This window comes from Brugia malayi (assembly GCF_000002995.4).
Source record: "Brugia malayi strain FR3 genome assembly, contig: Bm_v4_Chr1_scaffold_001, whole genome shotgun sequence".
NCBI lineage: Eukaryota > Metazoa > Nematoda > Chromadorea > Rhabditida > Onchocercidae > Brugia > Brugia malayi.
In genome coordinates this window covers 7,030,023-7,144,064 of record NW_025062475.1, presented here as the reverse complement: position 1 = coordinate 7,144,064, position 114,042 = coordinate 7,030,023, and the positions used below count along the sequence as shown (strand labels likewise).

Genomic DNA, 114,042 nt, shown 5'->3' with positions numbered 1-114,042 from the left:
TAAAGAAATAAAACTATCGGTTTATTATGTAATGCATTCCTTTTCCATATTTTAAATTCGTTGATAATTTAAACTGTAAATTGTTATGCCTATGTCATCCAAAAATTTAATTAGGAATTAAAATTAAGAATTGGGATGAGCGAGTCATATCGTTGCTGCGTTATTTCTTTGTGATGCAGCGAGGTGATTTGTTTGTTTAACGTCATTTGTTGAGTTTTGTTCAGATGGTCTGGGCGGGTGAGTTCTTGCAGGCAGTTGTGTGAGCGCTGGAGAATTAGATCGGTTCGAGTTAATTAAATGTGATCGGAGTGTTCATACTCCTCTTACGGATGGCAGTGGCATGTTTCGTTGGTCATTCCATGATATATCCAGATTTCTAGAACTGCAACTTATTTTCAGGGGAGAAGTGTGATAGTATAGGAGAAAAGAAATCATTTCAATGAGTGCGGCTTCTGGTCCGCGAGATTATGATCATCTCTTCAAATTGCTTATCATTGGTGACAGCGGTTAGTTTTTAACATTTCTGCATTAAAAGAACCCGTTAGCACCTTCCCATTTCCCATATATGAAATTTTTAACTGTAATAGACCCATTAAGGTCGTAATAGATTAACACACTAACTGATATAAAACTCATATTACAGGAGTTGGGAAAAGTAGCTTATTGCTTCGATTTGCAGATAATACATTCTCCCGTAAGTTTTAATAAAGTAATTGGAAAAGACTCTCTGCATGTTAAAGAAGTATAAAGATATGGTATTCTTTGCCTCTGAAGGAAACGAAAGAAATCTTAGATTTCAATCAATTTCTTTTTGCTTATGCTTATTATTGCTTTTCGACCAATCAGTTATTTAATCTTTGGATTGATATCGAGCATTTGAATCCTAAGTCATTGTTGCAACTTTAACAGTCAGAAAACTAATTGCATTTTGTCAAGTTTCAACTTTTTTATAGCGAATTATATCACGACTATCGGTGTTGATTTTAAAATTCGAACAGTTACAATCAATGGACAGCGAGTGAAATTACAGATTTGGGATACAGCTGGCCAGGAGAGATTTCGCACCATCACTTCTACGTATGTTTCTTTTATTTCAAAGATTTTCACATTTGAAATAAGTTCTTAACGACCATGCTTTCTTTTCTCTGAATTCTAAATGTTGAGTAATACTTTGCATAGTTGGTGATGGTTTAGTCGGAGCCATTCTAAATTGTACTCAGCACGTTTTTTTATCATATTAGTATTTTCAAAAGACCCTATCGATGAAAAAATAGGAAGCTAAATCAGCATTTGCAGTTACTATCGTGGGACACACGGTGTGATTGTTGTTTATGAAGTGACAAGTGGTGATTCATTCAGTAACGTAAAAAGATGGCTGCACGAAATCGACACAAATTGTGAAAATGTTCAAAAAGTTCTGGGTAAAGCAAAAATTCTTATTTTTGAAATGAAGTTAGGAGATTTTAAGAATTTGAACCTGAACTTAGAAAATTTTGCAAATTTTCAGTCAGGATTTGTGATCTTTATTCTATTTTCTTACATACTTACAGTTGGTAACAAAGCTGATGATCCAGAACGGCGAGTAGTATTAGAAGTAGATGCTCGTCGTTTCGCAGAAACAATGAAAATCCCGTTTTTTGAAACCTCCGCAAAAGAAAATATCAATGTTGAAGAGGTGATATTTGCCTGATTTTCTGAGGTTAATCTCCATTAGAAATATCAGTGTAAGTTAAGTTACCCATAGAAGGCTTAAGCCAATTTGATCAGTCATTAAAATATTCAGATTAGTTCATAAAATAGAACACTGAGAGCATTGCTCAACTAGGAAGCTAAGACCTAATTGGAGCGGCCATCCGGTAAGGTTATTTTCAGTTTGTCTTTTTCCTAACAATGGTGATTTAATTTCCTTATTGATTATATTACTTCAGTTCTTATGAAAAAAGTAGAGATCAAGATTTTGCATTAGTTTGATGTAATCTTACAGATGTTCAACTGCATAACACGTTTAGTACTAGAAGCAAAGCTTCGAGCTCCTCAAACAAACATTGCTGATAGTGGAAGTGGTGTACGATTGGGTGGCTCTATTCTGAGACGACATGAAAAGAGGAAATGTTGTAGCTGAATGGAAAACAATTATTGTGAACAGTACATTTCCTTTTCTTTTCCAAAATTTCTTCAAATCTAAAAGATGTGGTTCTTGCTTTGCGTCTCTATTGCTATTATTTACTGGTTAACATTTTTCTCAAATTTTCATTTTCTCTTATGAGATTGGAAATTTTTCTAATCAGTTTAAACCTGGTCTTTGGACTTTTTTTTTCAAAATTTATATTTAATATTGTGAGAACCTAAATTGTGTTTTTTGCTGAGGCAAGTTATTTTAAGTTAATTAACTCCGTTTTTCTTAATTGTTGGCCGAAAAAAAATTCTCAAATTTTGGTTATTTTGTCCAGGTCTCACGGTTTTTTTTGAATGTGGAGTAACATTGGAAAATAATTCATAGACTGGATTTTTATTCCTACATGTCGTTACTTCTTAATCATTAGCTTATTAGGGCTAGTGAGTCACTGAACTTGGTTTTCCCCGTGTCATGCGTTTTCCCGTTCGATCTACCACACATTCTGAAAAAACATAATGCCAATCTGTTTACTTAATGATTGAAATTAGTAAACTATGTATGTGAATGACAAACAGCAAGCATGATAATAAGAGAATAATTTTTTTTGTACAACTTTTTTCGGCTTTCTATGAGTTTAAATTATTATGCTTTATTCAATATAAAGCGTGTAAATGTAAGCTTTCGCGAGTTCATTACTCCTGACTTTTCATTCCTTAGTTTCACAATTATCCATTGGATTATAAAAACTGGTCTCCCTCCTAATATTGGATTTCATTACTTCTTGGCTGTAGCTAGTTCCCATTTATTGTTAATAAGAATTCGGGAGGTGTGAGCGCAGGATTAAACTCTCAATGGGTTTTAAAGATCTCGACGCGTGGAAAAAACAGGAATCAAAAATGTGGCTTTTACAGAGGCTTTGATATGTTGGGAACTTAACAGTGGATATTCTGATTTATGATTTTTTTAAAGGAAACCTGTGGATCGAGCTTACCGTTAAAGAAGGTAAGTATGTAGTAGCCATTTATATCCCAAATTACTCAAAAATTTTAACAAATACGTGCAGAGGTCATTACTATTTGAATAATATACTTTACTGGAATTCTTTGGTTGACTTTTTATTCTGCAAATTCTCGCTTTTATGTAACATGTTATATATAGTGCTTTCAAATGCTCGCTTATCTCGTTGTGGTACAATGTCTGTTGCAAGCGGAATTTATGTTATGTGCATATTCTACGCACCTGCATAATTTAAAGCCTTAAAGACATAAATTGTGCAAAAAAAAAATCCATTATTTGTACAATAGGTATTGGTTTTTGTTGGCAGTGCTTTATTATTTGGAAATTTTCGGATCATTAGGAAAATTTCACTTCCTTTGTTGAATGCTGTTTTATTGAAACGTTGTGACATCATCACAGTTCACATGGAATTTTATAAATTTCAGGTTTTTCTATTTATTCATGTATAATTGCTTTGTGTAATTGCATACTGTCTATCTGCAATTGTACATGCTTCCTTTGTTTCTGACATATTTTTGTAATCTTTTTCAAATTAAATTTTGTGCCATCTATTCGGCGATGCTATGCAATGTATTTCTCTACTTATTTTTACTTTAGCGTTATTCTTAGGATATTTCCAAATTTTCATAGCTATATGCATGTAAAATAACTTTCTTTCTTGTTTGAAAGTCTGATTACAGGTGTGAGAAGTGGGATCAGAAAAAAATTTTGGATTATGTGAAAATTGACATGATATACAATATCACAACATGAGTTATCATTTATATTCCGGACATGAAACATAAAATAAAATAAAGTGTGAGTCGGAGATGTCTTGATGTGACCATCTCTGTTTTTTAAAACTAAAAATATACAGCAGGTTTTTATGTTCCTTATGGGAAGAGAAGACATACAATAGCTCATACGTATTACTGAAATGAACATTCCGGTAGACATCGAGTAGAAATTTATCTTTTCCAAGTTGCAGCGTCAAAAGGGAGAATAAGGATAGTTTGAATTTCCAAGACTAAAAGTTTTAGAAAATTTTTGGTTTATTAAGTCTCTGGAGGTTGAAGTTCTTGACATTCTTTTCATTCGTTCGTGTTTTCTGCTGACTTGTATCTTAGTGATTATATCTATTGTTACAAGTTTTTGAATCCCGGTAAAATGAATCTAAATTCTCAAACGTTCTTTTTAATTTACTATCACATTTTCCCCTATTTCTGATAGTTTGTCAAAAATACTTTATTATACATAATTTGTGGTAACCTTTCCTGATTTGGATTGTTTTATTTCTTGCACCATTTTTCTTTCAAATTTGGGTCACTCATTACCTCTAAGTCGCGGACATTTATAACCTGAAATTTCAGTTATGTTCAAATGTGTTAGTACCTAAATATTTTTCAGAAATTTTAAAATTTGGTTTTGTGTTTGAGAATTAGGCAAAAGGATCTGTAAAATTCCTATAAAGAAGTATGAGACCGACCTGTGATTCAACTATTGTTGCATCAGATCGAATCATCTTTTGTATCCTTTGTTCGAGTTGTACGACTGTTTCCTCCACAAATTCTTCCACCGACTCCTGAATTTTTTACAACGATTTAAACGAAATATAAAGCCAAACTTCTTGGTAGAGCATGCTGTAGTAAGTTGTGCTTTTTTTAACACAGTAAATTAAAGCATCGAAAATTATGTAAGCCAAGGGAAAGTAGTAGGAAAAGCTGGACATCTAGATTTCAGAAAATGGAAAGAAAGAATCTCCAACTCAATGCGTACCCTATTGGTCGTCTGTTTTTCAATTTCCTGAGATGGATCGTTCATGATAGTGTTTTTTTTTCTGATTTCTAGCGCTGGTAATTCGGTGTCTTCTGTTCTAAATATATTGTAACTTGGTTGGTGTTGTTGCGATGTTTGTTTTACGCCTTTAATAACATGATTGAATTTAATTGCAGATGTAGTGGTTTTATCTAGTACAACCAAAGATGTGATTGTTACTGGTGTTTTCGGGACCTTTTTCGTTAATGCTTTCATCTTTTCTTGTCTTTCTTTCAGTTCCTGAAATTTGCCATATGATTCTGTCTTCCACTGCAACTACCACATGAATTATTTCTCACTGCTCAATTTAACTAATAATTCCATTCCATAAGACAACGAAAGGAAACCAATGTTTCTTTTTGTGTATCTATTTGTGCTACAGATTATTCGAATCTCTCCTGTTTCCGCTTGATCTCCAACCATGTTCAAGACTTTTCAAAATATATTTGAGAGCTAATATATCCGCTACTGGTAACGTCTCAATTGAAATTATCTAGCTGACCTGACCTTTTAGGCAGTTAGTGTGAAACTGTATGATTTTTGCTAAATATAGAAGTTTAAAATGTTTAATAAAGTTACTTTTTGGTATTTCTGTTTCAAATGATCATCGCTTACAATTGTTACATTTTGTGTATTAATTTTCACATCCATACCACCAGCTGGAAAGTCGACAATATGTGGATAACCGTTCCGAGGCTGGCTAAAATTTATGGAAAAAATTCGGTTGCCCTACTTGTAAATTTCATCAATATATACATCTATACCTGATTTATTTATAATTCATGATTCATGGTTATTAATTTTTTACGTACAAATCACGTAAGCAATATAAAACGTTGGATCTAGCTGATCACGCTGGACACCGCAAGTCCGGATGCTATGCTTTAGTAATGAAAAAAAATTTTTAATAGAAGTAAAAACCAACTTATTAGTTCGTGGTGATGAAACAGCAAATGGTGTTTCTTCAGCACTGATCAGTTTCCCGAGAGGATAAGAAGCAGTGTTGCCAAAGCCAGGTACTAATAAAAGCGGTAATGACCTGACTGAATGACTTCCTGATGCAGTCACACGTTCCACGATAGTCAAACGTCGACGTGATGGCATTACTAAATGCTTGAAATTTTGTTCATCTGAGAAATTTGAAAGACAGATTAAATATGGTGTAGATCAAAAATGTGTAAATACTTCCAAATTGCAAAATTCAATTTTATTTTTTTAAAAGCAAAATTTTCAATATCAAACGCAAACATTTCTCTTGCTGTGATGGATGAAAAGTTAGTAATGGTGCTGCTGTTAAGATAGTCGTTGTTGTTGTCGCTGTCGTTGTTGCTATCGTAAAGGTCATCGCTTCTACAATTTCTTCGTATTCATCATCGCTATCAATGGAGCCTGTGAAATCCCAAGATCGGTTCATTTCCTGAATTAGAACAAATAAAAAACAAAATTTATGATATTTGAGTTTTTAGAAATATACAAATGCACAAGAGAGATTAAAAGTTTGAAACATATGTTTTATAGAAATCGGTCAAAAAGAACAAACTCGATCAAAAATATTTCAAATTTCGCATATCTTACCTTCAAAGGTACGTTTATAGGTCTGATATTTTCATTACTTCTTTTTGCTGCTCGACGAGTTCTGCGACACCGAGGAGGCTAGAAATTTCATTTGTCAACTTTTAATCTCTACGAAGTTTTTTGGTGAAAACATTTTTTTTTTACTGGTAATGCACTGATTGTAATTTGAACCGAAGTAAAAATTCTGCAATTATGAGGAAACAAAATAAAGCGAGGACAGCTCAAATTTCATCAGCCTTTCCCTTTTCAACGGTAAAAAAAAAGTTATTCAGCAAGCATCGTGAAGCATTGTGGAGAAAAATTTTGCATGAAACATAGATACCAGAATGGTGTCACATTCACTCAGTAACCGATCACAAAATCGTAGATGACACTGCATTTTGATCATTGAACCGTCCGGAAACTTGACCGCTTTACCGGCAGCAAATGCTGACAACGGTTCCACATATTCCGGTGAATCCATAACCGAACTATCAAGTGCACATCTGAGCAATTTAAAGAGACTATATTGCTATCTCTGAATTGTATAAAATGAGATGGAATTTCTGATGAATTAAATTTACCCGAACGAATCAATAACAGTTCTATTAACTCCACTATTCAAGTCGATGATAACACAAGTGTGAACAAGCATCGACTGATATGTATCGAAAGAATCTGCAAGGTGACAAATCGAGAAGAGTACTGGTAGTTGGATTGATGATTAGCATGAGGAATTATTTGGAACGTCTTGAGGTGTCTTCCATTCCAACTTATACAAATTTTTTATCTGTAGAATGGTCTTATACTAGATCAAACTGAATGGCTGCCGAGTCTGATTAAATTAGAAACCTAGTTTAACTAGTTATAATTCTCATAGAATGATGGGAACTGATTTTTGGAATTGAAGAACAAATTCAATTCCTTTCACAGTGCTTTTGAGTTTTTTTATTTTTAACACTTTTATGGAAAGTGTTTGATTCCGATTTTCAGTCTAACCTGTTCTCTGGACTCTCATTAGACAATCGTAGTTTCATAGATTGTAGTGAATGTTCATATAATGTATTGCAAAGTGGCTTTGGTAATTATTTTGCGTATTGCTACTTTTTAGAACTCTAATTTGTACCTGAAAATATCATCATATCACTTATACCTTTATCGCACTCCCATGAATGAATAATCTGATCACCGACACGGACATCTTCTAATATACATTTATCATTTGGTTTCGTATTTGATACCATCTTGTAAGAACAGGGCATTTTCAATTCATTCCTATAAATCTTTTTTAAATACAAAAAGAAAAAAAAGGATAAACGTAAGAAATATAAGAAAATACCAGAAGAGACAAAAAGTGCCTTAAAAAATCTTTGAATGATCAGCATTCTTATAAAAAAGAAAGGACATTTACTTATTACTAGTAGCCACTGGATTGTCCATATATTTTCTCGGCAATTTTGGTACTTTTTCAGGATAAAAACATTGCACCTTGAAAACCTTATCCGCTTTTGTATTGTATGATGGATGAAATTTCAGCAAAACATTTGTTTCGAATAGTGTACCCATAAGATTTTGCTGAAATATCCATACTGAGAATCATTTTATAGTAAGAATCAAGTAGGAATAATAACATAGTAAGACTCATTGCATCCTCACGCCAATCAGTGAAGACTGTATTCTCTCATATACGTTATAATACAAAACTTAACAGCAATTTGAAAAAAAAGAGAGACAAGGTGTACCTAAACGGTTAAAAAGTAAAGCGATGAAAAAATCAAATACAAATCACTTACTTTTATCTGCTTTTGGATGTTACAAGAAGTAAGATCTATTGAAAAGCGAATCTCCCTGGAAGATGAGTTCTGTGCAGTTGCAGCGCACTCTGGAACGTGAAAGTAACCAGGTACGTAGAGATGTCCGTAGAATGGATTAACTGTCGAAACAATGATTTCGACAGAATCACTGTGACAATTTATTTCAGCTCCAAAAAGACCTAAAATATGTCTTTTTTACTTGACTATATTTGTCATCAATATCATCACCCTTTTCATCTCATTTTTAATGGTGCAACATGAAGTTTTCAGAATTTTTTGGTATTCTAAAACTAAAAAATGAATGTTCTAAAACTGAAACTAAATCAGGAGGCTGAGTTAACTAGTTATTCTTGAAAAAAAAATGTGAATTTTTTTAAAGCTTCATTAATTTTTAATCAATTCTATTTAATAACTTTTTCTAATAAAGCATGAAATTTGTTACTAACCTCTCGAAAAGTCACAGTGCTCGCCAACAGCAATTTTCTTAAACTGATGCACGAACTGATCCAGTGAAGCCTGAGAAGTTAGATTCTGAAAGGCAAGATTCTGGTCACCCGTAATTTCCACCAGTTCACCCATATTAATGTGCGCACCAATACCAAGAGTAAGTATTTCAACACCTATATAAAAATTACACAATAAATTAAATTTAAGATTTAAATTTAAAAGTTTAAACTTGCCATGAAAAACACAAATTTTACTAAAAGTCTAAACTTTTTTTGAAAAGAAAAATGTGTTAAATATTGAATTTTTGGATAAGCTACTGTTATTTACCAGCTTGACGAAGTCGCATTGCAGCTGGTATTGGATCATCATGTGAATGGCCATCGGTGACAACGACAGCTACCTGATAATAGTAATTTCAGGAAATCATTCATTTCATCACGAAATATTAAAGAGAAATTTGTAAAGAACAAAACTCAATAGATCACTGCAATTACACTTTTTTAATGTAGTAATTGAAAACTTTTTTAATGAAATATCCGTTCAACAGTTCATTAAAAATGTATGAGGAATGTTTCATCCCTTGCATATGAACTAAAAAAAGAAAAGATGAAGTTGAGTGATTTTGAAAACCTGTGCCACATCATCCTGATTCAATCGTGTTCCAAAGTTGGAATCATGACAGAAAACATGAAGGGCTTTGTCCAATGCTTTGCCAGTTTTCGTTGTTCCCGAAATGTGTCGAATTTTTTGAAGTGAAGCACGAAGTGATTCCTTGTTCTGAAAAATTCATGTTTTTCAAGTAAATGTTAAAAATTTTTAATAATTTTTTTAGGAATTCAAATTTCTTCCTGCAGTAATTTTAAGTTCAGTATGAGTTCAAATATTAAGTGGAGATCTAAATGTCGTTTTTGATGATCTCAACATCATCTTCCAGTAAAAATTATTGGTTATATATTACAATTATTGCTAAAAATTTTCAAAAATCTTTTGTCACTACACTAATAGTTCTTTATAGAAAAATATTTAGACAAGAAGTCAAGAACGCATCCAAAATGTCAAAGGATACGTATGGTTTTGACGGAAGAGACGAGAGATAGGGACGGAAAGGAGAGATGAAGGTAAAAGAGGACATGAGTGATTGGATGGAGACATAATCATAATGTCGGGACAAAAAAGTATTGGGGTTAAGTATGAAATGTATCGGATTGGAAGGTCGTAGCAAAAGAAAAGAATTATAAAGGAAGAAAAGAAAGAGAAAATCTAAGGTAAAAACCATGGCTAGCCAAGTATTTTCATCTGGAGTGAACTTTATCGAAAAAATGTGATTTCTACGATTTTTCAAAAAAGTGTTGAAGATTCTAAATATTCAGGTTTGAATGCCACAATTTCTTTTTTCAGTGTAGCCCCACTTAGTTAAATAGAACATTACTGGCACGAGAAAAGGTTGCGTTACTTGTAGAACAAAAATAATCGATAAAAGAAAGAGTAGTTGATCACATAAAAATTAGCTAAAGAGGTTAATTCGATGAGGTGCTTCTATACCTGTTAGTAGGCAGTGGACAGTGAATTGTTAGCAATGATTGCTTTGAAAATGAATAACTTCCACTTTTCATCTTCTGAATCATTTTTTTGTTTCTCCCAAAAAATTCTATTTTTTGGCATTACAATAACTTTTTACAATGTCCTGACAAATGTCGCTTTCAAATAATTCATACATTTGTCAATGAAAATTTTCAGAAGGAAATATTTCAGCAGATACTATCCGATTCATTCCGTAGATCTCATTTGACATGCATAATATGTATCTATGCAAAGCAAAATAATTTATCTAATTTAAATACGAGAAAATTTTTGCCTGATTTCACTTAATTTTAATCATGATAGCCCGGATAATTTTAATTTAAAGGGTCATTTGCTTTGGCTACTAAATTTTTTTACTGTGAATAGCTTGAGAAAATCTCGGGGGATAACAGATTTTGAGAACCCTGATTTGATTTGCTTCATTTCGGTGCTTCGGAATTTCCTAAAACCCACTGCACTTTATATTTTGGACTGACATCGAAGTTTTTGAAACTTTGAAACAGCAACCAACTGGATTGGCACTAAAATTAAATTCCACTCGTGTGTATGATGAATATTGCATTACAGCAATTTGCGTATTTTTCGGACCAATTTCGATCAAATCGACTATCCTGAAATGTGTTTTCTTTAAGAGGAAAATTGAAATTGTATTGAGATTGCTAGCTATCTCAGTATATAAGTTTAAGCCCAGTAATAAAAAATTAATAGTGAAATACATTTCACTCTTTTTAAAATACCATACGGTTCATAACAAACTTATTCAACATAGCCATTTGTGTTGCGAAAGTGCTTCCACTAACACTACCGGAACCATCCAGAATGAACAACAAGTCCAGTTGACGGTCCAAAGGTCGACATACTGAAATGTCTCTTAAGTAAACGTAACGATTGCATCCCAGTTGATCTAATTATTAGATATTTTTTTCAAAAAACAGATGACATTATTAAATCAGTGACAGGTGTGCAGTACAGGTGATATTAATGACTAATTTATGCGGTAATGAGCAATGCAACACTATTTTATCATATTACTATTGCTGTAGGCATAGTAATAGGCACTATTATAGGCTCTTCACTATGCTCATAGACCTTATACTTGACAATATCGCAAAAGATTATGCATTAGATATTTTTGAAATTGCTATTCAGAAGACTGATTACCTTTAGCCAGATCGTTGTCCTCGTAATCGATTGCTGTGATCAATGTCGGAGCGATTAATACTAGTGTTATTACCGTACCATAAATTAGAGGTAACATCTTTTTTCTGAAACTTTCTTTGAAAATGATGTTCGAAAAAGATTCCAAGTTAATATATGCGAAATGAAAAATGATAACTTATAAAGTGATCATTTAAGGTAAAAATGGACAGAATAAAGACAGGAAGAAGTGCGTAATGGTCAGTGGAAGTTTAATTATAATATTACTACAATGACAGAAATACTCAATGTAAATGATGGAAATGGAAGTAGAATTAGCAGTTTTAGACAACATTTATGAGAGTTATTATAGCAATAATTTCAGTAATAGTTATAATAAAACAAGGAAATTCCTCAAATGATAAGCTCTTTTCGTTCTTCAAGCTCTTTTTTCTTTTTGAAGCAGATAATAAAAATGAAATAAATTATTAGTCATTCCAGTATCGTTAAAACACAACAATTAAATAAGAAGTGAGTGGAAAATGTGGAAGGATCAGAGGGAATTATCGAGGGTATAAAGGAAAATATATCGGAGGAGAAAAGTGGGAATGGATAATCAAGTGGGAGCTTCAGTGCCTAATTTTTTCTGGCAGTAGAAGTCAGCTCCTGATAATAAGTTCCGAAAATTAATTCAAGGACTGTTTACGATGCATCACACATCTCAGATTTCATATTTGAAGGAAATATATAAAAGATGCAGGGTTACTTATCGTGATATTGGATGAAATTCGAAGTGAAAAGATCAGAATGGCTTATTATTACTCAAAAACTGCTGCTTGGGTGGAATTCCATTTCATTTCTTTAACTTTTTTGTCCATAAAAATCATTATTTCTAGAAGGAATTCTAATGACTTTTTTAATGCTTGCGAATTTTATATAGCCAATAGAAATGAAATTGAAAGTTTCAAATAGAAGATTTAGGCTACTGAAATTGAAATTCAATGGTAATAATAATGTGGTTAGTGTAATTCGGTCACGATATCATTTTTTCAAGCAGCTTATTCCGCTGGCATTAAAAATATTGAAGAAATATTTAAAGTATTTAGAAAATGTTTTTCCTTATTTACGAGATCAGTAACTACTACTAGAATTATGATAGCATAATAATTTAGTGAGGAATAGCATTCGAAATTTCAAGAAGTAGCTGGGAAACATTGAAAAACAGTTTTAAAACCATTTTGTTTTTAAACTATTTTCCATCATTTGGAGGTGAAACAAATTCGTTTCTGTGCGTTCTGGACATTAAGTTGAGAAGTTTCGGTGTGATGTGTCTTTGATATTTGCGCATATTAGTGAAGTAACTTCTGCCGAAAATTGCTATTTCACAGAAATTCAGTTGTAGGGTTAAACAACAATGTGTATAGAAAAATGGGCCGAAGACACGCACCTAGAGATAAGAAATGTTCCTGATGAGATCAGCGGATACATTATCAAACAGACAGTAAAAAGACCACCTGGTAGGATTGAGAATAAAAAAAGAAGAAAAGGGACCGTGCAGTAGTGTAAATGGATGGAAATTATTTCGTGAGCGACCCATTTATCTGTTTCATTCTTATAGAATATACGCTGAGAAAAATGATCGTTCCTGGATAACACTCCGACACTTCGGAATATCCAGCAAAGGTTTGCTTTGTCTGTTTGGAGCATCTATAGACAAGTAATTATAACATTTCGAATGATGGCAAAAATGGTGGCGCTCGCGGTAATGTTGTAGTAATGGTGTTATGAAAGATCGCTGTAACTGTAATTATCGGACTGATTGGATTCTATAAATTTGTTTTTGAACCCAACTTCTCTTATGAGTCTCGTAATTTCATCTTTGATTTCAAAAATTCATTCAAATGCTTTTATTTTTTCTCCTTTCAGAAAGACGAAATCTTGATATAATAATGAGAATTCTTACTTCTGTTGAAGTTAAAGAAATGTTTCTACTCCAAAAAGAAAAAACAGAATTCGTTAGACTTACTGACTAAGGCCGGAGTAAGATAATCTATTGACCTTTCGATTCTCTTTGATCACTCAAACTCTTATGAATCCTTCAGAACTTTCTAAAAAGCTTCTAAAAGCTTTTCTCATTACCTATCTTCATTTATTCCACCTGGTGAAGGGACTTGAAACTACAATTTTAAACAATCCATGACTGTTTGAGCAGCGGTTGAGCAAAAAACGTCCTTTTCGGTCAAAAGAGAACAAATGATTTCTTCATTTAAAATAATACTTGACCAGAAATTGATCAAATAAAAAAAAAGAAATAGTTTATTAGTAGAAACTGATTTTTCTCTCTCCTTTCTTTCCTTTTACATCACTCTTCTCATTCAGGAAAGTGTTCTCCAAATATCAGTAAAAGCATGGGAAGATGTGAAATAACTGATATGATTATTGAAGAACAGAAACTTCCAACTACGTGAGTTGTCATCTATGAAAATTAAATATTACAGTGGTAATGAATTATTTCGTCCAGTTGTAATTGCTCCATGATAACTGATTGTGTTTTATTTGTTTGTTTCACAAAAATATGGACAATTCAGGTATCACATAATATACAACTTGAGAGCATTTCTGCACTGTCAATTAATGAAATCAATTACTTGTCATTTCATAATTTGAAAAGTTGGACACTTTTTGCACTTGTTGCTTATACAAACATTGGGAAAGTTCAAATGAGGCAAAATGAGGAGAAAAATCAATGTAAATAAAGGCCATGATATCCTCTGGACTGTATAACTACCGTTGCGTAGAGCCAGATCTGGAAATAATATTGTGAAAATATTGTATTTCAGCAATGAAAATAAAATTTTAACACCAAAGGTTGTATTATGCGATAAATATGAGTTTTTCTATTCATGAGTTTTCTATTCGATTTTTTATAGTATAAAAAAACTAATCTTTAGAACAGAACTGAATTATAAAATACGATTTGCTACTCTTATTTTTCATATTTCTCAAAAGATAAGTTATTGCTTGAGATAATCTTCACGAGTATATGACAAAATCTGCTTAAGAATTTAGGCTAACTATAAATTGATTGCAATGCAATTTAATTTGTTTCAGAACGGCTGAAGAATGGAAAATCGTTATCTCAAAAATAGAAATTGATGAAGCAACGAGTGGGAGAATAATTTTAATGATATGAAATAAAATAAATAGATTGTATTTGGATAAAAGAAACTGATGTAGATAATAAGAAAATTCTAGTTCTTAGCCCATCATATTCGGAATGGAATAGTCCGAAAGATATGATAGCATCTTAATCGTAACCGAGAAATAAATAAAATAAGATGAACAGGTTCGAAACTTCACGCAGAAGTTACTTGTGTTGACGTGTAGCATATGAGTTGATTCTGGTGCATCCACCGTTTTGCATGAATAACTTCCATCATCTTCACTTGAGGCGCTAAGAATTCGTAACGTATAAACGATCGTTTTACTGTCTCGTTTCACTTTTGATATGTATTCTGAAAAATGTTCATTTCGATTCGGTATTTTTTTTTTTTTTTTCTATTTTAAAATGATCTTATCCAAAGTACCGAATAGATAAACGATTCTTCTTTGGAGTGACATAGATGGCTTGGTTCACGTAAAGATCGGTAAGTGTCAGGACAACACATAATGAAACTTTAGTAGTCTGGTTTCATTAAACTTCTATCAAATCCAAATTGTTAATGCTAACTTTTACTATTTTTAAAATCAATTGGTTGTCCATCTCTCCACCATTCCACTTCACCACTTACACTATTTGCTTCACTACCGATCGTTACTGTGCAATTCAGGAGCACTTCACTCCCAATCATATTGGCCATCAAATTTGTTGTGCGTTCTAAAAATTGGAAATGAAAATTTGAAAGAGAAAAACAATTTAAGCACTTAATTAAAAATAAGCAAATTTCTGATAAATTGAATATTTTTTTTAGGTTTTAAAATGTATTATCCAATCCTCAAAAATTTAATATACTTTAATAACGTTCTGTTCAAAATCAAAATTTCATTAATTTTGAATAAGCATCAAGTTTTCATTTTTCATCTTTTTTATATTTACAGCGAGAAGTACTAGCCATCAAATTAAAATTTTTGTTTTTAAATAACACAACTGTTAGTATAATAATACAATTATTGATATATTAACACTACTGCTAGTTCAATAAAATTATTGACAGCATTAAAATATTTAGAATCTTAAACGCATAATATCTTTGCATGACTACAAAATGTGAAATTTACGAGAAGGAATTTTGTTACGGGTATTTTTTCTTTATATTGTTGAAATGAAACGCTTTATATTTTCATATGCAATTGCACGTGCATGCAAAAGCAACAATTATGATTCTCGAGGAGCGGAAATTATTTAAGGACATGCGTTAGTTGAACCTCAGGAAAGAATAAAAAGTTTTTCTTAAATGTAATAAGATTAAATGACATAACCTTGTTTAATTAATTCTGTAAATAAGAAAAGATGAAGTCAAAAAATATATCGAAATTAATTACTTGCTGCTGAAGATGGTACTTTGAGATTGCGTGTTTCTGAAAAACACAAAAACAAATGCAGCAAATGTCGGAAGATTCAAAAAATAAAATTTAGACTTGAAGGCTTCACTGATTCTAGGAATGAAAAACTAAGAATATCATTTTAAAACATAACTATCATTGTTAGGAAGAGCCAGAAAAGCTATGAGATATTTCTTTAAATTCATATTGCATAGATAATACGATTATTTATACCCCTCATACTTTTAATATCAGTCATTAAAAATATTTCAAATTGGCTACTGCTTTCTTACTTCCAGATACAGGATCACTTTTTTTTTAATTTGTAAGACTTACCGATAACATTTAAATATACGGCATAAACAGTACTTCGTGGTTCGGTATTCACTTCACATAAATAACAACCGGAATCTGACCTTTCTGCTCGTCTGAAAATATCAAGTTGGCGAATACGGAAATGAAAGTAAGCAATTTTTCATTGGAAAACAATACTGGATGGATATATATATATATATATATATATATATATTCACACTATAACGTTTTTAAATAAGCTTATAAAAAATCTTGAGAAAAAAAAAAAAAAAAACAAGAAGGGATCTTAAGTGATTTGTTATAAAATCGGTGTAATTTACTACAAGTATGCTGTTATACTCAGATTTAATTGTCATATTATTATTAAGCTTTAGTGGATGAACTTCCTGATTAAGTTAAGAATTCAGAAATTCATTTAATGAATATACGCCTGAAGGACATAACAAATGACGTAATTGCTTTTAAATTGGCAGATTGCATTTAAATGTATAGCATGATCAAATTTACCTAATAATTAATACCCAGTCAACTTTGGATGGTTCCAGCAATATTTGAAATCTAGAATCACTAGTAAATGATTGCTCGCCAGCAGTCAACAAAGCTTCGTCACGTAAACGTGTCCAGGCTACCTGAAATGATTAATAAAAGAAAGCGATTTGAATTAAAAAAAAAGATGCTATAAGTTTCCTTAATCGATACATTCAAGCCAGGTAATCATTCTAAATTAATGAAAAACTTATAATGGAGATAGGTAGGTAGGTAGGTAGGTAGATAGATAGATAGATAGATTAGATAGATAGATTAGATAGATAGATTAGATAGATAGATTAGATAGATAGATTAGATAGATAGATTAGATAGATAGATTAGATAGATAGATTAGATAGATAGATTAGATAGATAGATTAGATAGATAGATTAGATAGATAGATTAGATAGATAGATTAGATAGATAGATTAGATAGATAGATTAGATAGATAGATTAGATAGATAGATTAGATAGATAGATTAGATAGATAGATTAGATAGATAGATTAGATAGATAGATTAGATAGATAGATTAGATAGATAGATTAGATAGATAGATTAGATAGATAGATTAGATAGATAGATTAGATAGATAGATTAGATAGATAGATTAGATAGATAGATTAGATAGATAGATTAGATAGATAGATTAGATAGATAGATTAGATAGATAGATTAGATAGATAGATTAGATAGATAGATTAGATAGATAGATTAGATAGATAGATTAGATAGATAGATTAGATAGATAGATTAGATAGATAGATTAGATAGATAGATTAGATAGATAGATTAGATAGATAGATTAGATAGATAGATTAGATAGATAGATTAGATAGATTAGATAGATAGATTAGATAGATAGATTAGATAGATAGATTAGATAGATAGATTAGATAGATAGATTAGATAGATAGATTAGATAGATAGATTAGATAGATAGATTAGATAGATAGATTAGATAGATAGATTAGATAGATAGATTAGATAGATAGATTAGATAGATTAGATAGATAGATTAGATAGATAGATTAGATAGATAGATTAGATAGATAGATTAGATAGATAGATTAGATAGATAGATTAGATAGATAGATTAGATAGATAGATTAGATAGATAGATTAGATAGATAGATTAGATAGATAGATTAGATAGATAGATTAGATAGATAGATTAGATAGATAGATTAGATAGATAGATTAGATAGATAGATTAGATAGATAGATTAGATAGATAGATTAGATAGATAGATTAGATAGATAGATTAGATAGATAGATTAGATAGATAGATAGATAGATAGATAGATAGATAGATAGATAGATAGATAGATAGATAGATAGATAGATAGATAGATAGATAGATAGATAGATAGATAGATAGATAGATAGATAGATAGATAGATAGATAGATAGATAGATAGATAGATAGATAGATAGATAGATAACTTTTTTACTGACAATATTTTGCTTAAGATGTGGTATTGTGCAGTGAAGGTAAGCGGGTTCATGCAGCGATACTTGAACAATCTTTTGCTGTTTGCTGGTAGATCCTTGCACATTTTCGTTGGATCGCTCCATCAGTGAGCATTCCCGGTATTTCTTCTCTTGTGTTGTTAGAGACTGAATGTCTAAAAAAAAATATTCATTCATAGTTTAAGTTTATCCATTATTCATGAAATACTTCAATATACTACAAATTGAAGTTCATTTATTTTTCTGGTTAGGAAAAACTGTTCATATCTAGAAATGATTTATCATCATCACAAGAAAGATGCATAGGCATCCAGAAAATGTCCGGAATGTTCCTTTGACTAATTTTTATTGCATGCCAACTGAGTTCCAGTCGACTGAAAATAAAAAATAACAGCGGGAGAAAAAGTCTTCAAAGTTTTCTTTTCGAATTTTAAAATTACTCCAAGGGAAATATTTATCATTTATATAGATTTTGAATGAAAAACATTGCAAAAAGTTTTGGTACAAATTCCAAATTTGTTTTAAGATAAAAATTTGTATAATCAAATATTCTTTAGGAAAAGCTTTTTTCAGTTTTTCATTTATTTTTCTTCATGCATGTATTGAATTCATTTCATTTCTAAGCTTTTTTTTTTCTATCTTTCCGTTCTCTCCTTTTCCACTTTTCGTTTTCCTCCTCTCGTAATTTCCGGCTCAAAAAAAGCAGTTAAGAATTTTTTTTATCTATAAAGTATTGAAGGTTACTGTTTATATCGATTTGTCAATTTCTCCACTTCTTATTTTCAAAACTTCTTTCTTTGTAGAAAAGAGGAGGCGCTTTTGCGCTGAGTATTCAGGAATGCTCAGTCCGTATTTCCTGCTATTGCTAAGTATTCAGGAAGATCGGATGCTCAGTCCGTATTTCCAACGATAAATCAATAATGTGAAGACTTTTATTTTGTCATCGAAATGGTTTTTTTTAAACAGTAGTGAGGTAATCCGTTTAGTTTTACTGAAGCAGTCCATTTCCTTGCGTGATTTCATTACACATTTCATACCATCATTTAATTCTGGTAAGAATTAAGATACGTCTATATGCTAAGCGAATGTTTTTAATGAGATTTAACAATATCCTTTCCCCTCTTTCCAGTCTAATAAATTATATATTTTCAAAGAACTGGGCCACAAAAAAGAGAGAAGGGAGTCGATTATGAGAGGGAGTGGTTTGTTATTGCTAAGGCTGTTTTGGCTAAGAGATTTATTTTGTCAAATCAGACACTGTCATTTTGACTGCATGAGCTGAAATGCAGAAGAGTAATCATCAGGCCACTTAAAAGGAAATCAAATCAATCATCAGAGAAAGATGATCGAATAAAGAATTTATTCCCGACCAAACATAAAAGCCTAAAAACGATCCTCTGATTCAATAAATAATATTTTTAATTATCACAGATCGCTTCGAAACAAAAAAATGAGTTTTGTATGAACTAGTATCTCTGATATTTTACACTAGGATGAGGGTCAATAGTCATTCATGCAATGCTAGCCATCGCTTTTTTGGATGTTAAGACAGACCAATGCAAAGCAAATTGTTCTGAAAGTAAGCTATCTGGATGGTTCAAATAATTAAATTTATATTTCTTAGACCAATTCAAATGTGATATTGTTACACATGCTGGATTATGATACATTTTAAGACTTTAAACCATTCTGAAATTGAATTTGAATTTAATCTGAATAGAATTTGAAAACATGAAAGGCTAAATATGATAACTTGCTATAAATAATAAAATATTAGAATTCTCTTAAAAGTTTTATTTTTAATTTCTCAAACGTTAATTATAAATAGAGGAGATATTAAAATGAAACGATTCAAAATCGTTCTCTGATTCTGATTACATGGATATTAATTGCACCAAATCATCCATCCCTTTTCTGTACGGAGTATAGATGAATAGACGAATAAGTGTCAACAGCTAATCTTTAACTGATCTTAATTAATTGACATTGGTGGTGTGAGTCCGCAATAATACAGCCAGGTGGTTAGCAAAAAGGACGTAAAATATATTGCTTTCTGAAACATTCATTAAAACTAAGTTTTGTGGATATCATTCAATCCATGTGAAATTGCATAAATGTTGAAATATGACGCTGACTTCGAAATGCAATAACTAATACTTCAATTATCACAGATTTCTAGCAGTCAAACTTGATATATACAATAGTATTAGTAACGTTAAATCACCATTTAACGTATTAGAGCACAGTATTGATCTTCCCGATTAACACTTCTGGATGAGCATTACTATCAGTAGTGTATTGATGAAGACAGATGGCTTTGGTAAACATCCTAATACACTTCGTTTCATAAAATTCCGCCAACAAATATAGCAAGGAAACTGGATTCTCAAACTTTCAATAACGCATAATCATTTTACCATTTCTCATCACTCTTTCATAATCTGAAAATTTTGGAAAGTTTTAGCAGGAGAAGCTTTGTCGCCTTTTCCAAACAAATTATCAATTGACTATACTAAAAGTGAAGTGAATTTGTGTGAAATAATTTGGCATCTCTTATCAATCGATAGTTTCTGTCCTCGATTAGAAAAAAAAGCGGTTTTTTCAAGATAGCACCAATATAATTTGACTGGTTATCACAAATGGTACGAATTCATTGCTTAGCCTTATAAGCTATATTAGAAATAGCCAATTACTCACTCAAATTTCAAATTACTTTTACTTCCATAACCAATACTATATTATCACAAAGTTCTTTAGTTCTATAACTACACTAAATAGCCATCAATGATAACATCTGATATCTAATGGCCAACACATAATGGAAGAAAAATAAGCAAACCACTGAAATTCACGGTACCCATCGATAAAATAGATAACAAATTAAACAAGTACTCTGTTCTCCTTTTTTGTTTGTTTGTCTGCTTGTTTAAAAAAAGATTAGTACGAGAGAAATCTATCTCAATTATTCTGATTTTGAATTTAATCATGATTAAATTTATGAATTGAGAACATACATATATGTTCACAAATAGCTATTTATAATAATCTCAATTATCAGTTAATTATAATGCTAATTTACTTTCCTTTGAAACAAATTCTTGAAAGAAGTTTAAACAAGCGAATTTAATTTTTTCTTATGTAAATTTCTCTCTCTCGTTATCTTGAAATTAATGGTACAAACGACTTTCTTTAGTTCTGTTTTTGTACATGAAAAGAAAATTAAGTTATGTCTACTTGCAATTAATTTTTCCTATTGTTCGTCTGGCCAATTTCCTAATTTAATACATGATATTTTGATTCCCAAAAACAGATGGAAAACGTCAACTTTACATCTAGTGATTTTACATCTGATGATATTTTGTTATTCGAGGAGATGACCTAAACTTTGGTATAAAAAATAAGTACTTTAGAGAAGTGATATGAAGGATATTGAATAAGCAATATGCCCGAAAAGAGCTTAACACCTTCTTCAAAAACATATGTCAAAAATTGAAAAGCCGCTATTTTGGGGCGAAAAAAAAGATTTATTGACATTCTTTCTTTGACATCAAATCTTTAATAGATTCTTCTCCATTGTATTAATTTGTTATACTTAATGAATAATCATGAATTATTGCGCTACTGATCCAGACCGAACCTATTCCTAAATAAGTTCTTAACTTAAAACTTCCTTCTTCGAACGAAAATGCTTTTTTTATTGCATTTGTTCGAACTACTTTTTAATTATTGTATTATTATGACAGAACTAATTATATAAATTTATAGGAATGATATATGTGTGATTTTTTTAACCAAATTATATCTGTAGTACTTTGTAAAGATCAATATTCAATATTACTACACATTACTATACTTATTTACATAGCTGATGTCTTATTTTGTGGGATATTTTCCCAAACAGAAAAAAAAAGATAAGCGAAATGGCAAAAATTAATACCTTGTAAACAGAAGAATATAGCAAGAAATGTAGTAACTAAAATCATAATGGGAATAGAAACATTTGAAGTACAGTAAACAGTGGTGAGCGAATAGGAAAAATAATGTATGAAGTTGGAATGCCAATTGACGATGAGTACAGAAAAAGCTCTGCGACGACAAAAGCTAATGTCCTTCACTTCTGGCCTTTTGGATGGTAGTAATAGGAATTATGTTTGTTCACTTCCGATAACAGCTCTGATGAATCTTGCCATTAAAGATGAAATTTTGGAAAATCTCTAGAATTTTGGTACAATTTGATAAAACGCAAAAAACTCGAAGAGTAGCATATATTCAAATATTTTAGAGATTTAAATTTCTTTCGGAAAGCTGGAAAACAAAAATTGACCCAAAACTGAAAGTGAAAGGACGAAGTGTATCGATTATTCTTCAAGCAATATCACAAAATCAACAATTTACCTACATGTGTGCTCTCGCACATGTGAAGAGACATGGGAAATTAGCTTCCTCCATTTGGGAACTCATTCATCAAGTCTAGAAGAGGTCAACCATAGCATATTCATTGGGCTAATTGCTATTCAACCTATTACATTTCGTATCAATAATGATATGTTTACATAGTGAAAATATCCCAAAAAATGATAATTCACGTAAAATCAGTGATAAATTCACCTAAACAGTTGCGGTATTGGTAATACATTTCATGTTGCATTGACATATGTGCTAAGTCAAAAAAAGTTAATACTGATAAAGTTATTAAGATATTAGATCAATTATATAACAAACAAAATCCAATCAAAAAACGGAATGGACAAGACAGAATGATACAAGGATTTCTAGACCTTCATTTTATTCCAAATGTTTCTTTTTCTTAATGATTTTGAAATTTATTATAAATATAAAGTAATTTCCTTTTTTATTTCTAAGAAAATAAGCTCTCAATCCAAAATGAACGAAATAGGTTCGATTCTGAGTCCTAGCAAAAATCATAACGAAGCAATCACTCGAACAGCAGTGGTACGATGAGGACAGCAATGCATAACTGTCATCATCGCTGCGTTTGGTGGCACATCTAGTGATGATAACGCCCCTTATGACCAAATAAATTTTGTGTACAGAGTTTTCACAAAACTAATTCATTTCTGTATATCCCAAATTTATCTAATAGTAGCTTAACTATTGGAGTAATCTCCTAGCACAGTCACCACATACGTTTCACATTAAAAAATACGTAAATTAAATGCTCGACATCTTCGCATCAATCCGTCTTTCTCCGTCTTTCTATATTCTATTCGTCGATCAAATTAGTCAGCAAAAAAAAATTCGCGTCATCTACTACTGCTATCTCAAATCATTTTCATAACTTTGTTATGGAAACTAAAAACAATTCGAATCATTCGATTGAATCATTCAAGAAAAAGAAGAAAGTGGAAGGTCAAAGATCATTTAAAATCCCTGTATTATAAGTTATAAGTATGCAAGAGAGGAAGCAGAAATAAAAAAGTAAGGTTAATCATAATTAATTGCGCTACGCAATAATTTCGTTTCGTTATCAGGAAGAAGAGGACAAGTTCCTTCAATTTGTGCAGTAATTGGATTTAAATATAATTAGCTGCGCATCTGCAGTATGCTACCATCTGCGCAGTTGTAAAAAAACTTTGCAAATAATGCAGATGTCAATTTAAATCCTTTAAGTACTTCAGTTAGTTATATATATATACATCTTATTTAAAAATGAACACTCATGTGATCATTAAAATGCAATAACCGATTACTGGCGTTAGTTGAAGGATTTCTAATAAAATTGACTTTACATTTGACTCGAAACACCTACTTTCTGATGAAGTAGTCTTCACTGACCATTAGTCATTCGAACTCAGTAAACAGACAAGGTATAAATTACGAAAGATTTCAGTTTTGTTAAACAATAATCATTGAAGGTTTACAGCGGAAAATACCCTCATTCGCAACTTGTGATAGTGTAATTTAGCCCACAAAAGTAGTGATGATCATAGGTAATCATAAATTGTGACATGAAGGGAAATGATATTCTTATGCTTTATAACTTATGTCAAGCTTTATATAAGTTAATACTTGACCTATCAGCTTCTTAAAAAATAATTCTCTCAGATGAAGATAACGATATCGAAATTAGAAAAAGATAATGCGGTTGGTGGAATATATTTGATGACTCAGTAATATAGAAATACAGCAGTAACTGTTCGTTCACTTCATGCTGTATTCTGCTTAGAAAATTTCTCGAAATATTGTTTCAGAAATACATTATCTTTATAAAAACTTAATCCCTGAATAAGCACAGACGATAATTCATCTTCTCGGACATCTACAGGTATTTCGGATTTAAAGTCATTTGGTTTTTTTTTTTTTATTTTGAAACTCGAATTAAGAATATATGGATGTAAAAATTTCCGCATGATTTCCTAATATAAACCTTTCTGTATGATAAAGTATAAATTCGTAAAGAATTTGAGGAACTGATTTGGATAAGGACTGAACTGACTTTATCCATAAAAATCAAAATGTTCCCAAGTTTATTTTTCCATCTTTTCAGTGCATGAGTTACAACAAACTAATGTACTACATTTAATTTTGTTTTATAATTACGAATAAGACATCAAAAAGGTGTCTAAGTTGAGATAGTTAAGTTAGAGCACTTCATCTTCGATGATGAGAATGCTTTAAATTTATGTAGTAAAACGATAAGAGGAGATAAAAAGTAGAATCTTCGAAGTCTGAAAATCTTATGGACATATTGCATGTTTTAGAACCAATATTTTTCGCTGCCATTAGAAATAGTAAATATTATATGGTAAAGAATCGATAAAAATATTTGGCTATGCAATTTAATCCTAAAAGTTGTAAAAAAACCCAATGACAAGTTGTACTGTCCACAAGTATTTGAACAATTTCTGAGGCTCTTTTTACATCTCAAGGATTGTTATTTTGAACTTCTTTTGTTTCCCCAGGCGATTTAAATTTCTGGTATTTATTGCGCTATATGACGATAATAGCGATAAACAATTAGCATTGTGGATATGCAAATGATTATGCTAACAATAAAGATAACTGTTGTAGTAGCAATACTCATTGCATCACCTAAAAAAAGTATAATTTTTCTTGAAATATATAAGTATTTAAGGACAAGAACTTCCTTCTCTTCATTTCATTTATCCAATTTTAAATAAAGATCATACGGACTGATGAATCTGGCATTAGCAGATAGTCATTTAGTGCAGTCATTGATTACCGAATAGTCACGGTGAACCCTTTTGTTTGTTTTATCAGTTTTATTCATTCAAGAATTCCCTTGATTTAAGAGATCATCTTGTTTGATTCACAACTGCATATCATCGATATGCTTACCTTTACATTCCGATTGGGACATGCAATTTATATAGAAGAGTACGTTGGATGCAATAATTAGTGGTAGTAAAATTGTCTGAAAGTTGTGAGTATTCTTAAGAAGACTAAATTATAGGAAATGAAGTATTCATAAGATTATATCATAGAATTAGACTCCATGCCATCACGCATTACCATCACTCATCCTCGACTCTTCGGAACAAGATCTCTAGTACGATAGAGATATATTTGGCGTTGATGATTTAATACAAAATTGTCCAAGTCAAGTTTATGTAAATTGAACTCTAAGTTCTCCCTCTGAATTAAGAAAAGTTTGGAGATTAAGATGGGACTATTAGAGGTTATTCAGTACGATCATAAAAATAAGAAAGAACTAACAAAAATGGTTAGAAGTGGACAGAGAAGACATATGTTATCCAAACATGTGGCAATAAAGCCCAGAATAGCTGCATTAAGAAAGATTAATGGTATACCAATAAATAATATTTTGTTAATAATTTTATTAGTTTTGTTGTAGTTCCGCACAGTGTGATATACTTCCAGACTTCCAGCAAATACCGTAACAGAAACCACAATATACATCCATATCTTTGAGATAATCCAGTTTTAGTTACCTTTTCTCTTATGCCTTTTTTGTAGTACCATCACATCAATATAGAATATAGTCTGGGAAGCTTAAACATCTTAGATGATTAGATCAGATGATGGAGATTACTACAGAAACAGTTTTATAACCATACGCATTCTGAATAAAAATAGTTGGTTATGCTTGCAATAGTACTGCTGAGATACTTCTATATTTTTCTATATTTTAATCATGTATTCCAATGCATAAAACACTTATATCCAAATTTAGGCTATAAAGATTTCAATGTTGATATTGATCTGTTGCAGAATTCACATAAATATTACCTTAATATCACAGCCTAAGAATGTGTTCTCAGCCATTCCTGCAAGGATAAGTTTACTTAAAATAACTGAGATTTCAATGTAAAAGTATACTGAAAAAAAAATTGAAAGAGAGAGGAACAGACAGGCAGCGAAAGATAGGATAGCCACCTACAACTGCTTCTTATGAAATATACAATGAACGAATAATTTTATACTGTTCATAACATTTTTCTAAAACTTCTTGCATAATTTGCATAAAATTAATTTTGAATAGAATGCTCAATATGCATAATTCATTTGGGAACTCAACGTATGCACTTCACAGTTATGTAAAAAAAAGCAATGGCAATGCAGACATTATATATATTCGAGAATGCTTAGCACAATTTGAGTGGAATAATTTCTTGTGCTTCACTTAACATCGAGTAATCCGGTCCGAGATGTAAACGACCTGACTACAGAAAAAGATATAGAATGATCTGATAACTGGCAATGAAAGCTTGTGTTACAGATAGCTTAATTATGACATCACGTCTTGGCGATTAAAGTGATTTTAATTTTTCAGAATGAGTGAGCATGTGGTAAAGAGTTAGTTCCAATCAATAATATAAAGTTTTTTATTTCGAAGCAACAAAAGAAGGTACGAAACTTACGTGTAAAAGGTTTGAAAAAGTTTGCCATTGAAAACAAGTAATAAAATGGAAACTGATATAACACTAACAAAAAATTAACGAGTTTTGGATGAGTATCGGTCGGCGGCAACTTTTAACTTCATTCGTAGTTCACTAGTTTTCACCAAAGCTAAAGGTGTTTGCTTTTCCTAAAAAAAAAAAATAAAAGCCACTGAACCAACCAAAAATCAGTATGATCGAAGGAAATATCATTTTAATCAGCAAAACTATGTAAGTATGAATAACTCATCAAACTCCTAAAAAAACTAGAGTAAAACAATTTCGTCCAACATTGCCATCGAAAATGAAGATAATTCAGCCAATTCCAGAAGCGCTTAATTTGAAAACAACTGAAATATTTTCAAGTAAAGTATACCTTATTTTCGAAATATAAATCAGCACCGTGTTCCACTAACAATATAGCGATATCTTCTCGTTGTTCTTCCACTGCCAAATGCCTATAATTCGTTCCGATGCTTACAATATCCTCTCTACTTAGGCAGTAAATAAAAGCAATATCTGCATTAATAAAGTCGAAACAAACAAGAAAATACAACAGAATTTGGAAAAAATTGGAATCAGGAGAACATTTTTGGGCACTTAAACAATATGGAAAAGACATTTTCAATCATATAAAGTATTGAGCAATTATCGCAGAGGTACAAGTCACTTGATGCAGAAACGAAGATATAGAAAGAGTAACTGCATATATGAATAAGTAGAATTTATATAGATAAGACTTTCTTGGTCCAGTCAGTTAGAAAAAGAGTGAACTAACAAAGAAGTGTTGTCAGAATACAAAAAGAAAAAAAAAAAGACAACACACAAGCAGCTTAACTAAAATTAATCAGAGGAAAAATCTTCCAGTTCCTTAATGTATCTAACAAACTTACAGTGCTGTACAACCAGCAGAATCGGTGAGATTAATCCTTAAGCTTGGTTCGTTCAACAAAATAGGTACAATCTGAAGGCAACCATTTCATCAGGCTTTGTAATGAGAAAGAGAACTTCATGTTCACTTAAGTTTGGTCTATATGCTTACATTACTACGTCACTGACCTTTTCGTGACCTTGAGAAGCGGCTCGATGTAGTGGTGTTGCTTGATAATTGTCCTGTGCATTTACGTTTGCACCATTTTTCAATAAAATTGTCGTAATCTCAAATATTTACATTTGAAATATAAACATTGACCACAAATTCAAACCTATAACTTAAGTTGTGCAAAACATCCTTTTGAACGATTGAAATAATATATCGGCCGCATGTCAAATATTACCTGTGGTCTATTTTTACTTGCAGCATAATGTAAAGCAGTTTGTTTATTATTATTTGGAGTATTAACATCCACCAAGGGAAGAGTAACCAGATATCGAACCACTTCTAGTCGTCCAGCTGAACAGGCAATCATCAGTGGTGTCCAACCCATCTGTAGTTTTTAGTAAATTTAGGTCTCTCATTACGGCATGTGTGGAGCAAGTGAAACGCAAATAAAAATAAGTACGCAACGATCTTTTACACAGCTCTTTGTGAATGAAATTATTGTACACATTTCCAGAAGATCCAATTTCTTTATGTCTGTATAGATGCTTGTTTCATAACATAATGACATTCGACAAAAGGAACATTAACTTTAATGATTCAAGACTTACGTCATCCAACGCTATGGCGTCATCCTTTTGTTGTGATATACAGAACTGCACGATCTCTAAACAACCGCCACTCGCTGCCCAATGAACTGCTATTCGACCAGACTAGAAACAGATTTATTAAACACAACTTGTCAATAACATACAATTTAATGAATTAGTATTAACTTTATAATTTATATAATTTAATGATTTAATGAATTAGCACTAGGAAACGTGATTTTTTGAAATCCTGGTTTTAATTCACTTGTCGATCTGAGGTAACGGGCTTAAGCTAGATCACCTCCACAGAAAATTCCCACGGGTACATTAAATCATATCAGAGAAATTACATCATCCTTTCCAGATCTTAATGTGTCGTATTTTTGTAGCAACCGCTTCGCATCTTCTGCTTTATTCTTACGCAGCGATTCGACAAGCTCTGTTCGCGCCGCTTCCAATGTTTTTGTGTGTTTTTCATACATTACTTATCTAAAAAAGAATAATAACATAAGTCCCATGTCACTAATTCGTAAATCCTTCTGGTTTCTTTTTATTCCATCTTCAACACAACTGACTAAAGGACACAAAAGGCTTATTCCTCTTCAACATTTACCACCATAAGATATATATATATATATATATTAAAGTCAACAAAAATGCAGTGCATCAGCCATATGAAGGAAATAGTTCAGCATCAACTTCATTGGACACCAAAAGTATATTACAGTTATAGAAAATATTCCTATTCTGAGAACTTCAAAAAATAATCGAAAGTACTCGTTTTCTTAGTATATATATTATAACAACAACATATAAAAATAAGGCAAAAGTTATCAAAATTTTGTCTGTGCATTCTCGCCTGCCATACTTTGATATCAGCTTTCCACCACTCTGTAATTAAGAGCATCATCAAAATCCGGCAAGCCTTAATACATAAAAAAATACCTAGAAAAATCGAAGCTATCAGCTTCTCTTAATATTTCACGTTAGCAATTCACCATTAATTTAAAAGGCTGAAAGTGATCACTTGTATGTGAGCGCCTATCGATGAATATTCAGATTCTGTGTCTTTAAGAAGAAATGAGGAATGGATTAACGATGAGGTTGTGTCTTCGGATAGCTTCAACTGATCGCTCATTTTTGTCACCAGTGATGCAAGACTTTCTGTTGCCTCAAAATAAAACAGATTTCTAATTTAGAAGAGTATAAGCAAAAGTCTCATAAGTTTGCTATATTTTTTATGAGTCCGACTAAGGCTCTCGAACTTGAGCAATTCAACTGTACATATCTGGCTTGTTTTAGAAAGATTTAGGAATTAATTTCCTTACAATTTAATAAGCGAAACGACAAAAAAGTATTTGAAAAGTACTTTCAAAGTTTGTGTTTTCAAGTTTTCAGCACGCCTTCTACGGTTTCTGAATTCAATGTCCTGAGAATCATCACCACCTTGCAATAAATAAGTGCGCGACTGTTCTTCTATAACATGTCCTCACAGATACACTAATTTATAGAACGTGTAAAACTTTTTATGAGAATTCAAAGTCTTCTGGAAAGCTTACCCATGACTTTCAAAAATTCAAAAATTGCTTGACGAAGCATTTGGCGATTCTTTTCTAATTCATTCCGATGTTCTTTCACTTGAGTCAATAATTCGATACGATCATTTCGAAAACTTATCTAAATATGTATATAATTGGGTAACAATTCCAGAAAAATAATAAATGAATAAAAATGAATTTTATATAGCGAGGCAAAAGGTAGGTTACCTTGTTTGCGAATTTCTCTAAGGCATTAATTAAATGAGCAAGTTTGGCCATTTGTTCCTTAATGTCTCGAGTACATTGGGCTATTTCTTTCTCTGACATGAAGTTTTGCTGCCTTAACAAAAAGGGACACAGAAATATATTATATCGCACAAAATATGAATTGTATGGATCACATAGGAAGCATAACAGAATCTCTTTAGTCTCAACTTCTCAGCTTTATTTCGTCAACAAAAATATAAAACATTGCACGAGCTTACCTTAAAATATGAGGTTCATACTACACACTCAAACTTAACTAATCCAAGAACATACACTTCACTAGTACAGACTAACCTAATTCCTTCGATATGGTTTTTCACAGCAATATCGGCCTTAAGAATATCTTGTTGGTAAACTTGCAACTGCACAAGATTGAAATTTTGCATCCTCAAGTCCAAGAACAGAATATGGTCTATTTCTTCTTGCACAAAATTTGTACAAAACTACCGACGTAAATCGAACTGTAAGGAATTTGATTTATTTCTTCAACAGTTATATAATTGAAATTAAAGTTTAGTATCTTGTATTCTTTGCGACAAGGATTTTCGTAATTCTCTGCAAATTTTGAAAGAAAAAACTAGAGAGTTTAGATTTTACTTTCTGATAAACAAATTTCAAGAGACAAAGTGGAAAACCACATGAATGAATCAAATATATGCGAATACTATTTTACAATTTATGCATTTTCCATAATTTTTTTGGCCGGAATATTTATGATCAAATAAGAAATAAAGATTCTTAAACATAAGTTGACAATGACAACAACAAACTACACTTCATAACCATACTGTCTCATGCACTTCTTGTGAGCTTCTATCAATTCACCGCAATGTTCTTCACCGAACAAAATCATACATTCATCTCTAGCCTGAAAATTTAGAATTACCAAAATCACCGAACTAAAGAAGTACCATTAACAGACTTTACTATCTCAAGAGTCATTCAACATGATAAGTTGATTAATAACATCGTGATAGCATTAGATAGATTTCGTAAAGTACTCCATATTATTTCATATCATTTCATGATGCCATTCTTTGATTTCTGCATTCAATGCATTCAATAAATTCCTTTGTTTTACAGATTTTTATCAACCCCTACAAATTTTCATTCAGAATCCAATTTCTGCTGACTTTAAGTAAATTCCAAACTTTTTTACTTTGTTCTAACAATTAATTTACTCTGTTTACAATCAACTTGAAGGCTATATAAAAGCAAATATAGTGAAAAGTGTCTACTAGTCAAGTCAGTGCTAAATTAGTATAATGTCATTATCAGAAATTTAAAAACTGCTCATATTTCAGACACGTAAATTAACCTTTTTAGTTTCTGGACAAGCGCAGCACGGCTTGGGCTTTTTCAAGTCATTATCTTTCGACGATATCAAACAACCCTCACCGTCACTCATCTGTAAAACAGGATTTAGGTAAATGTTTACTGGGTTAGACCAATATTACATAAATTAATGTACATAAGCCTTTGCGAACTTCACCACTGACTCACATACCTGACGATATGTAAGTTACACCTATTCATTGTTTTGTAGATCATTATAACTGCACGGCTCGATGTATCAACTCACATACATTATAAGCCATAACACAACTAATCAGAACTAAGTACATCTCTAGCCAACATTTCACGCATATATATGAACTCAGTATGCTATACAGCATTTATGAGCTACGCAAGAACGCTCGTCAAATAAAAGTAACCCGCAAAGTAACGAATGAATCAACCACTCATAAATGATGCTAAAAAAATTTCAGATCAGCAATTCCACTTCTTTATTTGACAAACAACCATTTTAATTGTAAATAACTCCAGTTCGTGGAGCTACATTAAAGATGAACAGAAATCTTCCAAGGAAAAGTCACTTTACTGAAGTATTTATTATGCAGTTATGCAAAAACATATAGGCAATGAAAAGAAGCGAAAAAACATTTATATAAACCACTGCTGAAACATCTAAATCCTAACAATATGAAATTGAGGCTCACAAACATCAAATGCTAGATAATTATAAAATTAAACGAGGCAACCAAGTCGAGGGATTCTAGTGGCATTACGAAACAGAAAACTTGGGCTGAAACAAAAATATTAATCGAAAACAGTAGTAGCTAAAAATAACAAAAGTAGCCTGATCATTTTCCGAAAACAATACCAATACTAATGAGTTCTGACAATATTCAAATATAAAAATACAGACTTTTAATGTGCAAAAAAAGATACCTTCTTATAATGCCCCCCTTATTTCAATAACGAGATAAATAAAAACACTAGTAATTCGATTGATAATTAAAATTTCTTTAAAAAAAAAAGGTTCCTCTAAATGGAAATATCAGAACAATATTTGAAAGACTTCCATGCAAGATGATACTCACTTGAAAAAATACAATGCAGAAACTTTTGGAATGGACAGCAATCAAATTACAGTTTTCATCGACATAGAGGAACATATTTACGGGGACAGAAGTGCGATAAAAATGTCAGTAGCGCATAGAATACTGAGATAGAAATCTGAGGTCCCGCATCGACATGAAAATTATCGTTAAGCTATTTAAGACTAAACGATAGCCTTAATATAAAGAAAAGTACAGAAGAGTGTTTATAAAGATTTCGATGAAGTATTAGTAAACAATATAAAGTTGTGAAACTGACAAAAAAACCAAAGTTACTTTTATCTTGTTTGCAAATCCAAACCAAGCAATTTTTCCCTGCCAAGAAGACAGTACCATCGATTTCGTTCCACCTAAAAATCAGCTCAACAAATTTGAATCCAAAACTTAGCCTCTAAATTCTAAGTCTAATTACTCCGTTCATTTCTTAATAGTTTATAAGAATCTATTAAAAGTTATACTTCATAGACACTCTGTAAATGAAACAAAAATAAGACCTAAATTTGAAGTTTAAAATCTGAATGAATACAATGCAAACGCCATGAAACTTTGTAATGTCCTAAAACGGAACTACCTTCGAAATCCGCGATTAAAGATCATGGTCAGACAAAAATATGATTGAAGATAGTCACTTTTGAGATGAAAGATGAAAATGACCTGCGTAACTGCACCATGTAATATACGATAAAAAACATAATTTTATCCAAAAACATAATCAGTGGCTCTCGACAAATCCCACCAGTTGCAGCTTAGTGCCGAGATAGCGTCCTCCTGCAAGACTTACAATCAGACAGAAAAATAAATCAAAGGTTGAAAATCTGAACTTCGCAGTTTTTTGTCCTGACTACTCCAACTTCTATGAATTTAACCTGCTTGACTCCCATATCTTTGAGTTTGTCGATTTTGTTCCAGAACTCGTCATCCCGCTTACCTTCGGCTTTGGCATAATGTTGCGCCCAAAATCGAGCCGTTCGCTAAAATTAACAATTTACAAACCCGAAAAAAGTCAAATCGATAAATTAATGATTATGTATTACAATTAATTATTAACCAACTTTGTAAAGTTGTGCATTGTCCATGTATTGCCTAGCAACAACAGCATCTTGAGGGTCATTTGGTTCCGGTAAAGTTAACAGTGCCTGAATACTCAGTAACACGGTACGCAAAGTTAGAGAAGCGGCCCTGAAAAAAGCTTGAGTTACCAGTTACTTGAAACAAAAAAAGTTTAGAATAGGGAAAATCTTCACTCAGTAGCATGCCGTTTACAAGACTATTCCTAATTCTAAAATTCGTTTACAAAACTACGTCCAATTATAAAGAATTTCGTTTATCGAATTTAACATAGGGGGAAAAATACAGAAAGGCTAAATTTTTTGGATAGCACCAACAACATACCATTGCTCTTTTAATATATCAAGGCAAATTGTCCCAGTCTGCGAGCTGATGTTAGGATGCCAAATTTTTGTAATAAACTTGCACTGCAAACAAATACCAGATATTCATTCAACAATTAAAGGATAAATAAAATGCGCACATCAAGTATTTTCGCATTCATAGCAAATTTTTGAAAGTAGCTACGATACGAAAACATTATTCATCGATGGGTGTAACGAGAAAAACCAGTCTTGTATTTAAATGGTTTATTAGGAAAGAGAAGATCGAAATAGGATGCAACACCTCCAACCATTTCTGTTGTCACTGACCGAACAATTATATTACTTTAAGAGAAAAACTGAGTTTGAATCATATAAACAGCTTTACATCTTACGAAATAAAACTCACTACAGGTGGCTGGAAAGGATATTCGTCTGGAATTGTGATATCCAAAGCATAAGTACCACCTTCGTATGGACTATCTGGTGGGCCTCGTATCTCTCCACGTATTTTTGTCAATGAGTCATTTCGAATTTCAATCATTACGCCTGTTTCAGCCAGCTAAAAGCTTAGTATAATGCGTTCGAACTTCAAAGTTTTCTGTGAAGCAAAAAATTCTCACTAGAATCTATCGGAAACAGCAAAAGAACTGCGATCATCCTTTTTGTTCTAAATACTGTCCCACTCAAAACATATGTCATTTTCTTCAGTTACTCCAACTACTGTGCCATATGTGGAAATAATACGGAAGGAGTTCTCAGGTTAAAAACATTGGCACATATATTTTGAATGAATGGAAACTTCTTTATTAGTGATGATTTCTTTGCACTCGCGTTGTACACGTGAAAAAGCGATATTCTGAGACATTGTGAAAATGGCCTGGTCTGGATCGATCGACTGAAAAGCAATTGGTTTTAATTTAAACGCTTAAAAAAGAGAGAACTTAATTTGGGACGTAAAATAATTTGGACAGACTTAAGAGTGATGAAGGAGATACTTGCAGAAACTTCTTACTATCCCAAGTTAAACACTCGTTTCTTCCGTTGTAGCAACCATGAATCCGAAGTCTGCCCGACAGCAGTCCATATCTATACCTATACAAGAGATACCCAACCAAGACTCAACAACGACACTATGTTCAACTACCCCTCGATTCACAATTTTCACGAAAATGTCGCTCTCTTCTCACAAGGCCGCGAGACAGTTGTGAAATGAAAATCTTAATTGCGTAGAACTAGTTGAATTGCAGAAGTCGTTGGTTTATTCTGGTTAAAGTTGTTTGTTGTTTGGATTGACTTCAAGTGATGCTTTTTTGACTCATCAACTGATTTCGGGTGACTTTGCACACTTGTTCAGTAATTTCAGTTAAAATGGGCAAGTCAGCGAAAAAGAGGGAAACGAGTTGCGTAAGCGAAGAACAAAGACGGAAGGCGCTCGAGAAATCGAATGCAAAAACGAAATGTTGGATATTTGGTGTTGCTCTTACGGGTTCGTGCTATTCTTGTTCCTTCCTCGATTTCTTAATGGTTAAATATGGTGCCAGTGATCTCTGACATTTCATAGTATACTAAATTGTTGATCGAAAAGGACTATATCTTGTGATCCACAATTACCTGCATAACTGTAACCTCCAAAAAAAAAAATCAACACGATACAATTATACATATGCATAATTAGAGAGTCTTGTATATACATAGAGAGAGAGAAAGAGTCATATATAAGAGCACTGTCGTTCGTCCTTTTTACATGATTTTTACGGACTGACATAAGCTTTATCAGCATTTGCTATAATTCATTTTCAAGTGTTATGTTGAAAGACATGTACTTATTTCTGCAGATTTTTTGTTGTGACTGGCAAAAAAAAATTTTTTTTTTGAGCATTTGACGAACAGTACAACATTTAACACCAGTGTTTTTGTCGCCAAAACCTAGTTTGAGAAAAAGTTTTAGCACTTTTTAGACTTTATTTTTTGTTGATTACTACAATTGGAATTTTTTTTCTCCTCCTTGATTAGATTTTATAATAGGCTGCAATCAAATAGACACTGATAACAGTTCTTTATGCAACCTTAATAATCACTATATATATGTTAACAAATGCAGAATATATTTTTGTACAGTCGTAAGTATTATTAACAGTCTGAATTTTAGCGTTATGTTTTCACCATTATATTTCTTATCTGAAAACCAGTTTTGAATCAGTTTTCTCTTAAAAAATTAGAAAGCTATTCTGAAAAAAAAAAAGTGAGTATTGATTAATGCTTTAAATACGTAGTGTTGCAGCAAAAAAAGATCTTAAAAAAACCGAAATGAGTAATTTTGCTCCCGAAAAACGTTCGGCACAACTAACATCTGGGAAGCCTCTTTTATGTTGTTGTTCTAAAGATTTTAAATGGGAATTCTGGGGTTTTAGAAAAAATACTTGCCTTTCCTTTGTTTTCTTGATATTTGGCTTATAGCATCCAGCAAAAGTCGTGTTCATTCGCCGGAAGAATAGTTCGATCTCCTGAAGTTTTATTCCTGTTTCTAACACACTCTGATTTTAACGAACTGGGCAAAGTAGTCAAAAAAATAGTGCGTTAACCTGCTGTTTTGGTAGACTTGTTTTTTCGATGTTTTCGCGATAGAAGTCCTTGATTTTATCAGTTAGCTCAAGTCTTCTTAACTTTTCCATTGCTCTGCAATCATTTGTATTTTTATAAGGATTATATTTATGCATAGACGGAAAATTATTCTTCCTATTATATAAATGGATTTGAAGTAAGTGCAGTGACTTACTGTAGTTATGATATGGTATTTAACTGATTTCCCCATAGTTTAAAATTGATTACGAAGTATTAACCTTCTTTGTGCTTGGCTCAAACTGTGGATTATTTCTTTGAGAGCTCCGGGCACATCATTTGCATTATTCCATTTGTCATATTCCACGAACATTTCTGAGTCGTCTAATTTTTTTTTGATAAAATCATTAATGAGCTTGGATTCATTATTATCTGTGGCCTGCTGCAGGTGTTCTAATTCCGTCTCACCGCAGCGGTCCAACACTGCTCGAACACATTTAGGTTCATTTGCATAGCATTCAAATTTGTCGTTTTCTCTACTGAATGAAGGATAAGTTTTTCTTCATGCGTGTTTTTTTTTTTTTTTTTACTTGATTACAAATAGTTTAACAATAGTTGGAAATGCATATTTCCGAAAGTTCCAAGCGAAAAATGGTTGGTGAAAGTCTAAGCTTCGTTCTCTATTTGATTGGAGGGATCAAGAGGGCTATTATTAGATGTGCAGCACTGCCAAAGTTTGCTGCAACATAGTTGAACTCGAACTATAGGTAAACAAATGGTTCGTTTGACATGTTATGACGATTTTAATATTTAATTTATTAAGATTTACTTTTCTACTATTGCATGGCACATTTTTTGTTAGGTGTAATGAATATGTGTGAAAACTTACTCAAATAGCTTCCTGATTATATTCCATAGCCAAATTAAGATATTTTCTTCTGCTTCTTTCTGCGCAAGTTTCTCGCTATAGTATTCTAGAATGGCGTATTGGTCGATTTGCGGCAATTCTTGTTCAACTTTCGTGTTCCACAGAGCACAAATAACGCTATATATAGTGGCATTCTGCAATTGAAATCATTAATTCAGTATGAACAATGTTGGGGTATTTAAGAGGAAAAATGAGAGATCAAAAGGTTTACCCGATATGCTTCAGCGTATTTAAATTGTTCTTGCGTGAGATTCAGTGATAGAGCTGCGGTCAATTCATTAATGTCGGCAGCAAAATTTCCCGGAGCTTTTTGTGCATTATCTACGACACTCTTCAGAGCTTTATCTTTTGTTTTAAACAACTGCAAATTCAAGTGTGAAACCAATTTTTGGTTCGAGTTAAAGGCTGACTTTATAAAGATTCTGGACTTTTATATTGCATTGTGTTAGAGCTAAAGAAGAAGCTTATAAAACAATGTAAATAGCTACGGGAGAGTTGGGACGTTCACATCAGCATAATACGGGGAAACTAATTGTTTTTAAAATCCCTTTGCAAGTCTGCATAGTGATGATATTGATGAGAGATTGTTAAAAATAATAAGATGAATATGCTTTTGTCGTGGCGTAAATTGAAACAAAATTCCGTTAAAGTATCTTCTTGAGTAAAGTGTTCTTGTAATCCAAAGAATAATTGTCTTGACTTCTTTATTATTAACTTACTTCAGCTCGTTTACGATCAATCATGACTTTGAGCGAGGCGTAATTTTTTTCGCATAGATACCTATCCAAAATTGCACTTTCTGCAGTGTTTAAGTTATTTAACAAATAGAGAATTAGATTTGACGAGCTGATAATTGTATCGTTCAACTGTCTCTCCTTTGAAGTTTCAACCGGTGAAGCTGTTGTCACTGTAATTAAATTGCGAAGGATTTATTCCATTCTAAAATCTGAATTGCTCCTTACCTTAATTTTTTTTTGCTTAAAGATTAGCTTTTATTTTTCAACTTTTATTTTATATTTGCTTTGCTCATTTTGATCTCTTAAGTCTTAAACTCCAATTATGTCGTGCTTTCTTCTTGATTTGTCTTTATCTGTTGAACAGAGCCTTATCTGTTTCTGTATTTGATGCTACAGTTTTTATCAAATCGATTTAAGAAAGTAATGCATATGTGAGGATCTCTTAAGAAACTAAGTTCATTTATTTGGAGAAGGATACGTCAATAAATGTTTACCCTCCATTGTACTTATTTTCATTTAAAATTACATTAAAATGAAATTATAGTCCTTTTTTCCTTATGGAAAGTATAGAGTTTCCTTTAATGTTAATTCTTTGAAAGAACAAAGCGGATGTGGTTGATGTGATGTGGAAATTGATGTGAAAAAAATGGATCTTCTGGAGCTTTTACTAACTTCTCAAATTATGTATTTCTCCATCCCGATAACCCATTATTCACTGTACTTCATTGGGACCTTACACATCTGATCTTCCAGTAATTTCAAAAGCAGATGTATATTTCTTGCTTCTAAATGCACTTTTACTGAAAAAACTATTTCGGATAAGCTTTTCCTTTTAATTCATTTGTTTTTGCTGCTGGCGACTATCTGATTTCTTATGATCTCAGTCTCATGGAGCTGTTCTGATGTTTTTTTAGTTTTTAGTTTTTTAGTTGGCACTGCCGCAAAAATCTCTTAGATTTTCTTGAAAAATATTTGAGACTACACGAAACAATATAACCTACCCCAGAAATCGATCGTCCAGAAGACGTAGAAAGTAATGATTCTGTTGTTGACTTCCATATAATGTGAGATGTTACTAAAAATTTTCAGAAAAAAAAAACCGATAGATTCATTCTAACAATTAATTTAACTCATAAATACTACCCTTACTCAATTCTCCTAAGAGTGGATAAAATAATGAGTTAATCGATCAACAGATTCATTCTGTTCATTCTATGATGTTAGAAATTTAGTATGCATAATGTTAGAAGAAATAGGAAACGTAAAAAAAAAAATGTGATTTTTTTATTCTGTTAAAGATTTCAAGCACTTATAAAAAGGATTAAGATAGAAAAAAATATTTTAGTTATTTTAGTTTTGCCTTAAACCAAACGTCTTTATCACTTCGACAATAGCTTTATAGTAAAATATGGATTCCTTATTTCCTAAGTGGCGATTTTTGCATTTTTTTTTTCTAACTAAACTTACCCGCAAAGTGTAATGGTTTAATTGATGAACTTTGTGCTTTCTTAGAAATATCAAGTCTCAAAGGCGCAAGTAAACATGCTCAGCAAATTCCTGCAAAGAAATATCTTCATGAGACGTTTGCTTGAATTATTATTCTTAACTTGTTTCGTCCAGTTTTATCACCCAAAGTTCAAAAAAGAAGTTTTCGATCCTGAAAATAATTTCTTGTAATAATTGAATGCTAGGCTGGTATAGAAGTAACCTCTAGTAAACGCAAATTTACCGGGACTCGAAAATGCCGAATTTGATAAGTAAGGAAATGAAATTTTGATAACATAACGAAGTTGGGAAATAGTGCCACGAGAATAAAAAGTTGACCCCGTTAGTTAATGAGAGAGAAAGTGTGGATGGTTTTTCCAGGAAAAAATCATCTAAGAAGTCATTATTTAATAGGCTCAGGACATAAAAACTATCCAACTGCACTGAAACAATTAATGCGTATTATAAAAAGCACTGGTTGCAAAGGTATCGAGAACTACCACACTTTGACCTTGGCCTTCTTTTTTGCTGCTCCTCTCTTCAGACAAGTGAATAGTTTGATATCTTATAAAACATAAGATGGAATAGTCACACTGTTTACGAGAAATACTAAGAATAAATGGAAGCTATCAAGTCAAATTTGTCAACTCCAGTCAGTTCCAAAGTTGTCTTTGAGATATGGAAAAGTGCATTTTTTCTCGTATCGCGGAACCAATTCGTAATTACAACATTTTATAAATTTGTTTCACTGAGTTTTCCTTGTTTGATTAACTAATGTGATCAGCTTTTCAGTCCCCTTTTCATCATCTGTGATATTTATATTATGCGACTGATTTGTCATTTTCTTATTGTGCCACTAAATAATCTCTTGAATTAGAAAAAATTTCGTGCTATACTGGTTTTGTAGTGAAAGTGAATTAAATTTAAAAAAAAAAAAGGAGTGAAAGGATTCGTTGGTGGGGAAAAAGAAAGGATTTGGAAGAGATTAATAATTCGACTATATTTTATTGGTTTCTTCCGATTTTTAATTATTTTTACTAGATTTTCATATTTTTAAAATTTAATTTCAGCACTCATACCAGCAGTACTAAATTATTCACATATTGGTACTCTATTCGAAAACGATCGACATTTTTCTCATTTGGCCGATTTTGAACGTGAAATGGCTTATCGGACTGAAATGGTTGGTTCTTTCAGGATGATTGATAATATGCAGAATAACGGGATCAATAATATACTGAGTAAATAGTTGCCAGACAATACACATTAAGAAGTAGGGAGAAGCAATAAAACAGACATTGCGAAAGGAAGGGCTAAACAAAGTGAACAAAGATCATTCTAACTAAACTGGAGAATTCCAAAAAGTCGTAGAATTGAAGCGTTGGATGATTATGTGGATGAGTTTACTAAATTAAAGTGTAGGAAAAGCGATTAAATAAACAAAGGACAAAATTTGTTTGAAAAATAAATTTAGCAAATAAGTAATAAATATTTCAGTGTTTTAATCTATTACTCGTTCAGTACTTGTGTATTTGTTCAGTATGTTGGTTGTTATTCTGAGTGTACATTTAATGAATGTGAACTGGAGCTAGTATTTCAAAAATGTAGCTTTTCTACGCTTTGATGTCATCATTGATAAATCTTAAATAAGTGAACAGATACAGAAATGAATGATGTAGTGAAGATTGGTTTTGAAATTTTGCCAAATGAATTTTATATTAAAAAAATGGAAATAATTTTGGATATTAATTTCAAATTTTAAAGTGGTTGTGTTTATTCCTGCATTTTGTTATGTTTTAAAAATTAGTTTTCGAGCACGAACAAATATACAAAGGTTTACTATAAAAAAAGCATATAACGAATGGCTCGAGAGAAACTTTTTTAAATTTTTTCTTTAAAAAACAAATTTTTGTTTGAAAACTAGTTTTTTAAAACATGCTGCAGTGATCCAACCTGGAAAGTCAGGAAAATTTCTTTAAAAAAAAAGTTTAAATTAATCATGCTAACCATTAAATGCATTAGGTTTTTATCAAATTTTTCATTGGAAGAAAGTGAAAGTGCATGAAAGATCAGGAAGACTGGTTGTTTACAAGGAAGTAAGCTGCTAATTAGCTAGTGCGGGGTTTTAAGTAAGCAGATAAGAAAGCCGTAAGTATTGTTGAGAAGAGTAAGCGAAGGCAAAAGAAAACTGTCAGTGAATGATAAATTTCTAGATTTCACTGCTCTATGAATAATGCATTGCATGATAAAACTCTTACTTTTATCATTGGTGATTCTAAGTAAGTGGGGTAGTGGTGATTTAGTCACCAATCTTTTTCAATGTTTTATAATAGGAACGGAAGTACAGAAATATTCACGTTACTCTTCCTTCTATTACTTAGGAATTTTTTTCAGTTGATTCATCAGAATGAGTTTGAGTGAGTCATCCATCAAAAATGAAATGGGTTGAGTTTACTCTTGCTGTGGTTTGCAAAGTCTTTCTCCACTAGATGAAAAAGTAAGACGAGGAAGAAGAGATTTCTGAAAGAGTAGCAGCAATAATGATAATACCGAGACTAATGGAATAAATTTTTATCGTATTTTCATATGGAAATGGTAGTAGTTTTCGTGTTGATGGAATAGAGGGTAACACCAGTAGAAATGTAGTAGTTAGGCGAGTTTGTTGTGACAGTTGATGTGTTGTACACATCAAACAAGAGATAACTGTTACCGAAGGGGTATTTGATGATGATGGGCGTGATGATCGAACAAAGAGATGAGAAAGCATGTTCCTTCGATAAATTGGTAGTTGGTATCGTTAACAATTATGGTTATGAGATAGTAAATCGGGTTCTTTTTCGAAGTTGTGACATTTGCAAACCGCCTGCCATCCTAACCTTTACGTCTTCCTCTATATTGTTGACACTTTCGAGTCTATTAAAAATGATATAGTCTTTGTCATTTATTTATTGCATTCACTCCTCTCAATATATCATACCTAACCTGCCTTGATACCTACTCTAGCAGTACCAGTAGTAAATCGCTTTCTTTCCTTTTCTAACTTCACTCTTTTAACTAACCATACATTTTCTCTTACGCATTTCTCCTGTGCAGCACACTAGTAGGAGTGATGGTGGTGATGATAATGATAATGAAAATGAAAGATAAATTTGTTCAAAACGAAATATCGAAAAGTGTCGCTGTTGTTTTTTCTCTTATCGTAACCAAGAATACAATGCGAAAGCAATGGTTATGATGTCACATATCGTTGCTACTTATCCTAAATTTCTCTAATTCATAATTCATTAAGCAAACAGGAGAATGGTTTCTAATGTACTTTAATGTAGATCAAGCTGTTTGAACTTTACGGAGAGATTTGTTGAGAATTTAAGTATACTTATCATTCAGATTCACTTATTATTATTATTATTATTATTAATTACTATTATTGGTTATTATTATTTGTTATTATTGTTTTTGTTATTATTATCGTCAAATTTTAAATTATTTCTATCACTGTAATTTCTTTGCTTTATCTTTAATTTTAACAGAAGCGTATAATTTTCATCGTTGTTATTCTCAAAATATGCCATTGTATTCTGTAAATACCTAGACGAATTGTGATTTAGCAAAAATGCTTTTAATCACTTCGAACTGTGTGATAAAATGTATAACGGGGTTTGGCATCCCGAATGAAAATATTCAAAACTAGTGTAAATATAGCTTTACCTACGGAAGAAGGCGGTCCATATGCTTAAAATGGCTGTTTTTGCATATGTCAACACTGATAAAATTTATTATTGGGCCAATATTACTTAATTAATTAGTGAAAAGGTAAAATCAGTACTTGCAGTATTCAAGAATGTGGCATCGCTTTAATAATAATGAAGTTTTCCAAAAGAGTAAAGAGCTGAATCTTTGGCATATTGTTCATGTTGTTCCTTAAATTAGATTTGCAATTATGTAATTATATAAATTAGGTTTGCAATCATATAAAAATATGGACATATGAGAGTTAGGAGAACTGCCTAAAGCGTTCTTTATTTAAAAAACTTAAAGCAGATACAATACTCTTCACACTGGAATCAAAAATAATATTTAAATTAAAGAGCGGGAATGAAGTGATTTAGTGAAACCAAATCAAATTTGAGGTAAGGTGAAATAGAAAAAAGCGGCTTAACCAGTTATTTTGCTTTCTCTTCTGCTTATTTTATGTTACCTTAGGGGAAAATTTTTTTGTTTTTTCTTTATCGTACCCGTATTGATAATCTCAGGAGGACTGATTTTCAGTATATAATTTATTGATTTCAAATATACTTTTCGTCGACCATTTTTTCCGCATTTGTTGGCTGTTTTCACTGACAACTTAAAGTGAATTTTGTTTTTCTTTAATTGCATAGCGTCAAAATAAAATCAGTGGATGAAAGAAATATTCAAGAAAATAAAGTGATACTGCTTATCAAAAGCTCTAAAAAAGCAAGTTAAGTATACAAATAAGTATTAAGACACTATTGTGAATAAGTCTGCAAAGCTGTGAATTATAAATAATGAGCAGGTTTAATAAATAAAGGAAATATGATACAGGAAATGTCGAATTTTTTGGTAAAATTTTTGGAATTAGAGCGGATCATCGTTCAAGTTTATCATTTTTTTATTCCTATATTCCAATTTCGCAATGTTCCCTAGTCTTTTTTCTGAGAAATAAAAGAAGATTTGGAAAGATTTTTCTATACATTTGACTTTACGGTTCCTTAAATGCTTTTATTATTATTGCAAGTAGGTATGATCATGTACTTCCCGCCACATGATTTTGATAAAAACATTTCATTTGGAATTCTCAGAAAGTATTAGTAGCTTCTTATAATATTAACTTTCGGGACAGATTAAATTTTACTATAATTTATGATTAAATACTGTTTTCATTTATTTAGAACTATTGACATACGTACTCCAAAGCAGGAAAAGGCATGAAAATATATTAATAATTGATTTAGGTCATATTAGAAATTTTGTTACGGAAACTTTATATGTTATCGGATAATGGTGTAAATGTTACTAAACGAAAAGATGCTAGCCTTTCCTTTATTTTTAAAGGCACTGAATTTTAAATGGTATAAGATATGGAAAAGCTAAGGATTACAGAGAAATTAATAACTTGGAAATTCATTTTCTTATTCCTGCCTGATTCTTCTTACGAATAGTAGTCTTAGTGATGAATGCGTGTAATACATTCTGAAATCTTTGAGATTATAGCAAATGAATAAATGTATCATCATTAAAAGAACTTTTGTCACAGATTTATAGCAAAATTACAGTTTTCTGAATATACATACCAATATAAGCACTACTCCAGAAATCCCGGAAAATAACGATTCTGCTGAGAGATCACGATGAAGCTCGGTTTTAATGCTAGATTAGTTGCAAAAAGCTGTGTTAGTAATTCTTGCTATAATACATTGATATCTGGCATTCAGTACACTTTAACTTATTTTAGGGATTATATTATTCATTTTATAAAAAACTGATTGGTGAATCATCTTTTTTCGAAGTGCTAAACCAAATTACAAACGATAACGTAACAGAATATGGTCACACTATTAATACATTGAAGCGTTTTAACCTTTATCCTGAGGTAAATTCAATTTTTTAAAATTTGATTGAAGTTGCTGTTGTTAGCCTATTAGGTGACAATAATAAAGTGAATAATTGCATAGCTCATTTATGCATATATCTGCTTAGGATTATTGTTAAATAATTTGAACCATTAATAATAATATTTTGTTAAGGCTATAATTAGATGCTTTTTTGGAATTGCTTAGTTGGAATTGAGCATAAGAGTGATGTTTGATTCGAGTTCCGCGGAAATTTTCAGAAGAATCGAAACTTTTAGTGATGGTTAGACGAATACAGACTTTTCAACTATTATTACTTTTCAGGTGATTTTAGGTATAGCCTTCAAATTATTCAAAAAAGTAGCTAATAAAAGTCATTGGGTGGTGGAACAATGCTGGCAAGTCAATCGGGGTGACGACTTGCCACCTGTAGTCAGCTGTGAAGGTTAATTCATGCAAACATTTTTAATGTAGTTATTCCATGTTATTCTTGTCATCATAACTTTTTCTTAAATGTTACAGTTATTTCAAACATAGTAAGGAGATGCAGTAAGCAAGCATTATCTTCTTTTTTTGACTTTTTATCTAACTAAAACTTCAGGAATCGGTAATGAACATTATTTTTATATCACCATGGTTTTCGTCTTGGCGAGTACAGTCGCTACATCAATATTTTTGTTTGGAGTTTTGCTCAGGTTAGATTGCTACTATTGTTGCTCAAAGCTATGAAAGGATTACCTTTGAATGGTGTGGATATGAATATGTATAATAGGTGAGAAAGGGGGAAAGATAAAAGTGTATGGGTAAACGAAGATAAAACTTGATGGAACTACGTGAACACTAATCCGTCAAATTGTAAACAGCAGGACTGAACCTAAAAAAGATAGATCGAAACGTAACCATTTTAGGCGTAAAATTTTTCTATACTTCAAAGTAAAGACAAATAGAATCTTTCTGAAACACTTGTTTATGCTGGCATCTTCAGGTTTGAAAAAGAAAGTTTTTACGGTTTGCTTTAATGATTTTGAGATTTTGAGGAGTATTTCTTTGAATATGTATTCTCGTGGTTCATGAGTCATTCTCATTTTGTGAAGTAGTGATTGGATATAAGCCAGTTTCATCTAACATTCATCGATTTCAAGCAAAATGTTTGGTTGGAAACACCATCAAGATTATATGAAGCTGTTGATACTTTAGAACAATGACTTCTTTGTTGATGCCTCAGCATGCATTTTCTTCCAATAGTAGAATTTCTTTCAACCGAACTAATTCTGTACTGATTATACTCTGAAGATTTTTGTTTTTGAGTGGAGCACATTAAATTCAAAATATATTGTTTCCTCCAATATTTTGTGGTGGCTGAATTTAGAACTCCGTTTGGGATATGAAAAAACTCCATATAGAGGAAAGAAGTGTAAAAGCGTCATGAAATGATATAAGCAGAGCGTGCAGGACAGTTTATAAGAGAATCCCTGAGCTCATATATCAAAAGCATATCATGATAGACGAAACATTAGTGCTTTACTTTTCGAGATCGCAAAATTTGAGGAAATCTTTAAGGAACATTATATACACATATAATTTCAGTGACACAATATTAGGTGGCACACTTGCAGTCTGCTGCTTTTTTTTCAATCATGGACAAGCCACGAGAGTACAGTGGACCCCTCCACTTCGCGAATCCTTCGGTTATCCCGTCTTTCTAGCGCAGATACTTGTCATCACATATGTGTTAAGGTAACTATTCGATGTTTATAGTGGATTTTAGTTGTGATTTAAGTTTTAACTTCAACGTGGATTATTTCGAATGATTGTTGAAGTTCTGTTATAGATGTAATTTGTTAAAATGCGCAGATGCAAATGTCAAATTTTTCAGATATATCAAAAATGGCTTCTTGTGGTCTCTTCTCATTGCTTATTTCACAACTACATTTGTGCTTTTTTGGCAGGTAGATGTTGCGCTGATATGAAAGTTCTACTGCTTCGTAAAACAGCATTTAGACTTTAATACGCTCTTCAAAAATTTATGATTTTATCTTTTTTTTAAATTATAGTTCTCTGCATTTGCACTCACTACTCAAATGGGTTCAATTTTCGTCACTTTTGTTCTTGATTTTATTCCAATCAGGACGATGAGCACTATTGTTTATGGTCATGCGGTACGTTTCATTCAAAGCTATGACTTTTCGAAAAATTTTTTTGAATTCAAAATTTTTCATTAGTTCAGTTGAAGTTCTTAAGTCCAATATATATACTTATATGATTGATTACAGATAGCATTTTTTACTGCATTTATACTACTATTTGGTAACGAAATGCTGCTTACTTCCTTTTATTTGTCAAGCATCATCACCTTATGGGTAAGTTACTTTTAAGTACTAAATTTAATGGAGTTTCAGATTCTAAATTCTCAGTTGTTTTACTCGAGATCGATTTGAATTCAAAAATCTAAAAATTCATTTGTTGTTCTTATGTCTCTGGATCGGTATCTGTTTTATTATGTCTCCAGATTATTATGTCTCTGGATCGGTATCTATATCTTATCACTAATCGGCCATTCTATATTATTGTGAATAGCACACTGTTTATTGCTGGTACTGTAGGTATCAAATTAACTATAAGTCATTTGATGCGTGTGGAAGATGACGTAAGTTTTTGTTTCTTTCTACATATAATGTTGAAAAAGTTGTCTTGAGAAAGTGTTGAAGTTTTTATTTATTGTTATGTTGTATAAGGAAAGAAGGAAAAAACTCCAAATTGGTATTTGCATAGTTTCAGGCCCACATAATGGATCTTCTTCGTGCCAAATTTACATCATTTGCAAATTTTCATACACGTTTGTACACTTGCGCTAGAGAATTCGATTTTATAGGAAGGGAGGTAAACTATAGAAGTATTGTCATACGTCTTTGAAATCCTAATGATTCATGTTTATAATGGCTTGTTTCGAAACAGATGATTGGCTGAAATTTTGTGAAAAACTTTGTGGACAGTATAAAATTTATTTTTAGAAAATCATAGTCATATTAAATCGAAATTCCTTTTTCTACCTTTTATTAAGCAAATGAATGAGATGGCATTTCCTTTATCATTTCTCAAAAGGAACCATTTGTAGGATTTAACAGATCTTATGAGAACACTTCTGTTACCAGCTGCGGCTTTATCGCTTTTCCTCGTCTTCATGTTTTTTTTACATTATGAGTCGCTGATATACCGCGATAAAATTCGAATCAAACCATGTGCAGAGGTATTTCTTTCATATATATTAAAATTAAAAATATTCTTCAGCGAAAGTGCCGCTTCACTCATCTTGAAGATTCTTTAACCATTTCAGCTTAAGTTAACTACGTGTGCCCGACATTACAACGTCTGTTAATGTAGAAGTTGTTTACAATAAGTTATACTCTTTTCTAGTGTTGATAAAACTTAGTTTTTCTATTGAATGGACAGGCGTATACTGAAATTTTAAATAAATGGATTCTAAATGGGTCAAAAGTTAAACTGTAAAAGACTCCTTATTATTTCAGATCGTTTACAATATTATCCAATGTATTTGTTTTATAATCATGGCTTGCCTTATCATGCGTTTGAAATTATTCATGACGCCTCATTTATGTATTATTGTGACAGTTTTAGCTAACTATGAGGTAAATATAATTTGACAGTGTCTCCTTGAAGTCCTTATAACTATCAAAATGTACTTCATTGAATGATTGAACATCTCTTGATATCGTATTATTTGTAGTGTTTCAGTTCGTGATACACACTGTGCATTTTAACATGCCAGAATGGATACATCGAATTTTAATTGTTATATTATTAGCAACTATGGGTCATCAGGGAATAGTAAATATCCAAAAGCAATGGGAAATTCAGGGAGAGTATAGTAATCCCGATCAAGAAGCACTTTTCAATTGGATATCTAGTAAAACAAGATCTGGTATATACATAGTTGTATAGAAGAAATGTTTAGAATTTTTTCTTTTTTCGAAATATCCAAAGATTTCTTGGAACTGCATATTTTGCTTATGGATCTTAATCTTTAAAATTTTCCATTATTCATTATATTTTAGTGAAATAGCTTGCAGATTCTGTTTTTGCTGGTCCTATGCCAGTTATGGCCAATGTCAAATTGTCTACCGGAAGACCGATCGTAAATCATCCTCATTATGAAGATGCTGGATTGAGGTATCATTTATTGTTAGAAGTACTGAAAATCTGTGTAAATTCTATGCGTTTTCAGCAATGGGTTTAAATGTAAATTTGTATAGTATTTAATTTTTATTACATTTTACTATGTTATATGGATTTCAGCACACTAAATAACTTTTTCTTCCTTTTTTTAAAAGATAAAGAGCCATATATAATGAAGTCAATTATAAAATTGCATAAATGTTCATACAGTTTTAATAAGCTTTTTAGTGCAATTTCAAAATCAACATTTCAGATCTCGTACGCTCAAAGTTTACTCGATGTTTAGTCGAAAACCGCTGATAGAAGTTTACAATACTTTGAAAGGAATGGGTATCAACTATTATATTTTTCAGCCAAATTGGTGTGACTCACGTATGTTGATGTTAGTTTCTCATTTTTTTGAGTTTAAGAAACAATCAGTAACTCTATGAATAGTGAAATGAGCAAAATAAATGAACTTTTCGCATAATCAATTTGTAAAGGATTTGGGAGTCTGTTATAAAATGTATGTCCGATTTCGATAATTTTCTAAAAAATCGCAAAATAAAGATAAAATCTAATTTAATTGGTTTTTATACTTAATTCTCTTTAAATGCCTTCTATATTTTTGACAAAGATTGTCTGAGTTGCATTCTTGCTGAAAAAATGAAATAAAACCAAATGTCAAAATAGGATATATGAAATCAGTATCAAATTTCAACCTCAAATTGAGTAGAAGGGGGAATTAGAAATTGAACGCTGGTATGTGATGGCTGGTAGTTCGGCTTTTGGTCAGTTTATTTAACTATAGAAATCCTTCCGGTAGTGTCTCATGCGACTATCGATGTTTTGTATTATTTGCAGACCGGAATGTAGCTATCGAGCAATATGGGATTTGCAGGACCCAGATAATCGAAAGCGTGAATCATTATGTGATTTAATTTTAGAGGTACTAAGTGGACGTCGTATGGGAGCCCTTGCACCGTTCAAGATTGTATATAATGCCAGGAGCTATGTCATTTTTGAACTCTGAACATTTTTAAACTTTTGGTGGATTTCTGTTTCTTTACTCGTTGAGTTGAGTATAACAAATTCAATTTTTTTTTTTTTTTTTTTTTCACTGGATCTTATTGTTTAGATAAATTCGAATCACGAGAACTACTTTTTTAAAGTAAGTAGCTACTAATGTGTTTACTGTTTCTTTGCCTAGGTGACAACGTAGCAGAAATGATATCGGTTTTGATCAGTTTTTGGCATACAGAAATTTACGAATTAATTTTCTAATATGAAGGAGAAAGAAACTCAGAAATTCGTTTTTTGTTACTAGATATTGATCACTGTTCCGCATAATCTCGTCTTCATCATCGTTTTTTTGAACAGTGAATATTTTTACTCAAGTTATGTTGCTCCTGCTGAAATAATATGGTGTTGAACAATTTGTTAGATCTTTGAAAGTAATCAGTACATTTATTGAATTTTATAGTATTTAATCTGCATAGTTTATTTCCATTGTTATTAATTTATTTGATTTCGTTTGTTTACTTCTCTTCTGCAGATATTTTGTTAGGAAAAAATTGTAACTGTTTTCATTTACTGAATGACGAAATAAAGTGCCGAAATAGATCGATTACTTCACTATAGTTTAACTAATGTGTTCAAGTCGAATAATAATTGGTAGATTAGTTTCACAGTTAACGGGAAAAATAATCCTTTTTTTAGTCTTTCTGCTTGTTTGTACAATGTGCACAAAAGTTAGTGCTGTCATTCCTTTGAGAGAAAATAGTGCTATTCGATGGGATTAAATTTGTGGATTCTGGTAATTTCGACGGAAATCACTTCGTGATATCTGATATAATATACGGTCGAAATTGAAATAGAAAATAGAATCGAGTTGTTCAATAATCCCTCACATGTCATTTTCCTTTTGTTCTTTGTTTTCTGATTTCTAGAATGGATAGGAATTACAGAAATAGAGTGAAAATTTTTAGTAAACAAAATTGAGATATGTTATATGGATGTGTATGTGTGTGTGTGTTGTGTATATGCATGTATGTGGATAGAGTGATGGAAGGTGATTTGATGACATGGAAAACGGTATTAACAGGGCCGGCAGTTGAAGTATGAAGAGCACGTGTTGGTGGTATTGCATGATCGAGAAGACCTTGAAAGATTGTCGGTACCTGCCTGCAGAGGTCAGCTCTCCCTCAAGGTCGCGCGAATGATTGCGACAATATACGGGAAAAGACGACCAAGAGGAGGAGACTGTTCTCGACGCTCATCTATTTCGACATCAAATGATGCACCTCTATTTCTGCTAGAATTTACCTGCAGTAGGTGACAGTCGCTCAGTTTGTTCGAGTAACGTTTGGTTCAGGATCAGAAATTGGTGACCCTGTGACTCAATGACTACAGCAACAGTAACATATCATGAGTTGCCACCTCTTACAAGCTGGCTATCCGATTCTCAACAACTGCAACAACAGGAACAGCAGCAGCAAACCCAAAATTCACCTTCTTCAACCTCAGCTCCAATTACGGCATTTGTAGCAGCGGTACCATCAGGAATCGAACAACAGAATCAGCAATCGTCGCAAGTTCTCACTGAACAGCGACATCCACAACAGCATTCACTGCTGACATCACAAGAAATTTTCTGTGCTCAGTCGCTGAATCATTATCGTACAGGTCAGTTCTAGTTTTTATCATATTTTGTAAAAAAAAATCAAAACAGATTTTACCACTTTTGTTACCAAATCTGTATAATTTTATTATCAACAATTGTTTGTCCTTTTTTAAAAAACTATCTACAAATCCAAAAATTTTTTAAATTTTATTTAGTTACGACGTGGTTTTTCCAAAGTGGTAAAGAGGTGAAGGTCATTTGAAGTGGATGAGTTTGCGCGTGATGTACTGATGTGCGCTGATAATTTATCCATTTTATAGCAACAACAGCAATTAATTTCAGCGTGTTGCAGATGTTGAAATAGATGACAATTTCTGGGCGGCTACATCCTTCCTGTCAACGCCACCACCAACTGCTGCAGCGGTTCAGCGATTTCATCAGATTCATTCCGTGGCCCATGGAAGTACTCACTGTACTACAGTTGCTTTGCCAATATCAGGAACACAACAGCAACAACGACAGGTATTCCACAACCCACTGCACTTTTATTGCTGGAGTTTTAGCAAAAGATAACGTTCGTTCAGTAGTTATTTCTTAAAACAACAGTTTGAAGATCTAATAAAATTAACCAAAAACCGGAAGAAAGAATAGACTCATCACATCTCATGTTTGTTACACTTTTGTAAAAAAAAAATAAATATGAACTTACTGATATTTGTCTTATATTTGCATTAATCATGCTAAGTACCTATTCCCTCCCTAATCTCTTAGATAGAAGTGAATTCTCAAGTTGCAAGTTTCAGTTGGTTATATCCGATTGCTTTCGGTAATCAAAGTTCTGTTTACTTCTTGCTAAGATAGAGAAAGAATCTGTGATGGTCAACTATCTTACATTTATTGCCACACATTCAACTAAATGCAGTTTAATATAAATGCATAATTAATTGCTGTGAGACGCAACGGTTGAGTTGAAGTGGAAATATTGGAAATATCACTGATGACCTTGAAAACCTGAATATTATTTGCAGTGTCCTTTTCATTCATCATTTGCAAAATATTGTTTGTTTAAAAAAAGAAAAACCTTCTTTTAAGGCGTTACTTTTATCTCTTTAACTCTCATGTTAAATTGATTTTTGATTTTTTCAAAATTATCTTTTGGGAAGAAAAGCAATACTTCTAAATGTGATCCTATTATTTCGCCCCATTTGCAAAAAGATTTAGATTGATGCAAAACTTTTCCATGCCTTTAAACAAAGTGATATTTTAATATTAGTCTTTTGATTAGATCAAGGAAATTGTTTTTTTATAAACATTGTGGTTATCTGTCTTATTGCTTTCCTCTAAAAATTGGGTACTAAAGAAACGAAAAAAAAAAACTTATCAGTTCTCAGATTTTGTCATTCTCATTTTAGGTAGTCGACACAAGGAATGAATCCGAATTTGATTGAGATTACAAGTAAAACAGCGTATCCGATCATTTTTATGGTTAACAAAAGAGTAATTGACCATTCTATCGTTGAAAATTGTACTCATTTGTTTCCAGCAATCTAATGGCGACAGTGAGTATAGAAGTAAGAAAAGGTCGAATAATATTAGTTGTCAAGCAGTCCGCTCTCCATCTTTGCCTTCCTCAAGTGGTATGGTTATGCATAATGTTACCGAAGAGCTTTGTTTAGTTTGCGGTGATAAAGCATCTGGTTATCATTACAATGCTCTCACATGCGAAGGATGCAAAGGTATTATTGTTTGTCTTCTCATTCGCATTCTTTCTGTGTGTGTTACTGTGGATTTACATTTTTCGAACTGAGTTGGAAATTAAACTCAATAATTTTTAAATGAAATACAAAATACTAGGATTTTTTCGACGTTCTGTCACTCGGAAAGCAATTTATCATTGTAAATACGGCGAATCATGCGATATTGATATGTATATGCGGCGGAAATGTCAACATTGTCGTTTGAAAAAATGTATGGAAATAGGGATGAGACCCGAACGTAAGTGTAATACTCTTTACATACTTCATATATTAATTTAATTTTTAGAGTTCATTAGTAAACAGCAAAAAATTGCTTTCTTTTATGTTATTAACACCATAAATAAGTGATGAACTAACAAACGATTTATTATACGGAGCAGTTTATCAGTGGATCCTGTGACCTCCTTTCAGAGGGCAATGTTCACTATTGTCGAATACTTTTATAATAATTTATTTACAGAAGAAGAGTTAAGAAAGAATCATCTGAAGAACTTTGCACATTTGCATGTTCTAGTGAAGATAATACTACTTTTGATTATATTTAAGTATTCTGTTGCTTATTTTTACTGCTTTTTTCCGACTTATTCGTATTCAACGTAAATCTGCTTCACTGAAAAATTTATGATCTTTCAGATCTGTTTTTTATATTGTTCTTTCCAAATATCTCGTATACACCTAAGTTGCACTAAGTCAATTAATTTTTGATGTTTTGTTGCATGTGTTTCAATTTTTAGTTTGCACTTCACTAGGATCTCAAAAAAATTCAGGATTACGCGCTGACTCGCGAGTGCCTTTAGTTGTGATTCCGGAGGATCAATGCCGAATCAAACGTGAAGCTAAACAGAAATTACGTACGACATTAGAACAACAACGTAAAGCAAATTGTGTCAGTCCACAACAAGCAGTTAGCTCATCGGAATCACCAGATGATTGTGTAGCACTATCAGTGGAAACAAGAGAATTGATTAATCGGATTGTAACAATTGATCAACAATTTGCCACACCATCCACTGATATGCTGATGAAAGTTTCGGTAATTCCAGTGAAGTTTCTGAAAATTTGGCGAAATCAAAATCTGAAATCTTTTGAGTGTTGCACGGACTAAGTTCTTTTTTTTTTCGAACATTTCAATTTCATAGTTTCACGGTTTGACTTTATTTGAAAAAACATGCAATAAGCAAGAGAGAATTTGTAGAGATACGTTAGCTATGGTTCAAAATTGCTAAGAAAATGAAGTTGCAATTAAGGTTAGAAATGGGAATTTCCGAAAATAATACATGATAAATGATTTTTTTAGGAGCATAATGAAGTGGGTAATTCCTACCAACAGCTTGCTGAATTGACAATTCTAAGCTTACAATTAATTCACCAATTCACAATGCATTTACCTGGTTTTTGCAAACTTTCCGACGAAGATAAACGCACCTTACATAAAGTTAGAAATTCATTTAATTTTCAAATAGTGAAATTTTAAAATTACATACCAGCTTTCAAAAACTCTCAAAAATTCTCGATGTAATATTACACTATCATGCAGGCTTTATTAGTGTTTTTTTTTTTTTTTTTTTTAAATTAATGAATTGGTAAATCTGCTTATCGTTGATGAATGCCTTATTTTGGTTACTGAAGATGACATAAGAAATCCTTTTCAACATTTTGATGAAATAATTCATTATGTGGACGGTATTTGTAGACTTGTAAAACTGAAGTACTTGTACTAAGGACATCACGTTGTTACGACATGTTTGATGAAAAAGTAGTTCTCGGAAATGAAGCAAAGCAGTGGCGATACGATCGCGAACAGTATCGTGAATTCATTGGACCCTTGGCTGATTTAATGTTCGATTTTGCGCATGCTCTGTCCAAAATGCAATTACATCAGGCAGAATACGTTCTGCTCACTGCGATCGCCATTTTTTCTGGTGATTTGTTCAAGCTTGATTCAATGTTTTACCCTTGAATCCTCATAAAATTTTGAGCAATTATCTTGAATTCACTGAATCCGCAAACTGACAACTTCAACTTACAACCATTTTGATTTTTAACTCCCACAAAAAAAAAAAAAATACCAGAGGAATTCAGAGTTACAAACAATGACCTTATAAATAAAGATAACTTTTAAGTATTAAAACAAAATGCGTAATTGTTTCAATAGAACCGCGACGTTCAATTCCTTGATTTTTAGGCATCTAATTTCTATCGACTTTGGTTATGATATTCAGATTGATAAAATTGATGCACTTTCCAATCTATATAGTACTGAGTTCAAAGAGAGATAATTTGCTGAAATGAGCATTTAATGATTACTTTAAAAACTAATTACGTTTCCTTCAGACAGACCAGGTTTACTTCAACCCAAATCAGTAGAAGATATTCAGGAAGTTTATACTTCCGCATTACAGTCATACGTTGATGCCCTAAGACCTAAACAACGGAATATTTTTTCTCGTTTGTTGATGAAACTTACGGATCTTCGAAGCCTTACCTCTGAACAGGTACATGCATACGAGTTCATATGTTTTTTTTTATTTGGTGATAAGTGATACAGCAAAAAAGCGTCACGAGAAAGCATATTTTACATAACAGGGAAATTTAAATCTTGCAGAGTGAAATAATCACGGGAATCAGCTCAACGAGTATTGCCATTAAGCCATCGTCATCACAGCAGTCATGTGATGTGAAATTTACGACTACAAAGTCACAACTTCAGCACCGTCAACATCATCAACAGCAACAACAACAGCAGCAACAACAACCGCTGTATCCTTTATATACGCAGACACATTATCAATCGTCAACCTCAACCGGCTATCCATAGAATCGAAGTTTCTCGTGGTTTTACGTTTTCTGAAGCATTTTTCGCATTTTAAACTACTGTACGCATAATGTACGTATGTCATCTATTTGTCAGCAATATTATTAAGTCTTTTTCGAACAACAACATCGTTTTGAAAATAATATTGGATTCTTTAATTCATAATTAAATAATACACACAGCTGCAATTATGTCCGTTATAAACTGATTTGTGACTGTCCATTATAAACTGATTTGTGTTCTAGCAATATTTTAAGCTTATTCTGCTTGAAATTTTCTTCAAATATATTCCCTTTCTAGTTTTAACTTCTTCGGAAAATTCTAACGAAATTTAAAGGAAAGATTCAAAAAATTTATTCTCCTCAGTAATTGTTAATATTATGGTGAAAAAAGATACAATGGTAGGAAACAGATTAGTTTGATTATTATTTGATGAGGAATGAATATTTGAATTAGTAAGCCAACTTGTTTCATATGCTTATGTTTCAAGATTCTGGAAAACTCTCCACACTTGTGGAAACTTGTGATGCAGTTGCCGTTTTCATCAAGGAAAAAACTTCATCATGAAAAAAATAATAATTATGGAGTTACACTGAAGGAATCAATGTAACTCCACAATTATTTTTTCAATGTTAATTTTTATAAATGCTTATCTCTATAATCTTTTATGACATTTTCATCATACATTCCAGTTCTTTGTGTTGCTACTATTCAATCGAAGGAAGACAAGAAATTTCTCAGCCTTGTAATTTTTGGACGTGTTTCGTAAGATGCAATGTATTTTGCATTGAAAAAATGAATTAAAAATTACATCGTGAATGTCAGCTAAATAAATAAATAATTTCAATAAATATGTGATATTGTTGTAATTTGTTTTTTCAGTCGAGATTTTCTTGTAAAGATTTGTTAGGGAGCTACTTTTAGTTGTGATTTGGAGCTGGTATAGGCAAATGTACTGAGAAGGAATCTTTTGTTACCAAATGATTTCCGTCAATAAGTTTTATTTCTTGGACAGGAACCTAACCGGTCACCTTTGTGTTTAACTTATCTCCCTTTTCATTTTCATAGTTTCCTTTAATTCCGATTTCCGAATATGTTTGTTTGATTTTTCTTTCTTTAGCTATGTTGGTCCTTTACACCACAAATTATAATTTTTTAATCTTCAAAGTGAAAGTTTCTTAGTTGCTACATCAACTGGATTATGTTCACTTGGAATATAACGGAACGAAATTATCGCTTTCCTTATTTCTTCAACTCGATTTTGTACAAAAAGCTGACAGAGTCAGAAATAATTTTGTCCTCAGTGTACTGCACATTGAAAAATCATAAATTTGTTCGCACATTTTCGGGTTCTAGTTGTTTGATTACAAATTGAGTAGTTCTTATTCCAATAAGTATCGACAGCTACTTTAATTTAATAAAAGTATTGTCATACCTTTAATTAGTTGGTACAAAACGAGATTTGGTAAAAGCCAAAAAAAATGTTTCTTTCCTTTGATCTTGGAGATGTGCTGCACTTGAGGCGTCAGGGTGGAAAGATTAGTAACTCCTATACGATATTTGGCCATTCATTTGTGAGTGTATTTCATAATTTACCATTTTTATGTTTTCATTCTAAGAGATAGCTTCTTCCATAATTTTTGTAGAGAATTTAAATTGTATCATGGTAGGAACAAGAAATCATAGTGGATCATACTAGACTTCTTTTCCAGAGAGGCTAAGAATTGCAAAATGGATCTCTTCGTTAATTTTTTTCCCAATCAATGGTTTTAATTGTACAATTATTGTCTTTATGAACTCAGTTAATTCCAAGAATTTTCTTAATTTGACTTATTTTTACTCTGTTCTTTTCTAAAATTTCAAATGAATTCTTGATTGTTCGATAAAAATTCTCTTACATTTATTGAAGCTTCATTAGAAATTGATTTCATTTATTGATATTTTCTAAGTGCTTCAGTTCCTTTAGTCAATACTATTATATTATTGACGCAAAGATTTTTTTTCTTATTTCAGCGTAATTTTGACTTAATGTATGTCTATTTAATAGTTTAAGGTAGTTGACAATAAAAAGGGGGGTGAGATCACTCGAAAGGAACTCTTTTGATATGGTAACACTGTCGGAAAGCTCGAAATAAATCTCGTGAATTTCCAATTAATTTAAAAAATATATCAAATAAAATTGGATTAATCCATAATACTAAAAGTTGTCTTAATTAAACATTTAAAGAAATATAAAATTGTTTCAAAATACATTTCATGTAAGCAATCTCATTAATCCAACACTCATCCCGTTTTGGTTGAGCTTATCCGCTGTAGAACAAAGGGTACGCACATTGTTTAACATGTCAACCAAATTTGATTGTAATATCGAAGTACTGTAAAAATTTCCTGATCTAATATTCATTCTTATAAGAAACTGATAATATTAAAACCCATCTTTTGCTATATAAAGAGAAACGATCATCTGATAGCTCTTTACTCATGCATAATCATGCGCTTGTTACAAGTCAATACCCATTATATAAGAATTGGAACTCTTTGTCTTGTCAATTTTCTGTGCCAGCAAGTTATGATTTTGGCTTCTCTCTCTCACTTATTTAATTTCTTTAAATTCCCCATTAATTTATTCATTTTTTATCTCATATTTGCAGACAAATACTACAAACTTATAAACATATTCTCGGTATAGATTGGTATCGTAGTTATTAGCGAATAAAATCATTATAATAAATCTTTCACTCAATGCATTCGCCTTTACCAACTACAATAACAGTTTAGAAAGCTGTTGAGCATATGAAAGTCCAATTCGACTCTAAGCTCTAAGCTGCAAGGCTCAAAGACCACAAATTTCACGATAAACACTTCATGTTTTCTTCGTTTACTGGCCCTCCTTTAGCTAAAGAAATCGGGATGCAGTTTCTTTTTGACGAGTGTAGTTCTTTTTTTGGAGGAATCAGCTGTTATTTTTTTTTTTTTTTTTTTCATTACACCATTTTTCATTACTCGGAAAGGAAAAATCCTCTGATTAAATCCGGGAATTTTATTGGTCCACGATATAAGACATGTTTAAGCTTTTCATCTTTTTAAAGTGAGCTTATGGATTATAAAAGATTCCTAATTTTGTTATGGTATTAGTACTTCGTAATGAGGTAAGTAATGAATAACATCATTCTTATTCATATCAGAAGACATTTCTTTAATTATGTTGATTTTGTAGCTGTTCCTGCATTCTAAGAAGCTAAGAAAAAATATCATACCTAAAAAGCTGAGAATCGATTCAGAGTTGATTTAATCAATCAAAATAATGATTAACTTTTGAGATTTTCTATGGACAAAAGACTAAATATATTGTTGTCCCTTAGTGGTATTTTGTTTAAATTGTTCTAATGCATTTTTCAGATGTTCGTTAACATAGTTACTGGATTCCAGATATTCGCCCTCATTGCCAATTGCGTTATGACTTGATTACTCTGATGATGATCAAAGTATAGAGTATACGACACATTTTCCTTAACTATCATTTTCAATTTTTTTGTATTCATATAGTATATTGATGATAGGTATTGGGATGGTATTCTTTCGAATTGCATTTGTTCAGCTATTTTTGATTGTAGGAATTTCTCGCTAATTTCATAATATGCTGTGAAGAATGCACCTTATGTTAGGAATGCGAGTGATATGCGTGTGTAAAAACAAATTTAGAATTTCTTTCTTACTGCCCTGTTTCCTTGCGAAACAAAGTCGTTTTCCTTTCTTGATAGTTCACATCGCTGACTTCTTTGTCTTCGATACTGGTACATTCTCGAACCTGTGCTGATTCCGTTCTGTGTACGTGTACTGTGGGAGTCTTCAATCAATTAACTTTGCACATAAATGACAAAATTTACAAAATTCCTTTGGCTTACGGACATATATCGTCCTCCGACGACTACAAACTTGGCAATTTTTCAATTCGCTCGATTATCATTTGGTATGATCTGTAGCCCGCTTCTCCTGGCAACAGTCATACGATATGCTCTCCAAAAAATGAACACTTCTCTGGCTAGAGAGCTTGAATGAAATATGCACGTTGATAATATTCTACTAACAGCTCAAAATCTCAAAGAAGCTCATCACAAATACGAATTAACGAAGCAGTACTTTGCTTCAATTAAAATGAACCTAAGGCAACTTAAATCAACAAAGAAGATTTCAACAATTCACTACCCAACGAAAATCTCGTCCCAACCACAACAGTAAAATTGTTAGGAATATCATGGAACACAAGTACGGACCAAATAATTCTGGAACTGAAAGAATTACCAAAAGCAACAACAAAGAGAACCATCCTATCCGTAGTGATAAGCTTATTTGATCCATTAAGATGGATTTCTCTTATTCTCATATCATTTAAGACCTTCCTCCAAGAACTATGGCGAGATAAACTATCTTGAGACGAACCTCTTAGCGTTGAATGATTATCCGAATGGAACAAACGCTCCCAGACATGGACGCAGGAAACATTCCCACTCATGCGACATATTAAAATAAAAGAAACTAGCTCGATACACATCTTCGCAGACGCTTCGTCTAAAGCATATAGGGTCGTAGCATAGTTGCTGATTCCCGGTCAAACTGCAGAATTATGGCTGGCTAAAACACGTCTCGCATCACTAAAGGCCATCACTATTCCCAGGTTAGAACTATTAGCCATACTAATTGCAACTTCGAAAGGAACTTCAAAGGAAAAATCTACCAGTAACGGTGTGGAGCGACTCTCAAATAGTCCATTGTTGACTATTCAGTCTAGCACACAATCAAGATTCGTAGAAAACCGCTTAAAAGAATGCAGGCAAGTGAACGTATCCTTTCAACATGTATCGATAAGGGAAAATCCAGCTGATAGCTTGTCCAGGAGGATGTCTCCCGGAGAATTAAAAACTGCCTGTGGTGAAATGGACCAACATGGCTATAAAATGGAGAAAGCATACCAACCTGAACCCCTCCTATATAAAGTTTATCAAAGGATAATAATGAAACACAAGCTCAAGAGGACCAAGAAAGTATAATGATGACAACAGCGCAAACAGTTAGAACACCATATCCACTTTCAACATTGCTGGACATACAAAAATTTGGTTCTTGGAAAAGTCTAATCAGTACTGTCAGTTAAGTTTATCGCGATATTGATAGAATGCTTAAGAAGAAAGAGCTCATTTCATGCGAATATTGGCAGAAAGCAATAAATTTTGTCATTCAGAAAGACCAGCAACTACTAGCAAACTATAATCAGCACGTTACGCAAACAGATAAAACAGGGATTATACGACATGTTTCTCGCATGGAAAACATGAGCAACATCGAGAACCATCAAGCTTTATTGGATAGACATTCACCCATAGTATCATTGCTAATATTCGACTTCCATAATGACGCATTGCATGCTGGTCCAAGTATTAATTTGACAAAATTTAGATATTTCAAGGAAGAAGATTTTCTTCTTCCTTGAAATATCTAAAAATATCTAAATCTCGTATTTTACATAACTGCCAACGTTATAAAGTGGCGATAGAAATTGAAGCAATAATGAATTCTCGTTCTTTGATTGTAATTGATGACGAGAATATGCAGCCACTACGACCTATAGATTTTCTCAGCTCACAAGGATACGCAATGTCTCCACTACTAACGAGAAGAATCATCCAAGATTCGCATAATCGAGGTTACCTGTTGAACTACTGGAAAGAAGATGCAATAATAGCAGATAAATTCTGGGAAAAGTGGCAAACCAAATACCTTCAAACACTACGAGACCGCAAACAAAGAGAGCACAAGGGAACACACGCGCAGACGCATTCTATAAGTGAGAGAGATTGTCGTGGTGCACACAGGAGCAGTACCCAGAGGATGTTGGCCTCTGGCGAGCATCACCAAGTTAATAGTACAAGCCGGTAATATTCGAGCGGTCTAACTTAAAATGTCCGGTGGAAACATTTAGAAAAGACCATTGAACCACCTCTACCCTTTAGAGCTGAGCATCAGTCAAAACAAATAATACCAAGTCGTGGACCCGAATATCGAACTAGAAGATTATGAAGATATCCATCCGTCCTCGATTCCGCGGAAGGAAAACAATGCCAAAGAGCTAAGAGCAGACTGATAACAAGTCCAGTCATTTTGTTTGCTATTTTTCTCGAGTCGGGAGTGTCGCCACAATGGCGATTCTATAACGTAGTGAACAAAGACTATTGTTGTAAGTGATTTTAATCTACTTTGTAACCTTAGCATCCATAAAATCCCTTCCAATTTTTTCCTTACAAAGCCATTCATTATAGTTCCTTGTCTGGTATGGCTCGGTTGCGAGGTGGTTTAATTACTCAAGTTTGAGGTTTGAATAATAAAGTATTTTACGAAGACTCCCACAGTACACGTACACAGAACGGAATCAGCACAGGTTCGAGAATGTACCAGTATCGAAGACAAAGAAGTCAGCGATGTGAACTATCAAGAAAGGAAAACGACTTTGTTTCGCAAGGAAACAGGGCAGTAAGAAAGAAATTCTAAATTTGTTTTTACACACGCATATCACTCGCATTCCTAACATAAGGTGCATTCTTCACAGCATATTATGAAATTAGCGAGAAATTCCTACAATCAAAAATAGCTGAACAAATGCAATTCGAAAGAATACCATCCCAATACCTATCATCAATATACTATATGAATACAAAAAAATTGAAAATGATAGTTAAGGAAAATGTGTCGTATACTCTATACTTTGATCATCATCAGAGTAATCAAGTCATAACGCAATTGGCAATGAGGGCGAATATCTGGAATCCAGTAACTATGTTAACGAACATCTGAAAAATGCATTAGAACAATTTAAACAAAATACCACTAAGGGACAACAATATATTTAGTCTTTTGTCCATAGAAAATCTCAAAAGTTAATCATTATTTTGATTGATTAAATCAACTCTGAATCGATTCTCAGCTTTTTAGGTATGATATTTTTTCTTAGCTTCTTAGAATGCAGGAACAGCTACAAAATCAACATAATTAAAGAAATGTCTTCTGATATGAATAAGAATGATGTTATTCATTACTTACCTCATTACGAAGTACTAATACCATAACAAAATTAGGAATCTTTTATAATCCATAAGCTCACTTTAAAAAGATGAAAAGCTTAAACATGTCTTATATCGTGGACCAATAAAATTCCCGGATTTAATCAGAGGATTTTTCCTTTCCGAGTAATGAAAAATGGTGTAATGAAAAAAAAAAAAAAAAAAAATAACAGCTGATTCCTCAAAAAAAAGAACTACACTCGTCAAAAAGAAACTGCATCCCGATTTCTTTAGCTAAAGGAGGGCCAGTAAACGAAGAAAACATGAAGTGTTTATCGTGAAATTTGTGGTCTTTGAGCCTTGCAGCTTAGAGCTTAGAGTCGAATTGGACTTTCATATGCTCAACAGCTTTCTAAACTGTTATTGTAGTTGGTAAAGGCGAATGCATTGAGTGAAAGATTTATTATAATGATTTTATTCGCTAATAACTACGATACCAATCTATACCGAGAATATGTTTATAAGTTTGTAGTATTTGTCTGCAAATATGAGATAAAAAATGAATAAATTAATGGGGAATTTAAAGAAATTAAATAAGTGAGAGAGAGAAGCCAAAATCATAACTTGCTGGCACAGAAAATTGACAAGACAAAGAGTTCCAATTCTTATATAATGGGTATTGACTTGTAACAAGCGCATGATTATGCATGAGTAAAGAGCTATCAGATGATCGTTTCTCTTTATATAGCAAAAGATGGGTTTTAATATTATCAGTTTCTTATAAGAATGAATATTAGATCAGGAAATTTTTACAGTACTTCGATATTACAATCAAATTTGGTTGACATGTTAAACAATGTGCGTACCCTTTGTTCTACAGCGGATAAGCTCAACCAAAACGGGATGAGTGTTGGATTAATGAGATTGCTTACATGAAATGTATTTTGAAACAATTTTATATTTCTTTAAATGTTTAATTAAGACAACTTTTAGTATTATGGATTAATCCAATTTTATTTGATATATTTTTTAAATTAATTGGAAATTCACGAGATTTCAAGTTTTTGAATGATCTGAATGCTTCTAGGATGGTTGAGTACCTTTTTATCTTTTCTACTTCGCCGAGAAACAAATTCTTTGTTCATCGACACTCTGAACTGATTTGTCGAACATTGTTGGTGAAGAATTCCTTCGTATATTCACTGGTCTTTGAGAATTTTTCCTTGTCCGTAATTCTATTGAGACAGTTTTGCTTCTCCATCATCCCTTCTTTATCCTGGCTATTTAATTTCTTTTATAGGTTCATTGACCAACGCAATCTCTCCCTCATGGGGAACTATTGTACCTACATCTTTTAGGAAAGAATGTCCTCCTTGGGTTCTTTTTCGAAACTAGTCATTTTTCCGTGAGAATATTCGAACCAATAGTTAAGTTTCTCTTTGGCATTGGTTTGTATGAGAAAAATTCTTTCAGTTCATTGTCGTTAAGGATTGGGACATCGAGGTTGGAGGAAACGAAATCACTAGATATATATTAAATAATTTTTAGAATTCACGTAAGTTTTCAACCGCTTACTTTTGCAGAACTCGAAGATTTTGGGTCACGTACAGCTTTACCAGTTATTATTATTGAACAGATTGTTTTATATTTTATCATTTTAGTACTGTTTTATTTTATTACATTTATTTTAGTCTATTTTGGTATTTCTTTGTTAGCAAAGTAATTGTTAATGATATCATTTGCTCGATAATTCCTGTTTAATAGTTTATCAATGAGCAAAAATTACGAACTACTGGATGAGCTGTTCGATAAAGTGTTATCATGCACTCATATCCAAAGTCATTATATGGAAGCATTTATTATGAAATTGGATGAAATTTACAAATTTTCTAACCGGCAACTGCCACTCAATACACTTATTTTAGTTAATTCTTTGAAGTAAGTGTTTTGTAAAAATTGTGACACTCAAAATAAATGACCAGTCATCTTATAATCGTTTTTATTATCTTTCATGCCGAATTTAACTCTGGAACTTTAGTGATCCAGATCTCTGTATTGCTTCTGATAACTAATTTCAATTGTACACTTTCCTTTTTCTCTGTTACTGTAATAAGTGAGAACTGTAAGAATAAGAAAATAAAAAACATGAGATCTGTCAGAATAACAAATTTTGTGTCTTAGATAAGTCTAGATATAGGTCGATTTTCAGATCAAAGTTTTATCCACTTCCACAAGTATTTTCACCTGAATATTATCTGAAACTTGCGGTTGGTCCACTTTGCTATTCGCTGCATATTTCAACTTCAAATATGTTCAACATTGGTTACGTAGTACTAGTGCTGCGAAATTGTTTGGTTTCTGTCGAAAATGAGTCAATAGGACGAAACCAGTGGACGTTCTTCTTAGTATGGTTCAAGAAATTTCCTACGAGCTTACTTATATATATATATATATATATTTGATAAGTTTCAAATCGAAAGCTTGATAAGTTTCAATGTTGAAAGTGATTTAGAATTATGTATAGGCCTCGAAGATCTTGAAAAATACACGGATACATCTGATTCTTAATTTTGGGAGGTGGGAGACACAAATATATCGTTGAGAAAAGGTAGTTGGATAATATCCTTTCGAATTCCATTTGTTCAGCTATTTCTGATTGCAGGAATTTCTCGCTAATTTCTTAATATGCTGTGAAGAATACACCTTATGTACAGTGCGGGTGATATGCATGGATACTTTCAAACTATTTTTGTCGAAATTTGAACCAGTAGCACAAGTACTTGTCATCCGAAAGTTGTTCGGCATGATTCAAAAGGACGAAATACAGTGAGTTATCACAAACCAGAAATATAATGCATCATACTTTATAAGAAATTATCATACATTGTAAATTAAGGAAAATAAGAACTATTACCATTCTTGTTTTTTTTTTTTTTTTTTTTTTGTTTCTTAATTCTTATTAGATTTCAAAATACTACATTTGTATATTTTTCGATGAAAATTTCTAATTTCTTAAGCATCATTCTTATCATTGTTTCCTTTCAGGAGGAAAAATTTTCACAAAATCAACATTTATGATGAAAAATCGTAAGTTTCGTTTTTTTCAACTTTGCAGAGTTACACGAAGGAATAGGTATTCCTGTTTATTTATTTCTTTATTTTTCGATGTGATAGTGTAAATCATTTCATTGTAGCTGATTGGAGAAAGCTGCAGTTGAACATTTTTGGCATTCCGCTTTTATTTGATACCATAAAAGAGCGATCAGCACGTGATTCACACAATTGATGCGCCGGTTTTATTTGAAAACCAAGCAAGCAAATAAACATCCGAAATCATGAAATATAACTTTTAAAACTGTCGCTTTATTTCAGATTAAAATTCGAGGCACAACTTCTGGCATGGATTATTGACTTGTTTCGTTCCAAGCTTAAGTATGAGGTGTTTCGTAGAGAACTTGGTTTTTTCTGGGGTGATATGGTCAGTATACGTTATTCATATCTCAGTGATGGATTGCAGTACTATTTGTCTGTTTTCATATTTGCTCAGGAATTGGCGCTTCGTAGAATGAATCCGGAATTGATATTAAATATTTATAAGCATTTTCTTCAACCTCTACAGGTGTTGTGGTATTTTCCGATTATTGAAAAATTCTTTTATCGAAGTTTTTACGATGAAGTTAGCATTCTCGGTTTAGGATATTAAGTTGGATCTTATTTAATTCTTGGCTTCATTTTTAGACTTCTAGGCTTTTTTATTTTTTTAAAAATTTTTTTTAATGATAAGGTATTGATCACACTGGTCCTTCATGGAAGGAAAAGAACCGATTTTATTCAGGTTACTTCCAGTTTTAAGCGGTTCTTTATCAATATTACTGAGTTGATTATTTGCGACTATTTAGAATATTAAGTATCCGTAGCATTTAGAGTTTTCGTTTCAAATTAATTAGGACTGTTTTTGCTTCCACTTGAAAGCTGCTATAGTTTTATTAATTCCTTAATAAAATTCAGAGAACAAAACATTGTAACAACTTATTGGTTTTCAATTACTCATTAGTAAGCAGTTTCTGAATGTCATTTCGCTGCTGATAATTATTCCTTATCGATATTAATTTGTTGATCATCAAATATCCACTGTTTTAGAAATAATTATCCGAATTTGTTTGTAGTCGCAAATATCAGATTGGACAGAATTGGTGAAAATCGAACAACAACAGATAAATCATGGAAGCCTTGAGGTGCCCGCCAATCAACTGTCTGTTAGTATGGAGCGTTTAGAAATGGAAACCCGTCGACAACAAAATATCCAGTCACTACCACTGCTCCAATTTCAGTATTCACAAACTTTAAATTTTGCTGAAACTTTTCTACATAGTGCACACATGCTATAACCGATGAATCTTGTAATTGATCGATTATATATTGAAACTTGTTCTAAATTTCTGATCAATTTTGAAATTTTTTTTTGGATTCTGGAGAATTGATCGATTATATATTGAAACTTGTTCTAAATTTCTGATCAATTTTGAAATTTTTTTTTGGATTCTGGAGAAATAAAATCAGTTTCAGTTTATTACGCATTTCCTATAAATTCGACGAGAATTGTATCAAATCTCAGGATGATTTTTTGGAAACGTTTCTGCTAAAAATATTTTTCGTTACATTTTATATTATCTGGTTTTTCTTAATCATTCACAGCTTTTGTGAAATTTGAGTCTTAAATGAAGGACATCATAGTTTCGCGAACGAAGATTTGTGAAGGGTCTATGTTGATACACCAATATGGCATAGGCAAGTCCTATTGCAAGGGACAGAACGGAAGATCACATTGGATTATGGCACAGTTTTTAATAAGTTGCATTTTTTTAATTGCTTTTCCGTACATTCGAAAGAAATTTCTCATCAAACAAAAACGAAACTTTCATGACAAATTCTGATGCCATAAGCTAGAACACGTCTATTACTCTAATGAAGGGTGAGCAACCGATATTAAAAAAATCAGAATAAAAAAGACGGAAAATGTCGTGGAAGCAAATTTTTGTTGTGGAAGATTTGATCGTTTAATTAATTTTGGAAGAGGTTTTTGATCGCAGGGAGATTGTTGGATGTAAATGTAAATACGTGAGGTAACCGAAAAATACCAAATTTCTTTATTAGCAGAAGTAATAGGGCAATACGTTGATAGAGAACAATTGAAATTGGAATCGTCAGTTCTTGGTAATAAATTACACATATACTCAAATCTTTTAACAAGCTAACCCTTATATAGCAATTATATGTTACATTATATGTGTTAAGGTGTGGGAGTGGTTTATAATTAGACATTTTTGTACAAAGGATAAATTGTCTTGACATGATAATAAGTTACTTTAACAAGAGGTTTTACAATGGGTATCACAAAAGAAAGCACGGTGGGTTGTCTAGACATTATGACAAGTGGCTACTATAATGAGTTGTAATAGACATTACATGATAGATGCTCCTAGTATATGAATTGATATAAGATCAAAAGTTAATTGAATTGTAAAAGACATCAATGGATTGTTATGTTAAGCATTATTAACATTTATTTAGTGCTTTGCGATGTTAAAATCCGCGACAGAAAAAAGATTAGAAAGTTTTTTTCATCAAGTAGAAAAGGAATTGGATTTAGCACCAGAAATCAACAATTACTAAGAAAATAGCCAGAAAAAAAGGTAAAGGTAAATTAGAGCGCCTTGAATAATTTATTGGATTTTCGAAACAGTGAATAATAACTGGCTGAAATATATTCAGAATACTATGAGCCCGACAAAGAAAAGCGAAGACAAATATGAACTGAGTTAGCTGAGAAGAGGAAGGTATTTTAAATTTATTAAATGAAGGACGTGAAGTTAAAGTATGCTAGCAGTTCAGCATCTAAATCAATATGCAGGCAATACATAATCAGGGAAGTAGATTTATCGCAAATGCAACTACCGATATCTGATGGCAACTGAAAATATTGAAGAAATTTTTGGAATAGCTTTGATGTTGCTATGCATTTTCAAGCCAGTTGCTTAATATCCTGTCTAAAAGAAGGCGCTATACTTGTTAAAAGTTACAACACTGCACCTTTAGAAAGTGAATTGTAGAAAAAAGTAAACATCTTGTAGAAAGTAAATTGCCGGTTCAAATTTCAAATGAAGTGCATTAACAAAAAGAGTAACAACGGTTGTGGTTAGTAAATCAACCAACAGTTCCTGGAAGAATTAATTCATATAAATAATAGAATAATTAGAAGTTGCCTTTAATAGTGAACAGAAAGACACGGAAAGAAGTCAAACCGATCAAACTAGATTCCATATAGCTCTAGAGAAGAGGTTTCTTCTTTATCTGAAATCAAGTAAATTAAAAAAAAAACGAGAACCAAAAATTTAAAGACCTAAATGTAGTGAGATAAGAAATCTTGTACCTTTTGTAATAGAGGTTATTGGGATAACGAATGTCGAATTTCACTTTCTCAAAGAATGAACGGAAGTTCTGAGCGAGAATAATGGTTCTCTTAACTTTCTCAGAAAAGGGTATGCGACAAAATAACTGCAATAAAAGGAAACATTTATGTTTTCACTGCTAATTTTTTTTCTTCATAATAGTGCATCATGTTATCCAATACAAGCACGGTGTCGTGAATTTTTTTTGTCTTGAAAGGTTTTGTCAAGGACCAGGAACAAACAGGAATCTAAAGGATTTATCTTGATTGTAGAATAGGCAGTTTATATCGCGAAACATTAATCATAATGTTTTATTGTAACATGCGATATTCTTAGGTTCATCATAGATTCATTTCTCATGTGATTTCTTTGTCATTTTTATCTAATTAATAATCCCATGTTTACCTACTGATTTGAGTTTGTCACAATTCTTATATTTTAAGGTTTAATCATAATGTTTTATTGTAAACACACTCAATTCTTATATATAAATGCAATATTATAAACAAAAAGTTCTTTAGACCATAAACAATTCATATTTCCTTTTCTTCCAAAAGACTAATGATAACACGAAAAATTTCTCTCCTTCTTTTCCTTGTTTGACTGTTCAGATTAATCGTTATTCTATGTCTTATAAGAATGAAGATACAGTAATTTTATTGCGGTATCATAAAGCTAAGCATAACTGATGCCAACTTATTTGATTCTAAAACACAAAAGTTTGTGACTGTATAGAGTAAGCCATCCAATTTTCTGAATTTCTCCTGATTAACGACAAACTTTTCACGACAAACAAAAACTAACGACAGTTCAATTAATGCACAATATACATCATCCGATATGTCTTACTACTGTTACTGATATAGCAACAATAGTGTTACCTTTAACTTGGAAGCAAAATTACTGGCACAAGTTATGCTTAGTTTATGAAACTGCAATCAGATTATTGAATCTTTCTTTTTTGATATAATAAGCTTTAAAAATAAAAAATACCAATAGAAAGAGTAGCCAGAAAAAAAGAGTGTTTTTTCTTATTTATCTGTTCTTTTTTTTTTTTGACATAACAGTTTTTTTCTTCTCCTTTTTTCTGCTTGTTAGTCTATGGTTTATATATGTGTTCAGAACTGGGAATGATTTACAACAAACATTACAACAGTTGTTCATTTGGGTACACAAGAAACTGTAAAGACTCAATTACAGTACAAGGATCGTAACAAGATCAAATCGAAAAATTAGCATGTAGATTTCATTAAATTACGATAACAAAAAAGCGTGAAAAATGAATCTAAAAAATCTAAAAATTAAATGATTCGTAACATTGTTAATGACAAATTTTTCTATAAACTTATTTTATCAGTTTATTTAGAGTCTCGCGAATCTTGGATCAAAGAAAAAGTAGATTCAATAATTAGTTCAATATTTTAACAAAAGTACAGCAAAGTAATAGAGTCTTACTTCTATGCCAAAAAATAAAGTAACCAATCTAAGTATATCACAAATCCACAAACCCTTGGCACTATTTGACTTCGGCTTTCAATTATCCTTATTCTCCAACAATTTAACAAATCGATAGATCGATGAAGACATATGAAATGAGTTAAATATGGCCTCATTCGGTAACAAGATATCAAATTTATGCGGCTACAAAAGTTTCAAAATCTATAATCAGAATTTTCCTTGCTCTATAAAAAATCGACCGATGATAGTAGAAAGTTGATATAAAAATAAATTTCAAAATTCTGATGATATTGAAGCCAAATTAATGTGTGTGGCATGGAATGAAGGATTCCTGAAGGTCAGTCAAGACGAATGCGATACACATAGACGAATGTGTGTGTTGAGTGAAAGATTTATTACAACGGTATTTTATTCACTAGCAACCACGATATAAATCTATAACGAGAATACATTTATAAGTCTGTAGTATTTGCCTGCAAATACGAGACAAAAAAATGAATAAATTAATGGGGAATTTAAAGGAACCTATTAATCTAAAAACTAAAATGACGAATGCAAGCAAAGATATAACTGTTGCTGTCTGTCATTTGCTCATCCAGGAATAAATAAGTTGAAATTCAGTAATGAAAGATTTGATTTTGATAACGACGATTCCTATAAGATGGGTTCTGAAGATGAGTGGTAACGAAAAAGCGATAAAGAAAAATTGTATGTGAATATCCGATATTTCATCTAACATTTCCGAAAGGAAGACTGTGAAGAAATTACGTGACAAAACTTCATTGAACTGCTGTATCTATTCGAACTTACGTTATGCAAATATCAGCAACAAATGTAGCATTACAAAACAATATGTATTAAAAGCCTTTTGCAGATTACACCATTACCCTTAATTTCTGATTAAACAACTATTTCCGTAACACCTTTATATATCTGTAAAATCTTAAACAAAGATGGAATAAACCTTAAAATAAATTTCTCCTAACAAATAATAATATACGATACTCATGCAGATGGTTAGGAGTTGAATGTAAATCGACAACAGATCCTATATTTATGAAAGGAGAAATAATTCCCTAATGTGGAAGAAAATATCAGATCTTGATAAAACTGTGCTAAATCAAAGTCAAAAATATATAACCAATACATAGTAGTAATGCCTTATGGAACAGAAAAAAAAGAACCAAAAAAGTCTATGTGGTAGCTTATGTAGAATAACTGAGCTTTCTGATACTCAAATATGTGGAAATCGTAGTGAATTTTGTTTTTAACAAGGAAAATTAACAGTTATGGGACAATTTCTTTTTAACAGGGAAAAAAACAGGATATTAGGATTTTTTGATCCGTATCCAATGAATGGAAGATTGATTTGATTCCCACATGCTAATCTTTATATTCATCATTTTCAATCTTACGCGTCATCACGTCACTCATGCTTCGGTCAAGACGCTAGCATAACCGATCATGTTGCCGGAGCAGAATATATGCTTCGTAAATAATGCGTATTTCTAGATTTCCTGTTTGAGTTAATTCGTTCATTCTCATTTCTCCATCACTGTTAATATAACATCATTGGGACTTGCACATAATATCTTTATATTATGTTACCAATTGCTTATTTCATCTTTTATTTGACCACGACCTTTAATCTTTTTTTGCTTCTTTTTATCCACTATGTCTATTCCCATAATCCAAATAAGAGTTGCATACTAATTGTCAACAAAAGTTCACAGTTCAATCTATTATCTTTACCTATTAAGTTTGAGTGCATTAACTTCTATTATTAACAGTTTAGACATGACTAGATGCTACAAACGTCGAAAGCATTCTCGTAACGTTGTCCTGTTGACTAGGTACTGTAATTTATGCCAATCAATAATTTTAGGATTTTTGTGGCACGATGGATATAGACAAGCAGAGTGGAAGAATGTGAGAGGAGTGGGAGGAGAGAATGTGAGGAGGCAGGCAAAGAAGAGGAGGAGGAATCATAGCTGATTGGTCATTCTACAAATCATGCACAGTTATTGTGTCGGAAGTGCGGATTTGTGGTGTGGTTTTCTTTCGTGTGGTAGGTGGGGTCACGTGCTTGAATTGATGTCACGTGAAAAAAGTGGGTGACCCGCCTATAAGCGCTATTTTATTATTTTACCCGAGTTTCTTGCATTTAGACGGTTGTTATAAGTTGGCAACAAGGAAGAGCTATTCTTTTATTGCAAATCTAGAATTGTATGCGCGTGATATATTGCATATAAGTTTTAATGAGATTTTTCGATCACCAAAGTTATTTTGTCGCAATCTTTTTGTCTTTGTTGTATTCTGAGATGCTCTGGAATATCTATTGTTTATTACAATATGTATAAGGATTTGATTTTCGTAACTGTTAAGTATGTGTTCTGTTTTCTTCAGGTTTAACTAAACCTTAATCATCGTGCATGTTTGTGAACGGAAAATCCTTCCCAGCTATATCACTTGATGGATGTCAGACGGAATACTGTGAGTTTTAGTGTGATTTTTGGCCACAAATAACATTTTCGGTTTAGCTGAATTATAATGTTGAATATTAGCTCTTCAGGTTCCATCGTTATGTCACTGTTTTATTTTATAATTGACCTATACTCTGCAGTCTTCAATATACCATTGTCGAAACATTCGCTTCGTTATCACGAGATTTATGGATAATGTGACTTCCTTTGACAACTCGTTGAGCAAGCGAATATTGTTATCTATTCAATTTTAGGTTGTCAGTGAAGCAGGAAATGGGAATAAAAATTGCGGTTCTTCTACTGAGGAACGAAAAACTGTAAGTGCATTTTTGTAATAAATCAGGAGTATGAGTTTTTCGTCATTTTTTCGTATCAGAAACGTATCAAGAGCAGCGTTTCGTCTCTTTAATATTCAAATACTTTTCATTGCCGATAATTTCTCAGTGCTCATGTTATACTGTGTAAATAAGATAATGAATTTTTCTGGCATGTTGTCATTCGATATTCTGCATAAGTCCAAAAACTAAAGGATTTGATCGAAAGCCGTAACTATGACGGACAGAAAATTAATTTTGGAAACTGATTAACCTGGTCATAGAATTTTATCGCATAGTAGTGGCTTAGCAAAAATATAAAATAAAAGTAAGACAGCCCATTTTAACCTTATAATTTTTTTATTATAAACTTAATCTTATAAGGGAGAAAAGTGAGCTATCCATATCTTTCATTGACAAGGTTTTATAGTTTGTAACATACACATTTTCTATCCGGTGGTACTCTTCATTTGGTTGTACGGTAACTGAAGTCATTCCTGTATGTTACGACCTTTCTTCTTTGTCATCATAGTTCTTAAATGTTAAGAGTCGGCGCATATGTGTGAGCATATGTTCCGAGCTTCTCACCACCAATTTATGATCCAGAATATTGTAAAAAGTTTATTCTTTGCACTACTTTTATTTCACATGTTCTTGGAAGTCTGATTCTTTAAAGTTTTTCAAGTTCCTTAAAACCCTATCAGTTGCTTCTACAAGTTCTGATCTGCGTCTTTCTTTTCACGACAAAAATATCCATTACCTTGCCAGCTTGTTTAGCACATTTTTGCAGTGAGTGTTATTTTACTATAGGTTGTCATGAAAGGCAAAACAGTTGTACTGACCTTCCGAAAAGGTTGGTTTCTTCAGTCTCCACTCGTCCATCCGTGTTTGTTAACAATTTTCCAAAGTCGGTTTTACATGTACTTGTAATAAGTGAAAATTTGTATTTTTATTTGATTATAGTCTCAAAATTTCAATTAACTTATCTTGACCTGGTAATTTTTGGTATGATTTATTCATGAAATTATATTTTCTAAAAACAGTAAATGAAAATATATGATTATAATTTTGGTCTTCGAAGTGGGCAAATGCTGAAAATTGCAATTATTATAATGATGCAAAATGGTTGTTTAGGTAACCATTGCTTTTTCATTTTCTACTGAATATTTATGTAATTGCAAATTTTAAACTGCTGATTACAACAAGAATAATATAGAGCATTTTAGACTTCGAATGGATTATCTGCATTTAAAATGTTTAATACAATTGCTTGAGTACCATTCTATTATTTGTTATGTCTAATAGCTGTTTTCACACAGCACTCTTTTTTTGACCTTCTTTTGGAGATGTCTTTCATGCTATATGCGAAGTATTGTTTTGCATTGAGATTTCTTTTTCTGATACGAGAACTGAAAATGACGAAAAAGGTCAAAGCCGCTGGATCTTACTTTGACGAAAAGTTTAACAAAATCCCTTGCCGATTGCTGTCCAGCAGATATTGAGAATCACGAATTACTTTTTTGTTTTAAACATGATGTAGCTAGAGTACATTAGTTCGTCTGTGATGATCCAAGGTTCAGGATCTATTTGTTCCATACATTTTCGACTATTAGTTCACCTGTGATACTAGTTTTCGTGGCTTAGAGACTTGGGGATTTCAGTATAAGACGGTTTGTATATTGATATAAACTTGTAAGCTTTTTAGTAAACATATCAGGTATTGTCTAATTGTACTAATTGTATTTAGACTAATTGTAATGTCGAACGGTTGACGGATCTGGTGTTTGAACGAACGCTGGAAGAAGTCAGTGAACCAGATAGGAAACGCCAACGTTTGGAAGTTGAGGGGAACAAAAAAATCACTACAAAACAAGGAGGACAAGTTCAAAAGAAAAGAAATGTGTGCAAATATAAATCTTTTTTCAAATAACTGTCCTTATTCTTATTAATGAAGAAACAAGTAGATATATGGGATTTACAGATTCTTGAAGGTTTCTAATTTATGAAAAATTTAAGGTGATGAATGGTAGACCCTCGATTAACTTCACACCACTGGTTGGCTACGAGCGCCTCCAGTGTGCAGGACCGCTTGAATCGAGGACGATTGTTAATCGCCTGTACCATTCGAATAAATTTGCAAATATCAGTGGAGGTTTCCGATTATATCTTCGACTTATAACGGATGCTATATTAAATGAGATCTGGTATGATCGAAGTATCATTTGTAAGGAATTTCAGTTAGTATAAGGAAGGAAGTGGTGAATTGTACATGTTTTTTATATAACATCTAATGTTTTTAAATATTAGATGATGGTTTTTCTGTTGGTTTGGAGGTTTGCTCCAAGTTTGAACATTCATAAATCCGCAAATAGTTATTTGGAATTTCACCTTTAATATGAAAAACAATCATTTAGTTGAATAAAAATTTCAAGAAACCTTTCTTTGGATTTAATATGAGTAAAGTTTCATAGGATTTCTATTCAAGTAATGTTGATGGATATACGAGCGAAAGCTCAATTAATGTTCTACCTATGGCTAGTTCCATTGCCTATAGTGCATTAGTAGTATCCGTATTCGCAACAAGGGAAGTCATAAGATTTGCAATCCTTAGGTGTAGATTGCTCGTTTATTGGCTTAACGATAAAAAATCGATGTTCGGAATGAAAAATCGTATTATACTGAAATTTAGAACCTCATTCAATGTGGTACAATTTCTGACTCATGTTTCATTTTTGTTTTTGAAGTGACAAGATCGATGATCAGAGTGATTGTTTCGATAAATCGGAAGATATGGATCTATGTATTTTGCAAGTTTTGCGTTATGCGGTAAATATTTAATTTTTTAATATTGTCATGAGACGAGGGTTTAGTGGGTAGAGAAATATATTGACTGAATACTGTAAGTTTAAAATCTTGTTTACCATTGTCATGTCTAAAATATTTTTATGGTACTTTTCATATATTAATATCTTCCAGTGGTCTCAGCTAAGTGATAAAGAACGGTTAAAATACGAAACTGTCGCACGGCACAAGATTCAGGAGAAGCGCAAAGCTGAACAACTGAATGTAATTTCATCATTATTTCCGTAGTTTTTGACGTATCATCTTTTATTCAGTCACTTAGAATTTTGCCTGTGATTTTTGTTTTTAAATTTCTTGGAGCATATATATATATATGAAATTATTCCCTCTCTTCTGGCGAACAGTATTTTTTCAGAGTGATTTATAGTGGCTCAATAATTTTAAATGGATTTCTTTTTTTTTTTGCGTATTTAGAATTCAGTGCAAATATTGTACCCATGTTCAAAATTGACCTTGGGGTAAATTTTTCAGAAAATGAGTGATCAAAATACCAAATCAGAAAAAAATATGAATGCAGCAAGTAAGTATTTAGAACACTTCTTATACGCGAATTATGCAATATTATAGTATTAACATTGCTCAAACCTGCACGTCCTTTAAATTATACTATATTTTGGCTACACATTGTTTTCATATGTAACTAAGTAGCTGCCAACTATGAGTAGTAACTGCAGTTAAATTATACTTTTTATTTTTAGAGACGCAGTGGATCCGTTCTTTGCCAGCTATGCCTTTGACTGAATTTAAGTTCATGTCAGCATGGGCCAAAAAGCAGAAAGAAAACGAACATCATCGTGTACACTGTAAAAGGGTTCGATGTCCATTTTGCAAGAATGCGATTTTGAGGGACGACACGTTGCAGGTTATAATTTCAAAGAGTGTGTTGTATCATATTTCGGATTGTCTTATGCTTTCTCACTTTTTCTTAGTTGAGAAGACAAAATATATATCTTAGATTCTGAATAACAAAATAGTTAACTTTTGAAGTCCTGAATTGAAAAGATTACAAGAATTTACATAATTTTTGCCTGATCTCTGTTTCCTTTTTTCTCTTATCCAAATGTATATTATTCATTTAACCGTAAAATTCTTAGATGCACATTCTATATGGTCATCATAACATGTACGTGTATGCATGCCATTACTGTTTCGAAGGATTCACTTCTCTCGAGCGACTGAAACAGCATGATTGTCAGGAATTCACGCAATTCATGTTACAGTTACTGATCAAAGAGAGAAAGGTATCATGTTTTTCCAAGTCTAGATAATTTGCTCGGCTAATTATCTTTCGGTGACATTCCAAACTTTTTCTTACATTATTTTTTTTTAGTAATTTTTAGCCATCTTTGGACAATAATTTCCAAAAAAAAATTCATATATATTTTGTAAATCGTACTCTTGCGTGTGACTTTGAAAATTGGATTCCACGTTTGATATGACAATAATTAAGACTTCGTTGAATGAAATGCGGATATGTTACAGTAAAGGCACACCTTTTTTCACATTTACTATAGATTTCAGTTAGAAATGATGTTTGCAATGCACACATTGATTTGTGCTGAATGTAATCTGCAGGTGCCTTTGTCATCTTTAAGTAATTTATCCGGTGATAATAAGCACGTGAAACTGCAACGTTTATTGGTTAGTTTTCAATGGAATATGTGGTACTCATTTTTCTTAATGATTGTTCTGTTAGATGGTTAACTTTTCTTCAAAAAAAGGGTAAGAGAGCGATGCCAGTATTTTTCATGTTATTTTTGGGAAAACTTTATTCAGATTATTGTAGATGCAAATAATAGATATAATTGTAATAACATAGTGTTTTATTAATCATTAAAGTTATAAAAACTTCGCCAGAATCTTGATTTGGATTTCAGAACTATCATAGTACAGATAACTTAGTATCATGTGTTATATTATTTGCTGTTCGGCCTGCTGAGGTGGAATATGTAACAATAAAAGGTTGTGCGATGAAGTGTGGCATACCACTGCAGTGTAAATTTTGTTCACACAAGTTTATCTCTGCAGCTGATATTGAAAAGCATCAATTAAATGAACATTCTGGAGTAGTGACTAAATTGAAATGTCCGGTGTGTCCGCGCTTCTACATTACTGATTGTTTCTTTAGGTAATTATTATTATTATTGTTATTATTATACACAAAGGTTTAGTGCATCTACTAGATGCATCGCAGATGTAATGCTAGTCCTATATATAAATTTCAGTAATAGTAATTTCAGAGACCACCTTTTATCGCATCTTGGTGAAATGCATTCGATGACGAGCTTATTGGATAAGGCAACATTTTGGCCACCAGCCTTTTCTCTTGAAACGACTTTTAGGATGGGGCCTTCATTGCAGAAAATAATTGGTTCTGATATGACAGGATTATCGAGAGTCGAGAAACTTAATGATGTTAATTTTCATTTCTCCTTTATTTTGTTGAAGATTTTACTTTCGATGGAATGAAGCCTCCATTGTACCGTTTTTAGCTTTTTTCACTGCATTTTCATTTGAAGTTCAATTAGTGTCAAGCTTGCTTTTATCGATCAGCTAGTTTGAAGGTATAAAGCCAAGGGAAAGAGAGAATTTATTCCTTGATCAGTGTGTATAACAGCAGCGTTGTCCATGAGTCTCCTAACTTTATGAATCAAAATACATTATTTTCAGTTTCTAGTCTTTCAGCTTTCCGATGACGAAGATGGATCATATGAAAACTCCTTGAACAGAAAAAGTAAACTGCTTAACGAAAAAAGAAAGTTCAGAAAAATCGACAAAGGAGCTGGTCGGGATTTGTGTTATTATTGTAGACATGCAAAACAGGTATCAGGTTATTGCTTTACTTGTTTTCAACATGTCTTTTTTGCAAGAAATGTCCACTCATTTCTTAAGGATTGAAAGTGGTTCTTATTGTGTTTTTTAGGTAGCGACTAAACCACTACAGTCCAGTCTTTGCCGATGCATAAAATCAAAACATGAATCAAAATCATTTACAACAAAAAATTCTTTTATGAAGTCACTTGTAGAAAAGTTCACCCGGGAAGGGCGGCTTTATGTTGACAAAAAGGATTCCATTCTGGACACAACAATTGGCGCAGTTATTGATGATAGGTAAAAAATTTCTGGCAGTGTCTTAAAAAATAATTGAAAGTCCTCAGTCTGCCTAGTTTTTCATTTTTCAGTGTCTTCATTTGTGTTAAGTGTAAAGGTCTTCATCTTGGTGACCGAAATACGCTAAAACATCTTCGGATTTGTATGCAGAAGGACGTTGAATCTCCAGATCCGGAAAAATATTTTGATTTGATGGACAGCAAAATTGTTAGTGATGCTGTACTCAGCTTATTCATTTTACTAGCCTCCTTATTGTTCAATAGGCGAAATTAAAATCTTCGTCTTTTAAAAATATTGTTTGTTCACTCCAGGTTATCCGGTTAACTCAATCATGTTGTTCTCCAAATGGCAGAATTAGTTGTCCGGAGTGTGAGGTGACGTCCTGTTCAATTGCTAGCTTACGACGACACCTGGCTCTGCTTCATGGCATTTTTACATATTATAATATTCCAGGTTGATTGCCTTCCAAAGATTAGTTCTGAGGTCGCATAAATGGCGTTCTACGTGTTTGTATAAAATTTCTAATTGTAGAAACTCATAGAGCTGTTGGCATCATGGAATACATCCCATCGAAAACTACTAAAGACACAAAACTTGATATTGCCACAAGAATAAATCTAGAGTTGAATTTGACGCCAACAGGCGATTTTAAGCTGCGATACCAAAGGCCTCGATCACCTATAACCAGTGGTATAATTCATCAGAATTGTTTGGAGAAGCAGAGATTTTTATTTTTTCAAAATATTAATGAGTTGTTCCACCAAAGTATCAGTTTGAACACTGTTATATTTATAATAATTTTTTAAGCCCTCGAAAAATTTTGTAAGATTTTACTTTTAGATGGAATGAAGCCTCCATTGTACCGATTTTTCAAATTTTCATTACAGGAAACAACGCATGGCTAGTTACTTCCAACTTCCGTGCTACAGAAAACCTTCAGGTATGATTTTAGTAGATTTTGCATCTTGTACGCTGTAAGCTGAGGGAAAGGTATGGTAATAGATAATTGATATTACTAAATCATTATTTTTAGAAAAAAAATTTTTTTTTTTCTTGATTTTTTTTTTTTTTTTTCTTGAAGAAAGAATTTTCTTGATTTTCGTCTTATTCAGGCAGCTCCAGTGTCATCTGAAGCGCGATCAACTTTAATGCACACTTTCTTGGACACACCACAAAATTCAGTAATAATGGGAAAATTTACATGTATAGTCTGCTTTGTAAGTGGTTTTTTAAAGGAGATGTATACCGTAGCAACATGACTTAATTTTTTCTGAGAATATCTTTGCTTCCCTCTTTTTTAGATCACAGTATCCGTCTTGTTTCGCAACTTTTTTGAAGAATATATAAGAATGCTGAAGAAATGAAAAAAATTTTTTATAGCGAAATGTTATCGTCGTAGCAAAGGTTGATGGTTTAGATAGAGTCCCATAACTGCTTTTCCATTGGATTTGGTGATTTCGGAACCAACAGATCATTTCCGACGATCTTACCATCCCTTTAAAATTAATTTGTGATGTTTTAAAATATTCGAACGTAGTCGTTACATGATTCTTTTGAAGTTACTGTAACTACGAGTCGCATTGTTTTAAGAAAGCTTATAATGTGGAAAATCTATACGTTAACGAAATGTATGTTATATATGTATATTGTTGTTTAAGGCAACTATCGATTCATCTCTGCAGTTGGCAAATCACTTTGTTCGGTCCCATCTGTACGTATGTTCTGAATGTGGAAGTGGTTTTGTTGCAAAGCAGTGCCTTTTGTCTCATTTGGCTGTTTGTCAAAAGTGGCCTCGAAAATGTATAATCTTATGTTCCTACTTCATTTGAGTTCTGAATTCCGCTTGCTTTGTTGCAGAACTCAGAAACTTTGATACATTTACTTACGAAGACTCTTATAATATTGTCTTTGAGGTTCGAATGGAAAGTTCTATCCACGCTGCCCAATTTGTAGCTCCCTTTTACTCACTCCCGAGCGCTACTTCTATCATTTATTGCACTTCCATAAAACAAGCATATATATCAATCAAAAAAACCAGCAGGTAACAATCGTCTGATTTATTATGCGTGCAGTGCTTTCTAGAAAAAGATTTGCACTTTCTAAGAGTTGAAAAGTTTGAAAAAGCTAACAGTCAGAAAACTGGAACTCCTCATAAGAGTTAATCGGTCTTACTTGCATTTTATTCCAAATGGGTTTACAATCAATCGTTTTACTGAGAAACACAGTAGATTTCTGTACATTTGAAGTGATACAATATACTTTTCCCTATATTGTTTTTTATTATATACTTTTTTAAAGGTAAGTCCGATGTTTATTTGGAAAAAATTGTCCTTAGCAGATGCTGCGAAGTTGAAGAAGACAGTGGATAAACTGGTGAGTTTAATATATAAATTACCTTTCATTTGCTTTTCTCCGTTACTTTGCAAATGTCCTTTATCTGTTGGTTTACAGACAGTCAAAACTGGTGCTAATTTTGCAGCGGAAAATATGTTGTATTCATCCACTCTTCTTCCACTGAAGAATACAAGTTATGCAGAACCCGCTGTTGCAGATGTAAGTTTAATGAAATTATTTACAATAGTTATAGTTGGAATAAAAAAGCTGTAGAATTTTGCGGAATTTTTCTTGGCCACGCTTTGTTTGATTTCCTCTACTTGTTTTTAATTTACGGCGTTTACACTAAAATTCCGAATAATTAAAGTTTAACAGGACTCCGAATATCGAAAATGTTATCTTTATAAATATGTTTTCCTGAACTTTTTAGAAGTTTCTATGTGTTCTTTGCGAACTGGATTTCCCAAACCAAGCAGAATGCGATATTCATCTCAAAGAACATCCGGAACAGTGGAGCTGTTGTCCTGTTTGCATGTACTTCCGGAATCACTATCCGATTCATACCGTTGGCGAACTTTTTGAACACTTGTTGTGTAAACACACAGTTAAATCACTTCAACCAAAAGTAAATGCTAAAAATTTTCTTTTCAGTTCGGCATGATTATGTCTCAGTGGGAAAGACATTCTACATATTTTTCTATAAGTTTCATGTTTTCTTAGTTTCCTGTTCTTTTTTCTTGTCATGACTTCAAATATTGTAATTTAAATTAAATAACTTGCTGCAATTTATCAACCATGTTATGTCGTGAATTCGGCAAATTTTATTAAGATTATTGTCATCACTTATGTGCTCGAAGCAAGGCCTTCTCTTTATTGGTTGTATGGGGTCAATTTTCTTTTACTTTCCACTTCATGAAGTTTTGTGGGGTTTTGAAGTAAAATCTGTGGCTACAATAAGTTTTGACATAATCTGCAATATGCAAGCAGTACTGTATATTAACGGGAAGTCATGCTTAAGTCCTTCATCAGACTCAAACATGCTCCTTAATTTTTAGGAATTTTAGTTTTTTATGGGTGAAGGAAATTATGTTTCAGCTAGGAATTTTATTTCAGGGTCTGAAAATAGTGTGCAATCTTTGTCAGAGTTTATTTTCTTGTGAACCAACTGCGCCATTATCAATCAAGCGCTGCGAGGAACGAATGATCCGGCATATTTTGTACGCGTGCTGCGGCACCCAGATATGCTTTCTTTGCAATGATAGCGTTGTGTATTCACCTGACAAACTGAAGAAACATCGTGTTAGTGAACATCGCATGGTTTTTGAAAGGTCAATTAACTGGAAAAATTTTTTTTTAATAACTTTTTAGATTGGAATAAAATTATTTTCTTCCCATTTTGCTCATATAATATATGTTGAGTCTGATTTTTAATTATGTAAACTTTTAGTGATTCGTGATTCGTGTTCTACTGTAGTGTTTAAAAATTTACTATTGAGGTGTTTAATACAAAATTTTCACGCGCCATTACCTTCATTTAAAAATCGAACAATACTAATTTTTTTGTTAAAGATTTAATTTTGATTCTTCATTTCAGGTTTGGATGTTCGAAGTGTTTTCGGAGATTCCACACCTGCAGTACATTTAGAAAGCATTCCTGCAGTGTGTTGTTAAAATGTTCATGTAGAATTAATGCGCTATTCACAGAAGAAGAATTCGAAAAACATTTCGAAATCCACTTGAATTCGATGAGGGACTTTTGTCTTCTTTGCAATAAATACCTGTTTTCGGTATGTAATTTATATTTTTTTAAAGAATTTTAAATATTATTTGTGCGAATATATTGCTGTTCATAGATATTCCAATTTAGGAGAAGTGCAATAAGCTTTTTTGATAATATGAAGTTTGTTTTCAAGAAGGATCAACTTTTTTCCCATGTGATGTCGCATCGGATTACCGTAAACGATAAAAGGCAGTTAGTTCGGCTCAGCACGCCCGAAAATACGTTGTCATTTCCCACGTCGAATATCACTGTGCATAGTAAAATGAACATAAATGAGACGTCTAAAGAAGTAATTTTTAGAGAAAATGTTATAGGGATTATATGAATTTAATGATTAAACTGAATCAAATTTCTTTTTAACAGTGACAGTAGGTCTGCTGGGTTTTACATAGTATGAATGCCTATTTCAGAATTTTCATTTCAGTTTTGACGAGCGCTGGCTTTGCTAAGCATAAATTTCAAGAATGACTTGTGTCTTCCAAAAAAGATTGGGATATAATCTCATGGAATTTTTGAAATCATTAACACTGAAACATGATCATTTTTTTTATTATCTCTTTTCAGTGGTAAACGGAATTAAATCACTTGGGTCAATAATTTATTTTTGCAGCGTAGTGCTACTACATTTCTATTTGGAAAAGTGAAAGTGAGCAATGATGATGATGGAATCAAATTCTTAGGATTCGGTTGTCATACTAATGATGTAAGAGGAAATGATAATAACGATTGGAAGAAATATGGTGAATCATTTCTTTATAAAAATATATTAGTCTTATCTTGCCTAGTATATTTTTCAAGTCTATTATTTAAATTAATCTATTTCTTATTCGGAATAGAAATGATATGTTTAATTATTGAGTCAAATTTCTACCTTTTTAGCAGTGTTTTATGATGTATTAATTTGCATGAAAAAAATTTTTTGACTTATGTATATTTGAAGCGAAGCTCAGTTTAGAAATTTTCACTTTAATTTTAAATAACATTGGCTTTTCGGAATATAGGTTGCAGGCATTGCATCCCGATGATCTTGTATCTTCCAGGAAAGATTAAGATATGTAGAATCGGATTTTTGAAGTTTAGCACTTAGATATGAACATGAAGCTATAATTTTTTTTTCGGACCATTTCGTATCTCTCCGGATATCATTTACAGAAATAATGAAACACTAATCAACAAACTATAATATTTTCTTTCTGGAAACTAATACACCGTTAATTTTCGTTAAAATTTTATTAGCTGATGATAGCGATGTGGTATTCACGGCGGAAACTGTTCCAGCTAATTTCATGACTAACGTTCGGTCAGAAACCAGTGCTGTTATCGAGTCATTACCTTCATTTTGTACGAATCTTGGAGGAACTACCACATCTACTCCGACTGTTAGAATCCCAGCTGGTTAGCGCAATTAGTTTTTAGTTTGTTTTGAAAAGTAACATTTCGTCTGTGTTTTCAAGACGTGTCTTAACAAAGCCTCATCGCTAATCTCAAACTTCAAAAAACTTTTTGAATTTATGAGAAAACAAGGGAAACACTATATTAAAAAATTGACTGGAAATTCACAGTGATTTTATACAAATTTTAATCGGTCGTCTTTGTTCTGAAAACAAAACTGTTTTCTAAAATTTTTTGAAACTTTTTTCACGAAAATAGGTTGGTGGGCTATAAATAATATCATGAAGAAAGTAATGTAGTATTTTTAGTGGACTATTAGAAGTAACATTTTTGTAAACTGCTAGGAGTTTTTTTTTTGTACATGTAGTTGTTGATATACAAAAATGAAAAAAAAAAACTTCATTACAGATGAAATTATGCCTGATGAATCCGGACCATCTACTACACTATTTGGTGATACAGCTAACATGACATCCAGCAGTACTGATGATCAGAATTCTACAGCAAGAAATGAACATTCAGTAGAAGTCACGGAAAAAGAGCCTTCTTCTGCAAAAATGTCGTACGTACCTACGAATGTTGGTGAAGAGGATGATATATTAATTATCGATGATTTTAAAAATGTAAAGTCTCGATTTTTTAGTTTTGTATATGGATCATTGGTAAGTAGTTTGCTGACTGTAAAGTAAGTTTCAATGTTAGAGACATTGCAGAAAAATTTTTTAATTGAATAGAAAACATTTTGAATCACCAAGACCTAACGCTACCTGTGTTGAAATGACAAACGATTTCAGCTAAATTTTATGAATTACGTGAAAAAATGTCAAATTTTGAAGAATTTTATAAATCTTCAGCGACGGTGTCAAAATTATTGTTTTAGGAAAGTCTTGATATCGATGAAAAAGTTTTAGATGAAGGGAAAATGCTTGTAGACAAAATTGGTGATCCAGATTTGGAGGTTATTGAAAGCGCTAAAAGGTTCCTGTTCTTTTTACTGAAATAAATTTTTTATCTCTGGTGAATGGGAAAATTGCTGTTTAATTAGTTGATATGCATTGTATGTATTCTGTAAATATGGTTGTTTTTCGATTGGAGGTAGGCATTAATTGCCCAGTAAATGGTGATTTTAGGTATCTTGATTGTTATTTAGTTTGTTAGTATGTCTAAATTGGTTTATTTAAGCTTCCTTTATTGATAGCGTAAAGTTGCTTTTTCTTTCGTATTGTATTTGGATGTTAACTTCCATATTATGTTCATTTGAGTAGATACTGAAATTTTAGACATCGTGCGATTTTAAAACGTGAAACGAAGTTCCACTGTAGTCAGTGCACCGAGAAATTTCTTACAAGAGCTTCTTTGCTGATACACAAAGAGACTCACAGATATGATGCCGGTCAAACGATCGAAGCGGTTGGTTGGGTTTAAATAACAAACTCACAGTTAGGGATTTGATGCTGAACTCCTCATAATTTTGCTTAATTTATTTTTCAAAGTTTTAATCTTAGGTCTATGGAATCCCTACTGAAACGACCTTATACATATGTCGTCTGTGTTGTTTGGCATATGAATCGCAAGTAGTATACCAGATGCATATGCGCACCCATGGCATGTTGCAAAATTGTGGACGATGTTCTGCAGTAGCATTTAACGAGGAACAGATGAAAAATCATCAAGGCCAACACGTACCATCTAATAATAGACAACAAGTGGTTTATGTTTGTTCGAAATGTGTGGCTACTTATTCAACGGTTATATCTGAACCGGTTTTCTTTAAAAATGATAATTTTAGTGCTGAATTTCTCAAAAAATCTCTTATCATATGAATGGTTTCATAGGATGAATGAGGTGCGGAAAGCAAGATTGATCAGTTTGTTAGTTAGGTGAATTTCAACCATTTCACACAATTTTTAGTCTATATTTTCAGGACGAGCGTTTATATCACCATATGTTTAGCTCCCATGCGCAGGCTGTACTTTATTTCTGTAAGAATTGTGGATTGGCAAGCACTAATGGGCGTGTTGTCTATGAACATATAGTACGAAATGGGTGCTCTTGGCAGGTGTGTTTTAAATTTCGAAAAGTTATGTGATTGCCAAAGAAAGCAGTGAGCCAGACTGAGCATTATATAATAGTTGTAGCAATAATTTTTTCTTTTTTTTGTTTCAGAATTTATCATCTGTACCAGAATTTGTGGTTATGGGTTTTACGGCAGCATGTATATTCCATTATCAGCCATCCAATCCTGTTCAGTATGAGAATAAACTGCATAGTAATGAATTGCTCGTTGTTACTCCATCAGAGTGTATACATCGGTCATTCTTGTCCCATCCAAATGATGTCATTAGTATTACCTGCCCAACATGTAGTTCATTGGTCAGTTCATTTGCTGCATTAAACTGTAAGAATAAGTCTTATTATCTACTTATTTTGCATTTTGTTTTGACTTCAATAAATAAAAATGATTATCTCCTGAATTCCTTTTAAGTTTTTAGTCTTACAAATTTTTAGATGAGTTTTTTGCAACTCCAAGCAGAAAATCCCAGATTCACTGCGACCTTGCCGGTTCGTTTTACGTACTTTTAATTGAGTAAATGCTTTAAATGTTAGGGTAGTTCAGTTTTATCTATTTCATCTACCAAGTTCAAAAGCTGAACACGTCAAATCCTGACGCATGAAATGAATATATATTTCACCGTTGATCTAGCGTACTCTGAATCATGCGGCGGATGACAACGATACCATCATGTTGGCGATGCTAAATATGTGGAGAATGGAGGACATCGACCAACAAACTAGCGCCGCTAACATACGAAACGAACAGATGCCTACTTTAGTCAGTTTCCCTAGTGAATTGTGCACGTTATCGCAATTACCGTACCGTCTGATAACTCGGCACATATTGCAAGGAATTCTGTATCACTACAACTTTTCTTTCTCGAGTTTGCATTCCCAAACATTAGTAATTACATACTGTCTGCTACTAAAATCTTACATTATTGGCTTGGGTTTTACAAGGACCGCAGACGATTCACATACTCAGTTCCTGAAAGTTTTGAAATGTAGAAAATTATATTTTCTCTTTTCATTAGGTGTAATATTTCAGCCGTCAGGAGGAGTGGCGAGTAATATCAGTATTAGGCAACCACCGTCTCAAATTTCTTGGGTTCCAGCTCGTCAATCGTTGGCAACATCTTCTTCGTTTCCTTCATCACCACTACAGACTGCTGTGAGTGAAATATTTTTAAATTATTTTAAAAACGAAACATATTTTATCGCTGAAAAACCATTAAAATATGCCTTATTTACCAGCTGATCATATAAATGTCTTTATCCGAAAAGATTTCCAGAAATTCTGAGCAATGGTTCATAAATTTCAGCGTTAAATTTTCACGTTATTTCAAAAAAAATTTTTTTTTCAATTAATTTTTCTACTCTTCACTTTTAGGTCAGTCGGCCATCAAGAGCAGTAAACGGTACAACTCTTCGATTAAATAATAGGGTAGTTCTTCAGCTCTTCGATTAAATAATAGGGTAGATATTTGTAAAAAGATCTGAATGTTACAGCACTTGACCTTTATGAAGTCTTGAAAAGATAGATTTCTGTTCGGGAATGTTCTAGGGTATAAATTCTCACCCGTGCTTTCCTCAAGTCATTATATCCACAACACATCCATTTGCATTATCCATCTGTAAGCAGACGGGGCTCGAATCATCGTCATCACTTTCGAAAACACCACCTTATTTGCAGGTAATTTAACCTTTTGTATCTTTATATTGTGGATAGACTTGTATATTAAAAATTGTGGATTTGCTGGTTTAGCCGTATCGCGGTGCACTTGAAGCAGTTGGCCTAACAGTTGGCACTCAGATGGTCACCCGAGACTATATTATGAAGAATGCTGGGGGTAAATACTTCTGTGCTAGATCAGAATGCGCTGATGTGCGAATTGAAAAGATTACCAGCGGACGTGTGCATAATTTGCGTCATAATCCACAGAATATTTTTTTCTGCTTAGAATGTGGTAGTGCATTTCCATTCGAAAATCTCATTGTAAAGCATATGGTCGAATTTCACTATCAAAAACAAAGTTAGCACTATTTGTTCTTTTTGTGTATACTTTTTCGTTTTAATTATAGAATCGGTCTTTTCCTAATTCTGGTAGATAATTATTAAGTTGATAATTACGTGAAATATAGAAGCTGTAGGGATTAAAATCTAGATCTGTAATGCTGTTATTAGCGTGATATTGTCGATTCAGATGTGGAAGAAAAGTTAAATCAAATTACGTATTCAAAATTTCAGAAATGATTATTTATTTCTTGGTTTTATTGCAGCACCATCACTGAGCTTGCGCTGTCCGTTATGTCCGGAAACCGTTCCATTTACGCATATAGAGCTTTTTAGGAAGCATATGGCCGATTCCACAGCGCATTCAACTGCTACTCATCTTTTCAGTTACAAACAAAGGTTTTTTATGTTTTTCTTTTTTTGAAATTTATAACTCATATCTCAAAAGTAACGTAGTCTCTGATGTGCTAAAACATTCTGAATGTTGGAATGGTTTGGAACGGAATTTTTTTCTTTGCTGTTGCAATTTAATGATTCTTTTACCTTATCGATAAGATCTAACTTGCCTTTTGCTTTGTGTATTTTAAATCTTCCTTTTCAGGTGCAAACTACGTTTTTATTCAATAGAAGCACGACTGCGACATGATTTCGAACATCGTGCAACGAAAAATGCGTAACTTTTTGTCATTTGAAGAAATATTTCTTATCTGTCGTACTTTAAAAAGCTATGAAAGGGGTATTTGATTGAGTTCATGTTCCAGCTCAACTTGCAAACTTGCGTCAGTAAGAATTACTAGGTCAGAATTTTAGAAATTGGAGCGCGACATAAGTGTTAAATTTGTATTTTGATAGTGTTAGGTTTCTTATTTCAGTATTTACGTATAAATTGGTGTGATGAAAAGATGGAATCATTTTTGGGTTCTTTTCATGTTTTAGGCCATGTTGTTTTGTATGTGGAACGAGCCGAAACTGGTGGTTTAGCCCGGCTCGAACTAATTTTCCATATATTGATCATTCATATATTCATGCGTTTTCTCTTTGGGGTATGTGTCGGGAATGCGGCTTATGTTACCCAAACGAATTAAAGGTTTATTCTGTTATTGTTTTTTAAGCCCAAATTTCTTGCAAAATTTTGAAGAATGGTGTAAAACGGCTGATATTTTAGAAAATATGGAGATTCTATACAAGCTTTCAAGAAATGCTTTTCTGTAGCATAACTGCTTATATAACAGACCATTTTGACAAAGTAGCAATTTAAAGTATCACTTTAACTTTGAGCTAACGGAGTTTCCAAATGGTAGAGCTTAAAAAATAAAAAAAAAAAAAAAAAAAAACGTTTGTGAAAGCTATTCATATTTCTCTAACGATCAGCTGCATTATAAAGTTGAAACAAATCGTAGGTATTGCATAGCGAATAAATTTCATAGTGCATTTTATTTCTCTGTTGCGAATTGGTTTATATTTGAATTTCTTTTTCAGAATCAACAGTATTTTCATCATTTTAAAGAACAACATATGTCCAAAGCATTGAACACCTGGCATTGTAAAATATGCAATATAGAAATTGATGACTGTAATGTCTATCTACATCCGTTGCAACGACATTTTGTATGTTTTGATGTCTTTATTCGTTTTGTCATTGAAATTGAATTCCAAATTGTATGGACCAGTCAAATTTTCTGATGGACGCCAAATTTTGCTTCAGATATACATCGTTTCGGCAACTGAATCCAAATACCTTTTTACTTCTCTGGGTGGTTTTTTATTGACTTTATTTTTTTCATAGAGCAGAGCATCTTTTGTATAGGAAAATTTTCTGTAATTAAAGATGCTGAAAGTTTGAAAAAAAAATTTTACATTAATAAAACTTTGTCTGTTCTCGCTTTTGCTGATTTTCAGAAAAGTTACTAAGAAAAGTTGAGCCAAAACTTTATACTTAAAGCTTTATTTTAGGTTATTGGCGTCAAGATAGATAGGCGAAGACCGTACGCTGTTAAAACGAGTGATGCACTGATGCTTGCCTTTCTAGGCTACTCATTGCCGGATAATGCGAAGATCTAGAAATGAATTAGGGTGGTTTACGTTTTATCCTTTCATTAAGGATTTACTTTTTTCTGAGTTTAAAATTTTGCTTTATTTTTGCTGTTATTGCAATGAATGATTTTTATTAATACATGTTATATTGATAGTACCTCATTTAGGTTATCTATCATTTACTTTATTAATTTCTGTGTTTAGTGATATCATATAGATAATGAGATATATTAATTTATAAAAGAGGTTCTATAAAATCGCTTCCATTTATGTGGAAAATTAGTGGTGGATTCGCTCTCTTTTATTATTTTCTAAAAATTGACTTTTTACTTGAGATTAAGTGAACTGTTTTACATGTCTTCGCTATTCTGGAAATTGTAAATTTCGTTTATTTGGTTTAACGCAATTTACTTTCTGTAAAGTATCAAGAATATGATTTGGACTTTCCTGGTCTCTAGGAAAAGTGAACTCAAAATCGTATCTAATAGTATGCAAAAAGTGATAAACGTTATAAATATTCTTTAATGTCATAAATTGTTCTGGCATTTATATGACGTAATCTGTAAAATTTTTCTGTCGTGTCACTGATCTCAAAACTTTCTATGATAGTTGCTTTTTCATATATTGTTTGCTCTTATTTTTTGTTAATTTTGTGAATGTGAAACAGACGCACCAAAGTTATACCTTGCAGGGTTCATGATGCTAAGTTAATACCAAAACTGAGTAGACTTTTCGGGAATTTGAGAAATCCGAAATACAACTCTTAGAAAGGGATTCTGTCTTTGTAAACCGATTGCGGTATTACTTTGCTACCTGTTGCATTCTTTTTTTCTTTTTTTTTTTTTTGCCCTTTATATACAATTTATTATAAGGTCAGGGTTCGTGTTCCAGTTTGGATAATTACAGATCGATTATAGAAGATGTAGCGTGTTTCTCATGCTTACACTGTATGCTCATCGAAATCTAGCCAGTGATTTTTTTAGTAAACTCTGCTGATAGGAAAATTAGTAGTAAGCTATTGCGAAGGGAATGTGATCTTTCAGACTAGAAGAGATGAATTTTATTTTCTTCGTGCGCTTCTCCGTTTATAACAGAAATTCTCCATGTTGCAGTACTGATTTCAGACTAAACTTCAAGTTTTTTGACGAGTAGCGTATTGCTCAGTTTCAAGCGTCTTCTATGCTAAATAGGAATAGGGTAAAAACTGGAATTAGTATTTTGGTAGTTTCCATAAATTTCATTTTCTAGATAAACATCATTATTGGTGATAGTTTACATAACATTCAAATTTGCTGCCATGCTCGACGCTTCTGGGGTTTTCGGGGAAATAAAAATTCCGAAAGTGGTAGAGGTTCAAGTCTTGTTCTAAACGGCAGAATCAAATGGTGAGTTAAACAACAGTTTCGGTTAAGTAGTTTCTGATGATTCACTTAGTGTTTTATTACGGGGATTTCTACAGACTCCGGAGATTTTAACTTTGGGAGGGCATACCTTCCATATACCATCCATAAGTGATTTGTCATGCGAAAACAGAGATTCGGCTCGAAACATAGCAGCTATTAATATTATCATCCACATTACAGCGATAATCGAACCTAGCCAAAGATGAGCGTTTCTAAACATTAAAGTTCTCGAGTGAGCAAAGAACCAATGAAAGCATCAGTAATCTTAATATTAGATGACGACATTATTAGCTTGTTCTTAGCAGAGAAGCTCTCCATCAAATTGGAGTTCCTAAGTTGTTTTAGATCTAACGTAGATTTTCGAATAATTGTAGGAAGTTTTCTCGTTCAGCTTCTTTCAAGGAACTTATCAAAGATGCAAATTCAATATCAGATGACCTTGTTGCTGCCCAGAAACAGTTGGCATCAATCTCCGGATGCATAGCAACCAGTCACAATGAGGTGATCATTAACAGTAGAAAAAGTTTTGATGATGTCACGAAATAAGATCAGAATTACAGAGTAGAAGAAAAAAAAAAGGAAGACCAGTAAATTGCAAATTCTCCTATTCAGCTGCATACACATGTAAATTCCTTCTTGCTCGAGATGGCCGTTTTCATCCTGGAGTCGTAGTTATAAAGTGGGACAGATTAGCATCACGGTACGGTTAATTTTTATTTATGTTTAATGTTTGTTTTGTTAATTAACAGGGTGAAAGATTCAAGTGTATAGAATCTTCCAAGTTACTTCATTTTGAGTTAAAAAGAATCTATTTTTCTGGTCTGTTCCGTAGTCTCGTCTTTTTCCCTTTCACTACTGTAATAGTTGAAATGTTGCATGTGCAAATGATTGTCCCTTTTCAGTAATATATAAAAATATGAATATCACTCTTACAAAAAAGTATTCATGAGATCTGTGTTGAATTAAGAAACACGTCAGTACATAGATATTAGTCATTATAACTATTATGAGGCGGGCAAACCGTAAACTTCAGAAGGAGCTTTACGTGAGAGAAATTCTTGACTCGAAAACACTGTATTATTCGATTTTTCTGAGAAGTTTAAGTAGGCTTTTGATTGATAATTTACTTACGTATTATGTGCAGCGATAATCAATATTTTAAGCATGTTAAAGCACAAAAAAGGTAGATTTTTTAAAAATATTTACTCTTTTTTCTATAGACTTCCTGCTACTTTGACAATGTTTTCTATTGATTCTTTTCTATATATATATTGTACTGGTGTTAACGGCAAAATTAAAAATGGAAACCATTTGACTATATTCTTTATTTTTTCCAGTTATATACCATAATTGATACACAATGTCTCAAGCACAAAAACCTTCCTGATAGTAATCAAACAGGCATTCAGTAGTTCACTTTTCAGATTTTTGTCAAGCATACCCAGATTTTAATAATTGTTGTTTTTGTCAAGTTCTTAGTTCTATCTTTGGTTTGCGGGTCAAATGAAATGGTTAAATGTGTTCATTTATTGATCCATCATCCATTTTCCGTTAGCTTTACTGTGTTAGTTATGTTATATCATTGTTTTCTCTTTTATATGGGCTTTCATATCGTTAAAATTGAAAACATTAATTATACTTGGATATCATCTGCTGAAGGATTTTACTGTTCAGTATGATAATTTATAAACAGTTGTTTAACACTTTAAAAAGAGTGGATCATATTGAAATCCAATGCTTTATAAAATTAAATTTTGATTGATACAAATTTAAAAGCAAAAAAAAAAAAATAATATGATATGGCGAAAGAGTTTTCTCTTAAATTTATATTAAAGGAAAGAGGTGAAGAGGCTTTTATTCAAATGAGAAAATATTTATTTAGAGATGTGTTAAAACGGTATTTGCTTGTCATAATTCGTATCTACATATCCGTACTGCAGAATTTTCATTTCGAATGCTAATAACTTTTTAGTTCTTAGAGCTTCGTCTCCTATTATCTCGTTTTTGAGTAGAGAGAAGTTTTTGTTATACACATGCACTGAGTTTTCATTTAGATAGATTTTTTTGCAGTTTTAAATTGTATACTCGGGAGAAAAAATTCTCCATGCTGTTTAATTGTTTCTTCTAGTAGTAACTGCTCTTAAGTGGTTGTATGTTTTAACCGTTCTCAATGATAAATAAATTAGGAATAAATGCAACAAATTTTGCCAAAAAAGAATCAATGATTTACTTCATTTTTATGTATTAGAGGGATTAGAATGTTTTAGGTTGGCATAAATTGAAACATCTTAATACAATTCTTAAGCAATAACCGTTGGAAATCATTGTTACACTCTATTTGCTCTAAAAAATCACTTCTTAAGCGCAAAGTGGACTTTTGTTTGTCACTGGTTCGAATAATTCAAACATGAACGGACGAAATATTGTATGGATGGATCTAAAACCATTTCTCTACAATTTTTTTCTACTAGATCATTGCGTTCAAAACTTTATTTGAGATTAATGTGCTATTTAAATTCTTGTTAGAATTTAATTAATTTGGAATTTAATGTTGAAATTTTTTAATTTTTTTTTGCAGCATTTCTTAATTTCACTGATTTCTAGATTCAGAAGTGTTAGATTTCTTGCAATTTGGTAGAAATATTTTTTTTGTTGGGTTAGTTCTTATTAGAATCTTAACTCAGTGAATAAAATGCAATTTAGATATCATTTCTATTTGCTGCCAAGTAAGTCTGATCTGACTATATCTGACTGTATCACATATATGCAGTAAGATCGGCTACTTTCTGTGTTGTGTGTTATTTGGCTACACAGTATTTCCAAGCAGTCATTAAAGAAACTTTTCATGAAGTTTTTCTTTCTTTTCTCATGTCTTGACCAAGCGGAAGTTACTTTCTGGAAGTTAATCTTTTAAATTTTTTTAATCTTTTTAAAAAAAAATTTAATGTGAAGCATTTCTAGAATTGTGTACCATCCTGGCTTAATTTATTTTACAGTTTTTTCCTCTCAAGTCGTTTGGTAGGATTCGATCTTTTTGGATAAAAATTATGTCCCCGTGGGAAACTTTCTTTTTGCTTTAAATAAAATTCATTTCCCTACCGAGGGAAGGAATTCATTTTTTTCAGTGCTTAAAAATTTTGAAATTATGTTTGGCAACATTCACTGTTCTTAAGTAGTGTTGCTAAATTGAAGACGTTCCATATTTCATTTAAATTAATTTACAAAATTTGTCTTTTTTTAAAAATCTGATAAACTAATAGAAATAGAAGCGTAGCTTAATAACTTTACTGTGCTTGATTATACAATTCTGACCTTCTGTGATCTTCTTGATGGACTTAGTTTTCTCTGAATTATCCATTATCTTTTGTATTTGAATGTTGAGTCGAAAAGAAAATCTCAAGTACAAATTGATAGGGAATTTAACACAATGCGCATGACAAAGCATAACTCATGAATGATATTTGTCACAATATAAGTAATTGAAAGGAGAATCAGTTTTCAGTTCCATGCTTGTAGGGTAACAGTTCAATTGTTTTGGTTTGCATTCCAGTTGAAGTTTTTTCCTATTTCAGAACAGTCAAGATAGAAAATAAGAATCGAATGATTAAGTTGAAGATTGGAAAATGAAGAGACTTTCCGAATGGTTCGTATTTTATTAGTGAATGTGCCGGAAAATGTAATTAAACTGGGAACAAAAACATCCATTCTAGTAGTGTATTTGCTTCCATTATCCTTCATTCAAATTCCATATTTGGCATTCTGTTTTTTGTTCCTGTTTTTCATTGCTAGGTTTATTTTCCATTCTTTGTTTGCGCCTTTCATGTTTGTTAGCATAAGTGGACTGAGAACTGTTACTAATCCCACTTATCATTCGCTTTCATTCAAAAGATTGAAGGATTCGTAGATTTCTTCTCATTATTCCGAAGAAATTATGTTGATTATAAATTTTGTTTCAATATGTCTCATTTTCATTTACTTGCTTTGTAGCCTGCACCAAACCTGCATCTTCCTGTTTTTACTTAAAGCATATATCATACCTGTACTTCTGCGCCTCTATGTTCAGTTTTTAAACTATTCTTTATTTACTTTGTTTTATTTCGAGGGAGTAAACTTTTCAGTTTAAGAAAAGCATTTGTTCACTTGTCTTATAGCTGCTTCCGAATAGCATCAAAAAAGTCTACAGTGGACATAACGTGCTTCAAGTTTCAAGCATTTCAATTGTGTCTTTAAAACATCTTTAAAGAAAGCTGCAAATTTTTATGATTTCTGAGGTAAACACCTTGATACTATCATCTAATTATTACTATGTCCTAGCTACGGATGTTTATTGCGGAACACATTCCTGGTATATGTGAACTTGCCAGAAATACACACAACCTTTCTGTATTACTTATTATTCATTCAGCACAGTGTAATCTTATATGTACTATAAGAACCTGATCATGAGAAGGAACACACCTAAATAGAATTTCCATTTTGCGAATTTTTCTATTGCTTCCATAACTAAATTTTTTTGTTAATAACAGAACTATAGCGACGGTGTTGAGGATATTTTTCTTCTCTCTTTTTTTTTCTTTCCTATCTGTCTCATCTCATATTTTATTCCTTTACTACTTATTTGCTCAAGTATCTGCTTATTAATTACTTAGAGATTGACAGCTAAGAGAAAAGCATAGCTGTATTCAAATCACCTTTTGCTTAGGTACAGGTCTAGTGAAGACATTTAATTGTTTGGAGATTATATCAGTTTATGTGTATCAAGCACTTCATGCTTATTTTTCTTGATGAGTTATCGATGAATTACTAATGATTGTAAGATGGAGTCTTGTATAAGAGTAATTTCATATAGTAATTCCTGCTCGTGCGTTCTGTTAACTAAATTTTCACATTTACTCATTTGTTAGTAGCTTATTATAATTTCTTTTCAACCAGTATTTTCAGCTTTTCTAATTAATAACCATCATTTTCAAGTTCGTTTCCACTGTATTACGCAAAAGCAAAAAAGTATTCCTATCTCAAGAGTGATTTACGGTGTTTGAGAAGTATTAGTCGGAGTAAGGAAAGAAAAAAAAATTCCTCTCTAAATTCATTATTGACGATATTAATCTTTTAGAATTTAGTTTTCCCATTATATCTTTGAGCTTTATTCTTGCCACAATTTGTAATATTATCCATTTCGAGTCCATTGAATAGGCTTGCAGCATTATTGAACATCGATTCTTTGAATGGTTTATTGCGGCCTTTCTGCCTACTTCGGATGTAATTCTTTCCTCACCTGTTGCAGTAATTAATATATGTCATTCGTTAAATCAGTCAAGATACTGATGTTTCAAATGGCTTTTTTATGGACCTCATTCTTCCATCCATTCGAATATATTTTTTAATGATACATAGATTATGTTTCGGTGAACTTTCCCACTTTCTACTTGATGGTTCATTTACCTGTTTATTTTTAATTTTTAATTGCCATCCTCGCTTATTTTCATATAAGCCAAATCACTTAGGTCAAGGATGAGTTCTGAAGAGTCGCGAAAAATTTAGCATTTCATTGTGGTACACTGTTTCAGTAATTATACGTTAGTACAAAAACTTTTCCATATGAAGATTTATTTCCCGTAAAATTTAAAAGGAAGCAAAAATATTCAAAAAATTGTTTTTCTTATTGATAACTAACGTCAAAAAACAGGAGGCTCAAAATGTGACCTTTAAATAAATCTTCATTAGTTATCAATATATAAGAATGTTCTTTCTTTATAGATGAAAAAAAAGTGACATTTTCCTCCAAAACATTTGCTAACATTTTTGTAAAAATCCATTTTGTTATGACCTTTCTGGTAAAATTATATAAATTATATATTTCTGATTGTATATAAAAATAAACGAATAAGTAAATTTATTGACCAGAATATATATTTTATTGATCAGAATATAATAGGTTTATGATATGTATTTGCATGCATTTTAATTGTATTTGTTTGTTCATTTATTCGTTTCAAAAGAAAATTGCAGCAGTGTGTTCAAATCAAAGTAGTCTGTGTGTGATGGATCAGAAAGAATTTCAAATTAAAATAGTGAAAATTGTTGTTCTTCATGCTGTTTGAGGAAGAGAGCCATGAATACGGGAAAAAAATGACATATTTTTATTATCAAATTTTTACTCATTTACCTGTTTTTTATTTATTCGTTTATTAAGTGGACTTTTTACAGCTTTACTTATTTAGGACTAAAAAGCGCATTATTTCATTCCTTCCCAAAATTTTTAGGTAATGCTTAAGTAAATTAAAGTGCAATATTAGACACTTGTCTCGGAGTATCGCATTTAGTACTTACTCATTTGGATTTGAATTCAAGGTATAGCTATAAAGCTAAAATTTTAGAACAGTCGGTTAACTTATGTATTTACCTCACTTGCTTTGGAAAAAATAAATGTGGTTATGAAATTAGGCTATAACACAGATAAGTTAACTAAGGAAATAAAAAAGTCCCTGTAATTTTTCAGGGTAATTTCCGGAGATCACAAGGTTTTTAATTTTTGAACACCGATGTAGAATGAGTTTTTCATATTTAAATACTTACTACTGTAGATTTATCATGGATTCATTATCAATGCTGTCGAAATCGAATCTTGAAACTAATGTAGTCAACATAAAAAGTTAAGAAACTGGAAGAAATACTAGTGCTTATAAGAACAACTTGGTAACTAGTAAACTAATTAAAATATTATGATGCAATAATAGTACCTAAGGAAGGAAGGAAAGATGGTGAATTTGTTTCACCAATTCTGTCCTATTCTTCTTTTCTATGAAGCTTATAATTCTTCCAAAGCTATGTAGAGCTAGCACGTATATTAGAACCCAAGAAAAATTGCCAGTATGTAGTGTTACTAGTGTGATTTCAACTAATATGATGTCTAACTTGACATATACTTCTGTATTAAGAAAGTGAAAGAGTTCCCTTTATTTGAACTGGGATGGCTCTTCATACTGCAGATCAGACGTCATACTAGTATAATTGAAATTAACACTGATTTGCAACAGTATGGTTTCATTTTGCTGTATTGACTATTTTACATCACATATCTTTCCAGATTCCTTTTTATCGAAATTCTTTTAATGACGAAAAATGAAAATATTTCGAATATATTTTTTTTTTTTTGTTTTTGAAACTTCGGTAGAATTTCTCATAGAATTTTATTTCATCATTTTATCTGTTTTTGTTATGCTTTTCCCTTTCCTCAATACTCCTCAAATTTAAGTCTTTAATTGCATGGTAATATTGATGATTGTTTTTATAAGTGCTAAACTTACCAGTAATCGATCAGCTGAGGCTTTCTGAATCTTTGTTATATCCTTTATGGTTCTTCTATTTCTTCAAACAAGTCCTTTTTATATTAACTTTTTGACTAAAAAGTTGAAATTCTTAGAAGAAATTATGTGTAAAAATGGCCAAGGTTTCATCAATTTTTAAGTGTTTATGAACGATAAATCTATGATCTGTTCGGTGTAAAGCACGGGGATATTTTTTAGGGATCGGCGTTTTTATTTTATTGTAAAAAAATTTTGAGAATTTTTGTAAAATCCTAGTTTTTGAAGATGAGTGAAATTGTTATTCGCAGTGGTTGGCGAAGATTGTCTGCAACAATTTCATAATTTTTAAAGGGATTCGAGTTAATTCTGCATGTTTATAATTTTTCTTCATGATCTTCCATAATTCTCACTTTCCACTTCTTTATTCTCCAATATTTTTAGTGCATAATTTGTAAACTGTTCCTGAAATGAATTTTTTGTTTGGGTTGGACCATTTCTAGTTTTTCTTGCTTGTTGTATTTCATTATTTGAAAAACAGTAGAAATTTGAAAAAATGTTTTCAGAACCATATCCAAAAAAATTTGTAAGTACCTGTATTTTTACTATTATACTTTTCCACTTGTGCTGCTCTCTTGTTTATCAGTATTTGTGCATAATTAATTTACAGATTTAAGGTCAGAATCCGATAATATCAAAAGTAACGAGAATTAGATACAACGAAACTGGAGTGCGAAAGTAGTTTTCAGTATTTGTCTTCTTTAGAACTGAAGAACATAAGCTAAGTTCAACTTCCTATATAGTATTTTTTTGTCATCAAATTGCACTTTAGGAACAATTTCAAATTAAAAATTTTTTTTTCTAGAACTTTAAAATTTATTTGCCTTCCAAAAGTTATTAAAAGAGGACAATTTTTGTAATTGTTATCGGAGAACGTTAGGATGAAGGTGGAGCAGTTAAGCATAACTTATGTCATGTTTTTTGTTTTCATCTTTTGAATAGACTGGTGAATGGATTATAAGCTAAGTTGGAAAGAGAGGTTTAGTTGCAAATAATAGGATTTCAGTACAAATTTTTGTGATGTTATAACTAGAATGGACAGTATTTAAATAGTTGTGAAGCAGAGAGTTGAAGTGAGTCAAAACACAAAAATTTTAAGGGAAATCTTCAAAACATAAGACATAGGATTAAATTAAAACTAATCTATTTTTACATTGTTTTCATTATGGTTTTTCATAATGCATGACGTAGGGATTGCTAATATCCCTTACTTTGCTTTTACAAACGAAGAAAAATCTGTTGATTGATTACTCAGAATCAGTTAATCACTTAGTTTTGTAATGAAGTATTCAAAATTGTGACTGTATGTCATCATCTTATACTTTGCTGTCGTTTTCTTCTTTTATTTTGATAACCCATAAGACAAAACTCAACGTTAAAAATGGTAAATTCCCTTTTCTTCCTGTTTATTTCCACTGCTTGAAAAGTTCTCGCCTTCTGCCATATTGATAAGGATTTCTTTGCAACTGTGCTGATTTTGAGCAGGACTCAAAAAAAAGAAAACACATTTGCGCTTTTTTACATGCTAGATATGCATAATCTCATAATGTTTCAAACTATTGATTCTCAGGGAGAAAAAGATATTTTTTGTCCTGAAATTTACAGTATTTCAAAAAAAAAAAAACTTTTTATGCAAGAAGATATTCGTTAAGATAATGTATGAAACTGTTTTGTATCTATCCTTTCATGTATGGATTACTTAGTTCTGAATTGACAAGCGTGCATATCATTCTAACGTCCACCAATGATCCTGGCATTGCTAAATCTGATTTAGCAATGACTGCATGGTATCCATGTAACCTCCATATAAATAATTCTAATCTCATTTTTTTTTTTTTTTTCGTAACGTTTATAATTAAAGCATTCGTCGGTGGTATGTACCATTGTATCGTTAAAGTGAAATTTCCTAAAAACTATTTCATTTTTCTTCATTCTATTTTTATTCAGCTAGCATTATTTTGAGATCAATGAAGTGGATGAACCACAAATGAGAGCAATTAAATGTTCATAGTTTACTATTCATTCGTAGTTTACACTGTCGCATTTAATCAGTGTCAGTATTTAATTTTAAAAATTATTTTGTTTTGAACTGTAGTTCAATAATTTTTACCTTTAGTTAAAAGTTAAAATCTCGGTAACATTCCCTTATGATTACCGCAGACAATGTTGACCATTAATTTATTCGTAATCAATCCTTTTTTTCATTTTTAAAGAGCTGTTTTTTTTTCCATTGTAACTTGAAAGAAGTGCTATGGAAAGTAAACATGAGTGTTGCAATAGAAATCAGTTGCTTTCTGCTATTTATGCAACTCGAAACCGAAATATTTATTTGTTTCATTCTAAAATTATTCTTTTGTAACAAATTTTTACAACGAAAAATCATACTTATCCTTCTTTATGCACATATTTCATATGTTTGTTCGTTGTTTTGGAGTGTTCAATTATTTCAGTGGCAGTCACATTAAGTGCTGAGAGTTGTTAAAAGGTGAACGTAATATGATTATGTTTATCTCGGTAGCAAATGTTGGATGGCGCAAAGGAATTGATCATCAAAAGATGAGATGGACCTGATAATATTAATAGTTCAGTATGGATACAAGATGACAAGATGATGACACTAACTAGAATCCTTTTTTAGAGTGCTGAAAGCAGCAAATAAAATATTATTATAAGAAGAAAATTCTAAAGTTCTACTCTGCAGTTAATCTTTTTTCTTTCACAGATGACAACAACGGTAGAAGTGCAAACCAAAAATGGTGTCGAGGAAGTGCATGGGCAAGTTTTCGAAGTTGGGCCACGTTATGTGAATCTTTGCTATATCGGTGAAGGAGCATACGGAATGGTGGTGTATGTTTTTACTGATAAGGGGTGATGGGTTTGTGAGTTTTATCATTCTAAGGACTTATTGCCGTGACTTGTGTTTAGATGCAACTTTGGAATGGGTTTTCTTCTTAAATTGACGTAACCATTTGAATTGTCAAAGACTTGAATCGTATTGATACAAGAAAATGCTTGCACGAATACATTTAAAGAAAATGTTTTGAGAAAATTTGAATCTATTAAAGGCTGTTTAGATCAGCACTGGACACAGAGACGCATGAGCGTGTTGCAATCAAAAAAATCTCACCATTCGAGCATCAGACATTCTGTCAGAGGACGCTTCGAGAAATCAAGATTTTAACTAAGTTTAAGCATGAAAATGTAAGCTAGCCGAGAAAATTAACAGATGTTGATGAAATGCAGGGGTTATAGATCTACTTTTGGACCAAGTCTTCGTGTTTAGCATTTGTGTAATCAAGTAAATAAATATTTCTGCAAATTGAATTAAAAAATTTTGCATGACTTATGACTCGCGTGATATACCTTCAAGAATTTTCTTAGCATATGCATAGCCTGATACTATAATGGATTGGTTTCATTCTTAACATCCAACTGAAGATTATTACATATCAAAAATATATTAATTGAAGCCAAAAATCTCAGCTTTTTGCTTTTTTATGTCATCTCTGTTGCAGATCATCAACATTCAAGAAATCATCAGAGCACCAAGCGTGGAGCAAATGAAAGATATGTAAGTCGTTTTCTTAACGAGGAGATTTTATTGATTTGCGATAAATTTGATGTCGATTCCATTGGTGGATGAAGGGAAATTTAGTTTTATAATTTATTCTCTCAGGATTTGCAGTTTCGTATGGTTGTATTTTATAGTCTTGGTCTTGTTGTTGACTTTTTTTTCGGTTTTATAATATAGTAGAAACTCTGATTAGATCAAGAATGAGAATGTTTCAGTTACATAGTGCAATGTTTGATGGAAACAGATTTGTACAAGTTGCTGAAAACGCAACGACTTTCCAATGACCATATTTGTTACTTTTTATACCAGATATTGCGTGGATTGAAATATATTCATTCTGCGAATGTTATTCATCGTGATCTCAAGCCATCTAATTTACTTCTCAACACTACTTGCGATCTCAAAGTTAGATTTTGCAATTGGATAAGACGATTATTTTCAATTTCTTGTTAAAACGATTTTCAATTTTGTTGATTTTTATAAATACTGCTATATTATAACTGTAGAATAAATATTAGAGTTTTTATTTAAAATCTGAAACCAATTTGGAAAATGGATGGATTAGTGAAGTTGTAAATTTTTCAAATCGTACTTTAGATTTGTGATTTTGGCCTTGCTCGAGTAACAGATCCTGGACATGACCATACTGGAGTATTGACAGAATATGTGGCAACTAGGTTAAATATTTTTCACTGAAAAATGTTTGAAATTTTTTTCAGTTCTGCGCTGTGAAGAGGAATATACATATTTTATCGATGGCTTTTTTAATTTATTAGGGAATATATTGTACTTGTTTTAGGCTGATTATTTTTTCTTTATTTATAATCTTAAACTAGCAACTGCATATTTTTTATCGGTTGCATTTTGGTCTTTTATTTCTTCCAGATGGTATCGTGCACCTGAAATTATGTTAAATTCAAAAGGTTATACGAAATCTATTGATGTGTGGTCGATTGGTTGTATCTTAGCCGAGATGTTAAGTAACCGACCCCTTTTTCCCGGTAAACATTATCTGGATCAATTGAATTTAATCTTGGGCGTTATTGGGTCACCAAGCCAGGAAGATTTACAATGCATCATCAACGAGAAGGTTCTGATTTTGTTATTATCATCGTTCACGGTAGTGTTATTGCTTTTATTCTTACTTTGCACCAATAATAATACTATGTTATTTTGTTTATTCTTTGACTAAAAGACTGCAAATTTGTTTGAAAATTTATTATTTTTACGAAAGTTTCTAACTTCAGTTTAATTCAGGCTCGATCATATTTGCTTTCATTGCCACACAAGATAAAACAACCATGGTTACGGATGTATCCAAATGCAGATCCGCGTGCACTCGATTTACTAGATAAGATGCTAACTTTTAATCCAAACAAACGAATCAGTATCGAAGATGCCCTTGCACATCCATATCTGGAACAGTATTATGATCCTAATGATGAAGTATTGTATTTCTTGGTCTCTTTTTGGGTTTTTTTTTTTTTTTTTTTCATTTATTTTCTCACATGGTTTCAAACTCTGTTTTATTTTATGGTAAGTCATCACTGAAACATAATGGAATATTTACCAGTTTAATATTATATAACTTTACTGCTGAGGAAGTTTGGAAATCTGAGCATTCTTTACATATGGTTTTAAAAAGTTAAAGTTAACCAAGTTAATTAGTTTCACTCCACATATATGAAATATTTTACAGCCTGTCTGTGAAGAACCATTTACTTACGAAATCGAGTATGACGATTTACCAAAAGAAACATTGAAGCAGCTGATTTTTAAAGAAACGGAAGATCATTATAGGCGAACACAGATAGCAAAGAAAGTAACGCAATTAAAGGAAGCAGAATTGGATCCTGGAATTAATTCTACAATCTTAAGTTCTTGAAAAAAGAGTACTTTAAAAACTGTTAGCGACTTCGGAAAGTTTTTTATTTGCTTTTCTCAATGCGGTTTGAATCTGCAAAGCCTACGATAACTATTCCAAAATCTAGAATTTTATATGGATAAAGAAAATCGTCTTCATAAACGATGAAATGATGCTAGTTAAGAACTAAGAAATTGTTTATAAATATCAAGTTTTGATTTCATATCTTGTTAAATTCTGTTTATATATATATATATATATAAAGAGAGAGGAAATTTTGAGATGATATGCGCAAGCTTGCCTTTATTTATCTGACTAAGACTGAGAGTTTTATTAATTAACCGGTTAAAATTTGTTTTCTTTACTGTTAACATTTGATGAAGATTATAGGAAGAATTACATTTAGTTATCTCTAAATAGAGTATCGAATGTAAGCAGGAAGTCGCGCATTATCAAATCTCAAATCAACGTTATTGCGATTCGTACTCGTTTCTTTAACGGTGTTTATTTTCTTTTGGACCAATCTAATTTTTTCTGTTTTGCTCTTTCATTTTTTTTCCATTTTGAACTTGATTATCACCGTTTTATTCTGATCAGAGCTTTAATAGTACGATAAGTGAGTAAATAATATTCAGTATTTTTATGTGTAAGAAGTTATGGAACTTCTGAAATCACTTGTTTTAATTAGAAATCATCGATCTGAATGGTTGGATAAATTTGAAAAATTGATAATTTTTGTTTGAAATTGATGTGATTTTTTTTCATCAGTATCTGTTATTTTAGTGGTAGGAGCTTCCTTGAGCTTTTTTTTTCTAAATGGGGCTTTACTCAGCATTTTCGTGCTCTTTTTATCGTGTAAGATTTGATGGAAATAAAATTATGAAATTTTTGTAATAGTGAAATATTGTATTCAAATTCATCAATTTGGTTTCGAAATTTCATTTTAACGTAAGTTAGGAAAATTTGAGATTTGAAACAAAGAAGTTTTACTGATACGAACTACGCTTCAAAATGCTGCTTTCTGTTCAATTTCATTCCATATTTCATTTTTTTCAATTTTTTCTGTATAGTGTGAAATCTTGTGATGTTTTTTCTTTATGAATACTTTGCATTTTTTCCTTTTTAAATTTTTCATGTCGTTGGCATAAGATTTTATGTTTTTCTTTCGATAAGTTTCTTCATTTTGCTTACACGAAGATCTGGAGTTGGGAAATCGTTATCTCTTCCATATTTACAAGAAAATCCTCGACTTGAATATACTTTCATTTTTAGAATAATAAATTCGATTATGATTCACTGCCAATGTATATTAGACAGTTTCTATAATTGGTTGGATCACGATTTTTCCAGTATATAATGAATGTTTATATTTAGGAAGAAGCTGAAGGAATAAATTTTAATTTGTTCTAAAGAAAAGTTATAAAGAATTTCGAAATCCATTCATTGGAGTCATTTGCTTTTCCATTTCAAACATTCATTTGCAAAGAAAGCTTTACTTTTGTCTTCTATGTTTAATCTTTTTATCCGGATATTTCAAGTCTTGGTTCACCCATTTGCATGGATTTATTGTATTCGACTATACTTCCATATTATTTTCAGTGGATAATTGATAGTTGAATTATATCGATTAATTGAACTAAACTCATTAAATCATATAGGAGTAAATTACTCATAACATAAAGCCAAATTCATTTTTTATTAGCGCATCTTGTCATGGTTGGTTTAATAAAAGTTCATGTATTTTATAGGAAGATAATGTGAAATTATTGTGGAATTTAGAAGGCGTTAACTGGATATTGTGAAAGTGTCTGGAAATACAAGTGCAATGTGCCTTAGGGTTTTTTAGCAAAAGCAGACAGACTACTGGATATTGTTGTATGCTCAAACACAACTCTAATTTAGACGAACGAGGTGAGATCTATCAGGTGGATGGAACTATTTGTGAAAGCTTGGCACCGGGAATAACTTATGCAAACGCATCAATGGTTTTTAATGAGAAACGAAAAATAAGGTAGTTTGTATATATTTTATAATTTCTTTTTAACATGAAGCAGAATTCACAGCAGAGCCTGAATTCAGTTTCCAAATAATCATTTGAAAGCTCCTTCTTGCAGCGGAGAGTTTCTACTTTAAAAATGCTGCTATTTATTTGGCGAAGTGTTTGAGATACCTTAATTCCTTATATATGTTAAATTGTATGTTGACCAAAAATTTTATCATCTTTAATTTCCCAGATTTGTTAAAATTAAGCCATACTTATCTTTATTGTCGCCTTGTTGTAGAGTTGATACCATATTTCATGCAAGAGAGCTAAGAGAATTTTATTGGGTCTAGATTTATATAAATTTTTATGGTTTTTAAAAAATAATAAAGTGTTAATAAAGAAAATCATGAACATATATATGCATGACTATTATGGCATTTTCATTATCATCGTCCAATTAATTACATAAAATACCTCGTGACATTTGAAAAATATGAATTTAAAAATCAAATCCCTTGGATTACAATTGTTATTTGTTTCCATTTGTATGGAGATCATTATATAAACATCACTGAAAAGCGTAATGTCAAAATATGTAATTCTTTTCGTCTTGAAAAAATACGTCTCAAAATAAAATTTCCAGTACATTCCCTGACCAGCCAAATCCTTATTTGTTCCGAGTTTTTATGCTTTGTGGATCATGGCTTTCTTGTATGGTATATCATTCTCTCTCTTAGAATTCATAAGAACTGACTTTAGCTAGCTAGATTGCTGAAGATGGCTGTGCTGGGACTGAAAAATTTACTTATGTATCTGATTGTACCGGAAGATCAAGCAGTTTATGCATCATCTAACGATGAGGGGTTAGTGCTAATATATACGCCTTTCAGAAAAGTATAAAGTATGCAGCAAAATTGCTGCATAAATTATTTATAAACAATAAAACAAGTGATTTAGTCCTTCGTTTCGACGTTATCCATATTTGCCTTCATGTTCTGGTCCTTATTCTGGTGTTCCATCTTTCAAAATTTTAAAGGGTGTCATATCTGATAATTGCTTGGGTTAACAAATCATTGTAAAACTGAACCTTTAAAATGATAAATTAACAAAGTTGTTCATACTTATAGTTCTCTTATAGAGAGGCAAGAGAAGATAAAAATGGTTGGACAAGTAAAGAATTTCTTGAAGAGATTCTCCATCGGTTGGCAGGTAAGAAATACGATGAAGTACATGGTCTCGTAATTGCTGCAGCCGATCATGCTATTGTGGATGTTTATCGAGAATTGTTTCAAGCAGTCATCGACGAATATGACAGAGATTTCCTTGAAAGCGGTATTTCCGATCCAGTCCTGGAAAATGTCTTGATATTACTGAAATCATATGGAACTACAAAGAATAAGTAAATTTAAAATTAGTTTTGTTAGACGAACTCATAATAGTTGTTTGCGTTCATCGACCACTCCACATATGCGTACACATGGCATAAAAAATAGGATATCTTTCAGATTTAAGTTAAGCTCGTTTGCATACACTGTAATCAGTTTAAAAAATTATTTCTCAATGCTTATATATTAATAACTATATTATTGAAAATTTTAGACTGGCTGTTTTACTTGAATGCTCTAATGGCGTTACTTCATGGAAGGCATTTATGATGCTTGGATGCTTTGTGGAAGAAATAATACCGGAGATGAAAGATCTCAACGAACAGTAAATTTTTTTTTCTTAAAGGATTTTTGTGGGTTATCGACTTCATATGTATGCATGCTTTTCATCCCAGTATTATTTAGCTTACCCTCCTAATCCTTCAGTTTTCACCTGTTCTTTGTTTAAAGAAAGTTACTGCTCCATTCATATTATGTTCTTCCATTTAGTTGTTTGAACTATGTGCAATCATAGTTTCTTAAATAAATTGTGCTGATTAACTGCTAATAAACTAAATAATTATCAAGGATAATCATAGTTAGTTTCAAGTCTTTTTTCACATTTAGTTATTTAGTTTCATTCGCGACATCAGGGAAATTTATGTTCCATCATGGATTGAACGATTCGAGAAAAATGTCATGTTGAATCATCCAGACAATCAAATAAATAGAGAATATTTTTCGAATCTAGAGGCCGATTATTTGAACGAGAACTACAGTCCGGTACTGCCAGATGCATCTTCTGATCTTTTTTTAGCGGCTGTTTTTATGTTTTTACGAATTTTCACGTAAGTTTTCAACCGCTTACTTTTGCAGAACTCGAAGATTTTGGGTCACGTACAGCTTTACCAGTTATTATTATTGAACAGATTGTTTTATATTTTATCATTTTAGTACTGTTTTATTTTATTACATTTATTTTAGTCTATTTTGGTATTTCTTTGTTAGCAAAGTAATTGTTAATGATATCATTTGCTCGATAATTCCTGTTTAATAGTTTATCAATGAGCAAAAATTACGAACTACTGGATGAGCTGTTCGATAAAGTGTTATCATGCACTCATATCCAAAGTCATTATATGGAAGCATTTATTATGAAATTGGATGAAATTTACAAATTTTCTAACCGGCAACTGCCACTCAATACACTTATTTTAGTTAATTCTTTGAAGTAAGTGTTTTGTAAAAATTGTGACACTCAAAATAAATGACCAGTCATCTTATAATCGTTTTTATTATCTTTCATGCCGAATTTAACTCTGGAACTTTAGTGATCCAGATCTCTGTATTGCTTCTGATAACTAATTTCAATTGTACACTTTCCTTTTTCTCTGTTACTGTAATAAGTGAGAACTGTAAGAATAAGAAAATAAAAAACATGAGATCTGTCAGAATAACAAATTTTGTGTCTTAGATAAGTCTAGATATAGGTCGATTTTCAGATCAAAGTTTTATCCACTTCCACAAGTATTTTCACCTGAATATTATCTGAAACTTGCGGTTGGTCCACTTTGCTATTCGCTGCATATTTCAACTTCAAATATGTTCAACATTGGTTACGTAGTACTAGTGCTGCGAAATTGTTTGGTTTCTGTCGAAAATGAGTCAATAGGACGAAACCAGTGGACGTTCTTCTTAGTATGGTTCAAGAAATTTCCTACGAGCTTACTTATATATATATATATATATTTTGATAAGTTTCAAATCGAAAGCTTGATAAGTTTCAATGTTGAAAGTGATTTAGAATTATGTATAGGCCTCGAAGATCTTGAAAAATACACGGATACATCTGATTCTTAATTTTGGGAGGTGGGAGACACAAATATATCGTTGAGAAAAGGTAGTTGGATAATATCCTTTCGAATTCCATTTGTTCAGCTATTTCTGATTGCAGGAATTTCTCGCTAATTTCTTAATATGCTGTGAAGAATACACCTTATGTACAGTGCGGGTGATATGCATGGATACTTTCAAACTATTTTTGTCGAAATTTGAACCAGTAGCACAAGTACTTGTCATCCGAAAGTTGTTCGGCATGATTCAAAAGGACGAAATACAGTGAGTTATCACAAACCAGAAATATAATGCATCATACTTTATAAGAAATTATCATACATTGTAAATTAAGGAAAATAAGAACTATTACCATTCTTGTTTTTTTTTTTTTTTTTTTTTTTTTTGTTTCTTAATTCTTATTAGATTTCAAAATACTACATTTGTATATTTTTCGATGAAAATTTCTAATTTCTTAAGCATCATTCTTATCATTGTTTCCTTTCAGGAGGAAAAATTTTCACAAAATCAACATTTATGATGAAAAATCGTAAGTTTCGTTTTTTTCAACTTTGCAGAGTTACACGAAGGAATAGGTATTCCTGTTTATTTATTTCTTTATTTTTCGATGTGATAGTGTAAATCATTTCATTGTAGCTGATTGGAGAAAGCTGCAGTTGAACATTTTTGGCATTCCGCTTTTATTTGATACCATAAAAGAGCGATCAGCACGTGATTCACACAATTGATGCGCCGGTTTTATTTGAAAACCAAGCAAGCAAATAAACATCCGAAATCATGAAATATAACTTTTAAAACTGTCGCTTTATTTCAGATTAAAATTCGAGGCACAACTTCTGGCATGGATTATTGACTTGTTTCGTTCCAAGCTTAAGTATGAGGTGTTTCGTAGAGAACTTGGTTTTTTCTGGGGTGATATGGTCAGTATACGTTATTCATATCTCAGTGATGGATTGCAGTACTATTTGTCTGTTTTCATATTTGCTCAGGAATTGGCGCTTCGTAGAATGAATCCGGAATTGATATTAAATATTTATAAGCATTTTCTTCAACCTCTACAGGTGTTGTGGTATTTTCCGATTATTGAAAAATTCTTTTATCGAAGTTTTTACGATGAAGTTAGCATTCTCGGTTTAGGATATTAAGTTGGATCTTATTTAATTCTTGGCTTCATTTTTAGACTTCTAGGCTTTTTTATTTTTTTAAAAATTTTTTTTAATGATAAGGTATTGATCACACTGGTCCTTCATGGAAGGAAAAGAACCGATTTTATTCAGGTTACTTCCAGTTTTAAGCGGTTCTTTATCAATATTACTGAGTTGATTATTTGCGACTATTTAGAATATTAAGTATCCGTAGCATTTAGAGTTTTCGTTTCAAATTAATTAGGACTGTTTTTGCTTCCACTTGAAAGCTGCTATAGTTTTATTAATTCCTTAATAAAATTCAGAGAACAAAACATTGTAACAACTTATTGGTTTTCAATTACTCATTAGTAAGCAGTTTCTGAATGTCATTTCGCTGCTGATAATTATTCCTTATCGATATTAATTTGTTGATCATCAAATATCCACTGTTTTAGAAATAATTATCCGAATTTGTTTGTAGTCGCAAATATCAGATTGGACAGAATTGGTGAAAATCGAACAACAACAGATAAATCATGGAAGCCTTGAGGTGCCCGCCAATCAACTGTCTGTTAGTATGGAGCGTTTAGAAATGGAAACCCGTCGACAACAAAATATCCAGTCACTACCACTGCTCCAATTTCAGTATTCACAAACTTTAAATTTTGCTGAAACTTTTCTACATAGTGCACACATGCTATAACCGATGAATCTTGTAATTGATCGATTATATATTGAAACTTGTTCTAAATTTCTGATCAATTTTGAAATTTTTTTTTGGATTCTGGAGAAATAAAATCAGTTTCAGTTTATTACGCATTTCCTATAAATTCGACGAGAATTGTATCAAATCTCAGGATGATTTTTTGGAAACGTTTCTGCTAAAAATATTTTTCGTTACATTTTATATTATCTGGTTTTTCTTAATCATTCACAGCTTTTGTGAAATTTGAGTCTTAAATGAAGGACATCATAGTTTCGCGAACGAAGATTTGTGAAGGGTCTATGTTGATACACCAATATGGCATAGGCAAGTCCTATTGCAAGGGACAGAACGGAAGATCACATTGGATTATGGCACAGTTTTTAAT

At 31.9% G+C, this 114,042-nt stretch overlaps 17 protein-coding genes across 26 annotated transcripts; 7 read left to right on the top strand and 10 right to left on the bottom strand.

Annotated features, from left to right (window-relative positions):
• Positions 1 to 439: 439 nt before the first annotated feature.
• On the top strand, positions 440 to 2,122 carry Bma-rab-35 (Uncharacterized protein; the record flags this gene model as incomplete). Its single annotated transcript, XM_001900742.1, has 6 exons — positions 440 to 506; positions 644 to 694; positions 954 to 1,077; positions 1,297 to 1,421; positions 1,551 to 1,675; positions 1,985 to 2,122. 6 exons carry the CDS (start codon positions 440 to 442, stop codon positions 2,120 to 2,122), a joined length of 630 nt encoding a protein of 209 aa, XP_001900777.1.
• Positions 2,123 to 4,401: 2,279 nt separating this feature from the next.
• On the bottom strand, positions 4,402 to 11,581 carry Bm10691 (Uncharacterized protein; the record flags this gene model as incomplete). Its single annotated transcript, XM_043076882.1, has 18 exons — positions 4,402 to 4,470; positions 4,599 to 4,694; positions 4,889 to 5,167; positions 5,507 to 5,627; positions 5,853 to 6,033; positions 6,176 to 6,344; positions 6,503 to 6,580; positions 6,825 to 6,987; positions 7,066 to 7,159; positions 7,635 to 7,756; positions 7,893 to 8,056; positions 8,275 to 8,474; positions 8,742 to 8,915; positions 9,070 to 9,142; positions 9,373 to 9,519; positions 10,835 to 10,934; positions 11,080 to 11,182; positions 11,485 to 11,581. The coding sequence occupies 18 exons, from the start codon at positions 11,579 to 11,581 to the stop codon at positions 4,402 to 4,404; spliced, it is 2,430 nt and encodes an 809-aa protein (XP_042932816.1).
• A 2,530-nt stretch (positions 11,582 to 14,111) lies between these two features.
• Bma-zig-8 (Uncharacterized protein) lies at positions 14,112 to 22,303 on the bottom strand (the record flags this gene model as incomplete). Its single annotated transcript, XM_001900740.2, has 8 exons — positions 14,112 to 14,266; positions 14,832 to 14,975; positions 15,191 to 15,337; positions 16,003 to 16,038; positions 16,339 to 16,430; positions 16,825 to 16,946; positions 18,306 to 18,475; positions 22,258 to 22,303. The coding sequence occupies 8 exons, from the start codon at positions 22,301 to 22,303 to the stop codon at positions 14,112 to 14,114; spliced, it is 912 nt and encodes a 303-aa protein (XP_001900775.2).
• A 2,960-nt stretch (positions 22,304 to 25,263) lies between these two features.
• Positions 25,264 to 26,588, bottom strand: Bm1459 (Uncharacterized protein; the record flags this gene model as incomplete). The annotated part of the gene is made up of 4 exons (XM_043076881.1): positions 25,264 to 25,373; positions 25,641 to 25,716; positions 26,019 to 26,228; positions 26,553 to 26,588. The coding sequence occupies 4 exons, from the start codon at positions 26,586 to 26,588 to the stop codon at positions 25,264 to 25,266; spliced, it is 432 nt and encodes a 143-aa protein (XP_042932815.1).
• A 670-nt stretch (positions 26,589 to 27,258) lies between these two features.
• Positions 27,259 to 29,313, bottom strand: Bm17381 (Uncharacterized protein; the record flags this gene model as incomplete). 2 transcript variants are annotated; one of them, XM_001900739.2, is made up of 7 exons in its annotated part: positions 27,259 to 27,351; positions 27,579 to 27,660; positions 28,096 to 28,166; positions 28,262 to 28,360; positions 28,480 to 28,629; positions 28,853 to 28,954; positions 29,182 to 29,313. In XM_001900739.2, the coding sequence occupies 7 exons, from the start codon at positions 29,311 to 29,313 to the stop codon at positions 27,259 to 27,261; spliced, it is 729 nt and encodes a 242-aa protein (XP_001900774.1). The 2 variants fall into 2 exon arrangements, with proteins under 2 accessions (XP_001900774.1, XP_042932814.1); XM_043076880.1 differs by lacking the exons at positions 28,853 to 28,954; positions 29,182 to 29,313.
• An 842-nt stretch (positions 29,314 to 30,155) lies between these two features.
• Positions 30,156 to 31,022, bottom strand: Bm14255 (Uncharacterized protein; the record flags this gene model as incomplete). Its single annotated transcript, XM_001900738.2, has 4 exons — positions 30,156 to 30,307; positions 30,391 to 30,508; positions 30,598 to 30,709; positions 30,931 to 31,022. 4 exons carry the CDS (start codon positions 31,020 to 31,022, stop codon positions 30,156 to 30,158), a joined length of 474 nt encoding a protein of 157 aa, XP_001900773.2.
• Positions 31,023 to 31,405: 383 nt separating this feature from the next.
• Bma-cox-17 (Uncharacterized protein) lies at positions 31,406 to 32,044 on the bottom strand (the record flags this gene model as incomplete). Its single annotated transcript, XM_001900737.2, has 2 exons — positions 31,406 to 31,504; positions 31,955 to 32,044. The coding sequence occupies 2 exons, from the start codon at positions 32,042 to 32,044 to the stop codon at positions 31,406 to 31,408; spliced, it is 189 nt and encodes a 62-aa protein (XP_001900772.1).
• A 1,690-nt stretch (positions 32,045 to 33,734) lies between these two features.
• Positions 33,735 to 35,276, bottom strand: Bma-ubc-20 (Uncharacterized protein; the record flags this gene model as incomplete). The annotated part of the gene is made up of 6 exons (XM_001900736.2): positions 33,735 to 33,806; positions 33,905 to 34,009; positions 34,091 to 34,217; positions 34,431 to 34,513; positions 34,818 to 34,970; positions 35,211 to 35,276. The coding sequence occupies 6 exons, from the start codon at positions 35,274 to 35,276 to the stop codon at positions 33,735 to 33,737; spliced, it is 606 nt and encodes a 201-aa protein (XP_001900771.2).
• A 503-nt stretch (positions 35,277 to 35,779) lies between these two features.
• Bma-dpy-19 (Uncharacterized protein) lies at positions 35,780 to 50,917 on the top strand (the record flags this gene model as incomplete). Of its 5 annotated transcripts, XM_043076874.1 has the most annotated exons (17): positions 35,780 to 35,897; positions 41,191 to 41,303; positions 45,594 to 45,731; positions 46,036 to 46,156; positions 46,313 to 46,406; positions 47,299 to 47,448; positions 47,588 to 47,660; positions 47,766 to 47,870; positions 47,985 to 48,071; positions 48,221 to 48,358; positions 48,490 to 48,591; positions 48,827 to 48,958; positions 49,239 to 49,358; positions 49,465 to 49,651; positions 49,800 to 49,899; positions 50,159 to 50,287; positions 50,749 to 50,917. In XM_043076874.1, 17 exons carry the CDS (start codon positions 35,780 to 35,782, stop codon positions 50,915 to 50,917), a joined length of 2,076 nt encoding a protein of 691 aa, XP_042932808.1. The 5 variants fall into 5 exon arrangements, with proteins under 5 accessions (XP_042932808.1, XP_042932813.1, XP_042932809.1 ...); XM_043076875.1 differs by lacking the exon at positions 35,780 to 35,897 and having other exon boundaries at positions 41,283 to 41,303; XM_043076876.1 differs by lacking the exons at positions 35,780 to 35,897; positions 41,191 to 41,303; positions 45,594 to 45,731; positions 46,036 to 46,156 and having other exon boundaries at positions 46,345 to 46,406.
• Bm3506 (Uncharacterized protein) lies at positions 36,673 to 38,641 on the bottom strand (the record flags this gene model as incomplete). The annotated part of the gene is made up of 6 exons (XM_001900735.2): positions 36,673 to 36,915; positions 36,994 to 37,087; positions 37,252 to 37,509; positions 37,860 to 38,032; positions 38,110 to 38,259; positions 38,618 to 38,641. 6 exons carry the CDS (start codon positions 38,639 to 38,641, stop codon positions 36,673 to 36,675), a joined length of 942 nt encoding a protein of 313 aa, XP_001900770.2.
• Positions 38,803 to 40,418, bottom strand: Bm970 (Uncharacterized protein; the record flags this gene model as incomplete). Its single annotated transcript, XM_043076878.1, has 4 exons — positions 38,803 to 38,805; positions 39,637 to 39,710; positions 40,103 to 40,142; positions 40,344 to 40,418. The coding sequence occupies 4 exons, from the start codon at positions 40,416 to 40,418 to the stop codon at positions 38,803 to 38,805; spliced, it is 192 nt and encodes a 63-aa protein (XP_042932812.1).
• Positions 50,918 to 52,286: 1,369 nt separating the features above from the next.
• Positions 52,287 to 57,082, top strand: Bma-ecr-1 (Uncharacterized protein; the record flags this gene model as incomplete). Of its 3 annotated transcripts, XM_043076871.1 has the most annotated exons (9): positions 52,287 to 52,569; positions 52,860 to 53,029; positions 54,051 to 54,243; positions 54,362 to 54,502; positions 55,032 to 55,297; positions 55,562 to 55,699; positions 55,958 to 56,186; positions 56,599 to 56,759; positions 56,870 to 57,082. In XM_043076871.1, the coding sequence occupies 9 exons, from the start codon at positions 52,287 to 52,289 to the stop codon at positions 57,080 to 57,082; spliced, it is 1,794 nt and encodes a 597-aa protein (XP_042932805.1). The 3 variants fall into 3 exon arrangements, with proteins under 3 accessions (XP_042932805.1, XP_042932807.1, XP_042932806.1); XM_043076873.1 differs by lacking the exons at positions 56,599 to 56,759; positions 56,870 to 57,082 and having other exon boundaries at positions 55,987 to 56,013; XM_043076872.1 differs by lacking the exons at positions 52,287 to 52,569; positions 52,860 to 53,029 and having other exon boundaries at positions 54,147 to 54,243.
• An 8,820-nt stretch (positions 57,083 to 65,902) lies between these two features.
• Positions 65,903 to 68,519, top strand: Bm14120 (Uncharacterized protein; the record flags this gene model as incomplete). Its single annotated transcript, XM_043076870.1, has 6 exons — positions 65,903 to 66,069; positions 66,341 to 66,536; positions 66,794 to 66,957; positions 67,177 to 67,218; positions 67,504 to 67,750; positions 68,298 to 68,519. The coding sequence occupies 6 exons, from the start codon at positions 65,903 to 65,905 to the stop codon at positions 68,517 to 68,519; spliced, it is 1,038 nt and encodes a 345-aa protein (XP_042932804.1).
• A 5,991-nt stretch (positions 68,520 to 74,510) lies between these two features.
• On the top strand, positions 74,511 to 92,444 carry Bma-lin-13 (Uncharacterized protein; the record flags this gene model as incomplete). The annotated part of the gene is made up of 46 exons (XM_043076869.1): positions 74,511 to 74,531; positions 74,776 to 74,838; positions 76,583 to 76,735; positions 76,852 to 77,039; positions 77,580 to 77,661; positions 77,812 to 77,901; positions 78,169 to 78,217; positions 78,396 to 78,559; positions 78,792 to 78,938; positions 79,219 to 79,338; positions 79,575 to 79,825; positions 79,938 to 80,112; positions 80,383 to 80,520; positions 80,621 to 80,808; positions 80,880 to 81,015; positions 81,120 to 81,261; positions 81,340 to 81,498; positions 81,696 to 81,748; positions 81,921 to 82,025; positions 82,467 to 82,608; positions 82,722 to 82,849; positions 83,107 to 83,181; positions 83,260 to 83,361; positions 83,573 to 83,767; positions 84,256 to 84,470; positions 84,737 to 84,929; positions 85,056 to 85,211; positions 85,533 to 85,662; positions 86,159 to 86,317; positions 86,723 to 86,937; positions 87,195 to 87,292; positions 87,595 to 87,724; positions 87,820 to 88,062; positions 88,239 to 88,373; positions 88,481 to 88,687; positions 88,823 to 88,876; positions 89,019 to 89,147; positions 89,418 to 89,540; positions 89,760 to 89,813; positions 89,934 to 90,062; positions 90,135 to 90,402; positions 90,650 to 90,782; positions 90,985 to 91,056; positions 91,320 to 91,470; positions 91,863 to 91,991; positions 92,337 to 92,444. The coding sequence occupies 46 exons, from the start codon at positions 74,511 to 74,513 to the stop codon at positions 92,442 to 92,444; spliced, it is 6,297 nt and encodes a 2,098-aa protein (XP_042932803.1).
• Positions 92,445 to 93,542: 1,098 nt separating this feature from the next.
• Positions 93,543 to 94,302, bottom strand: Bm1139 (Uncharacterized protein; the record flags this gene model as incomplete). Its single annotated transcript, XM_043076868.1, has 3 exons — positions 93,543 to 93,599; positions 93,909 to 94,032; positions 94,259 to 94,302. The coding sequence occupies 3 exons, from the start codon at positions 94,300 to 94,302 to the stop codon at positions 93,543 to 93,545; spliced, it is 225 nt and encodes a 74-aa protein (XP_042932802.1).
• Positions 94,303 to 103,906: 9,604 nt separating this feature from the next.
• Positions 103,907 to 106,643, top strand: Bma-mpk-1 (Uncharacterized protein; the record flags this gene model as incomplete). Its single annotated transcript, XM_001900724.1, has 8 exons — positions 103,907 to 104,031; positions 104,259 to 104,385; positions 104,700 to 104,755; positions 104,974 to 105,163; positions 105,356 to 105,435; positions 105,644 to 105,848; positions 106,016 to 106,204; positions 106,458 to 106,643. The coding sequence occupies 8 exons, from the start codon at positions 103,907 to 103,909 to the stop codon at positions 106,641 to 106,643; spliced, it is 1,158 nt and encodes a 385-aa protein (XP_001900759.1).
• A 1,856-nt stretch (positions 106,644 to 108,499) lies between these two features.
• Positions 108,500 to 113,654, top strand: Bm8597 (Uncharacterized protein; the record flags this gene model as incomplete). 3 transcript variants are annotated; one of them, XM_043076865.1, is made up of 10 exons in its annotated part: positions 108,500 to 108,633; positions 109,745 to 110,005; positions 110,206 to 110,316; positions 110,606 to 110,818; positions 111,028 to 111,201; positions 111,473 to 111,668; positions 111,925 to 112,088; positions 112,312 to 112,353; positions 112,639 to 112,885; positions 113,433 to 113,654. In XM_043076865.1, 10 exons carry the CDS (start codon positions 108,500 to 108,502, stop codon positions 113,652 to 113,654), a joined length of 1,764 nt encoding a protein of 587 aa, XP_042932799.1. The 3 variants fall into 3 exon arrangements, with proteins under 3 accessions (XP_042932799.1, XP_042932800.1, XP_042932801.1); XM_043076866.1 differs by having other exon boundaries at positions 108,605 to 108,633; XM_043076867.1 differs by lacking the exon at positions 108,500 to 108,633 and adding an exon at positions 109,384 to 109,469.
• Positions 113,655 to 114,042: the final 388 nt, after the last annotated feature.